Source organism: Molossus molossus, unplaced genomic scaffold, assembly GCF_014108415.1.
Source record: "Molossus molossus isolate mMolMol1 unplaced genomic scaffold, mMolMol1.p scaffold_m16_p_1, whole genome shotgun sequence".
Taxonomy (NCBI): Eukaryota; Metazoa; Chordata; class Mammalia; order Chiroptera; family Molossidae; genus Molossus; species Molossus molossus.
In genome coordinates, this window is record NW_023425344.1 from 186,460,776 (window position 1) to 186,591,421 (window position 130,646).

Below are 130,646 nucleotides of genomic sequence, written 5' to 3' on the forward strand. Positions count from 1 at the left end.
GGAAAATGACAAACATCTGTAACAAAAACAAATTAATAAATAAAAAAATAAGAAATAAAAAACCATAAAAATTCTATAAGAAAACATAGGTAGTAACATCTCAGACAATTCCATTAGCAATATTTTTTTCTGATATATTTCCTCAGGCAGGAAAACAAAAGAAAAAATAAACAAGTTCGACTTCATCAAACTAAAAAGGTTTTGCACAGCATAGGAAACCATCAACAAAATGAAAGAACAACCTGCTAAATGGGAGAACATATTCACCAATGATACATCTGATAAAGGGTTAATATCCAAAAATCATAGATAACCTATACAACCGAACACCAAAAGAAACAAATAATACAATTAAGATTGAGGGAAGGTCCTGAATAGACACTTCTCCAAAGATGACATACAAATGGCCAATAGACATATGAAAAGAAGCTCAACATCACTAATTATCACAGAAATTCAAATTAAAACCACAGTGAGATTACCTCACACCTGTTAGAATGGATATCATCAATAAATCAACAAACAAGTGTTGAGGAAGATGTGGAGAAAGGGTACCCTTTTTCACTGTTGGTAGGAATGCAGATTGATGCACCTGCTGTAGAAAACAGAATCGAGTTATCTCAGAAAATTAAAAATGGAACTGTCTTATGACCCACTGATCCCATTTCTGGAAATATGTCCAAATAAACCCGAAACACTGATTCAAAAGAATATATGCACCCTTATGTCTATTGCACCACTATTTACAATAGCCAAGATTTGGAATTAGCCCAAGTACCCATCAGAAGATGAGTGGATCAAAAGGCTGTGGTATATTTACATAATAAAATACTACTTGGTCGTAAAAATGAAGAAAATCTTACCATTTGTGACAGCAAGGATGGACATAGAGGGTATTATGCTAAGTGAAATAAGCCAATCAGAGAAAGACAAGTACCATCTGATTTCACTCATATGTGGAATCTAATGAACAAAATGAACTAACAAACGAAATAGAAGCAGACTCATACATACAGAGAACAACTTGACTGCTGTCAGAAGGGAGAGGGTTGGGGAACTGGATGGAAAAGGTGAAGAGATTAAGCAAAAACAAAATAAAAACGAAAAAGCTCATAGACACAGACAACAGTACGGTAGTTACCAGAGGGAAATTGGTGGGGAGGTAGAAGAGGGTGAAGGGAGCATTCAGACTGATGGAAGAGTTGACTTGGGGCAGTGAACACACGGAATGATATACAGATGATGCATTATAGAATTGTATACCTGAAACGTATATAATTTTATTTACCAATGTCACCCCAGTAAATTCAATAAAAAATAAAAATAAATTATGAAAAAAGAAAAAATAGATACTGAATGAAGCAAAACCAAACAAAATAAATAAATGAATTGAATGATGCAGGGAATTAGTGAACCTGGATCCCTTTTCCCTCATCCACACTTCATGGAGGATTTTAAAGAAAACATTCAACCATCTCTGATTGTCTTTCCAACCAGAACAGCATGGGCCGGCCTGGGCTCTCCTCCATGTTCAGTGTCCCTCAGGACCACCACCAATATCTCATCCTTTTCTTGCTACTCACACTGAAACCACCCGTGTCCTCCCAAACATTTGTGTTGATGGTCTTCCTGATCAGAAGGCAAGATTCGGTTTCTTAAGGTACAGTTTGTTGCCATGTTCACTCATCTATTACATATCTGACCTAATCAGGTTGAAACCCCTGGTCTTGTGCCTAAGGCCTTCCACAGGCTCGCTTTGACCAGCTTTTCCAGACTTACAGCTAACTACTTCCCATCATAAATGCCAGGCTTTAGTCAAACTAACCATAGTCACTTCCCAAATATGCCAGACCCCCTCATCTCTCTATATCTACTCAGGCCAACTCAAGTCCCCCTCACCTGCCAGGTGATAGGCACACCCATCCTTCAAAGCCAACCCAAGTGCTCCCTCTACCTTGACACCTCCCAAGCACTGCACCCAAGGAAGAGTTCTGACCTCTTCATATTTGGTGTGCAGCCCCTTCACTGAAGTTGCCAGATTCCATTTAAGAGCCGTTCTCTGAGGCCTCCACACCCTTGGGCCCTGCGTCAGCCACCGACTCCTCTCCTCTGCCCTCCCAGTCCGCTTCCTGGTGCCTCTTTCCCGAGGGCCCAGGCGGAGTACTTCTCAGTGAATATTTGCTGAACAAAAGAATAAGTATAAGAGCAAGCCATGTATTCATTCTCGCAAAAAGTCAGCTTCGATTATTGGAGAAAAAATAGCATCTGCCAAGATGAGGTTAATATAGTCCTGGCGTATATACGCCATCACTGAGTCCTTTCCCTGCCCGTGGAGAAACGGCCATGTGGGAAGGCAGAGGACCTTCCCCAGCCATGGCTCCTAGACTTTGGGCTTCCTTGCCCCATGATGGGACTGAGCTATCACACGGTCTACCCCGCGCCCTGCCAGCCTCTGAACCCTCACCCGCTTGGTGGCAGAGGGGGGAGGGATGGAGGGGCTGGGAGGAGGGAGTCTGGATCTAATCACAAAGCCAGTGAAGCAAAAGACCTAAACAAGCCTGTGGTGAACCCCAGGGGGTGCAAAGACAGCAGCAGAAACCCCAGGAATGTCTGCCCTTGGCTGCCACTCAGCCAGTTCCATGTCCCCGGGGAGATCTGCCATGTGAGGCTCGTTTGTGTCCCCCGAGCCTCCTTTCTGACCTTCTTATCACTACGGGCCTCACAACCCAGTGTCACAGAAGTCTCTCCCACTGGCAGTGGGGACACCGTGGCCGGAGCGGGGGACTGCTCTCAGCATTCCCGCTGGGACCAACCAGACAAGGTGGTGGCTGCGTCAGGCTGTTTTAAACCCTGAGCAAAGGCAGTGGACGCAGGACCCACATCCTGTGTGGGCAGCGATGGTGGAGAGAGCAGTTCTGGGAAACTGGGCCAAATCCAAGGCAAAGGGCTCTAACGGGGTGTAGAGGGCCCAAGGGTTTGCCTCGTGGTGTATGTAGGATCAGTACCAGCCAGCGTGCGAGTGAGAGCAGGTCTCACTCCTGGGAGAGAGTGTCCCCTCCTCCACACCCACCACCCCTGGCAAGGAGACACTAGCTGGTGACGCAGGCTCAGAGCTTCCTAGTTTCTCACCATCAGAACCCAATTTCAACTCAGAGGGGATTGCAGGTGAGCTGGGAGACAGGTCTGTGGGAGAAGACAATCATAAGAAATTCTGCTGTATGGGGGGAAAGAGAGAGTAGAGGCCCCAAAGAAGAAGAAAAAGGCCAACATTTGTATCTGGCCAACTGGGGAGGGGTGGCAGTGGGCGGGGAAGGAAGAGCAGGAGGAGCTGAGCCGGCCAGGGGGCCGCAGGTCCGCTGCGCCCTGAGGACAGGATGAGAACACAGCACACTTCCTGCTCACAGAGGAAGGTGTGGCCAGAGGGCGAGTAGCTGGGGAGAGGGGCACTGAGCCTTCGAGGCAGAATCATCCTCAGTTGGATCCAGGGCCCACAGGACGAATTGGCTCAGTGGGTCACTCTTTCCCAACTTGCCTGGCACAGTTAAAATACAGATTACCACCACAGAGATCCTGATTCTGTAAGTCTCGAGTTCAGTCCAGCAACTAGAAACAACTAGGAGGTACTGACACAGAAGAATCTGGATAAATAACACCTGACCAGGAGGTTATCACAACAAACATAACAGTGGTGGCGATCATGATAATAATCACTACCCTTACTGTGTGTCAAGCACCTTTGCAAACATGGTGTTACTCATCTGACCTGCACATCTGTCTCATTACTCCCACTTTACAGAAGAGGAAACTGAGGCTCAGGGCAGCTAAGGCCCTTGCGCCACATAGAGGGGCATCATCCAATGTGACCCACAGTCCCGAGGGCCTGTGCTCTGAGCCCCTCTGTTATTCGGCTCCTTGAGGCTGCAGACAAGTTCTCGGCCTTCGAAGAGGCCAGCGCCGTGCCCGCCTCGTGCAGTGGCGCTGGGTTCACAGTGCTCTCTTCACAGGAGCTCCCTTCCTCCTCCCGCCCACCCAGCTGGCAGGGAGGGGGGAGGGGACCCAGGCTCAGGAAGTCCAGGGCTTTGTCCAGTCAGATGGATGCAGTGGAACCATCCAGCACCTCCTCTTTGCTCTACTTTCTTAGCTTATTTACTGAGAAAAACGGACACTGTCACCGGAGAGTGCTGGTTTTTCTTCCTGACATTCATCTCAACAGGTCTTTTATCTCCGGGGGCCATTGGATCACGCAGCGCTGACAACAAACGGTTCAGGAGTTAAGAAACCAGAATCTAAAGATTAAACCAAACCCTACTTATCTGGGTCAGACACGTCCCCTGGTTTCTCAGCTGTAATTTCTGTGGCTTCCCCCACTGGGGCGTCTTTAAGATTCCTTTCCATTCAGGTGAGCTCTGCTGAAACCCTTGATTTTCCCTCCGTTTCTCTCCTGGGTCTCCAAACCGGATGCGCCCTTCTGCAGGCCTTGCCCCCACCTGGCCTTAAGGAACTTAGATGTGGAGGTCATTCCACCAGGAATCCATGCTTCTCTACAGCAGCTGCGGCATGAGGAGGCGACACTGGACGCTGTGGCACGAGGAGGCGACACTGGACGTGGGCACAAAAGCCCATCGTCAGGAGCCTGGAAGGTCACTCCCGGTGCCCCCAGGGTGAAACGGGACCACCAATGTGAAGGCTAAATAACACAGCGAGAATGATATGTGTTTTATAAGCAGCAAGGCACCATCATTTCCTATCGCCCAATAAATTCTCTCCAAGGCCAGGCCAGTTTATCAAAAAACGAAACTCTCCAGGTTGTGGAAGGGGTGTGTGCATTATCTCAGCACCCGACACCTGCTCAGAAGGCCCCCCAGTGCTCGGCAGTGAGTCAGAGGCCACATCAAAGAGGGGAGCAGACCAGGAGACTCTCAAGCACCTTTCCTCAGGGTTAGCCTGTCCTTGAACCATCAGGGAGGCTGGGAGGCATGTCATTTTGACCATGAATATGGTGAACTGGAAGACAGGTTTATTACCAGGAGGATCCTGGGAACCCTGTCTCCACCAACACACAGGCAGGACAAATGGGCCCATTTCATGCTAGTGGCATGTGGGATGCAAAGGACTAGCTCCCACGCTGGTTCAGATGAGCCTGGAGCTCTAGCTGGCTGCACATCAGCACGAGCAGCAGCTGGAGGGCACCTGTGCCCAGCGTGGAGAAAGCTTCGGATGTTTATTAAGCTGCTCTGGGCTTGGTGTTTGTTTCCTAACAACAAAATTGTCTCCTGAAGTTCTCCGCCACTGCATATATGAGTCTGGGGTATGAATATTAATGAAATAAAATGATATACCTTCCACCAAAACTTTATTTGTAGATTTTATTTTCTGCTTACAGGAACATTGATGTCAGTGCTAAGGTCTTTGCTGCATTTAAAGTGCCTCTTTAAAAATCTCATTTCGGGTGAATATTCCATTAATGTGTTGTAGTTTTTAGCGTTGTTCCTGTGAGTCTTGGTTGTTTGCCTCCCTACTCTCAAGGAGGGGAGGGAAGAGGGAAGCGGAGTTCTGGCGATGGGGAGGGCAGTATATACACAGTTGGCCACAGGACAGGATGAAGTGGGCAGATACTTTCTTGTATGGCAAAGGCAAATCTCGAGGGAAATTTCCACTCTCCCATGGTCCCTCAATGCGGACAATCAATTCTTTATTTTGATTATTTTCTGTATTTGTAACATCACCTTCTTCCAGAACGTATTTTTGTTTTGGTGGTTGACTAAACAACCTCTAGGAGTTCCTAAATCTTTGGCCAAATGATTCAAGCTTCCTAGGAGTGAGGTAAGATACGGAGTCAGGTTCCCAAACTAGTTTAGATAACCACGTCAGATCTGTTCAAGGGCCCGTACAAAATGACACTGACAACGTGGTGGGAACATCCTGGATTTGGACTGAGAGACTCCATCACACAGAACCCCTGAGAGAAACCCAGTCGCTGGAATTGTCAGCTCCTTTCATCAGAGTTCTCCGGAGGGTGGGTGGTGTCTCACTACACACATTCCTACAGCTCAAGCAGGTAAGAGCCTTAGTGGGGACCACACCTTCCCTGCAAGCTCTCTGCAGTAAACCAAGGCAAAGGGGGCAAGAGCTCACTGCTTCATGAGGCCAAGCTTCCCCACGGGGCTCCTTCGCAGAGTGCATCCTTGCTCCATCATAACCCTCAAAGGAGGCCTTGGGCGCCCAAAGTGCACAGCTGAGATCCGGTACTTCTATAGTAGATACTATAGTACAGGGCTCCAGAGAGAGAAGAAGATACCCAGGCAGCCAGGTTCCTACCAGGGCACCGTTTGAGGACAAGATGGCAAACACTGTCCCTAAATCTCAAGCAAAAACAGTTTCAGTGAATATCAAAGCCAACCTCCACAGAGAAAGAGGGCGAAGGTGCAAGGCTGAAGGAACAGCTAGGGGGCGGTCGTGGCTGGGCCGTGCATACAATGCTGTGTGGCCATCCCCACGAGCATCCCGGTCCACTGGCTGATCAGAACGTAAAGCATTCTAAAAGCCAATATGAACACTAAGTTAATAAGCTTAAAATTGCTAAAGGGTGAGAGAGATTCTTGATGTCACCTCTGCCAGTTTCCCAGACTTATCAGACATGCTCCTGCTTCCTTTCCCATTGCAGAGCCTGCCCTAGTTTGGGCTGGGAAGGCGGAGGCCGGTCACAGCCCAGCCCACCAGGACCCTTCTCCCAGCCACTGACAGTCAAGCTCCACAAGAAGAGAGAGTGACTGGTCTGTGCTGTTCAGGGTTGGAACTTCAGTAATAGAGTGACAGGCAGCTCATAAGTGATCAGTAATATCTGTTGAATAAATGAGTGAAGAGAAACCTAAAATACTTCATCAGTGTACCTTCAGTGGAGTTATTTGTGGTTTGGAAAAGGAAATGCCAAGGACTGGATCATAGAAATCAAGTGATGTCTGACTTCCTAGGAGTGGACATGAATCTTGAGACAGCCCAGCAAGGCCACCAGAGGAGGGTGGCAGTGAACACACTGAGGGGAATCACGTGGTATCACTAGGAGAACCCCAATGAGTTCACAACTCTTGAATCTTGGCCCTTGAAAGGATTGCAAATGTCTTCTCCTCCATTCTGCTTCTCAATAAAGGAACTCTTTTTCTATAGGATTTCCCAAAAAGAATAGAACCACTAAGGGAAGTTTTTAGGTTGCAATAAAGAAAGTAAATGAGCATCCCTGCCCCCTTCCAATCCTTGAGTATAATCAGGAGTATTATCAGAAGGGTGTTATCTTTAGAATATTTGAGTCCTTAGTTCAACAAATATTTATTGAGCCCAGGACCTCTGAAGATGCAACAGTGGTCGAGATCTAAAGCCTGGCTCCCTGGACAAGGCACCGCTTGCTTTTGTAACACATTTCAGTTTGCAGAGCACCGTTGTTTTATTAGATCACATGGCCACCTTAGGAGATGCTAGTGATACTGCTTTGGGGTATAGTCTGTTGGAACAAACTTCTTCATGGGGTCCCACCAGGAGCCCTAAAACTGAACCAGCCATTATGCCTCCAAGTTCCCAGACAAAGGGCAGCAATCATTCATCATTGTCTACCCACAAGTTTGCTCTCTTTGCTTTAATCCTTCAGATCAATAAGATAATTACTGCTATAGTCTGAAGGTTTTGGGTTTTCTGTTTATTCTTGTTGATTGCCAGTCAATTTTTAAAGTTTATTTTTAACTTAATGATTTTTATGGAGAGGTTTTCTGGTCCATTGGAGATTTTTGGATTCATGATAGGTTTAAAGAGACATAAGATTATCATTTTATCTGATTTTCTTTTCTGGGCTACAAATTGTAATTTGACAATATTTGCCAAGGCTGAGATTTTGTGAGTGTGTCTGTTCTGGTGACCAGTATATCCATGACGGTATTCATGTTTGCTGCAAAAAATAGAATTCCCTTTTGTAAAATAACAATTTGGGTGTTTGAGGCAATGAGGGAAATTCAAGGAGTGAGGATGGAGATGAATTTCATTTGGGAGATGAGGTAGGGTAGGAAAAACATAGTCTGATTGGATTGCTGGCTCAGTGATTTTGGCAGGCCACTCACCTTTCCGGAAATCTGAATTTTTCACCTGCTGTGGAAGAAGCGGTGTCAGGATTCCGGGCAGTGTGTGCATGCCCAGGGTGTTCAGCAGGCACGATGGCAATGGGGGATGTGTGGCACCAGCGCCCACAGGCAGGGGCTGCAGGGCTGGTGCATCAGCCCCTGAAGACCAGCTTTCTGCCCAGGGTCAATGGGACAAACCTCATGCATGCCTCTGCTGTGCTGACATATGAATGTGCCTCTGGCATTTGACGAACACTGAGCTGAGGGTATTCAGTAAAGGGGCATGAGGTTTGTCTCAATCTCAGAGAAAAAAATAGAGCCTTTAAAACCAAGGGGCCCATTGGGTAAGCATGGTCAGTGCCTGGGGAGGGGGGGTGAGCATCACCATCTCACTCATCTAACCCAGGGAAGTGCTGGCTCCATGACACACTCCTCGGTGTATGCCCCTCCTCTTTCTCAGCCTCCAGAAAGGTGGTGAAACAGGATGTTGCCAAGCTCTACACTTTCCTCCACTATTTAAATACCTTTCCCTCTCTCTCCCCTACCCCCTGCTGCTCAAGTGGGTCTCAGCTCACAAAGATAAATAAGAAAACCTCAGAAGAAAAAAAAATGGCAGCAAAGTGAATGGAAGCTACACAGACTGGCTCCCAGGACCAAGCTGGAATTACAAATAAAATAAAGGCAAACTATTGGAAAAACCAACTGAAAAGTAGCTGGAGAAAACCCTTATAACAAGGGATGGAAAGAAGACAACAAATCGAGCCTGGTAGGAACTTCAGAGGCAGGAGAGGGCAGGCTGGGAGCCACGGACAGCAGCTGAGGGCTGTTTTAGCTGTGAGCAGGTCCCTCTGAGAAGTCAGGGGTTAAAACCACAAGCCAGCTCCACAACACAGAGTGGAGGGACAGGGAAAAGCACCCACATAACACCTGGCTGAGATCACCAGAGCTGAGGCTTTATCTGATGAGGAGAGGTGCAGGGGAAAAAATGAAAGTTCCCTAATGGGCCAGAGCACTAAATCAGCTACAGCCACTCACCTTGAGCTCCTGCAGAGGGAGGGCAGACTGGACTGGAACTCTGTGAAGAAAGTCAGGGGTTCATTGCTCAGGAGAGATCTGGGAAGGAGGACACCAGGAGTCTTATGCTGAATCACTCCCTCATAGGATGCTATCCATATTACTCATAAAGCCCCTTCTCAGAGCACTGGGGAGAAGCAACGGGCCCTCCCTCAGGAATTTAACACCACCAGGCCAGGCCAGAGAAATGTACATTGAGGCTCATTAACAGCTAGAAACTACCAGCAAGCAATTGCCCCACCCACTGGAAATCCTCTTACCCTGTACACCTGAGGGATTTTTCATTCAGCTAAGTGCTACAACCCGAGGTTCATCAAGTAACTGAAACTAATAGCCTGCAGGCATAAGCTAGAGGATAACTTAACCTTTGCTTGGCCTGCAAATCTACCCAGGAAAGTAAGACTTGACAGTGGTGTTTAATGCGGGTCCTCCCACACTCATCCAAACATAATAGACAGAGCCACAGTCAGTGGAACATCAACACCCACAGGAAAAATTTGGCAGGCTCCAACCCCCACAAAGACAGCCAAAATGGTGAAACAAAGAAACAAATCCCAAATAAAAGAACAGAAGAGATAAATGAAATGGAATTAAGCAAGCTATTAGAGGTAGAGTTCAGAGTAATGATTAGGAGGAAGCTCAACAGCATGAATAAAGAGCTCAACAGCATGAGTAAAGATATAGAAACATTGAAAATCAACCAATTGAAAATGAAAAACCACCAAGCAGAAGTGAAGAATGAGATAGCAGAAATAAAGAACACATTGGAAGGATTACCAGCAAAGTAGAGGAAGCCAAGGATCAGATCAGTGAATTAGAAGACAAGGTAGAAAAAAAAAAAAAAATCACCCAATCAGAGAACCAAAAAAGAAAAACAATTTAAAAACAGGAAGACAGCTTAAGAGAACTGTGGGACAATATGAAAAAGAGATAAGCAACAGGTTACCTACAAAGGAACCCCCATTAGCCTATCAGCTGACTTCTCAACAGAAACACTACAGGCCAGAAGGGAATGGCATGAAGTAATCAACGTAATGAAAAACAAGGACCTGAATTCAAGACTACTCTATCCAGCATGGCTATTATTCAAAATAGAAAATGAAATAAAGAGCTTCCCAGACCAAAAAAGAAAGAAAGTCTAAGAGAATATATTAGTACCAAATCAGCACTGCAAGAAATGTTAAAAAGACTGCTGTGATAAGTAGAAGACATAGGAAGAGAAACATAACTATAATAAACAAAAAAGGCAATAAATAAGTATATATCAATAATAACCTTAAATGTAAATGGATTAAATGCTCCAATAAAAAGATGCAGATTAGCTGAATGGATAAGAAAGCATGACTCATATATATGTTGTGTACAAGGGACCCACCTCACAACCAAAGATTGACATCGGTTTCAAGTGAAAGGATGGAAAAATATTTTCCAAGCACAAAGAAAGAAAAAAAAAGCTGGGGAAGTAATACTCATATCCAATAAAATAGACTTCAAAATGAAGGCCATAACTAGAGACAAAGAAGGCCACTACATAATATTGAAAGGATCTATCCAACAAGAAGATATAACCTTGGTAAACATATATGCACCCAATATAGGAGCACCAAAATACATTAAAAACTTTTGGAGGACTTCAAAGGAGAAATTGACAGCAATACTGTCATAAAAGGGGACTTCAACACCCCACTGACATCACTGGATAAATCCTCTAGATTAAAAATTAACAAGGAAACAGATGAGACTCTAAATGATGCACTGGATCAAATGGATTTAATAGATATCTACAGAGAATTACAACCCAAAACTTCAGAATTCTCATTCTTCTCTAGTGCACATGGGACATTCTCAAAGATAGACCACATGTTAGGACACAAACTAAGTCTCTACTAGTTCAAGAAAATTGAAATCATATCAAGCATCTTCTCAGATCACAGTGGCATGAAACTAGAATTCAATTACAATGAAAACACTCAAAAACATTCAAACACATGGAGGCTAAGTAGCATGTTATTGAACAATGAATAGGTTACCAAAGAGAACAAGAAAGAAATTTAAAAATTTCTGGAGACCAATGAAAATGAACACCCAACAAAAAAAATCTATGGGAAACAGCAAAAGCAGTCCTGAGAGGAATGATCATAGCACTTCAGGCCTACCTCAAGAAACAAGAAAAATTTTGAATTGACTATCTAACCCTACAATTTAAAGAACTAGAAAGTAAACAAAAAGAAAAACCCACCCAGAGCAAGTAGAAAGATCAGAGCAGAAATAAATGACATAGAGACTAAAAAAACAATTTAAAAGTTCAATGTAACAAAGAACTGGTTCTTTGAAAAGGTAAACAAGATTGATGGCCCCTTGGCCAGATTCACCAAGAAACAAAAAGAGAGGACCCAAATAAAGAAAATCAGAAGCAAAAGCAGAGAAGTCACAACTGACACCACAGAAATATAAAGGATCATTAAAAAATACTATGAACAATTATTCTAAAAACAAATTTGACAATCTACGTGAAAAGGACAAATCTTCAGAATCACTCAGTCTCCAAAAACTAAACCGGGAAGAGATAAAAAAATTTGAACAGATCAATAACAACTAAGGAAATTGAAGATGTAATAAAGAAATTCCCAGCAAACAAAACCCTGGGTTCCCAATGGCTTCACAGGGGAGTTTTAATGAACATTCAAAAAAGGTCTTAAACCCATTCTCTGCAAACTATTCCAAAAAACTGAAGAAGAAGGAAGACTTCTAAACTTGTTTTATGAGGCCAGCATAAGTCTAATTCCAAAACCAGATAAAGACACTACAAAGAACAAAAAATACAGGCCAATATCCCTGATGAACATAGATGCCAAAATCCTTAACAAAGTATTACTAAATTGGATCCAACAATACATTCAAAAATTATTCACCATAACCAAGTGGAATTCATCCCAGGGATGCAAGGCAGCTACAACGTTTGCAAATCAATAAGTGTGATACACCACATAAACAAAATGAAAGATAAAAACCATATGACCATATCAATAGAAGCTGAAAAAGTATTTCACAAAATCCAGCACCCATTTCTGGTAAAAACACTCAGCAATGTGGGAATAGAGGGATCCTATTTCAACATAATGAAGGCCATATATGAAAAACTTACAGCCAACATCATTCTCAATGGGCAAAAACTGAAAGCATTTTCTTTAAGAACAGGAACCACACCAGGATGCTTATTTTCACCACTCTTATTTAACATAGTACTGGAAGTCTTAGCCACAGCAATCAGACAGGAAGAAAAAATAAAAGGGATCCAAATTGGAAAGGAGGAAGTAAAACTGTCATTATTCGCAGATGACGTAGAAAACCCCAAAGACTCCATCAAAAATTTACTAGATTGAATAAATGAATTTGGCAAAGTAACAGAATACAAAATTAACATGAAGATATCGTTGAATTGCCATTTGACCCAGTGATCCCACTTCTAGGAATATATCCTAAGCAATCTAAAACACTAATCAGAAAGAATATATGTACCCCTATGTTCATAACAGCACTATTTACAAATGGTAAGATCTGGAAACAGCCCACGTGTCCATCAATAGAAGAGTTGATAAAATAGCTGTGGTACATATATACAATGGAATACTATGCAGCTATAAGAAAGAATGATCTCTTATCCTTTGAGACAACATAAAGGGACCTCAAGAGTATTATGCTAATCAAAATAAGACAATCAGAGAAGGACAAATATCACATGATCTCACTTATTTGTGGAAAATAATGAATAGGGAGGGCTGATGAACGAAGTGGACCCAGAAACATAGAAAGGACCCAGACTGACAAACCCCAGAGTAGGGAGGCGGGGGGATGGATGAGATGAACCAAAGAACTTATATGCATGTATGTATAACCAATGGACATAGACAACAATGCTATGAGGGTGTGGGGGGCGGGATGGGGAGGAGAGAGTCTAGGGGGAAAAAATGAAAAACATCTGTAACAAAAATAAATTAGTAAGTTTAAATAAAATTTAAATTTATTTATTTAAATAAAATATAAATTAATAAATTTATTTATTTTTAATTAATAGAATTGGAGAAAAGAAAAAAAGATATTGACAGCAGTCTGGCTGGTGTGGCTCAGTGGTTCAGTGGCATGCACCAAGAGGTTGCCGATTCGATTCCCAATCAGGACACATGCCCAGGTTGTGAGCCTGATCCCCAGTGGGGAGCATGCAGGAGGCAGCCAATCTATGTCCTCTCATTGATGTTTCTATCTCTCTCTCTCCCTCTTACTTCCTCTCTCTCTAAAAATCAATAAAGGAAAAAAATATATTTTAAAGATATCAACGCATTCTTATAAACCAATAATGAACTTACAGAAATAGAAACTAAAAAAAAAAAAATTTTCATTTACCATTGCAACAATAAAATTAAGATACCTAGATAAACTTAACTGAAGAAGTAAAGGACCTGTTTGCAGAAAACTACAGGACATTGAAAAAGAAATAAAGGAATATATAAAAAGGTAGAAGCATATACCTTGTTCCTAAATGGGAAGAATTAACATCATTAAAATATTCATACTACCCAAAGCAATCTACAGATTCAATGCAATCCCCATTAAAATACCAATGATGCCCTGGCCACTTTTGCTCAGTGGTTAGAGCATCAGCCTGTGGACCAGAGAGTCCTGGGTTTGGTTTTTGCTAAGGGCATGTACCTCAGTTGCAGTTCATCCCCGCCACAGTTGGGGTCATGTGGGTGGCAGCCAGTCAATGTGTCTCTCTCACATCAATGTTTCTCTCTATCTTCTCCCCTCTCTCTCTCCCACTCTATCTGAAGTAAATGCAAAAAAATGTCCTCAGGTGAGGATGAAAAAAAATAAAATAAAATACCAGCAATACATTTCAAAGAACTAAACAAACATTCCAAAAGTTTATATGGAACCAGAAAGGACCCCAAATAGCCACAGCAATCTTGAAAAAGAAGGACAAAGTAGAAGCGATCACAATACTGGCTATCAGGTTATACTAAAAAGCCATTGTAATCAAAACAGCCTGGTACTGGCACAAGAACAGGCATATAGATCAATGGAACAGAACAGAGAACCCAGAAATTGACCTAAGACATTACGTTCAATTAATATTTGACAAAGGTGGCACGAGCATACAATGGAGTAATAAATGGTGTTGGGAAAACTGGACAGCTATATGCAAAAAAATGAAACTAGACCACCAACTCTCACCATATACAAGAATAAACTCAAAATAGATAAAAGACTTAAATGTGACTCGTGAATCCATAAAAATCCTAGAAGAAAATGTAGGCAACAGACATCACATGCAGCAGAATTTTCACGGATGCATCACCTAAGGCAATAGAAACAAAGGAAAACATGGGACTACATCATGAACACATGGGACTACATCAAACTAAAAAGCTTCTGCACAGCAAAAGATACAAGCATCAAAATGGAAAGGGAACCCACTGTATGGGAGAACATCATTGCCAATGATACATCAAATAAGGGGTTAATTTCCAAAATATATAGAGTGCTCATACAATTCAACAAAAGGAAGATAGAAATCCAATTAAAATGGGCAGAGGACCTAAATAGATACCTCTCCAAACAGGACATACAAATGGCCAAGAAACATATGAAAAAATGCTCAACATCACTAATCATCAGAAATATGCAAATTAAAACGACTATGAGGTATCACTTCACACATGCCAGAATGGCTGCCATCAACAAATCATCAAACAAGTGCTGGCGAGGATGTGGAGAAAAGGGGACTCTAGTATGCTGCTGGTGGGGATGCAGACTGGTGCAGTCACTATGGAAAACACTATGGTGTTTCCTCAAAAAATTAAAAATTGAACTTCCATTTGACCCAGTGATCCCACTTCTGGGAATGTATCCCAAGGAACCTAAAACACAAACCAGAAAGAATATATGTACCCCTATGTTCATAGCAGCACTATTAACAATCACTAAGATCTGGAAACAGCCCAAGTGTCCATCAGTAGATGAATGGATAAAAAAAAGCTGTGGTACATATACACAATGGAGTACTATGCAGCTATAAGAAAGAAAGATCTCTTATCCTTTGAGATGACATGGAGGGACCTGGAAAGTATTATGCTAAGTGAAATAAGCCAATCAGAGAAAGACAAATATCACATAATCTCCTTTATTTCTGGAATATAATGAACAAAATAAGCTGATGAACAAAATAGACCCAGAGACACAGAAGTAGGGTTCAGACTGACAAACCTCAGAGGAGGGGGGCGGAGGAGAGGGAAGAGATAAACTAAAGAACTTATATATACATATATGTGTAACCAATGGACATAGACAACAATGCTGGGGGGCGGGCAGAATTGGGAGGAGGGTGTCAATGGGGAAAAAGGAGAAATATCTGTTATAAAAATTAATTAATTTAAAAAAAGAATAAGAAAACCTCTTTAGTATTTTTGGGGAGAGTCCAGGGTGCAAGCTTGGTAATTACAGTTATAATACAAGTTTGCATCAACTCCCACATCATGCTTGGCCTGGCCTGGCCTGGAAATCAGTTTCTAGTGGGCACCGACTTCTGCTGCCTTGTGTCCCAGGGAACAAAACCAGGCCTGAGCTGCAAGGGCAGACAGTGGTGTCTCTCCCATCCCGGCTCCAGGTCAACTCCACCCTCTCCATGGTGCTTTCACGCGAAGCAGCTGATTCACTCCCCTGGGTTTCCCTAACACTCTCCCCCACTGTCCCCAGGTCCCACAGGTCTGAACATATTTTAGGAAGAGGTTTCTCTATTTTTTTTCTTTCACTTTGCTTCCAGCCTTCTCTTGGGACATTCTAGAATTTACCAATGTCTTGGCTACCATTTAAAAAAACAAAAATGTATTCACATTTTCTGCCCTAGTTTTCCAGGTCATAATCCATCTTACCTTCTAAGACAAACCAATCAAGGTGTCCCTAACAGAAGGCCCACCACTTGGGCCTTTTACGTCCCCATCCCTTCTCTTCAGCATCTTCCGGCCTCAAAATACAACCTGGAGCCAACCAGTCAGGCAAATCCACTTTACTATGGTGTGTAAGATTCTCTATGCAACTGCATAATAATTCCCAGCTCTCCATTCCCTAGAAACATAGGCTTTGAGTCTGTTTCATTCTCATGTTATCCCCACCCCTGGAGCCCAGCCCTCCACTGTTTCTCTGCCCGCCGAAACAGAGCATCTGCCCCGTGTAGGCTTTTGGGAATGCAGCGTCCTCCCTGTCTGGTTTCTGTGTCTTATGCAGAGGCTGGGCTGCACTCCAAGTCACCCTGACATTCGGAGAAGGGATCCTCCCCCTGCCTCCAGAAGACTTCTTCCTGATTCTGCGCCCCATACCCTCCAACAACCAGACTCTCCGCCTTTTTCCTCTTTCCCCAACTGTTCCAGATGGCCTCCGGCAGACTTCTCTCGTCTTCCGGTCACTCTTGACCATCCTGCAAGCATAGTCACATCTTTGGGCTTCCAGGACCCAGCTGCTAAGAACTGCCTCCCCTTTTCTTCATCCCTGCCCCAACTTTGACCAGGCCCAGCATCAGGGCCCCAGCAAGTCCCCTTCTCTGAGCAGGCAGAGCTGTGGGAAGGGGAGCAAAGCCTGGATGTCAACCCGACGTGTCCCGGGAAGGGGCTGCTAACATCCACGACTATAAACAGCAGCTCCGCCCAAGGCACAGACTTTGCCTATTAAGCAAGGGAGATACAGTAGGCAGCGGAGTCCCCAAGAAGTTGAGATATGTTCCCAAAGTCATACATCAGTTGGGGTCCCATTCAGAACTAAAACCTGTATGTCCTGGATCCCAGGCTTGGGCTCCTTGCGCTATTCCACAAAAGGGTGATAACCGTGCTCCGGACAGCGTCAGCCTGCTACACTCACGTCAAGTGGACGGTCCGCCTCAGTGGGATTCAAGTCCGCAGCACACGCAGGGGTGGGATTTCCAAGCTTCCGGTTTTCCGATGACGTCATGGCAGCACCGTCAGGCCACCTGAGCCCCGGGGGTAATTAAGAGGAGGGATGTTTATTGTATTGGATTGGGGAAGGAAATAAAGACAAATGGAGTAGAGACAAATGTATGTTTTTGTGTTAATTTTGATGTAAATGTAAAATGTCTTCCAATTTATTTTGTATTAAACCAATTAAGTGTCATCTATCTATTCGCTCGGAGGAAAACACATTTCTAAACTGCTATCTCTTTATGCTCCTTTCATAAGTAAAAACATCTGTCTTTGTTCGGGGGCTTGGGGTTTTTTTCTTTGTTTTTCTTTCTTTCTTCTTCTTCCTTTTTTTTTTTTTTGTCCTGCCTCAGGACAGCCACCCCAACGCCACAGTGTCATTAACCCAGGGTGGCTTTGACTGCTGGCTGTTACCATGGTTCCTGTGGCTGTCACCAGCCCACTGTCCTCCCCGCAGAGAGGTCAGCAGAAGCTGTAACTCATGGGCTGTGGCATTTGAAGAGATACCAGGGAGCCATCCTTTCAAAATCAGCAAGAAATCTAACTGCTGAGAACTTGGATGTGGGGAGGAGTCGGGAAACAGCGAGCCTCCTGGTGTTTGTGCCTCCACGGGCCTGAGACAAGGTGGGCGTCCCGAAAGCGAACAGCCTTGGCTCCCTCTCCTGGGGCCTGTGCTGTGCTGGTTGCTCCACCCAGTTTCTCTCATTATCTTCCTTACACTTTTTCAGACGAGGAAACGGAGTCTAAGAGAGAGAAAGTGATTTTTCTAGAGGTCACATTACCACCAAGGATGAGTTCACATAGGGGTGCTGGTTATAGACAAATTAAGACTGCGAAGGGCCTAGCATAGCAGGGTGAGGCTATTAGGAAATGAAAAGGGGGAGGAAAAACAGGGAAATGACCCCAGTATTGGCCGCTGGGCCAGAATTCAGGTGCCAGGATGTCAGTCCTCTAATAACTTGAATTTGACCCCACATCATGCCCTGGTGCGTAGCTGATACTAAAATGGCCCATTGCTCAGCTCTTGACCTAGCCCTGGGCAAGGCATCAGGTGGCCTGAAGCTAAGCAGCTACCCTCCCGACCCCTCTGACCTGCTTTGCTCACCTGTGGGCACATGGCTTCCTCTTTGGGACCAAGATGTTCACATCTACTCTGTCCAGTGTTGCTCTGGCATCTCAACTCCTCTCTTCCCACACCTCAGGGAAGAAATAAAACTGCCCGTTTGGGGGCTGTTGGCTTCTAGCCCAAAGGCTTTATCCCAGATGGGTCTGCATGTGGCGGACCACCCAGACAGGCAGGTGGTAGCCACATTTCCAGCTTGCCCAGACCATCTGTCCACTCGGCAGTAACACCTTCCTCTGTGTCTCTGCTAAGGGACCACGTGAGAAAATGTTGCTTCACTAGCTGAGCCCTTCGGTAGGAATTTCAGATGGATCCCTAGTATAATTAACTGCACCTGGAAGACCATAAAATGTTGGTCGGTTTTCAATGGAGTCCTGACTCTCTTCATAAAAACAAGGAGGAATTAGAAGAAGAAAGAGTCTTTTTTACCTCCTAGACACTAAGTATGGACCTCACAAGTCCAGTATCAGAGCAGCATGAATACCCAGTTCATTGATTCCCACGAGCACGCATTGATTCTGGGCCATACCTGAAGTTTTGTGATAAAACCATCAAGGGATGCAGCCATGATGAGATTAACTGAAACCCTTAAGGGAGGTTCAGGGGAAAATATACGGTGCTCGTTCGGCTAACTTGGAGGGTTTTATTTTGCTGAGTAGACTGTACTCTCGCTGGGGAGGGTGTGGAGAAGAGGAAAAGTGAACAAAAATGCTGTCCGAGGTAGAAATTTGTTGTGCTGTGTAATTTATGATGCACCCTTACTTCCAATAAATACTTCAGGAAACGTTCGAGAAAATCAGCATTTTCATCAATGCGTTTACAGAGTTTGTGTGCTTTTCATGGGAATCAGATGCACTGAAATGCTGTGTTGGCAGAGACTGGTAAGGAGGGCCCAGCTACCTGTGTGTTACCCAAAGTGAGGTCACTGTGAGGTGAGGTCAATGAGCTCATGAGCTGGTAGGATCAGTAAGACAATACAAGAACAGCATGGATACAGGGAAGGCTTTGGTCAGCACCCAAGTTAAGTACAAAGTCAACGCAGTTCAGAGCAGAGCAGGACATTGTGACAGTGCTGTTTCTATGGCATGCGTGCCACCCTACTGATTTCCACCGCTCTACCTGGTGATGTCGAAGGCCAGGAGAATAAGGAAGAGTGTGTGAATGTCTCCTTTGCATCTTGTTTGGTGTACCCTGAACATGTACGGTTGTAAAATGAATAGAAGAGAATTCATTTTACTAGTTCTATCCATTGGGATGGAGCGACTTTTAAGGATTATGCCAAAACTAGAAATAATAAAGAAAAAGATTAATCGGCTATGGTATCACACATAAGCACACAAATATACAAATTTAAGCCAAGTCCTAAAAAAAATCTGGAAAAATATTTGCAATATACATCAGGAGTGGTCATGTGCTTTTTTAAAAAGTTGGTTGAAGTTTACCTTGATTTTGCAGTTGGATTCTTACCTAACTCTGTCCTGCCTCAGTATAACGATGGTTTATTCAAATCATTAATCAAAATAAATACACTTGAGAAACTGTCATTGCCAAGAGGAGACAATGAAGAAATGCATTGTGGGACCCTGGACTGGATCCTGGGACAGAAGAAGGACATACACCCCAGTAAGGAAATGGACAACAGGCCCTGGCCGGTTTGGCTTAGGAGTTGGAGCATCAGCCTATAGACCAAAGAGTCATGGGTTTGATTCCAGTCAAGGGCACATACCTCTGTTCTTCAGCTGTGGTTTGGTCCCTGGCCCAAACCACATTGGGGTCATGTGGGAGGCAACCAGTTGATGTGCCCCTCTCACATCGATGTTTCTCTCTCTCTCTCTCTCTCTCTCTCTCTCTCTCTCTCTCTCTCTCCCCCACCCTCCTTCCCACTCTATCTGAAGATAAATAGAAAAACATCCTTAGGTGAGGATTTTAAAAAAAGAAAATAAAATGGACAATGGATATGTACAGATAATTCAAAAGAAGAAATAAATGTGACCAATGGAGTAAGAAAAGATCTCCAACCTCACTAATAATCAAAGGAAAATTATATTTTATACACACAAAGACAAAAATAATCAATGATATCACTTATGATAGTGCTATTAATTGGTAAAATTATGAAATCATCCACTTTTCTGTATTTATGCCTTGACTATTCTGCTACTGTTGTCTGTAATTGAGACCAGTTGTAGCTATCATCTGTCACTTAGACTACTACCATAGCCTCCCAACTTGTCAGTCTGCATTCATTCTTTCCTCTGTTCTTTGGTTCTCTCTACTTAGCCAATGTTATATTTTCAAAACACAAATAGGATCCCCAAGTCTTGCTTAGACCTCTGCTTGAGGTTGGAATAACAATAAAACTCTCACAAGACCTACAAATGCATCTATGGTTCTCCCTCATATCCCAGCCTCATCTTGCCTGTGGTCCCCCTCACTTTTTACCCAGCCACGCAGCCTTCTTCGACTCCCTGTCCTGCCACGTTTGCCAAGTCTAGTTAACTCACACTTACCTTTCAGGCCTTATCTGTAATGTCACTTTCTCCAGGAAGTCATCCTTGAACTCTCCAACTAGGACAAATTTTCTCCACTGTACTAACATTACTGTGTATCTCTTCTTAGCAACACACCAGACACCACAAGGGCAGTGACCACATCTGGTGTTGCTCACAACTGTATCCTAAATACCTAGCATACAGTACTTGGTATATAGCAGGATCTCCATAAATGTTGTCGAATGAATGATGAGTCTTTTCACAGAACATACGTTTGACAACATACGTCACAATTTTAAATATGTATATTCTTTGACCCAGGAATCTACTTTGGGAAATTTATTTTTCCCTTATTCTATTACGTACACACATGCGCACGCACACGCGCGTCCTGAGATGTTCTACTTTTTTGAGTATGTGCCTATTACTTAAAAAACAAACAATGAAAATAGTTTCATTCTTGGGAAAACATAAGTTAATAGTGTGTTATATAGGTTGTAGCAGTGTCTCAACATTAAGCAGTTGCAGCAAAGGGAGAACATCAAAATATCACTGTTGTTCAAGAGACTGCCCCCAAGCTGCTGTGACAGGGGTCATGTCAAAAGTCGGATCAGGTAGAGACTTTCAAGTAAGGATGAGGAATTACAGAGGGTTCAAGTCTTGACCCCCTTACGGAGGCTGAACCCCAATTTCTTCCTCTGAACAATGGAGATGGTAATGGTACCTCTGTCACAGAGCCATTGTGATGATTAAAAGAGATACCTCCACAAAGACAGCAAGAACTCAGAAACACCCCTTCCTCTACCCTCTCTGTAACTGCCGAGGCTCACGCCATCCAGGGGTCACTCCTGTGCACACAGAGCTAGTGAGGGCAGAACTTCGGCTTGTCCTACACTGGAGTGACCTCGTTCCAGAGGAGTGTAGGTCAACAGTGCACAGTGACGGCAAGGAGGGTGAGAGTTTGGCATTTAGGACATTGTGTGTGAGCCAGGAGGGAAAATTTCCTTCAGAACGGTGGATACAAAAGCCAGATTCCAGAAGGTTAAGAACTAGAGGCTTCTTCCCCGCTGCGGGCTCTGTTCTCGCTGTCCCATCAGCCCACTTTCTTATGCATCCCCTCGAAGTTTCTCTATGTGTGTACACAGAACACGTGGGATAGAATGGAACACTGTACCCTGTGTTCTGTGCCTCACTTACTAACACACGTCCTGGAGCTCGTCCCACCTCTGTTTGCAGAGAGCGCCTCGGTTGTTCTGTACAGCGTGGTTCTAGAGCACGGATAGACTGTGAGTCAGTCTGTTCACTGAGGAGCATTTTGGTTGTTTCCCATCTCCTGCTTTCATAGGACAATGTTGGAAGGGTTAACCGAGCACACATGTTATTTCACACAGCAGTTCTATCTGTAGGATCAATTCCCAGAGTGAAGTCGCTTACAGGACAACAATTTAATCCGGCCTATAAAGAGAATCAACTTCTGTAAATACAGAAACCAAGGCTATAATTCTTCTGTGAGGTGTCCAGTTAACAGATAATTAAAAATCCCTATAGGGAAGATAGCCCTCACTTCCGCTCTTTGTAAAAACAGAAAACAAGCCCAAACACCCATGACGGATGTGCATTCGCGTCCCCATGCGACGAGCTTTGCTCCAGATGTTATAGAAATCATTGAGTGTGGTGTACTCTGTTATAATTTTATCCACGATGCTGTTCAAGGTCTTTCGAATGACATTAGGGAGGTGGCTGAGTTCTGCAGGAATTCACACACAGAAACGTGAGTTGGAGTTGGTCAGAGCGACAACGACAGAGCCGTTTTAATGACACAACTTGAACAATGACATATTCCTAAATCGAGTTACTGGGTGAGTGGTTGGCAGGCGTACAAATTGAAATTCACATGGTTTTTCCACTCTTTCTTGGCGGCTTGCAGCACACTGACCCCCGAAACGAGCATGTAGCTCTCACTTGATAACAAGGGGCCTCTTTTTCCACGGGCCGCAAGCTCAGCCAGCCAGCGTGTCCACAGCAGCCGGCACACAGACCTGGCACTCCGACGGCGTGGGCTGAAGAGCCAGAGGAGACTACAGAGCCAAGAGGTGGCCTGTTCTCCTTATTTCTGATATCCATCATTTCCTTCCAGAAGATTCTGACAGCAAGAGAGCTGAATTTTTCCAGAGGAACCCCTTCCCAGGTCATGTCCTCATAAATCAGAATGAGCTGCCCTCCCACAGCTGACTCCAGAGACATCCTGCAGACCGAGCAGAAGGCCAGCCCCGTCTCCCCAGCAGATACTGCAAGGGGTCCCGTCTCCAAGAGGAATGTGAAAAAAAGAAAGAAAAGAAAAGAAAAGGCAAGCAGACAGAAGTATAAAAACAATGCTGTCTTGTGCTTTGTAGCATTTTCTTATCAGTTAAATCATGATAATCACCAAGAAGTACACAACTCGGGCCTCGAGGAAGAAAAAGCAGAGAGACAACCAGCCAAGCCGGATGCGGCTCCAAAGTCGGTGGCCCCCGCTGCAGCTTCAGAGACTGAGCAGGGTCACGCCGAGCAGCTCAGGAGACCAGCGAGCTGGGAAAGCCTGAAGGTGAGGCCTCGGAAATCAAAGTGCAGCTGCTCTTTGGGCTGTTTAAATCATTATATATTAGCTGCAAATTGAGTTTGTTGGCCAACGCTCAAAAGTGACATATGGCCAGTAAAAGGTTCGATGGAGTTTTCCATCTGCCGTTCAACTTGACCGAGGCTTCCCTGCGCGTGGCTCCGAGTCCGAGAAGCTGCACTTCAGGATCCTTTCGTGGACGGCGCGCGGGCGTGAGACGGGCACAGTTCCATGCCAGCGTATTTCACCAGCCCAACGGAACATTTGACAGGTTGATGTGCGTGTTCTCTGGACTCTGTTCGACACTCAGATCCAACCACCTTCCAGGACTCAAGAACAAGCAGTGCCCGACGGACAAGACCTCTGGAAGGCTGCAGGTGGGCTGGCAGAGGTGCTACCAGTGGGGTTCCGAGGCGTCCTCCGGATCCTCTGCAGAGAGCTTATGAGAGACAACTATCGCCTGGGTGCCTATTACAACTCACGCCAAATGCAAAGTGTTGGCAAGTGCCAGTGGCTCAGTTTTGGAAACCGCGCCCGTTGATATTCAAATGCAAAGAGAAGAGGTTTATTTTCCTGGCGCTGGTTTGTTCATTTCACCCACCTTGGAACTTGAGTTGCCTGCAATTGAGCAAAACCAGGCAAGCTGGTCTGGTTTATGCTCAGTCTTCACACCGGTCAGTCTGTCCTCCTTATAAATGCCATCCCACTGCCTTCTGCCACCAATACTCAGGGACACATCGATGATCCTTCTGCACTTGCCACCCTGCAACAGGGGACGCATTTTTACCCCACACCTTGGGAAGGGAAGTATCTAGATACTCTAACCCATCAAATCCTTTCCTAACCGTTGTGTTTTTAAAAGTGCAACTGGAGGATGCTATGTACAGTGACGTCTCTGTTTAAGTAAAAGAACAAAAGTTGTCCCCACAGATGATTTCATGTTAACCCAAAGGGACACCAGCAGGAGAAATACGATGCACAGTCTCTGTCTGCCCGCATTTGGATGTCACTGTCATTTTTCCGCCCTCTCTGCACCTGTCAGGAATACCCTGCCAGAGGCAGAGAGAAACTGGGGCTGGACTCCAAAGCCCTTTCTCGAACTCCTGTTTTGACTCTGTTGGCAGAGAGACAGTGGGAGGGCAGGAGAGAGCCAGGGAGGAAGAGACTTGTTGAAATACTACACAGGGATTGGTGTAAAACACCAAAAGTCCCTGAGTCTGTGAGGCGGCAACACGACAAATTATAACAATGAATCATTTGCACAGAAATGGGTTCTCGGGTCTGACAGGCAGCAGGGATTTAGAAAGATGGGTTCCTCCTGGGTTCAGCAGGAAAGTGAGGCGCGGACGCCGGCGGTGCTTGGGGCTGGGCAGAGTCGCAGGCTCTCCCTCCCACGTGCTGACGTGGCAGAAGCTCAGTCCGCAGGAGCCAGCGCCTCTGGAGGCTGTAATTTCTTTTAACCCATGTGTATTTGAGGGAAAATTTAATCTCTCTGCCTCTGACTCATTTACACTTAACTCATCAAAAAGTTGTTTTGCTTTGTGCTATTTGATGACCAGTTAGTTAGAGTCTAATTTAGAAATAGCCCGTGGTCCTGGAAAAGGACCCAAACCCAGACACAGACTCAGACCCAACTTCTGCTTTGATTACAAACTGTGGGACTTTGTTGCCTGAGTCAGACGGCAGGAGAAGGGGTGTCTACATTTTAACCCCCAGATGCCATGCTCGCACCCTCCGGTGTGTACACACACACACTCACACTCATAAACACAGTCACACGCACTCACATGCACTCACACTCACACACTCATACATTCACATGCTCACACATGCACTCACACTCACACACTCATACATTCACATGCTCACACACACTCATACTCACACAGTCACACACATTCACACTCACTCACTCTCATACACACACATGCATACTGTCACTCATACACTCGCACACACACTAATACACTCACACACACAAACTCAGCTAAGAAACCGAGTCTGGCGAAGCCCAGCGGAAGAGCATATGCTGAAAGGCTGTCTCCTGAGGTGAAATTGGGTCACCGCACACCTGTGAACAGTAGAGATTAAAGTACACCAACCTTAACCCTTAACTTACAGGCACAGGCTCTGGATGCAGACTGGCTCGGGTTCGAGTTCTGCCTCTGCCCTGTCTGTTGCACTGCCTGAGGCAGGGCCCTTCATTGTTCTGAGGTTCCGCGGTTTGATGTGTAAAATGTGGGCCCTGATCACAGAGCCCGCTTCCCAGCCGCGAGGCGTGCTCAGCAGTCGGCACAAGTGAGCGCTTACCCGGAGCCCGGGAACAAGCAGCGGACTGTAACCCTCCTGCCAGGTGCAGCAGGACACCTGTCTGCACCACCTCAGGCCCTCCCGGGCCCCCCTGACTTCTGCTCCAGCTGTCACTGCTGCTGGGCCTGTCCCCCACACCTCCTCGAGGGCCTCTCTATTGTCTTACAGGTTCTCCCAGAAACAGCTGCTGAGATGAGAATTTAAAGATGATCCTAGAAACACGGACAAAGGAGTGGGGGAGACGAAGGTGGAAGGAGAAGAAAGCCAAGGAAGGGTGTGTTAATGAGGAGGTGTTGCAGTGGAGAGCGGGGTTCCATGCCCCCGAAGCCTCCGGCAGAATGCACAGCACAAGCTTCCCCGACGGCTCACCCAAAGGAGTGACCCTGAAGTACTCAGCCACCAACTCCCGCGGTCCCAGGGATGTGAACCTCTGATCTGTGGGCCAGGCATGCTCCTGCCACCAGAGAAAGCCGCTGCCCAGCTGGGAAGCCAGGGGGTGAGTGGAAACAAGGAGTGCGGAGGGACACGGCAACCTGCCGACAAGGCGGCCAACCTGGGACCAGGAGCCCGGGACTTCTCGGGACCCGCTCGGGCCGCGCACGTAGTCAGGAAGCACAGGGCGCTGAGGACCCGTGAATGAGCTTTCGGGGCCGGTGGGGAAGACAGGAGCCGGTGGATACATCCTCCCTCGGTTCTCCCGCAGGGTCAGCTCTCTCAGACTGCTTACACATCCTCTCGGGAAGTGGTCTCAGGAGATGAAGTGACCCGTCCCACTGAGAGGAGGCTCGCTCTAGGACCGGTCCTCACCCCCCCCCCACTCTGCTCCCCGAGCGACGTCGTCCCAGGGAGCTGCCTTCTGGGGAAGCCAGGTGAAGACACAGGATCAACTCCTCATTACTCCCCGTCTCTGTCGCTGTACCTCACCCAGACCTGGTCTCATGTAGAGTGTTGGGAGGCGCGGTGTGAGATACCAAGTCACAGCTGACCCATTTCAGAGGTGAGTTACCTGGGAGAGCAGACTAGATCCCAGTTCTTGGGTGTCCCTAAGAAAAGGAAATTCATTTCCTGGGGAAAAAGAAAAAAGAAAAGGTCCATAAGTGTAAAACCCTTATTCCCCCCAAATTAGAGAAAGCAGAATTCAGGGGAGAACGGGGTTGCGCCTGGTGGGTGCCCGCGGGGCCAGCAGCAAGCACCTTGCTGCCCAGCCATCTGACGGGGCCCAGGCCTGCGACAGGCCGCTTCACCTGGCCGCTGACCCGGACAAACAAGGATGACGTGATGGAAGACGGTCCTTAACAGAAGGGCACTCGAGAAGCAGAGACCACCATTCACTTCAAGTGCTCCAGACTCATTTCCATTTTTGATAGTTAAACATAATTTGAAAGAGAAAGGCATTCCCTCCTTCCCTCCGGTGAGAGAACGGCCGTCAGCACACATCACTGCCGTGTCCGTGGCACCTGGCCGTCCCCCTCACAGCCCAGACCCCACTCCTGCCCCACGGCCCGGCTGCCTGCATACCGGAAATACTCTCTGCAAATGAATAAAGCATCGCTCTGTTTCTCCGAGGACCCTGGTCACTCTCTCACTTGCCAACATGCAAACGGACATTCCGTGAGGACCCTCAGCCTCGATGCCCACCAGGAGGAGCAGGGGTGATTTCACAACCTGCTCAGAATTTGCTGCAGAAAGACACCTGAAGCCACAGAAGAGGACACTGGCGTTTCCTGAGCACCTGTGCACTCAGTTCTGACCGCAGGGTAACTCAGGAGTGAGCCAAGTCTCTCTGTAAGGCCCAGATAGCAAACAGGCGTGTGGTGCACACTACCCCTGTGGCAACTACCCTACTGGGCGCTTGCGGCACCAACGCAGCCATGCATAATAAATACACAAAAGGATGCAGCTTGTTCCCATACATTTTTTTTTTAACCAAAACAGGATCTGGCCAGCAGGCGTAGTTTGCTGAGCCCTGGGCTAGTTTCCATCACCGTCATAAGCACTGTCCACCTTGCAGAGTTTCTCTTCAATCGCAGTTTCTCTTGAGAGAAATTGCTCAGCAAATCCCAACACCTTAGTATGATTGAATTCATCATCCACTCGTCCGGAGATAAGAAGTGGAAGAGGAGAGAGAGAATAGATGTATCAGGAAGGAGAAGAAAAGATGAGATGGGATAAATCTGGGTTGGGAAGAAGAGGAAGGAAGGGCTTTAAGGACACACTGTAACAGGGTCACACCATCCCAACGTTACAGGACAGCCACAGGCAGTATCACACCAAGGATAAAAGCAAGGTCTGGAAGTCAACTGCCTTGACATAACAGGGTCTGCTTCTGACAGCTGTTGGGACCTTGGCTAAGTTATTAATCCTACGGCAGTTTTTTCATCTGTCAAGTGGGGGTGCATGAGATTGAAGTGAGGGTTAAATGAGATAATTTAAGGAAAGGGCTTGACAGAGTGCCTGGTGTGATGTCAACATTCAATAAAATCCAACTGTTATTATTATTGTTACCTAAAATAAGCCCAAGGAAGTAAAAAGACTAGCAGAATGAAAATGCCAAGGACAAGTTCGAAGATGCTATTAGTGGATATTCCTAGCTCCTCTTCTCCTTATGACACTCATCATTGACTCAACTGGACTGTCTGGACCAAACATAATCATAAACTCAGATGTAAGTTCTGCTATGAGCTGGGGATCCATCCATCCTTGCCCCTGAGACATCTTAAATGTGTTATCTTAGCAGTTGACGACTAACACTACAGAAACTGTGGTTTCACCTAAACACTGAGGCTTGTTTTTCTGGTCATTATTTCAAGCATGCTTTCTAGAGGCCTTCGTGAAGCTTGAGTGGAAATACAAAAAAATATATAAATAAATAAAAGAGTGCAGATTAGATAAAACAATGTTTATAGAGTACACAGGATTAATTGCTTTTTAATTCTCTTTGCATGAAACCTGGTGAGACCCTGTTCATAGCTCTTGAACATAAGGAGTCAACAAGAGCATTGAAGATGAGGAATCTAGTTTCTCAGTGAAAATGTAGCCACCACCAGAAAAGCACTGGCACGTGAACGTGTCCCAGGCTGGAAATGCTCATTTATGGTGGAGCCTGCTGGCCTCACTACTCCCTCACCACCGTCGGGGCCCCAGGCCTGGTCTGCCTTCTCTGGGGAGCTTGAACTCACAGCTCGTCTCTACAGCTTCCTGGGTCCTCTCACCGCCCACAGGACAGATAGCAGCGGCTCTCAATCTGGGTGCACGTGATAATAATCCAGGGAGCTTCTAAAAAAACACAACTGCCCAAACCCTCGTCCAAGAAATCTGATTTAGTTCATCTAGGTAGTATCAGACTAGTTCCTAGCTTCTTATTGAAATGAAGTGCAGACAAGTGCTCACCTCCGGAAATGTTCACAGTGGAGCTTGCGCTCAGCACACAGATCGAGACACAACGTCCCCAGCACCCCTCAGGTGCCCTTCCAGGCACCATTGCTCCCCAGGCAAACACTTGCCTGACTTCTCAGGGCACAGGGCAAATTTCGTTTGTTTTTGCATTTGACATAAATGGAATCATACAGTATGACTTATGTTTGAATAAACGTTTACATTTTACAATGGTTTAGATTTACAGGAAAAAACAACAACAAACAGACGTGTAAATAGAACTGAGATTCTGCATCCCCTGCACCAAACTGCCTCCGCTGTTAACATCTTACATTACGACGGTACATGGTAGAGTGACACTTTTTTATCTGGTTTCTTTCACTCAGCATTATACTAAAGAGACTTATCAACACTGTTGCATGTAGCTGTCCGTCTTTCCTTCTTGTTGCCAAATGCTACCACTCCACTCCTGAGTGATCCACAGTTATTTCTCCACACACTGTTGGTCTGCGGCCGGATCATTTCCAGCGTGGGGCTCCGGGAGGCAGAGTCGCCTCGGGCGGTCCCGTGGGCATCCACAGCTTGTAAAAGCTCTCTGGGGGTTCTAAGGTGCAGCCAGAACTGGAAAACCCCTGATATGATCGAGACCAAAAACAGTTCCTCCTCCTCAGGTTGTTGCCCTGATCCTTTTACCCCTCTGTCTTTTCTCCCTCGCGCCGGGGGCGGGGTGGGCGGGGTTGGAGCGGGGCAGGTGTTCTCATCGCGCTCCTCAGAGCCACAGCCCCTTGGGGGAGGCAGAACGAGTCTTCAATAAATGTCTGTTTATTGACTAATCAATCGATTATGCTTTTACATCTCACAACACCCTTTGTTCCGGGCTGGCACTATTTCTGAGCAGCAGCGTGGGTCCCACTGACGGATCCAGCTGTGAGCGCCCCCTGACCTCATCTGGCCGGGTAGATGAGGTCATCTACCTGCTCTGCGGTCCTCACAAGCTGGATCCCGAGCACGCGTCTTTGAGACAATCTTGAGCAGAAATGTAAGCGAAGGCAAGATGCGCCATGAGCCCAGGTCATCCGGGTGGTGATCTGTTAGGCATTGGTCATTCTTCCTTTGGCTATTGATTGTTTCTCAGTTTTCTTCGTGTCTCTAAAAAGCATCTATCTTTTTCTTAGTTTTTTTGCAGCAGTTTTTCATATAGAAGGAAACTAAGCCCTGTTGTCCTCTCACATATGTTGCCTTGTTTTCAGTGTGAAGTTTGTCATTGACTTTGGACGTGGTGTGCCCTGGAAACCCCATCTCTAAGCCTTTCTTTCCCTCCCCTGGCCCTCTCCGGTGCCCATAGAGTCCTGCAGCGTGCCTGGCACCGTGAACGTTTCAACTTGTTCCCAGTGGAAGGCAGACCCCGATTTCTACTGGAAAATAAGGCTGTGTCACTGATGAGTAGCTATTTATTGGCTTCCTACGGCTACTGGAACAAATTACTGTAAGCTAAATGGCTTAAAACAACATAAATTTACTGTCTCATACTTCAGGAGGACTGAAACCCAAAATCAAGCTGTTGGCAGGATGGAGTCCTTCTGGAGGTCCACCCATCGCTCCTGACCTTTGGAGACGGCCAGCAATCTTGTAGGCAACATCACTTTGATCTCTGCCGGCATCTTCACATCATCCTCTACGTCGTCTCACCCCGCGGGCCTAGGCCTCTGTGATGGTTCATTGTGCGCGTCCTTTTGTCCGGGCCATGTTGCCCAGGTAGTGGGTCAAACGTTATGAATGGTTTTGTTGGGGTGATTGGGGTAAGATTAACATTTAAAGCAGTGGATTTTGAGTAAAGCAGATTACCCTCCCTAGTGAGGTTGGGCCTCAATCAGTTGAAGGTATAAATACAAAAAAAAATTGACCTCTCCCCCACCAAAAGATTGACTTTCCCCAGCAAGAAAGAATTCTGACAGCTGGCAGTCTTCAACTCTAATGTCGGATCTTCCCTACTACTAGCTGTGTGTGTGTGTGTGTGTGTACATGTGTATATGTATATGTATATGTGTATATGTGTATGTATACATGCTACTGGTTCTGCTTCTCTGGAGAGACCTGACTGATACAATCTCTGTGTTGTCCTCACCTATTCTTCTGAAGACGTCAGTCACCAGATTTAGATTTAGGATCTACCCTAATCTAGTACAACCTCATCTAAGCCAATTATGCCTACAAAGACTCTATTTCCAAATGAGGTTATATTCTGGCCTTCTGGACGGACATGACTTTGGAAGTATGGCACTATTCAGCCCAGTACAATCTGTATTTGCTTGGAGTTACTGAGTTACCGACATGACCCAGGGTCTTGGAGGGTCCCAGTTCACCTCCCTTTTCTTGCTCACGCTGCAGGTGTCATGGCCTCAAGGAGCAGAGGCTGCACAGCCCTCAGACTTCTGGCACCAGCCTGGCCCTTGTTCTTCAACTATTTCAGGTTGGACATGTAGGTCTCAGATAGAATTATTAGACTTGATATTGGACTCTTCTTGACTCTGGTGCCTAAAGCCAGATGGTTCCGTTCATTCAAGTGTTTATTGTCAGCAAACATTTCCTGAGCTCGGAATTTCTGAGGACAAGAGCATGGTTTCTGGAGCCTGGTGGCCCAGGTGTAAATCTGGCTCTATCCTTTCTAGCGGTGTGATCTCGGACTAGTCATTTTACCTCTCCCGCCATGAAAGGTTGTTGTAAATATGGAACAACACAAGATTTTAGAACAGTGCCCAACAATAAAAGCAATAAACATCAGCTATGTTTAGTATTATCCAGCAGACAGACAAGACTCGGTCCTTGTCGGCGGCGCTCTTTCTCCAGCTCGTCAGCCTCATGTTTGCACGTCCCGCTCTGCTGCCTCTCATCACTGCCCTCCTCGGCGCCCCGCAGCGGCCCCCCTCGCCCCCGGGAAGAAGTCTAACTGCTCAGTTTGGCAATGCAGGCTCTCCCCAGTCTCTGCCCCACATCACCTTTTCACCTCTTCTCCCACCGGACCCCGTGGGACACCCTGCAAGCTAAACACTTACCATCCCAAATCACAGGGTGCACGTCGGGACCCCAGGGCGTTCGTTCATTCTCTCAGCTTAGAATTTTCTTCTTTCCTCTTCAATTATTCATTTATTCCCTTCTCAAGCCTTGGCTCAGTTGTTACCCCATTCCAATGTATTTCTAGTTTCCCCAACAGTCTTGGCATTTTTTTTTTAGATCCACAATTCCACCGCACTTCTTAGGTACTTATTTTATTCAGTTTCATATTAGAATTCCTTGGGTGTCTGTTTCCTTCTAAGATGGAAAGGTACTTAGGGCAGAAAGTGTGTCCTATTTCCTCCATCTCTGTCTTGTATACCAGGGACACAGTAGGGCAGTAGCAGACGTTTGCAGTCGCTTGAATGGGTGGCACAAGCTCTGATTGCTGCATGCCACCTTCATCTGCTCTTGTAGCGTCTTGCTCATCTTTTTAACTTTGTGTTTGCACTGCTTGAAATTCTTCCAGAGCATGTTCTCTTAGTATGTCTCCTCATTACTCTCTATCACCCACCTGTGCTCGCCCTGAAGGAACCATTCACACGCTTGCCGTGGTGCACTTGCCTCGGGTGCCCTGCCTGGTGGGGCTGAGTCACCCCAGCACAGCTCTGCAGGGGTGACTCAGCTACGCCACAGCCTCCAACGCTGCTGGCCTCATCTTGGCCCTGTCATTGCTGTTGTGCTTTTGGTATCACACAAGCCTGTGTCCAGCCTTTCTGAGATCCGGCAAACCTACCTGTGAACTGACCATCTTGACCTGCCCAATCACAGAGCTTAACTAAGTTCTTAATTCAGGGATCTAAAAACATACACAACTGAGACATGATGGAAAATCCCAAAGTGTCCGAGTTTCAACCCCCAAACAGATGGTAATACAACCAGGTGGTGTCCAAAGAGTCAACCAGATGTCTACATACATTTATCAAGAAGCCTAACATATAAGAAGATAATTGGCATTGGAATGCCTTATGTCTGTGGTAAGAGAGGATGAAAGATTTGCATTAAGTATATTCCTGGATTCTTGGTGCAGTCACATTTAAGACTATTAGCCTGTAAGCATGGAGACAGATAACTCGACCTCTCTCTCTCCAAGCCACCCTCCACACTGTGACCAAAGAAGTCATTCTGAACTCTGACCACGTCCTTCTACTGCTTCAAATGGCCCAAGGCTCCCCATCTCAGACAAAACCATGCATAACCCCGGCCCAAGCTTCCTCTAGGGAAAGGGATCATTCCATTCTCCTCGCCCACGTTTTAACCTACCACACCACTGTCCATTTCACAAATGCACAGGGCTGTCACTCCTTCACGCTTCAGCTCAAGCTGTTTCCCTACCTGTATGCCCACCTTTGCCTGTCCTGCTGGAAAATGCAACCTCATGTGTATGTACCTTTATTTCCACTACATTGCACTGCGATGCGTCAGAAGCGGAAGCCATGGTAGACTATTTTGGGGGGAGTGGGTGTAAAAACAAGTGTTATAAAAGTATTTATAGCCTCTGGGCATGGATGAGCTTTCGTGAATTCTGGGAGCACATCCTACAACAGCCTCCTACCTTCCCCCTGCTCAGGCTGCTTAAGGTAGGGGTGCCGCTCCGTGCCACCGGCGATGAGGCCGGAACACACAGGCTGCCCTCAGAGCTTGCTCACCAGCAGGGCTCAGCAGCTCCGGGTCCACTGCCTTAGCGACTAAACGTCCTCATCAGATTCCACGCTCATCTGAGGGCCCTCACTAGAGCTTTGCTTACACAAAACACGCTATTATGAAGCAGACAAATTGAGTTTTCAAAATTGGATTTTAAAAATTAATCTATATAACACATACCCTGATTCTTACCCCATCTCTCATCCTACCCAGCTCTGACTCCCCACATCCTTGCCCCTTCCTGAGTCTCACACTATCACTCCCACCTTTCCCCTCGTCTTTAATCGGGGGAGCCTCAGACTGGTGGCAGAGAAGGAACCGGTGCATTGTGCATGAGTATGACTTGATAACTTCTTTCAAATTTAATTCTTTGCTTTGCATTCTGGTCAAAATATCCTCATACGAAATGACCTGAACCAAGATGTCATGTGACACAAGAAAAGGACAGCAGTCATTGCTATGGCTAGGATGGGGTTGGAGGGACCTTGAGGTTTCAGGGACCTTTTGCGCTTCGTATTGTGTGCATGCATTACCTTTTCACCAAAACAAAAATGAGTCTCCTTTAAGACTGTGTATGCTCTTAATAGACTTATTACCCGGGGGTCCTGGAGAACAGTGCATGCCGACTTCAGGATGGTGCAAGCTAAGATTCCTATTCATTTCAATGTATTTGCACTGCAACTTTGTTGGAGATGAGAATTTGAAGGTTGTCTTAGAAACATTTCCTCTCTGGTATTGGAAATTGAGTCTAGAATTGGCTGCAAACTTATAAATGACAAGTAAACATAGGATATAGGTTCAATAGCACTCCTACTACAGGAAGCGGAAGAATTATACAAATACGTGTCTGAGAAGCGATGGCATGTTTAGGGATGCAAACTCATGTTTCCTGATTGGAGAATCAATATTACAGTCCTATAACTCAAGACACACAGCCAGCAATCTTCAATAGTAGAGTTTATTGGCTTATTTATTTTCCAGAAACTAAACCAACAAAATACAGCATGCTGCAAATGTGTTTCATTTGCCATCTTCAGTCAACTCCACACAAGTTATTAAATGTGTTACTCTTTTATAGGAATCAATAGTTTTTCCATCAAAAAGCTATTTTAATTCATTATTGATGCTTTTTAAAAATGCCAGTTTAGCCACTGCCCTATTGATGGCAGAAGATAAAAGAGAAAACATCTGAGGAAATGAGAGACATGAATTCTGTGAGCACAACCATAGTTTTTGTTGTAATACAGTTCATTAAATTATCTCTGCTGATGCAGGTAAACTCAGCAGTATCCCCATCACCCACGGGAATCCTGGGAGCACTAACACAAATTCCCTGTACACTCCCTGCTCTGCTCCCTGAAAGCAGTCAGTGCCCATAAGCCCTGGCTGATGTGGCGCAGGTGGTTGGAGCATTGTCCCGTGCACCGAAAGGTCATGAGTTCCATCCCGGGGCAGGGCATGTACCTAAGGTTGCATGTTCAGTCCCCAGGGGAGGTACCTACAAGAGGCAGCTGATCAATGTTCCTCTCTCACATCAACATTCTCTCTCTCTCTCTCTCTCTCTCTCTCTCTCTCTCTCCCTTCCTTTCTCTCTCTCTAAAATCAATGAAAACATATCAGGTGAAGATTAAAAAAAAAAAAAAGAATTATGCTTTGGGGCTCTACGACCAGACTTGAATGCTTATTAGCTGATAACCTTGACCAACTGTCTTAACTTTTCTGCCTAAGTGTCCTCATCTGTAAAATAGGGATAACAGCTGTGTCTCCTTCATGAGGTAGTGGCACGGAGTGAATAAGGTAACACATGTCAAGAGCTTTGCAGCAAGCAAGTGCCCGGTACATATTAGCTACTGTAATGACATTGTAGCTGACGACAGCCAGCTTGGGGCCATTGTATCCAGCTGCTTCTGGTCTTCGCCATCGCCGCACGGAAGATCTTACCCATGCATGGAGCGCACCCTTCTCGTGATCTTTGTGTTCTCCACATTTCACTCCCGCATTTTTCCTTGGGCTTTGTCTGTGTTAGGCATCCAGCAGTTTATGGACACATTGACCCTTTCCTCTCCCCTCTCCCTTTCCGCTCTGGAGCAGAACAGTGAAGGCCAGTGGGCCTCACTCCAAGGGGGAGGGAGCTCCCAACCTCCGCGCCCCAGTCACCCCCATCTCTGGAGAACACTGAGCTTACATGCTGGTTGAGTTAAATCTTCAGTTAAAAGGAACAAAAAGGTGAAAAGAAAATGACATGAAGTAAAACTCTCCTAAAAAGAAATGGAACATGACTTTACCTCGTTCCAATCTACCTCCAACTGAGGCTTAAGATATTATAGACAAAACGGGGTGGATTGGACTGTCTGTGGGTTATCTTTAGGATCAAATCCACAGGCTTTAGTTGCAATACCTCATCAAAAATAGACATATAAATTACATTTTTCTTTCTGCCTACCCAAATACTCATGCCTCATTCAAGACTATTCTACAAGTATTTCATCCAGGAATAAACTCTCGTCTTTAAATGCCCATAATACCTTTTAACTTGATTTTAGTCATTAATTCCTGCCTTACTTTAAGGTTATTTGTGTGTTATAGATGTTGGTAACGATGTTCTAACTTTTCCAGGAGCTCTCAGAATCCTGAGGTCAGGGCTCCTGGCTTTATTTCTCACCCATAGCGTGTAATCCACGTTCATTTCTGTGTTGTATCCTCCTCGTTGTCCAGCCTGCAGTGACAGTCCCATCTGACGCATGAGCAACAATGATGAGAGACCCAAACTTACAGTGACTTAAGTCACAGCCTCAGAAACCATGACATAAACGTAATCAATGGCATCGTTTTTAACAGGGCAACTGAAAATGAATTGCCTGCACCAAGGCATAGAGAAGCAATTACAGCTGGAGCTGATGAGAGGGGAGGGCGGGTGTTTGATAACGTGATACAGGAAATCTCATGGAGCTACCAAGATGGGTTATCTCTTCTTAGCTCCAGATTGGAAATGGCTTTTCCCACACAAAAGGGTTGCAAACTCCATTGATAACCATCGCCCCTAAACATTCAGCTTCTGGCTCCCAAGTTGCCACCATAGTTTCTGGCTTACAAAGGGAAGGCAGCAGTTCATCCAGTCTCTCTCCACTGCCACGGAACTCAGTCCGCATGAACCGTCGGCAGTATGTTGGGGAATCCTGAAGGGAAACAAGTCCTCTGAAAAGTGTGTCTAATGGACTCAGAGCCAGGGACATGGGTGCCAGAATCAGCACCTTCCTTTTACCAACCTAAGCGTGCCCCAAAGCTCGTAGCACTCAGGGCTGGAGATATGTGGCCCCTCAGACTTTATTCCAGCTTCCAGTATTTGGAAGACATAAGAACCCCTGCAAACAGGGGCAGGTCTTCATTTTTCTAACGGTTTCTTCTGACATCTTCAAAGTCTGTGTCCACATGGTCCCTTGAATCTGACTGCTGCCAAGCAGAGAACCTACGCCTATCCCTCCCCGGGCTCCGGTGCCCTTCGCCCTCGGAGTCCTGCCCCTCCCAGAGCCCGGCTGGGAACGGGCTGTGGGTCCCAAATGCTGTGGAGACGGGGTGGCCTCCAGACCCGTTAGTATCCGAATGGCCCTGCTCCCGCCGGCCCGAAGGTGCTCCCTCTGTGCCTCTCTTCTCCTGAACACCCAACTCAGTCTCTGCGATGAAGTCAAGCTTGAAACACCCTGGAGGAGCCTTTGTCCTCAAGTAGCTCCTCTTCTCTTACCTGCAAGAGTTTCCAGGATAAAGAAGTACAGACAACCTAGTTTCCCATCTGAAATGGGGAAAGGAGAGGAAAAATGGAAAATCCTCACCACAGATAATGAATATCTGTCCTTTATTCTGCAGATAAGACCTTTTCAGGTAAGAGCAACAGGACACTCGCAGGAGAGTTTGGTCTAGAACTAACCTAATAAAATGTTTTACCTCCAAGTTCCTTAGTGAGGGGGGGAGGGGAAAGGGCAGAATCCGTTGCACACCTTTCATTTGCATCTTGAAGTCTATACATAAGAACAGCAAATGGTGTTGAATTAATCCTTCACAACACACACACCATCTTCATAAAACCCAAGGTACAGAATCCTTTCTAAATGTGCTAGAGGAGACACTAGATTTGGGTGATGTACACTGGAATACCAACCAGAGTCAAAATCAGGGGGGAAACAAATAAGAAACTCTCCCCTAAGAGGACTGGCTTAACCCCAGATTATTTCTATCTGTGCGAGCTGAATATGAAAATCACAATTTCTGAGAGGGAATCCAGGTGTCCGGGTAAGGCTTTTGCTCAGCACAGGTGATGTAAACAACTAGAAGATGCTTTTATCCAACTATTACACTTCTCAGTTACTAAGAAATGGAAATTCTGGAAGTTGGCCAGCCTTGCTTAACGTAAAGATTTGTGTTCTCCATAAAGAAATGGAGATGAGCCTCACTTATCTTTCTTATCACAGACATGGCCTACTCAGGCAGAGTTGTTCCAACCATAATATATGGTTCCCCAATTTTTTCATTTTCTTTTCCCCTCATTATTGGCCAAACAGTCTTGAAGGGAGCAACACAAGGGTCTTAAATAGGTGTGATGAACAGGCAACCAGCCTCTCTGTACACATGTGGAGAAATAATGTATAACTTTACTTCTTTTTATGCTTTTATTGATTTTTGAGAGAAAGAGAGAGAAAGAGGAGGGGGGAGAGAGAGAGAAACACTGATGCAACAAACATCGATCAGCTGCCTCCTGCACACCCCCTACTGGGGATCAAGCCCACAACCCGGGCATGTGCCCTGACCAGGAATCAAACCGGACCTCTCAGTCCATGGGACGATGTTCAATCCACTGAGCCACATGGGCTAATGTATAACTTTAATAGTGCACAAGTAATCAGGTAATACATGCGTATTGTTAAAACAAAAAAACCTAAAAATTATATAGATAAACCAATAGTGTAAATTAAGAATCAGCTATTATTCTATCACCCTGTCATAACCAGTTAGCATCTTAGTATATGTTTTGCCAGACTTTTTCAAACATACACATAAGTAGACTATATATCTAAATTTTACAAAATTAGGGTTACTGTACATATTATTTTGTAACCTATTTTTTCATTTAGGGCTATATTTTCATATGAGCAAGCAACTTATTTAATCATTTTAACATCTACCAAGCACTCCATTGTACCATAATCATTTTATTAGAAAATGTAAGCTATCTAGTTTTTTGACACTATCAACAATACTATGTGGCATAAATAGACTGTAGATGCATTTCCGGCCATTCCCTCAGGACACAGTCTTTCGAGAGGAACGGAGGTCATCACCGCCCAGATGGCACGGGCTGTGCTGGTGTGCACTGCCAACACCCTCAGAGAGCGGTGCCGGCGTGTGCTCCGTGTGCGCAGTGGGTGCAGGTCCGGAGCACTGATCAGAGCTGTGCAGGAGACACGCTGATGGGCTCCACTCGGCCGTAAGAACCTGAACCTTCCCAACCCCGCGCCGTCATGGGGACATGAGCACGCAGAGGAGCAAATGCGTGTGTGGATAAATAACATATGTGTGTTCAATCAAAACAAAAATCCTCGAGAGGTTCTCATTTGACAGTAACTCCTAAATCATATATTACTTTTCTTGTAGTCCTCATCCGAGACATGCTTCCGGGGCGGGGGGGAGGGGGAGAGGAGCGAAACGTCAGTGTGAGAGAAACATCGATCCGTTGCCTTCCGTAGCTGCCCCCGACCCGGGACCTAACCTGAAACCCAGGCATAAGCCCTGACTGGGAACCGAACTGGCAACCTTTCGTGCAAGAGACAACGCTCAAAAAACTGAGCTACTCTGGTCAGGCGATAGTATTCCATTTTTAAATTTCTAGTTTAATCCAATCACCATTTGAGTCTCAGTTTCTTTGTCAACTAGATGTTCTCTAAGGTCCCTTTCTTCCAAAAACCTACGGTTCCACTCCACAGAAAGAAATAGGCCCAAGCGGCTGTGGGCAGAGGCCCTTGGCCTGGCCAGCCTCCCCCCAGCCCTCCCTCCCCCAGTTCCCTGCAGGGGCCTCTCGGGTCCCCTTGCTGTCTTCTGAGTGAGCCAGCCACGAGTGAAGGCTGTGTTTGGAAACGCTACCCCTCTTGACCACCACCTCTCATTCCTCCCTCCCTGGCAAACACTGCTCATCCATCAAAGTTCGTCTCCAGTAGCACCTTCTTTTTTTGGGTCCCCCAACAGTGTCACTCTTTGATTTTCCCACCCCACCCCGTTGATGCCTCTTTAACCCACTAGTAACACTCAACGCAATGCTCCTGCTCCTGTCCGTCTCTCCCCGAGACCGTGTGCTCCCTGTCTCTCCTGAGTTAGAACTGTGATGTGCCTATTAAAGCTACTAATAAGTACCTTAATAAATGTGCAAATGAGCAAGTGAATGAACAGGTCATAATTCTTCCGAGACCATCTGTGACACCTTTAAAAGCTTCAGAGATTTATTCAAATCCCCATCAACATAAAGACTGTTATTTTGCACATCGAGGGGCCAGGGTTTCTCCCGGGACTTATCCCAGATCCAGGTTCCTCTCAGTGGAGTGGTTTTCCTTCCTTCTTATGAACAAGCACCTACTACAGGTGCTCATCGCTGGACTGGAGAGAAGGTGGTAACACCCCGTCCAGACGCCTAGTGCCTTGGGACCTCCCCGGACTGTCGTAGATACTAAGGGTACCATGGGGGAGACGGGACAGTGACAGGAACTCCAGCTAACAAACGTGGGTCGGTAAACGGTACATTCCCTTCCGACCGCGACTACAGCATGGCGGGAAGTCACTGGAGGACATGAGAGGGGAACGTGTCTCCACTGCTCTCACCTTGACCACGCAGGACGCAGGCAGAGGACACTACGGGGCCTCCCCTCGGGCAATGGGAACATTCTACAGGCTCGTCGTCAGGTAGCACTTAGAAGTTCCCCAAAACACTCCCCTCCCGTCATTTCACACAGCAAAACAGATTCCCGGCTGCTTTCCAAACCGCTGTTCGCCAGAAGTGCGCTGATCTTTTCGCCGAGACACAGCAGCCTCACCACCCTGCAGTGGCCAGAGCGAGACAGCCACCCTGAGCACCGGCCAGCGGCAGCCCCGGCCCGGGGAGTGGGGTCCAGGTGGGAGCCTACCCTCAAAGCTGCCTCCTGGGCCACCGTGGTGTCGGCCCAGAACGGGAGGCAGGGAAGCTAGCGGTGAAACGTGAAGGTGGCAGGTCCGGTGCCCCTGGCCTTGAATTCCAGCTCTGCCACTTTCTACCTGCAGGACCTTGGCAAGTCACGTAGCCTTTCTGAGCTTTGGTGACCTCTTTTTTTTTTTACACACTCTGCATACCAGTCTCTTCTCCAATGCCACCTCCTCAGAGGTCCCCCCAACCACCCTGTCTGGAACGACGCTTCCCGTCACTCTCCATCCCCACCTAGCTTTGCGCTCCCCTGGCTCACTGCCACCCGCGCCCTGCCAGCGTGGTCGCCTCTTCCACGAGAGGGACACACCAAGAAAGCAGGCCTTCCCTCCCTCACTCGTGAAAAGGTGCCAACACATATGAAGAACTCAGTATGTTCTGATTGCATCAATGGGAAGAGTGATTGCACTTATCATCTATGAGGATTAAATAAGGCATGAAAATGTTTAGCATATTGCTTACCATATTAAAAGCAAAATACGTATGAGAGCTAGTAGTTCTAACAATACTACTAATAAACATTCCATCCCCAGAGTCATTTTTTAGAAAATCCAGTAGTGAAAATACGACTTTATGTAGTCTTGTTTCATGTTCTTTAATGAGTAGCCTATCCTCTCCCAAGAAAGGACTGGTCGTAGCTTACAAAAACATGTAAAACTGGCTGTGCCAATATAACTTTCACCATCCTGGGATATTTTTACAGTTGTTGAATAAAACTTTAATGCTTTCTACTTACTTATTCATCTATTTCACAGTAGGCACCGTTAACAGTCTCATTATTCTCATATACAACACTTAATAAGACCAGTGACCAAATTTTAGAGAAAGAAGCACACCGTTGTCCCCAGCCACCCCTCATGCTGTGGTCTGGTCTTGTTTCGCCCACGAAAGCGCCTTTGTTGAGGGACACCCATGTGGCCTCCTCTGTCCTGCAGGCTCGGCATTTCTATCTGCGGAGGAGGACTCTTGTCAGATACAGTAGGTGTCGCCACTAGTGCTCTGGAGTCGACTTTCCTGTAATGACACTGTTTCATGTACTTAATGTACGTGGTGACTCTCCAATACCGTGTATTACAAAACTCACGCTGTGACACGTTTCCTCTTTTTCCCTTTGATCTTCTTTCCAGTCTGCAGATTTCTGTGTCCAGGAGGCCTCTGTGCTTAGTCCTGTCGCGTTCCCCTTACCTCCCGTTGATCCCTGCAGTGCCCCGTCCGCATCTGCCACCTGGATCTCTGCTGGCGACTGCACGTGCCCATCCTATACGGTTCCCGGCTCCTTCGTCAGGGTTTTCTCTTTACTCTCCTTACAGTGTTTCATTAGGCAAATATAGGCTCAAAAATCGTATGTTTCCTCAATTAAATGAACCAAGTCTCAGATAGAAGATTTTGATTTCATTGAGAAGCAACGTTGGGTCTGGGATTAAATCCAAAATAGATGACATATTTAACACTATATGTTGTAGAAATTCTAAGCTTCACTCAAAAAAGATTAGCTGCGTATATCCTCAGAAACATGTATTCTTTATGAATGGCCATAATCTGAGGAATCTTTACCATCATGGTTTCTAAAATAACAGGCTTGCTTTTCACATGACCCCCCAGAAGCTTGCACCAATTGAAGTGGTTAAAAGAACGTTTCATCCAGCCGAGGTTTGGGGAAACACACTTTAGCATTAAAAACTCAAGAAAGATTCTAGAATAGGAAAAAAAAAAAATGAGAGGAAATCACCAAGATGAGGAAACCAGGAAAAGACAATCAGATAAAGCGAAGGGTAAAAGCATTCCTAAGAAATAGATACCACATTTTTATGCATAGTTGCTAAAGCTGAGCCTGAGCCACAACTGTGTTGAAATGGGCAAAGAGGAACACAGACTTGCTTATGAGACTCACAAAGCGTCCGTTCACTTAGGAGAGTCACAGGTCTTCCTAGCAATGAAATCCTAGAAGAATTCCCCTGTGGGTCCTAATGAAGGGACTACTGTGAGGGGTGGATCACTTCTTCAGCACACTCCTGTACTAAAACACCGTGGAGAAATAGACAGGGGTGCTTCCTACAGCATCCGCGGCGGCAGGAAAAGTCATTACCCCCGAAGCCGCTCACGAAAAGCGAGCCATGAGGAGTCAAGACAATGGTGTTCCAGGGTGCAGCTCTCAATTCAAAAATTACTTAAAATTTTTTTTTAAAGAATGGACTTATTTGTTCATTCAGTAAATATATATTGAGTATTTAATGGATCAGGTGCTATGCTGGGAATTGGGGAAGAAGCAGGGACAAGACGAATGTAGTTCCTTCCTTCAGAAGACAACCTACTTGTTGGAAAGGCAGACCAGCAACCACAAAACACTGAGACGTGTGCCCAATGAGATGCCGTCTAAACTCTGCATTTTGGCTTCTTAACCCTCTCCTTTCCAGTTGCTTTCCCCTCCATGTCCTTACAACTGGTCTAGTCTTATTATTACACACTACCCTGGACTATCACAATCAGCATCACCTCCAAATCTGTTTCTCTAGCTCACACCTCCTCCGCTGTCTTCAGCTCACTGACATAATTCCTTAACCTCAAGGATAGCTCCGAACCATCAACCACGTTCTCATTACCCACCAGAAAGCTCCCTCTTCTCTTGCCTTCTTACTCATTTAGATCACATGTCTATAATTACAACTGCCTCTTTGAAAATGTTCCCTCCTCCTTTACACCTCCCTCCTCTGTCACACTTGCCTAGAATAAAACCAAGCCTAGCTGAGTCCAATTTATCCACACTTGCACTGAAAGAATAGATACTGGAGGAAACACACACACACACACACACACACACACACACACACACAATATAGCTGACCAGTTTCACTTTAAATTCATGATCAAAAGCTCAAACTGAACAAAACACTCAATCCTTCTCTCACGTTTCCCTAGTTAAGCTTTTCCACTCTCAGTGACTATTTTCAATCTTTTTACAGTCTCATTCCTCAAACCTTCTTCAAATGTGAGTTAAACATGGCATTTTAAGTGTTTTTTATGCTTAAAAAAGTAGAAACCATCATTGCCAGAAGGGAGGGGGCCTGGGGGGCTGGGTGGAAAAGGTGAAGGGATTGAGAAGCACAGATTGGTAGTTACAGAAAGTCATGGGCACATAAAGTACAGCATAGGGAATATGGTCAATAGCACTGTAATAACTATATATGGTGCCAGGTGGGTACTGGAAATATCGGGGGGAACATTTTGAAAAGTATATGATTAACCACTATGCTGTACACCTGAAACTAATACAAAATAATATTGAGTGTCAACTATAATTAACAAATAAAATTCAAAATTAAAATGCTGTTAAGTGAAAAAAAGTAGAAACCATCAACTAAGAATTTATGCATCTTCTTCCCATCAAATCTATAAATCTCCTTTTTCTATCTCTGTCTCCTCCTCTTGTTTTAGTGGAGGAAGTGGAGCTCCTCCAACAAAGGCCCACCTGTCCTCTGGAGCTTGGAACTGACCCTCGCCCTTGGCACCCCCTTGAGGATTCCCTTCTCTCTGCTGCATTTCAGTCTCTTGCTTGTTATTGGATTATTCCCATCAACGCACAAACTTGCTATAGAATTTCCCATGGCAAAAACAAACAAACAAAAAACCAATCCCTCATCTAATATTCTCCTCCAGCTGCTAAATCAATTTCTCTTTCACATACAGAAAGAAAAAACAACACCTCTGCTCTTTCCTTATTGCAGTTGACTAGAATTTTAATTCTGCCCAAAGCACTCCAGTGAAACTTCTCTGTTAAAGTCACCCATAGCCCAGCTGGTGTGGCTCAGTGGTTGAGCATCGACCCATGGACTAAAAGGTCACTGGTTCCATTCCCAGTCAAGGTACACTCCTGGGTTGCAGGCTCAATCCCCATTGGGGGTGTGCAGGACGCAGCCGATCGATGTGTCTGTCTCATCGATGTTTCTATCTCTCTCTCCCTCTCCCTTCCTCTCTCTCTAAAAATCAATAAAAACATTAAAAAAAAATAGTCACCCATGATCCCTGTGCTGGCAAATATAATGGACTCTTTTGTATTTCACCTTGACCTGTTATCACTTCCTCTGAAAAATCTCCCATCTTCTACCCACATTCCTCTGAACTGTGTACTTACATATTCAACTGACCACTTGACACAGGTGTTGGAAGGACAGTGGGCTGTAGCATGGCAAACAGATGACACCCTTCTCAGGAGGCAATTATAAAACTCCGGGCAACAGATGATGGTAGCAGTGGATATGAAGAAGAGTGTGTTGACCCAAGAGATGTTTAGGGAAAAGAGCCATCTGGACTCAGTGACTGATAAATGTGATAGGAGATAGGAGAAGTAGGTATCAAGGATGACAACCAGGGTGATGCCATTCACTAAGATTGGGCTGTATTTAATGCACTTTTGAGAAATTTTCCAAAACCCTGATTTCTCCCAACTGAGCCTTTAAGAAGAATTAGGCAGCAAACAGAAGGTCTGAGGTTTATTCTTCAGCAAAAAATCTGATATGCAAGTATTGCCCCTCAAGAACCACACACTGACCATCTTTCACTTCCAAGAGTTCAGGAACCATGTGTATTTTGTTCAGTACTGCATCTCCCAGGACCAGCATTGCACCTGGCATACAATAGGTGCTCAGTGAACAGTTATGGAGTAACTGAAAAAGGAAAGTTAGTTAGCAACTCCTTATGAACAGTGAGACTGAATCAGAATGGATGCTCATTTCCTGTATAAAATGGAATTATTAGTAGCAACTTTCTCTTAGAGTTATTGTTAAGAATTAAACACAATAGAAGATTCCCAAATGGTGGTGGAGTAAATGAAAGCTACACAGACCATCTCCCAGGACCAAACTGGAATTACAACGAAAATAAAGACAAATCGTAACAGGTAAAAGCAACAGGAAAGGAGCTGGAGAGGACGCATATAACCAGGGACAGGACAAAAGGACACTGAATCAAGCCTGGTAGGTCTGCGGAGGTGCGAGAGGACGAGCTGGGAGCCCACGGACAGCAGCTGTTTTAGGGTGAGCAGCTCCCTCAGGGTTAAAATCCCAAGCAGGCTCCAAAGTGCAGAGGGCCGGGACAGAGCACTAAATTAGCTGTGTGGGAACACTCCGGATTTGGAGGGCACTGAGGGCACTGAGAGTCACGGATGCAAGGACAGTGGCCATCTTTCTGGGGAAGCCCCTTCCAGGATCCCTGAGGAGAAACAGCAGCCCTATTTTCAAAGATCTAACCCCACCCAGCTGGGCAAACTGAGGCTCATTAAAAACCAGCATCTGTCCGACCCTCTGGAAATCCTCTTACTCTGAACACCTGAGGGAGTTATTTATTCAGTTAAGGGCTACAACCCAAGGCTTATTGCATAACTGAGACTAATAGCCTCCAGGCAAAAAGCTAGAGGATAACTGAACCTTTCTTGGGCTTGCAAATCTATCCAGGAAAGTAAGACTTGACAGTGGTGTTTCACATGGGTCCTCCCACACTCATCAAAACCCAGCATAGGGAGCCACAACTAGCAGAACACCAACACCCACAGGAAAAATTTGGCAGGCTCCAAAACCCACTGAGATAGCCAAAATGGTGAAACAAAGAAACAAGTCCCAAATGAAAGAACAATAGAACTCTATTGAAGATGAGATAAATGCAATGCAGTGAAGCAAATTATCAGAGGTGCAGTTCAGAGCCATAATCTTGAGGAAGCTCAACAGCATCAGTAAGAAGCTCAATACCATGAGTAAGAATATAGAAACATTGAAAACCAACCAAGTGGAAATGAAGAATGACATAGCAAAAATAAAGAACACATTGGAAGGAATAACCAGCAGAGTAGAGGAAGCAGAGAACCAGATCAGTGAATTAGAAGACAGGGGTAGAAAAAAATCAACCAATCGGAAAACCAAAAGAAAAAACAATTAAAAAACAGGAAGACACCTTAAGAGAACTGTGGGACACTGGAAATGTAACAACATTCACATCATAAGACTTCCATAAGAAGAAGAAAATGAGCAAGGGTTAGAGAATATATTTAAAGAAATAGTGACAGAAAATTTCTCTATTTGGTGAAGGAAGAAGGCATTCAAGTTCAAGAAGCACAGAGAGCCCCAAGTAAGAAGAACCCAAACAGGCCCACACCAAGACACATAGTAATTAAAATGCCAAAAATTAAATATAAGGAGAGAATCCTAAAAGCAGCAAGAGATAAGCAAACAAAGGAACCCCCATAAGGCTCTCAGCTGACTTCTCAACAGAAACACTACAGGCCAGAAGGGAATGGCATGAAGTGATCAAGGTCATGAAAAACAAGGATCTGAATCCAAGACTACTCTACCCAGCAAGGCTATCATTCAAAATAGGTCAAATAAAGAGCTTCCCAGACAAAAAGAGGCTAAGGGAATGCATTAGCACCAAACCAGCACCACAAGAAATGTTAAAAGGACTGCTGTAATTAGTAGAAGAAATAGGAAGAAAAATATAACCATAATAAACAAAAATGGGAATAAATAAGTACATATCAATAATCACCTTAAATGTAAATGGATTGCGTGCTCCGATCAAAAGACACAGAGGAACTGATTGGATAAGAAAACATGACTCATATATATGTAGTTTACAAGAGACACACTTCACAACAAAAGACTCACATAGGTTGAAAGTGAAGGGATGAAAAAAAATCTTCCAAGCAGATGAAAAAGGTAAAATAGCTGGGGGAACAATATTCATATCTGATAAAATAGATTTCAAAATGAAGGCCATAATTAGAGACAAAGAAGGCCACTGCATAATATTGAATGGATCTATCCAACAGGAAGATATAACCTTGATAAACATATATGCACCCAATATAGGATAAACAAAATATATTTAAAATCTTTTGGAGGACTTCATAGGAGAAATTAACAGCAATACAATCATAGCAGGAGACTTCAACACCCCACTGACATTACTGGATAGATCCTCTAGACAAAAAATTAACAAAGAAACAGAGACTCTAAATGATGCACTGATCAAATGAATTTAATAGATATCTACAGAGAATTATACTCCAAAACTGCAGAATTCACATTCTTCTCAATTGCACATGGGACATTCTTAAAGATAGACCACATGTTAGAACACAAACTAAGTCTCTACAATTTCAAGAAGATCAAAATCATATCAAGCATATTCTCAGATCATAGTAGCATGAAACTAGAAATCAATTACAACAAGAACATGCAAAGACATTTGAACACATGGAGGCTAAATAAAATGTTATTAAACAATGAATGAGTTACCAAGGAGATCAAGGAAGAAATTTAAAAATTTCTGACACCAATGTAAATGATCACACAAAATCTATAGGATGCAGCAAAAGTAGTTCTGAGAGAGAAGTTCATAACACTACAGGCCTACCTCAAGAAACAAGAAAAATTTCTAATAGACTATCTAACCTCACAACTTAAAGAACTAGATAGCAGACAAAAAGAAAACCCCAGAGCAAGTAGAAGGAAAGAAATAGTAAAGATCAGAGCAGAAATAAACAACATAGAGACCAAAAAAAAAAAAAACAATTCAAAACGTCACTGAAACAAAGAGCTGGTTTTTCGAAAAGATAAACAAGACTGATGGACCCTTAGCTAGACTCACCAAGAAACAAAGAGAGAGAACCCAAATACACAAAATCAGAAATGACAGAGGAGAAATAACAACTGACACCACAGAAATAAAAAAGATTATTAACAAATACTATAAACAATTTTACGGCCATAAATTGGACAATCTAAGCAAAATGGACAAATTTCTACAAACACATAGTCTCCCAAAACTGAGCCAGGAAGACATAGAAAACTTGAACAGACCAATAACAACTAAGGAAGTTGAAGATGAAATCAAGACTCTACCGGCAAACAAAAGCCCAGGTCCAAAAGGCTTCACAGGGGAGTTTTACCAAACATTCAAAAAAGAACTAACACCCATTCTTCTCAAACTATTCCAAAATTTCAAGATGAAGGAAAACTTCCAAACTCATTTTATGAGGCCAGCATAATTCTAGTTACAAAACCAGATAAACACACTACAAAGAAAGAAAACTATAGGCCAATATCCCTGATGAACATAAATGCCAAAATCCTGAACAAAATACTAGCAAATCTGATGCAGCAATACATTAAAAAAATTATTCACCATGACCAAGTGGGATTCATCCCAGGGATACAAGGCTGGTACAATATTCACAAATCAATGTGATACACCACATAAACAAAATAAAGATAAAAACAATATGAGTATATCAATAGATGCTTAAAAACATTTGACAAAATCCAGCACCCATTTCTGATAAAAACGCTCAGCAATGTGGGAATAGAGGGATCAAATCTCGACATAATAAAGGCCATATATGAAAGACCTACAGCCAACATCATACTCAATGTGCAAAAACTAAAAGCATTTCCCTTATGAACAGGAACAAGGCAGGGATGACCACTTTTGCCACTCTTATTTAACATTGTACTGAAAGACTTAGCCACAGCAATCAGACATGAAGAAAAAAATAAAAGGGATCCAAATTGGAAAGGAGGATGTGAAACTGTCATTATTCTCAGATGATATAACATTATACATAGAAAACCCTAAAGACTCCATCAAAAATCTGCTAGATTTAATAAACAAAATTGGCAAGGTAGCAGGATACAAAATTAATGTCAAGAAATCGACAGCATTCTTATACACCAATAATGAACTCACAGAAAGAGAAACTAAAAAAACAGTCCCATTTACCATTGTGGTAAAAAAGTTAAGATACCTAGGAATAAACTTACAGAAAACGATAGGACATTGAAAAAAGAAATAGAGGAAAATATAAAAAAGTGGAAGCACATACCCTGTTCATGGATTGGGAGAATTAACATCATTAAAATGTCCATACCTCCCAAAGCAATCTATAGATTCAATGCAATCCCCATCAAAATACCAACAACATATTTCACAGAACTAGAAAAAATACTTCAAAAGTTGATATGGAACCAAAAAAGACCCCAAATAGCCATAGCAATCTTGAAAAAGAAGGACAAAGTAGGTGGGATCACAATACCGGATATCAGGTTATACAACAAAGCTACTGTAATCAAAACAGCCTGGTACTGGCACAAGAACAGGCATATATATCAATAGAACAGAACAGAGAACCCAGAAATTGACCTAAGACATTGTGCTCAACTAATATTTGACAAAGATGGCAAGAGCATGCAATGGAGTAATGACAGCCTCTTTAATAAATCATGTTGGGAAAATTGGACAGCTACATACAAAAAAAAAAAATGAAACTAGACCATCAGCTTACACCATACACAAGAATAAACTCAAAATGGATAAAAGACTTAAATGAGACTCATGAATCCATAAAAATCCTAGAAGAAAATGCAGGCAACAAAATTTCAGACATCATACGCAACAGAATTGTCACTGATACATCACCTAATGCAATAGAAACAAAGGAGAAAATGAACACATGGGACTACATCAAACCAAAAAGCTTCTGCACAGCAAAAGAAACAACCATCAAAATGGAAAGGCAACCCACTGTATGGGAGAGCATAATTGCCAATGATATATCAGATAAGGGGTTAATTTCCAAAATATATAGAGTGCTCATACACCTCAACAAAAGGAAGACAAAGAACCCAATTAAAAAAAATGGGCAGAGGACCTAAATAGACACCTCTCCAAAAAGAACATACAAATGGCTAAGAGACATATGAAGAAATGCTCAATGTCACTAATCATCAGAGAGATGCAAATTAAAACTATGAGGTATCACCTCACACCTGCCAGAATGGCTGCCATCAACAAATCATTAAACAACAAGTGCTGGCGAGGGTGTGGAAAAAAGGGGACTCTAGTACAATGATGGTGGGGATGCAGACTGGTGCAGCCACTATGAAAAACAGTATGGTGTTTCCTCAAAAAATTAAAAATTGATCTGCCATTTGACCCAGTGATCCCACTTCTAGGAATATATCCTAAGAAGCCTGAAACACCCAATCAGAAAGAATATATGTACTCATATGTTCATAGCAGCACTATTTACAAATGGTAAGATCTGGAAACAGCCCAAGTGTCCATCAGTAGATGAGTGGATAAAAAAGCTGTGGTACATACAGTATACACAATGAAATACTATGCAGCTGTAAGAAAGAAAGATCTCTTATCCTTTGAGACAACATGGAGGGACCTTGAGAGTATTATGTTAAGCGAAGTAAGCCAATCAGAGAAATACAAATACCACATAATCTCACTTACTTGTAGAATATAATGAACAAGGTGGGCTGATGAACATAATAGACCCAGAGACAGAAAGGAGTAAGGTTCAGACTGACAAACCTCAGAGTAGGGGGGTGGTGGGGATGGACGAGATGAACCACAGAACTTGTATGCATGTATGCGTAACCAACTGACATAGACAACAATGCTGTGGGGGTGCGGGGCGGGATAGGGAGGAGGGTGTCTTGGAAGGAAAAAGGAAAAACATCTGTAACAAAAATAAATTAATAAAAATTGGAAAAAGAAATAAAAGAGTAAAAAAAAGAATTAAACACAATAATACCTGCAGTCTTAGAATAATATAAGATGGAGTAAGACTGATAATAGATGCTCAAAAAAGCTTTTTTAAAAGTTATTGATACTCTTTTTTTCCAGGGAACATCTATCTATTCTACCATGTGAAAGGGCCAAATAACTTTTGTAATTTTTTTTTTTTAAAGAAAGCCATGAGTCTTAAAGAAAGAATGCTGTGACGTGGGTAGAACATCTAAGCCCCGGTTCAGTATCCTGAACACATTACAGTCACATGGCAGCTCAGTTTGTTGCTCACTGTGACCCCTCTAAAAGGAAGCCAGGAATGCTGAGGGGGTGCTGAGCTAAATGCTGTAGCTCAATTCCTTTCAAGGCTGTCGGTCCTTGGGGTCTCCAGTGGCCACACCCTTCAGTGACATGAGCCCCACACGGGGACTGTGGCTGCACAGTGGGTCAACAGGCAAGCACAGAAGGCACAGGGAGAGGCTACCTTCTGAAGTGAGCTTGTTGTCCCCTCTGTGTCTAGGAGGAAGTCCGATAGTCTCTGGGTTAGGACACTCCAGAGCCAAGAAATAAGCACCCGAGTAAATAAAAGGGCAGAAAAGACAAGAGAGACAGGGGCTGAAATTAAACTATTCTAACTAGAGCCGGCTGGTGTGGCTCAGTGGACTGAGTGTCATCCCATGGACTGAGAGGTCCTGGTTCGATTCCTGGTCAGGACACATGCCTGGGTTATGGGTTCGATCCACGGTGGGGGGCCTGCTGGAGGCAGCCGATGCATATTTCTCTCTCACATCGATGTTTCTCTCTCTCTAAAAAAAATCAATAAATACAAATATATATATTCTAACTAGATTAAAGCCATTCTTGCCATCATGGCCACCGCTTCATCCCATCTGCCCAGCCTCCCAGCTTACCTGGAACAGAGCTGGCTGAGCGAGAGACTAAAGCAAGGCCAGCCCAGGTGTTGAGTGGACACCACATGGCGGGAAGAACAGCACTTTTCCATCAAAACGGCAACCACCACCAGGGGCTGCCGAGCGCTCTGGAGTTCACAAAGCTCTGTAAAAGAGATACAAGGGGGATCATGTTTTATAAATACTTTCTAGCTGTTTTTTTTTTTATTGTTTCCTCTTGCCCTGTGGCTACCCGCCCACGGAACCCATGGCATTCCTTGCTTCAAAGGAAGGGTAGACACAGCCTAGAACAAAGGAGCCATTGCTCAACGTTGAATCTTAAATTCAATTTGGTTTTTTTATCCATGACAACAACAGTTTCAAAGCCAAGATTTGCTGAAGAATAAAAGTGTTTTCTAAAATCTAAAACTCACTGTTTACATGTCTGGAGCGGGCTGGAGTTCTAAGCACAGACGTCTACCAAGCGACAGAGCAGGCTAGAGCCTCTCAGGCAGGGCACCCCGAAGCTGCTGCTAACGTGGAGTTTGGGGTGTGTGATGTTTACTGGGGTTCAGCACCTGTGAGAGGGAAGGGAGGAAGCAGAATTGGGAGGTAGAAGTTGAACTTCACGGTAGGCCCAGTGACCCCTCGGCCAAACCAGCGAGCTCCAAAATGAGCACTGCCCATAGGGTTGTCTGCGTGGGGCTGAAATGGCTGGGCTCCTATGTCCCCGCCTTGCTTAGCTGAGGGCTGGGGATGATGTGCTACCAGGTGAGGCCCCTCTCTGCAACTCGGGCAGTTCCTGACAGCACCCCCAGTCCTGGGACAAGTCCTTCCTCAAGGAGAATCCCGGACACACACATGCGTGTCTCCGACAGCGACCATCCAGTTTGGGGGAGAACTGGAAAAAGAGGGAGGAGTGCAAAAGGTGAGATATGTTGTCCTTGGGTTCTGGAAAACAGTAATAGAGCTCCAGTTTTGGGGGAATATCTAACTAGAAACAGAGGAGACTGAGTACCCAGTGGTCTGGAAAGTGAGGGCCCCTTTCACAGAGACAGGCGCAGACCATGCCTGCAGGAGACTGATCCATGAAGAATGACCATAGTCTCAGTCCCAGCAACAGTCACGGGCTGCCTGGGACAGTACACGAGCTATTCACATGGCAAGAGTCATCCTTTCTGGTCACCTGCCCTCCTTCTCCAGTTCCCCCACCCCCATCCCTCCCGCCTCCACCCCACACACACAACAGAGCTATGACGACCTCTGCTTAGCCAGGAGGGACTTCACAGCACCTGACGTAATGTGAACAGCCTATCCCAGCACAGAGAGCATTACAAAGCACTTACTGGCTTTCTCTCTCCGGGACCACATTCTCTTATATTCAGTCCCTAAGAGCTGTAGGGCACTCGAGTTCCAAACCTGGAGGAGTTTCCCTAAGGCCAGCAAGTTCTGAAGAATCCCTGATGAATGCCTTTGTCCCTATTATTCAGAGCAAAGGACGCATCAATCTCTCCACATAGGTTTGGCAGCCTTCACCGAGTGGGCTAAGGAAAAATGATGATGCTAACTCAGACCCTGAGGGGGTTTATTGTATTAAAGTAAAGACAATAAATCTCCACAGCCGGCAGTTTGAGTCTGCCCTCCACTTCCGTCTGGCTCATCCCCTCAGAGCACCGCCATGAAACAGCCCGAGGAGACAATGACCCATCCAGACAGAGGCGGCCCTTTTTCCAGGTCACTCGGAACCACCCAGCACTGGAACACTCAGGGAAGACTTTCATTTAAATTCTTAGAACAAAGACAGAGCGAGCGAAGCTGGTGCCAATGAAGTGGGAGTAAGGATATCAAAAGGCAGCCTAAAGGCAAAATTCCGTGTTTTTGTAAATACAGCTGATAAAAATCCCTTTTCTTCCCCCAGCTGATGGTCTACCAATGCATTCAATTTCATTGACAGCTAAGCCTCTGCCGAGTTCTGGTAACATAAAATGTGACCCATAGAGCTACAGTGCAGAGGAAAAGGGATGGATGTTTATGTTCTGGGTCTGTAATCACACAGCCTAGAAAGCACAGGCTGTTACGCTCATGTACTGAGGTGAGACAACAGTGGTGATTACAGACAGAAAGGGAGATGGGGAGGCAGAGGAGGTAAAGGGGCGTAAATGGTGATAGAAGAACTGACTGGGAGGGGGGGCATAAACACACAACACAATACATAGACGATGTGTTGTAGAATTGCATACCTGAAACCTGTATCATTGTATTAACCAATGTCACCCTAATAAATTCAATAAGTACATAAATAACATAAAATGAAGGTGGGGAGAATTAACTCATGTTTAGCTACTTCTAAAATTATTTCCACTCTAAAATATTTTTATTTTAAGTAATATTTAATCTGAAAAATTGAATTCCCCTTTAGTATTCAGGGAATTGGAATATGCCCTCCAGTAAAAGAAAAAAATATATGAATTTTAAGAAGACTATGAGGGCCTTCTGGAAATTGAAAATATTTTAAATAATTTTCACTGAGCGGGGCCCACACGGCAGTGAATGAAACCAATCTGAACCGGGTTGAGAACTGAAAGTTTTCAGTCATACCCTAAACCAGTGCTCAACCCTGATTTTTGCTGGAAACTCACTAAGGGTGAGGACGAGGGCAAGTTGGCAGGTGCCTTGTGAATATGGGAACCATTGAGTGGAATGCTGACCAACTCACAGACATGGCTGAGGCTCAGGCTAGCAACCCCTATGATGGTTGGACAAAATACGAAGGAGCTTGGTAGACTGAGCTGAAACCTGAGACGGGAGGGTTCCAGGCTACTCTCCTGCGCAAGCAGCCTGAGGAGGGGCCACTCATGGGACAACAGCAATCGACTTCCTGAAGGCTCCCTGTAGCAAATGCATTCACCTTCAACACTCCCTCGACCCCAGCCTTCCCAGGTTGTTCTTAATGTGGTACTATCAACCCTTCACCTTATCAAGGGTTACCTGTGGGACTCGACTCTACATATTTCATTTGCAAAAGGCCTTGGCAAAATATATGCACTTTTCTGCATGTATATAATATATCTTTCATATATGTATATATTATATATCATATAATAAAAAGTTAAAACATAAAAAGGTAGTATCAACAAGCTGGAGTCGGAACACGGGAACAGCCCTAGTTCTCTGCTTCCTTTTCCTTCCTCTGTCTTCACAGTAACAGGGACAGCCTATGAAAACTTTCATTTCAGTATTGGGGTGCAGATAATACATGGCTGAGAGTGGCCCACATTCCTAGCTCTCATTCCATGAAGGAGAATCAAAGTATCTGTTCAAATGACTTCTTCGCAGGGCTCCTAGTAGATTCTCCCAAGTTCTCCCCAACAGGAAGTTGGAAATCCCAACTGTGTTTGAAGCATCAGCAGGTGGAGCTGCAGAGCTAGTTGAGCCGCTCAGTAAGGGCACACTTCTGACAAACACTTAGACAATGGAGCAGAGACATTCTGATAGGACAAAAGGGCCAACTTACAAGACCCTGTGTATCCCTATGCAGTCCTGTGGATGTGGTCAAGGAAAAGTCACTGTGACTTTTATTTATTCGTTTATTTATTCATTCAACAGTATTTATGAGATTTCCATCATGTGCCTGGCCAGGGAAGGGAAGGGAACGGAAGGGAACTGAACAGAAGAGGAGGGGAGGGGAGGAGAGGGGATGGGAGGGGAGGGGAGGGGAAGGGGAAGGGGAATGGGTAGGGAGGGGGAGGAGAAGGGAGAGGGAGGGGAAGGGGAAGGGAGGGGAAGAGAGGGGGAGGGGTAGAGGGGAGAGGAGGGGCGGGAAGGGAAGGGAAGGGAAGGGAAGGGAAGGGAAGGGAAGGGAAGGGAAGGGAAGGGAAGGGAAGGGAAGGGAAGGGAAGGGAAGGGAAGGGAAGGGAAGGGAAGGGAAGGGAAGGGAAGGGAAGGGAAGGGAAGGGAAGGGAAGAGATGGTTTGCTCTGGGACGACTCTGTTTATTTTTATTTCCATTCTGAGTGCAAGCCACCACTAAGTTTAATAATGTCTATGATGCTAGTAAGGAGAAGAATTAAGACCATATCTGAGAATCATGTCTAGTTCAGCCCTTGCATTTTACAAATGGGAAGCCCTAAAGAGTGAAGTAATTTTCCCAAGATCAAACATCCAATAGGTTCAGTTATGTTGTGTTTGCTCGTCACGGACCTATCGAACAATTTAGCTGTATGCAGCTTTACATAATAGAATGGTTTCCTACTGGTTGTATGTAAATAAGATCTTTGTAAAGTAAAGCATTTGTTCAATGTACTAAAAGAACTTTCTGGCTATTCTTAAACTATGAATCCCTTCGGTTGGAAACAAAAAGGTTTTTCGAGATGGAGACAGGAGTGGCATGGTTTTTCAACCTCCCAAATCTCTGCATAGAGACCGATCAAGCCACTAGATAGCAAGCCCAAAGACAGTATCTTAAATAAAACTGAGTCAACCTAGCTCCATAAACACCAAATACAAATAAGTGGGGACAAACCACCCTGTGACACCAGTCATGCATGGTATCAGCTTCTGTGGGGGAGAAAGCAGAGGAAAGGCAAAGAAAATCTGAGAACAGCAGTCGAAACTAAACAAAGGTTTAGCTCGGTCCAACAGCGGGTGAGTACCAGGGGTCCCAGTAAGGTCTGATGGATGTGAACTCTAAAAATTATCAATCAGAGCTCCCTTCTCGGTCGGGGGCAATGCACAGAGATTTGATATTTCTAGTCGTGGAATAAAAGGATAGAGACATCGGATTAAAAAAAGGAAAGAGAAGTTCCCAATAAAAGTAGGAGTGAAGGACAGAGCCAGTAAATCTCACTATAAGAAAACTTTAGAAGAGGTATCTCTGTGAATTGAGAAAAGCTATACTAAACATCTACTTCTTCTAAAAGTTCAGGAAAAAGTAATTTCGCATGAAAGTGAGAAAACAAAAGGTGCGGAGGTCAAATCCTACACAAAGTTATAAGAGTAAAAGACACGGAGGGGCAGAATAACATCCCTTCAGATAATGGAAGCAACCCAGGTTGGAGCCTAGATTTTTTTTATCATGGTCGTGGTTCACTTTGCAATTAAAAAAATAAAGATCCATTTTGGATAAATGGCTGGTTTTATGTATAAAATGAGATTGGAACATCTTTCTACAGCAGGTAGTAAGATCACATCAAAGACCCTTAGAAGACAACCTAAGGAAGCTCCCACCAGCTGAAGATGAGACAATTTGAGCTTCAAAAAAGATAACTGCTTCCCTAGCCCAGTGGCTCAGCTGGTTGGAGCATCGTCCCACACACCAAACGTGGCAGGTTTGATTCCTGGTCAGGGCACGTACCCAGGTTGCTGGTTCCATCTCAGTCAGGGAGTATATAGGAAGCAACTGATCAATGTTTCTCTCTCACACTGATGTTTCTCTCCCCGCCCCCCTAAAATCAATAAACATATACTTTGGTGAGGATAAAAAAGATAACTGCAATCGGAACTTGTCAAATATATTTAAATACATTAACATATAATAATTTTAAAAAATCTAATTGATTATATTTGGGAAAAAAAAAACAATAATCTTGAGGACTGATAAAGGTAAAGAATCAAGCATGTATTTTGCTGTTCCTATATAAATTGGGTATCCTGGTACCCAAAGAGTAGACGACAGGAATCATGTCATTGTAAAATATCCCAAGTAACAAATGAAAAACAAATTATAGAATTAGAATGCCATCCTTTTTTAAAAAATATTTTCTTAAAATTTTTTTCTTTATTGATTTTTAGAGAAAGAGGAAGGGAAAGGGAGATAGAGAGAGATGGAAATATCAATGAGGGAGAACTTCAACTGGCCGCCTCCTGCATGCTCCCCACTGGGGATCGGGCCCACAACCTGGGCATGTACCCTGACCAGGAATTGAACTGCAACCTCTTGGTGCATGGGTCAGTGCTCAACCACTGAGCCACACCAGCGGGGCCACTTTTGCAACCTCTGAAGAACAAATGGATTAAGGGAATAAATATGAAAGGCTGCTAATGTCACAAAGAGAGAGACAAACAGACATTGTGTGCTTCTGAGGAAAGCTCACAGCACTGCCTATAGTCTTGCTAAAGGGAGAGAACTGATTCCGATCAAGACTCTGCATCCATGCCCTGGCTGGTTTGGCTCAGCGGTTGGAGCGTCGGCCTGTGGACCAGTCCCAGGTTCAGTTCCCGCTAGGGACATGTACCAAAAAAAAAAAAAAAAAGACTCTGCATCCAGCTGCCAATTAACAAAAATAAAAGAAAACAGAGGAACATATCAAGCTATACTATGGGACATAATCAGCAAAATCTAGGAATCCCTACAGATCAAATGCCCTGGGGTTTTCCAACAGATAAATTATAAGGAAAAGAAAAGGAAGAAGGGGAAATTTATACACTAAAAGAGACTTAAAGGCTTTTTTTAAAAGGCTAAACGATATTATCCTAAGGATACACCCAGTTAGGGATGGGTGATAAACTATTAAAATACATACACGATAGTGACTACCATACAAGTCAGGAGTCTGGTTATCTTCAGAGACGAGGAGGACAGGAAGCACATGAATTGATTTTTAGGATGACTGGTAAAGTTCTATTTCTTAACCTGGGGTGTTTATCATATAAACATAACAATAGCAATAATATAACAATAAACTACAGCTATTTTGTGTGGCTTTCTTTATCTGTGTTTTATTTTACAATAAAAAGCTTTTTAAGATCCATTTGCAAAATGAAGAATAAAAGTCCAAAGCAAATCTAATTAGCCTCCTAAATTCCCTTTTCTTGGTAAATCCTTATTTTATTATATAGTTTTTCAGAACAAGTACATGTTTGTTCTTGGAGTATACTTTAAAGAATTACTACAATGTAATCAATCAACAAATGTTTATTAAGGACCTATTACACACAAGACATTGCTATCCCATTGTAATTGGCTTATATCTTTAGATACTTCCTCTGTTTCCTGGATTAACACCATGCATTGGAAGTATTCACGATGGTTTGAGTTTTTGTGCTATTTGGTTTGTTTATAATGTTTAGTTTTGTTAATGGGATGAACTAGTGCATTTTGGAGAAGAAAGGCTCGTGAAACACTTCTACTCAGTACAAAAGCCTCTTCCCCTGGTCTTGGCACCGCTGGTCCTGAGGCCGTGGTCGGGTGGTCCGGGGCGTCTCCTCCTGTGGTACGGGCAACAGGAACTCGCTTGCTGAGAATCCGCTGATACTAGGCTACACTCAGTGACTCACCACCCAGCTCACAACCACACCACAATCTGAATAGCCAGTTCCTTGAAATGACAGTTTCAGAGAGGTTTATAGTAGGTACCAATTCCCAGCAGAACTAAAGGAAGTTTGAGAATTTTTACCAACCCAAGATCACAAATATTTAAAAGCAACCCTTTTCCAGAAAAACTTAGTTTCTAAATCGAAAAGTTAGCAAGCATATCCTTTTTCTGCAAAGCAAAGAAACTATGAGAGCTGCAAAGCTATAAAATTCCTTTAAGGCCAAGAAGTTTCTATCTCAATCAAGACTAAAATGATGATAATAATAATAATAAAAAGATCAATGATAGAGACAGAACATTGACCGCGTGGAAGAGGCTGTTCCAAGCAAATGACATGCATTCATTTATGCAATCCTCACCACAACCCAAATAGAGGTGCTGCTAAAACATTCCCATTTTACAGATAGTGGAACTGAGCAGCAGAGGTGAAATAACCTGCCCAAGGTCAGATAGCTAAGTAAGTAGCAGTGCTAGGACTCAAGCCAAGTGGCCTGGCTGCAGGGCCTATGATAGGTGCCACCAGTTCGTAGCACCTTGGCAAGCCCAGTAAAGGTTAGGGCAGGAGAGACAGTGATCTATATGTGAACACTCCCTGCCTTGTCCAAGGTGCATTTTAGATAACAGCTTCTGGCAGAGCGCACAGCTAATCAATGACCAAGGAGCATCCGCTGTCTCCGTAATAGTTCTCGAGCTGTCGATTCCGCCATCCCCATTGCCACTGCTTTGGTTCAAGCCAGCACCACTCCTCCGCCAGATAATTGCAGGAGCCTCCTAAGTCACCCTCCTTCTTCTAGCCCAAATTGGAGATAAGGATGAATGGCAAAAACAGAAATATACAAAGACGCCAAGCTAGCCAGAGAATACGTGTACAGCAGCCCCAGCAATTCCCAGAAGCCAGGGCTGGAGAGAAGTGGAAGCAGTGGCAACGCTCGGATTCTCACAGATCTAGGGAAGGAGGACAGCAGAGGCAGCATAAAGACATGAAATTAAACAACCCCACCACGTGCGAGCCTCCAGGGTCTGCCCTCAGGGACTGCGGGCCCAGAGCAGTTGTAGATGCACATTGTCTGCTCGCCTTTCTTCCTCCTCCAGCCTCCCTGGGGCTTGGGGGTCCTGAGCAGAGGCGTGGCTGGCTCCAGTCACCCTCCCTCCTGCACTGGCCCGGCTGCAATGTTGCCCTGGGCAGGGCACTGGGCAGGAAGGAGACTCCTCACATGATCCAGATTAACCCTCCTTTCTTCTCTTCCGCAAGCTGCACACCGCAGTGAGAGCCAGCAGAAATGCAGACAAAAGGGGGTCTGCGATGGACCAGAAGGGCCCTGCTCCTCGGCATCCTCTGCACTACTGCACACCTGCCTCTCCCAGGAGCCTCCCTGCCCCAGCGTCTCCCAAGGGCTACAGGTAGGTGGACCCCGGGGTCAGCTACCCCTGCTGCTGCTGCCTGCAGATGAAGGGACAAGGGGGAAATGCTCACCTGACCCTTTTGCTTATGCTTCCTCCTGTACTAGCTCTTATTTTAGCATTTGGAAGAATATGAAACACCTCTGATCCCTCAAATAAGGCCTCAAAGATAGCACTGAAATAACTCACAGACCTCACGAAGCAGGAGAGCCTCCTGTTTTTATGGTTGGAAACTTCATCATTAAAAAAAAATCTTTCATCCTAGAAATCCACTCTGCCCACCGTGGGTGCTTTTCTGCAGTCCTGTGGACAACTCGGGCTCTGAAATGGGAAACAAAATTGTACAGATATTAGACATCGTTACAATCAGAGATACAGTTTCTACTTGAGGAAGAGGGTCCCGAATTCCCTCTTAGAAATGAAGCAGGAGAGGAAGCGTGATTTCATGATTTCCTCTTTTTAATTCGCTCACGATCAGCTCACTTCATTAAAGCATCTCTTTTGGGTCTCAAAGACTAGTTTTCTTTTGGAGGATCTACAACTACATCATATTCACATACATTTTCACCGGGATTCTTAAAATTCCACCCCAAAACTGCACACTTTACATTTTTCTTAAGCAATTTCCCTTTGTGGGCTTGAGATGTGTCTCCAACCCCCTTCAAACTTTCACCTCCTTTTCCTTACCAGGAAATAGCACCCAATGTGTTATTTCTCCATCATCGGAGTTTCCCGAAGGGTTTTTCACAAAACAGGAGCGTGCAGATGGAGGCATCGTAATCTACATCCTAATTATCCTTTACATGTTCCTGGCCCTGTCTATTGTCTGTGATGAGTACTTCCTACCCTCCTTGGAAATCATCAGTGAATGTAAGTGGCTGGAAATCTCCCCTGTGACCTTCCAGAATAGTTGTGCCACGCACCCATAGGGCTGTTTTTGAAATAGCTTAGCAACAACTCTGTCTCTCTCACCCGGTTGCAGAATGTCGCTGTTCGTAATTAAGCTTTGTTACTGGTATCTGAAATTAACATCTACCAGTTTAAGCCCATTGGTTGTCTCCTGTCAGTCATGGACAGCACCCAGAATTCTGAGACAGACTTTTCATTGGTGCCCTGGTCCCTAAAATCATGGTATCAGTGATGTTTTATGTCAGAGAAGCAGAAATGCCAGCATTCCCAGTCTGTCTCCTACTTGGTTAGTTTAATTATTTGAGCATGCTCACTTCAGAGAAAGTCAGAGTTAAGGGCTAGGTTACCTATTGGATGGAAACAGCATCCCCCCCACCCAAACAGCTAGCATTTCTGCACAGAGGGGAAAAGCATGCGCAAAACCGCCCCCACCTCCGCTGAAACACAAGGCGCCTGTTTTTCTCTCTTGTTCACTACAATATAGCAGCATCCTTAGGACCTAAAACAAGACCTGGAGATAGTGGGGACACTCAACACATATTTATTAAACAAAAAAAATAATTATAGACTAGGTCAGCATAAGTTTATTCTAATTATTAACTTAAGTAGATGTAAATACATTTTTACACTGACATTGTTCTACATTGATATTGTTTTTCTTTTAATAGAAAGTAAATTACTTTAACATAGTGTTTTTACTGGGATTGATGGAATACAAGAAAAAACAGAGGGGGAAAAAATAAAATCATCTACATTTCCATCACCCAGATATCCCCACAGTTACCACTCGAGGTGTTTCCTTTCCGTCTTTTGGATCTTGCCAAAGACGTAGTTTAAGGTCTTTTCCTTTTTGTCATATACTGTTGTGTACATTTTCCCATTTATTAAATGCTCTTCAAAAGGATGATTTTTTTTAGTTCATTTTTTAATTTTACTTTTTAAATTTATCTTTATTGTTGAAAGTATCACAGATGTCCCTCTTCCCTCTCCCCCACTGGTAGCATGATACTTTAGGACTCTGTATGTGATCTGAGCACCTAAAACTGCTTTTTATGTATAGTAGGCACCATGTAGAAATTTATAATTTTTAAAATTAATTTTTAAAATTCAGAAGACATTTGATTTTTTTGTTGTTGTTCCAAATAATGGTATGCCCGTTTGTACAAAATCTCTGCAAACTTCTCTGATCATTTCCTGATGAAGCTGCAGCACGGTGCATATTTTAAGCTCTATCGTACATATTGCCAAGAGCATTTCACGAAGAGTGTGCGAACTTAAACATCAGAGTGTGTGGTAGCTTCCATGCCAGAAAATCATGAGTAATATCATTTTAAATGTCTCTGTTAATTGCTTTGAAAATGAAACTTTATTGTATAAAATTTGTATTTATCTTATATCTTATTTGTGAGGTTAACATTTTACAATTTTATTGAAATTTGTTTTTGGTGTGTGTTTTATTGCTCATGTTCTAATGGGGGTGGGAAGAGATCCTTTGTCTTTGTCTTACTGATTTCCAAGATTTTTTTTTTACTATAAGGACATTAACCTTTTTTCTAATGTAATTTTTATATCATGTGCTTTTTCATGTTTTGTTGTTTGCATTTGTATTTTGTATGTTTATCACATTGAAATTTTACATATTTTATGTAAATTTAGAAATAGTTTATGATTCTCCTTTTGGCTTTATACATTTTTATCCCTAGGTCAAAAAAATTTTTATATTTTATTTTACTTATGGTTTTTTACATTTATTTCTTCCCCCTACGGATTTGTCTTGCTATAGCAAGATACAATGCTATTTTTTTCAAAAGTTGATCAGTCATCATATACTAATTTCTTATATATATGTGGGTCTCTTTCTATACTCTCAACTCTGTTGCAATATTCTATCTGTTCATCCTTGTGGGAAGAATCGTACTTTCAAATAGAAAAACTAAATAGATAATGTTAATTATATATAAGTGTAAGAAACTTAAAATTCAAGGTACTATATCCCACCTAGAATCCTACTCTTTCTGGAAAGTAAAATAATGACTTTTACAAAATTCTGGCTCTCACATTTCCAAACAATGACTTCACTGAAAGAATAAATCCATAAAAAACTGTCTTCAGGGTAGTCAATAAATAAGTTTACTGGCCCTGCAGAAAGATACTACCGTATTCAAGTTTAGATTGCTACTTCAAAACAGTCTTCATTAAGTGACTTCACAGACTATCTAACAATCACTTCCATCATGCCACGAGTGGAATTACCCTGAAACATCAGCAACAACACATGCTTCTCAAGTGCACTGCTCTCTGTACTGAAACCGAACACAGCAGTTACACGGACGTGTGGCTGATGGACACCACGCCACTGCCCAATCTTCCTCCGCAGCTGACAGCGGACCTTGGGCTGGAGTACTGAAAACACTGGCAGCAAAATGAGGCAGAAATAGCGCTAGCCCAGTTCGTGTTTAAATTAATTCTGTCATTTCTCTTTTCAAGATCTAGCATGGTCTCCTCCAAATTAGGACAGAGCAATAAAAAGCAACCTCCCTGGAAGTTGTGTACATCCACGGAACAGTCTGCAGATGCGTTCTGTTCCCCCACAGTTCTGTGGTGAGCACTGAGTTACAGTAGTTCCACCCACCCTGTCAGCTGATAAACACCACCCTCAAAACAGTTTACTGAAGCATTTCACAAAGTCATGGAGTGTTATTTCTTTATTAGTTAGTTAGTTATCATAAAAACAATGATAGAAGACAAAGCATGGTTCTAAATTAAATATATATGGTTTCATTTAGTCTTCACAAAGCCCTACGAAGTTGGAACTATTAGGCTGCTTTTACTGAAGAGAAAAACGAGGCTGAGAAGATATGCAATTTCTCAAGACTATACAGTCAGTATCCATACTGCAAAGCCCTGGCCTCTCTCATGCCAAAACCCAAGCATGTTCTCGATCGCCATATGATACGGTTTTAACGTCCTTGTTTGATATTAGCTGCTTAACACGGTTGTTTCAGCAGAACTGTTCTACATGAGCAATCTTAAAAGATGTTCCTCTCCCAATGGCACTGAAAATTTTGACCCGCCACAAACCTCATCAAATACCCACTGAAATGATGGAGAAAGTATACTACAAGTAAGAAGAATTCACTTAAAAAAATCAGCTTAGACTTTTGGCAATCTACTGGGGGTTGCACACTAATGTTGTGAACATTTACCCACAATAATTAAACGCTGAGACCTATATATTTTGTAGGCCTATACATGGGATCATAGTATAGCTCTATGGAAGCAAATGATCCTGTATGATGAGATGACTCTCTGTGGGGTACACGTTCTGAGTCCCAACCTCGAATCCAATGGTAGGATCGGCAGGCCCTGGCCCACCCCAGCCCCATTCTGCCCGCCCGCCCCGCCCAAGTCACCAGCAGCGTGCGTCTGGCCAGCAGGAGCTTCAGCAAGGTGAAGACTAGAGGAGGCTCAGGAACGGAATCTCCGTGCAGGGCTCGGAGGAGGGGAGGGCAGAGCCTCTTGCTGACACCCTGCCCTGCTCAGGCGAGCAAGTGCTCTTCGTCTGTGGCTGTACATGTTGGCCTTGCCATGTCCCCTAGAGCTGCCACTGCCTGAGGCTTCCGGCAAAGATCTTTCCCTTCTCCTTGTTCTGCTCGTAATCATAAAAGCCACACAACTTCTCCTCCTCAACTCAACACTGGAGCGCATGCGTATACCACTAGGCAGCCTGAGACACTGCTGGCCCCCTCCCGGGCACACCCAGTGTGAGAAACGCTATCGCTGCCCTCCCTCCCTCCCTGTCTGCTTCTTCCCACGTAGGTTCGACATGGGCTAGCGATGCGTCTTTGACCACACAGGGCTGAAGTGACATTAATCCACATTATTAGAGGGGTAAACAGGTTGGGGATTCAGGTACGGGGTTAAAAGATGTCAGCAGAGGGGGGATAATATCTGAGACAATTCGAGCTAAGGGTAATGGGGTGAGGAAAGAAACAACGGAGAGCACCCTCATTCCCATCAGCTGTGCTGCTCTAGACAGTACGCGGGTGCACACTCGTGTGTGTGTGTGTGTGTGTGTGTGAGAGAGAGAGAGAGAGAGAGAGAGAGAGAGAGGGAGACATAAAGACAGAAACAGAGGATTCCAAATGACAACCAGGAAGCAAGGGGAGCCTCGTGGTCTCTGGTCATTCATGTGAGCCTGACTTAGGAAGCTTGGTCTACATTCTCATGCCCGGGCTGTGAGGTCAGTCCCATTCCCTTGTAGTCGTATCTGGCACTGCTTGCTTGGGGCTCCGTCCACTTTGTTCTGCCGCTGACATCCTTGCTGGATGGTCTCTGACCATGCTGAGGATCTCGGAGGGCTGGAGGGGAGAATGCCATTCTAGGCTCTCGTGAGATGGCTGAAGGGTCCACCCTGGAGCCTGACACAGCCTAGGTTCAAATCACAGCCCCACCATTTACTAGATCCGACTTTGGGCAAAGTGCTGAAAGTCTCTCTGCCCGAGCTGTCTCAGCTGTGCAGCGAGAGCGGCTGGAGCTCTCCATTCACGGAGCTGTGTTGCCAAATACATAAGAAGTGAAGAAGGGGAGCGATCAAATCACTAGCAGTATGTCTGAGGCATATACCAAATCTAGGGTGCACCTGCTACAGCTTGGAAAGCAAGTAAACGCAAGTACTACATCACAAGGTAGGACGTGAGTTTATGAAATCTATTCTTTTCTTTCATCTAATAACCCTTTTGGCAACTTTAAATGATACCTTAAGCACCTCTAGAATATTGTCTTAGAGTTCCTTTTATTTCTTTCATGTTAAAATCCATACCATTTTATTCCATCTTTAGCAGTCTTTCATTGTTTAAAGAATATTTTAAAGTGTACGTAATTTAAGTATAAATTAAATTAAAGATATAAACTACATTTACTTATAGGACTATTATCTCTCAGTTCATTTTTAGAAACACAAAAGCTCAGTAGAAAGCCAAAACAAATCCTTTTTCAATATTTTTATATGTAATGGGGATAAATAAATTCTCCTATAATTATTTAACCACTGTTCAGAGTAGCTTGTTTGGTTTTTAACCTTTTCCAAACTATGTACACAGAAAACTGAGAACCCCTTAAGACTGTTCACTTGATGTAGCCCAAAGTGCACACTGAGCTAGCTATGAATTTTTTCATTTTAAATGTCACACGAACATACTATTCAATTAGAAATTATAATCCCTCCCCCATGTTGGTCCTTTGATGTATAACAGGTCTTAAGTGAAAACGATCGTAATAAGGTATGGAGATATAATGAAATGAAATATTTACTTTTTTATTTAAAAAGTTATTTTTATTCACTCTGCTTTGAGCTAATATTTGCCCATGCTCCACTTTGTGTTTCAGAAATAGACAATAAGAAAGGAATGCAAGTTTTAATTCCAGGTAGATTTGGTTCTAAGTTGATAAAATTGAAAGGGGGTCAAAGTAATTCTGTGCGTATGACATTTGGACAGTCTACAGTTTCAGTGTTCGATTCCCTTAATCCTCGTGAAATTTACAGAGGCAAAGCCTTCCCAGAGAACAAAGAGCCTAGGAATAGTGCTTCCTCCTTGCCACACGGGCACTCATCCTCCTAAGAGCATTTTCATCCTCTTGTTTTTCTTCTCTCTCTGATCTAAATTGTGGTCCCCTTGGATTGTAGCTACATCTGCCCCAGGTGTGTGGATCTAAATAAGTGCCAAGTTGTTAGGATATTGCCAAGATACTAATGCAGGAACAGGCAGTAATAATAATTGAAAGGGTTAATAATGTTTTAACAAAATTAAAGTCCATTCTGATACCCGAGCAGTTTTCTAAAAAACCTGGGACTGACACCCAGAGGAACCATAAAGATAAGGAGTTAATGATGGCCCTGGGAAACTTGGAGGAGATTGATGATGGCCCAGACCTCGGCTGGAGCAGACTCCTTACCTCTGAGGACATTTGTATCAGCCCTGACACCAACTCCGTGGTGCCAAGAGAATGTAGATTTTTTTAGTTTTGAATGTAGTGTTTCTGAGTTTCTGTAGTTTGGGCCTATAAAACCCAGAGAACAAAGAGATTTCGAAGCTGGACTCTTAAGGAGTCGGCCTGCCTGCACCCAGGCGTGTGCAATAAAGCCATCTGGCTCTACACTGGCCTTGCGTTGTGGATGTGACCTCCCGCCAGCTCAGACCTTTTAATAATAATAATGATAATAATAATAATAATATCTCTTCACTTTATCGACATGGATGACCAAAAGAGCAGTTTTTTAAAGTAAAAATGATCTATGTGCCCACCCATCTCTACAATACTATGTGACCTTGGGCAGATAATGTTTGGGGATAAAATGTCTTGCATGTGCTGTATATAATAGGCTTAGGGCAGTGGACATTCACTGTATTTTTACAGCTGTGAGACTGGGGGTGAGGAGAGCCCTTTTCGGTGGAATCGGGCATTGACAACCCTTGTACAGGCTTACAGAACTCATTCCATCACAGCTCTGACAAAATATAAGGTGGTAACTCTCAAGTGCTGGAAATGTTCTTATTTCTTAAGAACCTCACACACATCCGTGCAGTTGTACACTGAGAGGCAGGCATTGATTCCAATGGGGCTAACTTTACTCAAAATATTTCTAGAAAAGTATTTGAAATGAATGTCAAGACGAGCTTCGCAAACCATGAGAGACTTTGGTTTGCTCTCACACTTCATTTTGGACCCTAAATAGAATCAGTCAGCATGACTACCCACTCTAGTCACTGGAGTTGGGTCTGAATGACTTTTGATTGCTTCAAAACTCAAATTCATTCACAAAGCATAAAAATGTGCTATCACTGAGGACTTTTTAAAATGCTGCCAGAGGATACCAAATTGCATATAGCCTCAAGTTGTAACTCCATTAAAATGTGAAAAGAACTGGAACTACATTAAAATGCTAGCGGCCCTTAGCATTGTAAGAGTGTAACTATTTCCTCTATTTTCCTCCATCTTCTAAATTTTCTATAATATAGGGATTTTTAAATTATGAAATTTATTTAACATAAAACGTGGTACAAAGTTGAAGACAGAATTCATGCTCTGCATTTTGAGTAAAAATTGATAAAATTAGACAATACCTTAAAGATTGTGTGGTCCAACCGCCCAGTTCACAGATGGCAAAATACAAGCCTTGTGTGAACGACTTGTCTGCAATCTCAAATAAGGTACTTATGGCAGGGCCAGACTCCAGCTCCCACTTCAGTTTAAAACGCTTCCTACTGTATTTCCTGACGTGGACTTTCAAAAACTGTTATAAACGTCCCATCGTGGCATCCTAGAAGATAACACACTTAAGAAAACGTCTGATGAGTTTTAGTAATCAGTTCTTTATCATAAAGTTTCACTTTATTTAAACAGTGTGATATATAAACTCTTAAAGCAAACTCACCTTAAATATTTCTACTACATCCTGGAGGAAAATGTGATTATTCCTTAAAAGTAATAGAGAGAAAAGAAAGGAATAGCTCGGGGGAGGGGTACCCAAAGAATTTATCTTTAATAATAAACTGTAGGCGAGAGATATGCCATCCCAAAGTCGGAGAACATAAAGCCAGTCTAAAGTTCGGATGTATGAACCATCCTTACAAAATATGCTTAGAACCTTAAGATCTAACTTGTTAAAATATCTTTGAAGTTTTACACATCCATCGACACAAGCCCCCTGAAGAGCAACACATGGTGTTGTTACTGCCTTTTGAGAGAAAGTGTTCGAAAGGGCTACCTGTGTCCCTACCTTGCGACAGTCCGATAGGTCACGCTGGAGAATGGATTTCTGATGTAGCACTCTTCAGCTCAATGAGGATTGGTCCTCACCTCTTCAGTTGTACCAAGTGTGGACAGTAGCTTCAAGATAAAGCATCTGATTCTTTTTATCTAGCCCTGATTTGATTTGAGAATTCATGATAATACCCAATATTACTAAATTTCTACATTCTCCGGAATAAGCTAGAAAACTTCCTAAGTACCTCTGACTCCCAGTAACTGTTATTCCCTGGAAGGAAGGAATAAATTGGGGGCAGTTATAGGCCAGTGCCACGAGGCAGAGAAGAAAATAACTCAGTTGCATTATAATTGAGTTATAGCCTGACTGCCATTCTTACATTGGGTTTTTGTCACAAAATTGAAATAGCACTGGACGTAGAACCTATACCTGGGGTTTATGTAGTAACTTCTCACATTTAAGATCCTTACTATACACCTAACTTTGAGTTACTTAACCTCCTGGACCTGTTTCTTATCTGTGAAATGAAAATACCACCACTCATATTTGAAGGTAGTTGAGATTAATAAATTATGTATGTGAGAGTGAATTGCATACCATCAATGTAAGATATTATCTACTTCACAATTAAAATGAAAAAGAGTTAATCACAGAGCAGTATGCTTTATCTTGTTCTGTTTTGTTTCATGGCCAATTGATCTTACTATACACATCACAGAGTTGTAATAAGGGTATGCATATATACATATAAATTATATATATTATATATTATAATTGTTATATATTATATAAAGTGATATATATACACATATCTCACTCTAGGCAGTAAAAGAAATACCATGAACTATAGCTTTCATTAATCATTACTTCTCTCCCTGCATTCGTCACTGTAGGTCGAGGTTCATCAAGCGACATGACCAAAGACAATAGTGAGGAATAGGGTAGAGGGCCTGGATTGGAACATCCAAACTACCCTGAGAGGACTTTTCACAAGGCTGAGCAGGTGGCCAAACAGCTCAGACTGGAGCTTGTTGGGCCTCTGAGACCAAATAACCTCACAGGGATTTACAAGAAAAATGACTGATGCTGGTATCGTCAGCAGGCAGTACGTGGATGGCTTTCCAAGCACTTCCCATATCTTTCAGAAAAAACAAAAGTCCTTATCCTTACGTGATCCGGCTACCTGTTACCTTTGACCTTACCGTCTACCGCTCTCCCTTCACACACTCAATGCCGACACGCTGGCCTTCTGCTTCTTGAACACACGGGCAAGCTCCCAGCTCAACCTTTGCACTCCGGCTGCTGCCTGGAATACTTCCCGCAGGCGCGTGTGCTTAGCTCCCACCCTCTGAAGTCTGTAAGTTACCACTGCCTCAGTGAAGTCCTTTCTGGTAGCTCAATCTAAAACTGCAATCTTTCCGTCGTGACATTTGTCCCTGCTCCGTGCTTTGTTCTTTGCTGTGTCCTCACTAGAATTGAAGCTCACAGGAGCAGAAACACGTGCTTTGTTACGACCATATTCCCCGCACATGAAAAGGCATCTGGCACAGTAGGTAAACGCAACAAGTCAATGAACAATAGCCTGGGACTCCTGCTTAACAAATCACCCCAAAACTGGGCTCAGCTAGGTGGTTCTTGCTCAGGGCAAGGAGGCTGGGATCATCTGAAAGTCCCCTCCCTCAAATGGCTGGTGCCTGGGATGGGCTGGTGCCTGGGATGGGGAGATTCAAAACAGCAGGGATTCCTCAAGCATCTCTATTTCAATATGGGCTCTTCATGAGGTCTCTCCAGTAATGGGAGTTTCAAGGTAGCCAGATTTTACTTTTTTATTAATTTTTTAGTGAGGGAGAGAGGGAGAATAACATGGATGATTGGCTGCCTTCTACATGTCCCCCACTGAGGATGGGGCCTACAACCAGGGCATGTGCTCTTGACCAGGAATCAAACCTGGGACCTCTCAGTGCATGGGACACACTCAAGCAACTGAGCCACACTTTTAATGTAGTGACTTATGGCTCTAAAACAAATGTCCTTAAGAGAACATGGGAAGGTTTATCACCTTTTATGTCCTAGTCTGGCAAATATTATGGCTCCGCCACACTCTCTCAGTCAAAGTGAGAGTAACAAAGGCTTACCCAGGTCCAGGAGGAGACATAATATAAACTCCACCCCCTTTAAAAATAATAGGATGAAAAGATTCTGGGAAATCATGTGGACAGGAATATTGTAGCCATTTTTGTAAAATACAATCTGCCACATCAAGGAATAAAAAAATCAGCCCTGGCTGATTTGGTTCAGCGGTTAAGAGCGTCAGCCTGCGGCCCAGAGAGACCCAGGTTCAGTTCCCGCTAAGGGCACGTACCTCGGTTGCAGTTTGTCCCCGGCCCTGGTTGGTCGTGCGGGTGGAAGCCACTCGATGTGTCCCTTTCATGTCGATGTTTCTCTCTCCCTTCCTCCTACTCTATCTGAACAACAAATGGAAAAATGTCCTCAGGTGAGGATAAAAAAAAAAAAGGAATAAAAAAAAAATCAGTAAAGTCAAAGGCAGATGTCCCAGCAGAGAGATAGAATATGCAGTGGACCTGAGAATGAGCAACACGTGAATGATCCCTACAGGCAAGAATAAGGAAATAATGACCACAGGTGACTCAACCAAGCACACCAGTATTTGAGGGTCCCAGAAAGACTGGAGTGTCAAGAATCAATAGGTATAATAAACAATAAACATCAACAAAGGATTGCTATCAAGAGCCTTAGAAACCTAAATTTTAGTCCTAATTTTGTGACCTAGGGTAAATAACCCGCAGCATGATAGAATAAAAAATGCTATCAGCTATTTTTTATTCCACCAATAAAGCCTGATTGGAGACTTGATGCAACCTTGTCTCAGCCTTCCTAAAGCAAAGTGGTTTCTTCAACATGGCTTTCTCTTTACTTATCAGAGTAGGTTCCTAAGCTCTAAAATCGAAGGAGCAAAACTTTTTTTTTTTTTAACCTCACCTGAGGATATTTTTGCATTCATCTTCAGATAGAGCAGGAGGGAGAGAAGGAAAAGGTGAGAGAAACATTGATGCAAGAGAGACATATCAAGTGATTGTCACCCACATGACCCCAACCGGGGTCGGGGACAAACTGCAACCAAGGTACATGCCCTTAGTGGTACATGCCCTCTGGTCCGCAGGCTGAAGCTCTAACCGCTGAGCCAAACTGGCCAGGGCGAAGGAGCAAAACTTTAAGACTCTCATCCTATCAATCATTGAGGATAATGGGTTTGCATGCTTGTAAACATAGGGAATACACACAATCTGAAGAATATTTTCCTTTATTTCCTACTCTGGAGCTGTTCCCATGGTTCCATGTTTGACATTAATAGTGTTATTGTGCAATAGGTCAATTTTTGTTAACTAATTTCATCATTTGTATTTAGACAAGGTTGAAATTGCCAATTTGTGAAAGCACTTCTTAATTCAGCTTCACTTATAGATTTTAAAGACTACCAATATTCACTTTTTCTCCTCTTTCAAGTTGGATTAGGGTTCCTGAATTACCATAATTATCTCAGCTCCTATTAGAGCATTGAGTTTTTAAGCCATGCTACTACACATATACCTTTCTTTTCTTGGTCCCAAAAATCCATCTTTGCACTCAGAACACTGAGTTGCAGCATAGTTTCAATATACTTTTGGCCTCATCTCCCTTTCTACAGAAGCTTTAAAGAAAGCAAGACACTTGCCCTGCCAGTGTGGTTCAGTTGGTTGAGCGTCATCCCATACACTAAGAATTCCTGGTCAGGGCACATGCCTGGGTTGTGGGCTCAATCCCCAGTAGGGGGTGTGCAAGACAGCTGATCAATGTTTCTCTTCCTCCCTCTCTCTCTCTAAAATCAATAAAAAAAATTTTTTAAATATTAAAAAGCAAGACACTGGATTCCTCTATTTCTTAACCTGCACATTTTACTTTTCCAGTTGAAGTCAATATTGGTGTTCTTCTGTGAAGCTGTAGTTTAGAGTATCTATTGCATTTAGTTATAAAGACATACTCTCATTTGTCACTTTACTGGGCATAACATAATCTCATTTGTCTTCAGCCCTTGGATTGTCTCAGGATGTTGCAGGTGCAACTTTTATGGCAGCCGGTAGTTCAGCTCCTGAATTAGTTACTGCTTTCCTAGGTAAATATTGCACCTTATATTTTTTGCTAACCCCATGTGATTTTATCTATTTCAAATCAACACTAACTTATCTACTATCTTGCTCACAGGTGTATTTATCACAAAGGGAGATGTTGGCATTAGCACCATTCTCGGATCTGCAATTTATAATCTCCTTGGCATCTGTGCAGCCTGTGGCTTGCTATCTAACGTGGTATGCGCAACTTTACTCAGCAAAATGTATTGTCTTGACAAATTAAAAAATTGTTTATAGTCTAGAACAAACAAGGCATTAATAATGTGTTCAATCAAATTTATTAATCAGTAGAAAAACAACATGTATTCAATTTTAAGTTAACCCACAAATAGCTCTTGGTCAAATTTATGAAAATCAGAGGTGTAGAAACAATTTTCCTTAAAGTTCCTTTTTCTCTAGGCAATATGCAAAAGATAATATTTAGCTACAAATATACAAACCATTTTTTTACATTAAGCATGTACTTGAAGAAGTTACAGTGTAATGGAAACAGTAAATTATCCTTTTGTAGGTTTCAACACTGTCATGCTGGCCCCTGTTCAGAGACTGCACGGCATATGCGATTAGCGTAGTGGCAGTTTTCGGCATAATATTTGACAACCAAGTGTACTGGTAAGCTTGAAATCATGTTCTTCTTATGTAGAACACAATTACAGAGAAAATTTTATGAAATGCTAATGGTTTAGTAACATTGTCTCCCAGAAATGCTAGAGCAGTCACTTCTCAAACATCTGCCACTTCTGCACACTTTGCCCCAGGTCTCTGTGCTAAAGCTCATCAGTCGCTGGTTGTATTTTTCTCCCTTCTCTGCAATACATCAGTTGTCAGTCTCCTGTCTCAGTAATCACTGGATGTTACCATCCTTCCTTCTCCCCACTGACTGTTCAAAAGTCTCCCAACTTTTTTTGTCCATTAAAACTCCTAACAGTTAACTTTTTTATCTAACAGTTGACTTTTTTATCTATTGGGTTATTGTTCACTTGACCAGTTAAAAGTGCTCATAGTCATAAGATTAGAGAGATGGTAATGGAGGAAGTAAACGTCCCTTTGAATTCCTGCAACTTTCTCTCTGACGTTCATTTAGGAAGAGGAACTATAGCCTTCTTCCTCTAAGAATCAATATTTATGTTTCAATGTTAAAAATCGTTTGTGTTATTTATAGTCCCATGTCTTGCAGTTCCAAGAAAATAAAAAAGGGAGTCACTTAGTGGACAGATAACTTTTCAGCTAACATGCATCAGGTATCTATTAGGCATTTATCACTATGCTGACCATCATCATAAGGGACAAAGAAATGTAAAACAGTTGTGTGCCTGGCACAGTGCCAGAGAACACCAGGAAAATAGAAAACAATGTAAATAACTTCCCTGTGAAGTACAATTTAGCAGTGCTACAGAATACCTGCTATCAAAAAACAAAATCCAAATCTAGCAGAGTAAAATTTCCAAATGAATTATTCTGAACTCTAGTCTGTCTCCCAAAGAAAAACTGTTGCTTACGGTCGGGATATTTCTGGGACTCAGCAGCTGTCTGCAAGGGGACCATGACTGTGAGAGTGTCCCTCCACTAGGGAAATCAAGAACTCTGAGCTTCCAGCTGTAGCAGAGATTCACTCACTATAAAATAAAAGGTAAATGTAATGGTATTAGTTAATCACAATTCTTTAAATAGGAAACCACAGTAGAGGAAAATAGTTCTCAGTGCCTAAGGTATAATGTTATGTTTGAGAATATCGCCTTGTTTTCTTGTGAATTTAGTTGTTAATTTTACAAAAAATAAATAAAATAAAAATCTCTGTATAGGAAATTGAAAAGCCCCAGCCAAAGCCTAACATATTCTGAATATTTTACACAAAATTCCTACATTATAAAATTTGAAGACACAGCTGAAAAGAACACATGCTATAGTCTTTTGTAGTTACGTATTTTGGGGAATGGATTCTGTCAGTGAACTGAGATGAAGAATGCCCATTACTATCCATTAGTTTCATTTTAATTTTGAAAATCTATTATTATTTTCAAAGTATTTTTATGCCTACCATCGTGAAGAAATCTATAAATGAAGATGAGTTTCCAATCCTCTTTTTTTTAAATATAGAAAAGACAGAGTCAAGCTCCTATCACTACATTTATAATAATGCTGTACAAAATCAAAGTATATCTGGAAACATATGACTGTTCTATTGCTGCATTAAAAATTAAGCAGAGCCCTGGCTGGTTTGGCTCAGCAGTTATAGAGTATTGGCCCGCGGACCAGAGAGACCTGGGTTCGGTTCCCGCTAAGGGCACATACCTCAGTTGCAGTTTGGCCCCGGCCCAGGGGTCGCGTGGGTGGCAGCCAATGTGTCTCTCTCACATCGATGTTTCTCTCTCTCTCTTCCTTCCTCCCTCTCTCCTGCTCTATCTGAAGTTAAATGCAAAAAAAAAAAAAAAAGATTAAGCAGATACTGCTCAAAAGCTATTAACTTTTAAATAACTTTTTATGAAAACACAAATTTCTCTAATTTATTTATAGGTATGAAGGAACTTTACTACTTTTGATATATGGATTATATGTTTTGGTGCTGTGTTTTGACATTAAAATTAACCAATATATTATAAAGAAATGCAGTCCCTGCTGTACCCGTCTTGCCAAAGCTATGGAAGAGAGAAGTGAACCACCACTGATGGGATGGGAAGATGAAAGTCAACCATTCATCTGTTGGCAATCAAGAAATGACAGTGGAATATTTCATGAGGATTCTGGTTATTCCCAGCTTTCTATAAGTTTGCATGGTCTTAATCAGGTTTCTGAAGGTAATAATCACATCCTGCCCACTATTAAAAGTCTATTCAACCAGTGAAACCTAATCTCATTTCAATTCAGCAAGTACTATATACTTATTATATAAAATACACAATGGAAATTCAGAGCTGAAGAGGCAGTCCATATCCTTACGAAGCATCCGATACTGCAGGAAAAAAACAACTAAAATATGAAGGTTTACGTACATAGAAAAAGAAATTAAGTGTAATTGTGTTTACTAAATGAGATAGATTATTTAAAATTTGATGAGAACGGTTAAATAGGAAAGACTATCAGACAAGGGAGCATTTGAACTGAGCCTTATAGAATAGGTTAAGATTTTAACTGATAATCTGATTTATAACCAATAAGTAACAGCTACTGAAGTTTTTATTTAGACAAATGATACAGAGGTATGAAAAAAAGTATATTCAACGGATTGAAGCCAAGAAAATAAGACGTGCAAAACACTTGTTCAAGTACTAGTATAACTGAGTGTGAAATGTGCACAGTAAGAAGGCAGAGGAAAGGTGGAGAGAAAGGAATAGGATAGGAAGAGACTTAAATGTTGTGTAAGAGTCTTTGCAGGTTTATGAGCAGGAAATTATTGGAACTGAAACATGGGATAAAAGACAGAGGTCTGTTAGAGGCTACTAAACAGCTGATGCATTTAACAGATGCCTAGACAGTGGGAATGGAAGAGAACAGACATGAGACAATGCAGGGAAAGCATCATGAAGACTAGTCAATTAAAGGATTATACGGGGCCAGAAAAGGGAGCAGACAATTCTAAAGCTTTGATCACAACTGACTTAAAAAAAATAGAACACCGCTTACAAAAACTAAAAATTTAGGGAAAAGAGCTGGTGAGAAAAAGATAACAGTTGAATTTTAAATATGTCATTTGAAGAGTAAATATGTTTAATAGAAAGTTGAATTCATTTATGACCAGAAATATAAATTTATGGGTTACTTCTTAATAAAATGGTAGTATAAAACAGATTCTAAATTTAATTTAGTATATTAGGAAGAAAATTTATTCTAATTTACTACCTAAAAAAATTAAAACAAGACTTTTCCCCATCTTACAAAAATTAGTTTCTAATCTTTCAGGTACAAGAGTTACACAACTCTAAGTTAAATTTTATAACAAGAAACTCAAAAGAATCAGTCCAATTTTTATTATTTACACTAAAACTATACCTAATATTACTTAATGGCCCATTGACTGAGGCTTGTAAAAATTTTTGTTATTTTACTAGCATTAGTTGTAATGTGAGTTAACCAAATATATGGGTACATTATTTTACAAATGCCATACAGATTTTAAACAATTTCAAAATGAATTCCCATTTTAGCCAATATATTATTTTCTCCAACTTCATAAAACAAATTGAATAAACAAACATACAAGTTTTATAAATTATATGTAGATCCTATACTAGTTCCTCTTAAGGTTCTTTCTAAGATTTGTGGTGAATTCTGAATGTATTAATCAAAAACAATGAAACAGGCCCCTCAAAATCACTTACAATGAGAATTAGAATAGAATATTCAACTTAATAAAAAAATTATGCTCTATTTTATAATCCTTAAGTATACATTATCTGATACATAGGGCAGGCTATGGCATCATCAATATTGGGAAGTGGAGATGACTAAATAACTACAGTAAAAGCCAGGTTAATCCCATATGCAAAAAAAAAAAAAGAAAAATTGCTAAGGACCATCACATTTTAGAAAACCAAGAGACACTTCATAAACATTATCTGTAACATATTTAGTGAATGACATTTTGGTGGATTTAAGGCCCCAAATCAAGAAACGCCGAGTATCATATTTTACAGTCTGCCCTAAAATCTCAATTAGTTTCTTTTTGCCAGAAATATCAGTAATGAGGTATTCAAATGTTTTAAATAGCCTCTTAAAAATGGATAAAGCTGATTTATTTCAATATATGAACATTTCAAACTTAATTGCCCATTTAAGAAAACTCAGAATCATTTAATTTTTCTCAACAGATCCACCAAGTGTTTTCAACATGCCTGAAGCAGATTTAAAAAGAATTTTTTGGGTACTATCCCTTCCTATTATTACACTACTTTTCCTAACCACACCAGATTGTAGAAGAAAGTTTTGGAAAAAATATTTTGTGATAACCTTTTTCATGTCGGCACTATGGATATCTGCATTTACATATATCCTGGTTTGGATGGTCACAATAACTGGTATGTATCTAAAGTACAAGAGCACTATTTAAAAAGAAAATAATCAATTTCATATAAGAACTCCATATATTCACTAAAAGTAGTCTAGCTAAGAAGTAAATTTCTTTTTCAGCAAAGAGTAAAGTATAATGCTATTTACCAAAAAACTAAATATTATTATACCAATCATCCAGGTTTTGTGAGTTGCATATTACATAGCAACTATATTCTCAGTTATAGTCCAGGGGTACAAGTCAAGGGACCATCTCATAAATGAAATACATTCACAGGATATCTATTAGACTAATAATTAAATATAGCAAGATGCCAGTGTTTTGGGAAAACAATGGGCGCTTACTATTTAACTGGAATACATTTTATTTTACCTTTTAATGTGACAATATAAATGTACTATGAAATGAGTAAAAAGGATATAAAATAAAATTTCATTTTAGGTTTCCATTACCTTCATGATTAAGATTTAACTCTTATTGCTTGGCCATAATCAGTTCTAGTCCCACAGAATTCCTAGTCCAGAGGGAAAAACTGAATATAAGCATAGAACAAAAAACTCAGGAATTTTTCCCCAAAGGTTTACCTGAATGAACTAGTATCAGAGTTGAGCAAACTACCTCCTGTGTGCCCAAATCACTGGGTCTCCTGTTTCTGGTAACCAGGTCCACTTATTTACATATTATCTAAAGATATTTTCGCACTACATTGGCAGAGCTGAATAACTGCAACAGAAACTATAGCCTGCAATGACTAAGATAATTAGTGTCTGGCCCTTTACAAAAAAGTTTGCTGATCTCTGACTTTTTCCAAATTAATATGTGACTTAGAACAGTATGCTAGCAAAAAGCAGAATTTTTTTTCTATTTTTAATGAGGAAGATAAAAAAGTCCAATTAGCTTGCATAGTGAATCTCTCCAAACTTTCTCAGCCAGAACATATTTGACATTAGGAAAACATGAGAAGAGCAAAATCAAGTAACAGATCATAGAACACCCCCCAAGATGATAAATATTAGTGTTATTTATGTACATACAAACTCTGGCCAACCAGTAAAGAAAATTAACAATCAATTACAATTCCAATATCAATATATATAAGCATGCAATCAATAGCTACTTAAAGTTTGTTTAAATTGATACTTGAAAAGAAGGAAAGAAAGAATGATTCTAAAGCAAGTTTTCAATTATAACATTAGAAGAGCAGTTACATGTACTTTTTTTTTTTAATTTCCCACTGGTTCTGTTTCCTAGAATGAATATGTTTCTGAAAAATGTTGAACTGACATCAAATTTAACAGAAGTATTAATAAATTGGGACTATAATGTTAGAAAGACTCAAGAAGAACCCTATTTTGTTTTCCTCATATTTATGGTACTTTCTCAAAGAAAACACTAAATTAAGGTATTTGACTAAAGTAGGACTTGAAAATGTATACAATGTTAACACATTGACAACTTAAAAATAGCTATAATCTGCTTAGCAATGACCATTTCAAGAAAATATTTTTAAAAATAAAAAAATTACCAATCTATTAGTATACATTAAGCAACAGCCTTGGTGATGTAACAGTGATGACATCCAAAACTTCTGTAAGAATATTAAGGAGGGGAATTACTCCTTGGTAGAATTTTGTCTAGTAAATAAATGTCTTTAAAAATCTGTCCTAACTGCCCTGGTAGAGTAGCTCAGTTGGTTGGAGCATCACCCCATACAGCAAAAGGTTACAGGTTCCATTTCCAGTGAGGGCACATACTTAGGTTGTGGGTGCACTTACGGGAGGTCACCAATTGATGTTTCTCTCTCACATCAATGTTCTCTCTCTCCCCCTCGTTCCTCTCTCTAAAATCAATAAAAACATATCCTCTGGTGAGGATTAAAAAAAAAAATCTATGTTATCCATGTTACCCAGTTTACAAATCTTATTCAAATATTTTGCTAACTAAAATCTAAGTATATACATATTGGCTCTGTAATCTAACATACATATTGGCTCTGCAATCTAAATGTGCCTTTTTATCTGTAATATCTGCAGAGAATGGTTAGTGAATCTGTAAGATTTGTAACTTATAATATCTATGTTTATTACAGGGGAAACATTAGAAATTCCAGATACAGTAATGGGCCTTACTTTATTAGCAGCAGGAACAAGCATACCAGACACAATTGCAAGTGTGCTGGTTGCAAGAAAAGGTAAGAATTAGGTCCCTCGAGCTGCAATACTCACTCTTCAAGCCTGGCTGAACTACACTAAGCAGAGGTGCCTTTAAAAATATTTATTCCTCAGTAACAAACTTTGAAGGGAAGAAAAAGAGTTAAGAAAAAAGATTTACTATTTAATAACAAGCAGATTCATTTAACTAAACCTAATTTTCCAAATAAAATTAATCTGAAATGTGTACTAACTTGTAAACATGGTAAATTAGAATGAAAAGCAACCAGTAATCTACATACCTTATTGAAAAATGCTTTAATAAAGATAATTATTAGATAAATAAATGTTACTACTTTAAATACTAACTTCCCCAAACTAAAAATACAAATTCAGTAAGACTTTTGCTCTAATACAATTTTCCAAAACCAACAAACAAAAAAAAAGTATCCAGTGTCTTTTCTTATGAAGCTTATTAATAAAATACAGTATTGGTATGCACATTTTAACAACATGCTTTTTCTTGCAGGCAAAGGAGATATGGCTATGTCTAACATCGTGGGATCCAACGTGTTCGATGTGCTGTGCCTAGGTGTTCCGTGGTTGATTAAAACTGCATTTATAAATACATCAGCTCCTATAGAAGTGAACAGCGGAGGACTAACTTACGTAACCATCTCTCTCAACATTTCAACTATTTTTCTTTTTTTAGCAGTTCACTTTAATGGCTGGAAACTAGACAGAAAGTTGGGAGTAGCCTGCCTATTATTATACTTGGGACTTGCTACACTCTCAGTTCTATATGAACTTGGTATTATTGGAAATAATAAAATAAGGGGCTGTGGAGATTAATATTAATAGTGATAGGTGGAAAATGTGAATGACAGGGAGGCAGAGAAGAAACATTCCATTTCTTCATTCAAGTAAAATAAAAAATATCCTGTACTTTAGACTCTAAAACTTACGGTAATTCTTTATCATCAAAAAAAGTAATTAAAAATCAACCAAAATCATATCCTAATTTGTCTGAGTTCTTTCTTATCAAGAACAATTACATACAGATAACAGAAGTTTTGAAAGAACCATCTATGTTTTACCTTACAATAAATAAGTTGATAAAAGCTGGAGAAACTTGAACAAACAAATCCCACTATGAAGTACTGAAAATAACATGGAAATGGCTTATTTCATTAAAAAACAGTATAACCATTCATTTAAACTGAATGACCAGACTTGCTGTCTTTAAAAACCCAAACTTGAGATTAACAAAAATCACAGTATATTTAACACTATACTGTTAAAAGCTGGTGGGAGTTCTAAAAGTTCATTTTTACAGCTTTTGTAAGCATACAATAATACTTAAAAAAATGATTTTTACTAGGAGATTCAGCAAAACAGATGTAAGAATGTTCCAACCGTGGTTTGAAATTACGCATTACGATCCAAGCGAACATCAATTTCTCTGCCACTGATTTTTATGCCATTCATTATTCTGCAGGCTTTTTCAGCTGATTCTGGGGAGTCAAATCTGACTGTTCCGCAGCCTTTTGACTTTCCATTCTCCATTTTAATTTCTGCAAACATTACATGACCTGTAAAAAAAAAAAAAGATTATAGAATTACCAGCCAGTTTAAATAGGTTCCATATTTCACTACACAGGTTTGCAATTTCTCATGGCCAATGAATATCAGTGAGCTGACTAGAAACATTAACATTAATGATTTAAAAATAATATACATAATCATTATTTACATCATTTTATATTTGAAATATAATGTAATTCATTAAAGTGATAGAATATACAAAACTGGACTCAAAACAAATGTGCTTAGGATTTAATATTGTATTAAAACAAAAAAATTTTACTTTTTATGTTAAGTCCTTAGTTTCTGAAGTAAATTTTATAGCAATAAGGCAAGCTAGCACAAGATGCCACCAATTCACCACGCCCAATGACAAACTACAAATTTAAAATTATTCTTAGACAAAATTATTGTTGTCTGGCCAATCTCCTTTCTCTTCCCTTTTATCCTCCATTTCAACGCCTTGATCCCTGAAAATAGTAGCAACTACCCAGAAATTTAATTTTTACCAGGTCATGAAGGGCCCCACTAATTCTGCTTTTCAACCACAGTGCCAAAATCATTTATTCAGTATCACAATTTGAACTCCAAGCGTAAGAGTGGCACCAAATATGTTGTGGAAATAGGCATGGAAGAGCTACTGAAGATTTAAATCAATAAAGGTAAAAACAGTTGTGGTAAGAGCACAAAGAACCTCAAAGGAGTTTCCCGAGAGAGGAGGAGAACTAGATAATTATTCCATATACACTTACTATCATTGCTGACTCTAGAAACTGGTGTTTGAAGTAAATCAATTATCATTTATCAAATATGAAGTGGCTATAAAATCTATCATCCAAACCAGAACACTGGAGAGAATATATGACACATGTAAAGTGAGATCATCCCCAGGCAAACTGGGATGTATGATCGCCCAATCCACAAAGATTAAAGTGTGATGTATGTGACTACTTACCACAGTATTTCCCTCCCCTTGAATATTGTAGTTGCCAGATCACTATGTGCTAATTTTAGTCTGGCAACAAAATCAGAGAGCCAGACAAATTTAGTTCATATTTAGTTCTTGTTATAAAGGGGGAAGAAGGAGAAAGATAAGAGCAAAGGGCTTAGCAAAAAAATTCCATAAGCTCTTTTCAGGCAATGGGAACAATTTAATCTCATTGCATAAGTAAGATTTTTTTTTTTCGTTTTAAATATTGATTTGACTGATTTCTTATCTACAACATCCTCAACTACCTTCCTACTGTTTTTTCACCCACCATAACTGGTTTTTTTTTAATCCTCACCCGAGGATATTTTTCCACCCTTTGTACAGATAGAGTGGGAGGGAGAGAGAGGAAGGGAGAGAGAGAGAGAAACATCGACGTGAAGGGACACATCGAGTGGCTGCCACCCGCACGACCAACCAGGGCCGGGGACAAACTGCAACCGAAGTACATGCCCTTAGCGGGAACCGAACCCGGGTCTCTCCGGACCGCAGTCCGACGCTCTAACCGCTGACCCAAACTGGCCAGGGCCATAACTGGTTTTTTTAAAACTAACTGGTAGTGAGTCATTCACTCACTCAGAACTAATTAAATAGTCCAAGATAATAATGTTATGTTGAGACAAAACCATGATTTTATAACCCAGACCAGGAAGTCTTTATCTGTGTTCTAAAAGTGATAAAACAGATTAATCTTCAGAGAAATTATATTACAGTGGTTAAAATAGACCCAAACAATAATTACCCTACAGCTAGTTAAAAATACACACATATACACACATACAGGAATCAAATTTTCTAATAAACATCATAAAATGATATTGGAAATTTTATTTTTTTTAAACTTTAAAATAGATATAGAGTGATTTCTAGAGTCCTCTTAATATCTTGAATTCTGGCACCTGAAAAAAAGCAAGTTTAATTAAAGAAGTATACCTTGGTAAATAAATGGCAGCACTTAACATTAATTTTAAAGGGGACTGTGGATAATTTTCAAGGGCTTTTAAAGTTAAAGATCTGTCCTCATTCTAATCTTATCTAAAAATATAGAATTTTTCTTAACATAAGTATCCTACCTAATATGTTTCTTAGCAATAGTAAGGTTCACTCAAACAAGAAATTTTTAAAACTTCAAAGAAAAGTATGTAATTATCCCTTGCAAAATCTGTCTCAATCTTTCAGGGCAAGTATCTTTTCTTTTTCCCCCTCTTAAATTCTGTTTCTTGGTTTAGGGATCATTACTCAGACCCCCAAATTGCTGACCTCACAAGGTCTCTTAGCAAAGATAGTTGAAACTTCTTATAGTGTGGACATTCAGGTTGTACAGAAAGTGGCCTACAAATACTTGTTTCACGGTTAGACTGCCACATAAACCCCAGTAGGCACAGAACCATAAAGAATTGTATGCTTCCTAAGTTTCTTCCTAATCCCATAAAAACAATTGAGCCCTGGTCAGTTTTGCTCAGTGGTTAGAGCGTCAGCCCGTGGACCAAAGAGTTGCAGGTTTGAATCTGGTCAAGGGTACAAACCTTGGTTGTGGTTCAGTCCTGGATGGGGTTGTGAGGGAGGCAACCCATCGATGTATCTCTCTCACATCAATCGATCTCTCTCTCCCCCTCCCTCCCACTCTATCTGAAGGTAAAAGGAAAAAAAATATCATCGGATGAAGATTAAAAAAACAAACATCAATTGAAATATTTTCCTTTCTTAAGATAAATATTTAAAGAGAAAAAATTTAGTCTCATAAATGATTAAAATCAGACCTCTCTGGCTTTTTACACTCTCTGAGGACTTCCTTAAATGACTTAAATATCTACAAATATCTTGTATGATTCCAAGAAAAATAAAAATAGGATGATTTTAGTAACAATATAGGACAAAACAATATGCAGCGAGAAATCAGTATCACAGTATAATCAAACATATTGCTGTTACATTTACTAGTTATAAAAATGATTTATCCTGCAGTGAAAGGAAACTTTCTACTTTATTTAATCTAGCCTATTAACTTCTTGTGGTGTGTACTTTAGGAAATGCATATATCAAAGCATATCTAAAAGTAGACCAAATTAAAGCACGAATAAATAAATACATAATTCAATGAAATCTACTTCCAAAGCAAAGCTGTAACATAGGAAAAGGAGAATAAAAAAGCAAAATCAGACATTCTACAAAAGAAATAATTATAAGAAACCAAAAAACAAAGTTTTAGTGTTTCTTTACAAGTAAAAAAGTGACAGTATCAATAAATGTTCTTCATATGTTATTTTTACTGTCACTGCATTATTTTTACTGTTAAGTTCCAGAGTCAAAGTCCACTCTTCATGCTTGAAGCAGCATGTGTTTTCTAGTAAACAAAATCTATTAAGTTCCCATTTTCTATGCAATTAAGCATACTCAGGTAGAAAACTACACAATGGAAATCTGTGGGTAAAAGCAGTATTTGTTCACAAAGTTTATAGCTGTACAAATGTCAATTTGGATACTAATTTTTCCTTTCAGAAAATGTCTTTGAATTGTTGATGTCCTCTGGTCAAAACAAGTCCACTCCAGCTAGAAGTCCACCAAAAAACCTCAAGTTTGCTGCAAGCCTTACCCATCCCTGACATCAAAGGAAATCTGTCTACACATGATAAAAAACAGTCAACTGTTTTTTGGTCACATTTTGATTAATGTCATTTGTTTGCCCTACCTTGTTCTTTATCTTGTTTCATTTCTACTTTCTAAAATAATGTCTTATCTCATTTGGAGATATTTTTTCCCCACTGAAAGCAAAACGGAAATTATCTATACTTGCTGCCATTGCCCTGCATTTAATATACTTCAGTGAAGACCCTAGAATGTGCATCCATTCTTCTGTAATCTATGAGGCTCATGGCCAGATGCTGCTTACTCAATCCTGGTAGATCTTCTTACTCCTACAAAGACTACCAACACCTCAAAACAACTTCATAATTCTGTTTTGTCTTCATGGTGACTGTTTACTAGCTGACTCAATTTCAACTAAAATTTTAAATTAAAAAAACATTTAGTTTCTCTTCTTTGAATAAAATATTTTTAAAAGATGATTTAAAAAAAAAGAGGCCAAAAGAACATCCTAGATAGACTCACACTGAATGTTCTTTGAGGGTGGAGATAATACCTTAGAGTTTGTTTGCCTTACAAATACTAAAGACAACAGGCTACCAAAAATATAGTATTAGTAGATTTAATGACTAGATAACTAAATAAATGAATCTCTGCTCAGAATGTTTAACTCACTTAAAAACATTTAGCCCTGGCCGGTTTGGCTCAGCGGTTGGAGTATTGGCCTGCGGACCAGAGTCCGGGTTCGGTTCCCGCTAGGGGCACGCACCAAAAAAAAAAAAATATTTTTTTAATAAACTCTTACTGTATAAACAAAGAGGCAATAAAAGGTACTAGAATAAAAGAGATGGTTCTTTCCCTCAAGAGCCTCCATCCAGGAGGGAAGAAAACATGTGAGCAGATTATCACACTAGAGTTAGGTATAAAGTACTCTGAGAACACAGTAGAAAATAGATTCCACAATGAGCACCTTTGATCACAAGTGATCAATCACTGTAATAAGTGGATACACAGGCTATTTTTGTGAGAGAACATTAAACTTATCCCCTTCATAATCTCAAAAAATTAAAGATATATTCCTAATACTTTGAACTTTTCATTAACTCTCAAAGGCTGAATGTACCATTTTTAACCCTTTTTCATCATTATATGCCACCTATATAGCTTATTATTGTGATTATAGTTTCTAAAACACCACCGAATAGCAGAAAAAGCTGTTACTTCGTTGCACTCACACCAATTTTCTCATCATCACCAAAAAAGAGCCACTTTTAAAAGTACTAAACTAGCCCTGACCAGTTTTTCTCAGTGGTTAGAGCATGGCCCCACGGAGCGATGAGTCACGGGTTCAATTCCAGTCAAGGGCATGTACCTCAGTTGCAGTTTGTCCCCAGCCCTGGTCGAGGTTGTGTGGGAGCCAACCAGTCAATGTGTCTCTCATATCAATGTTTCTCTCACTCTCTTCCTCTTTCTCCCTCCCTCCCACTCCATCTGAAGACAGAAAAATATCCTCATGTGACGATGAAAAAAAAAAAAAAAAATGTAAGTACTAAACCAGATAATCTTCTACAGACCCAATGAACATATTAAGGTATATTAAGGCCTGGCCAGTGTGGCTCAGAGGTTGAGCGTCAACCCATACACTAAGAGGTCGCCGGTTTGATTCCCAGTCAGGGCACATGCCCAAGTTGTGGTCCAAAGCCCCAGAGGGGGCAGGCAGAAGGCAGCCAACTGATGTTCTTTCTTATTGATATTTCTATCTCTCCCTCTCCCTTCCTCTCTTTCAAAAAACAATAAAGAAAAAAAAATTTTTTTTTAAAAAGGTGTATTAAGGTTGTATAGGTAGCATCATTATAGCCAAGAACCGTTTATAAGAGAATTAGAAGGGCCACCAGAATGTACCTATGTCTAAGCAGTTCCAGGTGGTGGGTTCTATGCTATTAGGTAAGTTTCCTGTGCTGTTTAGGCAATGAAATATGTAGAATGGGTCACCTATTAATTCCATATATAACTCAGATGTCACAGCATTTCATTAGGTCATGCTGACAATGTACTACACTATACTATAAACAAGGAAATAAATGTATCATTCATTAGTATTTCCCACAAGAAAAAAAATCTTTTTAAATGTGAACCATCATGATACATCAAAATTTTAATACTCAGGTAATAAAATAAACATCTTCTTTATCCACAGGAGACAACGACAAGCTCTATTCTAAATCATGCTATGTAGTAGCAATTTGTACTGCTTTAGGTCTGAGTAAAGCAAAATAAATAACTTATTTGAAGTAAAATTAGACTACCAGAAATAAGCACATGGACAAGGTAAAGGTCTAAACATAGTCTTGAAAAATTTTAAATCAGATATTTAAGGATGGCAGCGGAGTGAATGAAAGCTACACAGACCATCTCCCAGGACCAAACTGGAATTACAACTAAAATAAAGACAAATCACTGGGAAAAACAACTGAAGAGCAGCTGGAAGAGAGCCAATACAACTGGGGACAAGGAGAGGATGCCAAATCGAGCCTGGTAGGAACTGCAGAGGCATGAGGGGTCAAGCTGGGAGTCCATGAACAGCAACAGACGGCTCTATTAGTACTGTGCACTTCCCACTGAGAAAGTGGGGGTTTTAAAAACCACCAAATCAGCTACAGCCACTCACGTTGGGCTCCTGCAAAGGGAAGGCAGACTGGACTGGAACTGTGTAGAGAGAGTCCGGGGCTCCTGGCTCAAGAGAGAGCTGAGAGCTAAACTGGAGGGCATCGGGAGTCTTGTACTGAATTAGTCCCCTCAAAGGACAATCGCCACCTTACTCAATGAGCCCCTTCCCAGCATTTCCTGCAAGAATTCAGCACCACCAGGCCAGACTAAAAAATGCAAATTGAGGCTCATGAACATCTAAAGTCTATAAGGAGTAAGTGCCCCACCCGCAGGACATCCTCTTACAGCTGAGGGATTTTTCATTCAGCTGCAGGCTACAAATCCAGGCTCATTAAGTAACTGAGACTAATAGCCTCCAGGCAAAAAGCTAGAGGATAGATGAACATTTCCTGACCTTGTAAATATACTCAGAAAAGTAAGACTTGATAGTGGTGTTTAACATGGGTCTTCCCACATTCATAAAAACCTAGTAGAGGGAGCCAAAACGAGTGGAATACCAACACCCACAGGGAAAATTTGGCAGGCTCCAAAACCCACTGAGACAGCCAAAATGGTGAAAGAAAGAAACAAATCCCAAATGAAAGAACAAGATAATTCTGCAGGAGAAGAAATAAATGACATAAAATTAGGCAAAATATCAAAGGGAGAGTGCAGAGTAATACAGTGATACCTCGGTTCTCGAACGCCTCAGTTTTCGACCAAATCGGTATTCGACCAGGAGATTCGAGAAACTTTTGTCTCAGAATCCGAACAAATATTTGGAACTCGAACTTCCGAGATGAGCCGAGTTGAGCCGAATGGCGTTCATTCGGCCCAGCGCGTCTTGCTTGCGTCATCAGTGTGAGTGCAGAGAGAGAGTCACGCTTTGTGGAGTCACGCTTTCCTATTGGGTTTCATTGCTTCGGTTCTCGAACAATTCGGTTCTCGACCGTCCTCCTGGAACGAATTATGTTCGAGAACCGAGGTATCACTGTAATCATAAGGAAGCTCAACAGCATGAATAAAGGGCTCAACAGCATGAGTAAAGATATAGAAACATTGAAAACCAACCAATTGTAAATTACGAATGACATAGAAGAACTAAAGAACACATTGGAAGAAATAACCAGCAGAGTAGAGGAAGCTGAGGACCAGATCAGTGAATTAGAAGACAGGGTAGAAAAAAAATCACCCAATCAGAAAACCAAACAGAAAAAACAAACAGAATGACAGCTTAAGAAAACTGTAGGACAATATGAAACATAACAACATCTGCATCATAGGTGTGCCCGAAGAAGAAAATAAGCAAGGGTTAGAGAATATATTTGAAGAAATAGTGACAGAAAATTTCCCTAGCTTGGTGAAGGAATAAGGCATACAAGGTGACCAATAAGCACAGAGAGCCCCAAGTAAGAAGAACCCAAAGAGGCCAACATCAAGATACATAATATTTAAAATGCCAAAAATTAAAGAAAATCCTAAAGGCAGCAAGAGATAAGCAACAGGTTACCTACAAAGGAGCCCCGATAAGGTTATCAGCTGACTTCTCAACAGAAACACTACAGGCCAGAAGGAAATGGCATGAAGTAATCAAGGTAATGAAAAACAAAGATCCAAACCCAAGACTGCTCAATCTAGCAAGGCTATCATTCAAAATAGAAGGTGATATAAAGGGCTTCCCAAACCAAAAAAACAAAAAACAAAAAACAAACAAAAAAATGGCTAAAGGAATACATTAGCACCAAACAGCACTCCAAGAAATCTTAAAAGGACTGCTGTAATAAGCAGAAGACATAGGAAGAGAAACATAACCATAATAAACAAAATGAGCAATAAATAAGTACATTATAACCTTAAATGTAAATGGATTAAATGCTCCAATAAAGACACAGAGTAGCTAAATGGGCAAGAAAGCATGACTCATATATATGTAGTTTACAAGAGACCCACCTTACAACAAAAGACTCACACAGGTCGAAAGTGAAAGGATGGAAAAACATTTTCCAAGCAAACAAAAAGAAATAAAAGCTGGGGGGTAGCAATACTCATATCCCATAAAATAGACTTCAAAATGGAGGCCATAACTAGAGACAAAGAAGGCCACTACATAATATTACAAGGACCTATGCAACAGGAGGATATAACCTTGGTAAATATATATGCACCTAACATAGGAACACCAAAATACATTTAAAAACTTCTGGAGGACGCCCTGGCCGGTTTGGCTCAGTGGTTAAGAGCGTCTGCCTGTGGTCCAGAGAGACCCGGGTTTGCTTCCCACTAAGGGCACATACCTCAGTTGCAGTCTGTCCCCAGCCCTGGTTGGGTTGTGCGGGAGGCAGCCACTCAACGTGTTCCTTTCACGTCAATGTTTCTCTCTCTCTCTCTCTCTCTCCTTCCCACTCTATCTGAACAAAAAAATGGAAAAATGTCCTCGGGTGAGGATTAAAAAACAAACAACTTCTGGAGGACTTCAAAGGAGAAATTAACAGCAATACAATCATAGCAGGGGACTTCAACACACCACTGCCATCACTGGATAGATCCCCCAGATAAAAAATAACAAGAAAACACAGACTCTCAATGATGCACTACATCAAATAGAATTAATAGATCTTTACAGGAAATTACATCCAAAACTTCAGAATTCACATTCTTCTCAACTGCACAAGGGACCTTCTCAAAGATAAATCACATGTTAGGACACAAACCAAGTCTCTACAAGTTCAAGAAGATTGAAATCATATCAAGCATCTTCTCAGATCACAATGGCATGAAACTAGAAATCAATTAAAACAAAAACACACAAAAATATTCAAATACATGGAGGCTAAATAGCATGTTATTGAACAATGAATGAGTTACCAAGGTGATCAAGGAAGAAATTAAAAATTTCCTGGAAACCAATGAAAATGAACACACAACAACACAAAATCTATGGGACAAAGCAAAAGCAGTCCTGACAGGCAAGTTCATAGCACTACAGGCGTACCTCAAGAAACAAGAAGATTTTCTAATTAACTTTCTAACCCTACAACTTAAAGATCTAGAGAGTAAACAAAAAGAAAAACCCAGAGCAAGTAGAAGAAAAGAAAAAGAAAAGGTCGGAGCAGAAATAAACAACACAGAAACTAAGAAAAAAAAAAGAAAACAATTCAAAAGATCAATAAAACAAAGAGCTTGTTCTTTGAAAAGATAAACAAGACTGGTAGACCCTTAGCCAGACTCACCAAGAAACAAAAAAGAGAGGACCCAAATAAACAAAATCAGAAACAAAAGTGGAGAAGTCACAACTGACACCACAGAAATACAAAGGATCATTAAAAAATACTATTAAAAATTATACGCCATCAAATTGGACAATCTAGGAGTAATGGACAAATTTCTAGAAATACACAGTCTCCTAAAACTCAACCAGGAAAAGATAGAAAACTTGAACAGACCAGTAATAACTAAGGAAACTGAAGATGTAATCAAGAAACTTCCAGCAAACAAAACCCCGGGCCCCAACAGCTTCGCGGGGGAGTTTTACCGAACACTCAAAGATCTAACACCCATTCTCCTCAAACTATTCCAGAAAATCCAGAAAGTGGGAAGACTTCCAAACTCATTTTATGAGGCCAGCCTAATTCTAATTATAAAACAAGTTAAAGGACACTACAAAGAAAGAAAACTTGAGGCCAATATCCCTGATGAACATAGATGCCAAAATCCTGAACAAAATATTAGCAAATCGGATCCAGCAATACAACAAAAAATTATTCACCATGACAAAATGGGATTCATCCCAGGGATGCAAGACTGATACAATATCTGCAAATCAATAAATGTAATACACCACATAAACAAAATAAAAGATAAAAACCGTATGATCATATCAATAGACGCTGAAAAAGCATTTGACAAAATCCAGCACCCATTTCTGATAAAAATGCTGAGCAATATGGGAATAGAGGGATCATATCTCGACATAATAAAGGCCATATATGAAAAACCTACAGCCAACATCATACTCAATGGGCAAAAACTAAAAGCATTTCCCTTAAGAACAGGAACAAGACAGGGATGCCCACTTTTCACCACTCTTACTTAACATAGTACTGGAAGTCTTAGCCACAGCAATTAGACAAGAAGGAAAAATAAAATGGATCCAAATTGGAAAGGAGAAAGTGAAAGTGTCATTACTTGCAGTTGATATGATATTGTGCACAGAAAACCCTAAAGAATCCATCGAAAATGTACTAGAGCTAATAAATAAATTTGGCAAATGCAGGGTACAAAATTAATATCAAGAAATCGATAGCATTCTTATACACCAATAATGAACTCACAGAAACAGAAACTAAAAAAACAGTCCCATTTACCATTGCAGCAAAAGAACTAAGATACCTAGGAATAAACTTAACCAAAGAAGTAAAGGACCTGTTCTCAGAAAACTACAGGACGTTGAAAAAAGAAATACAGGAAAATATAAAAAAGTGGAAACATATACCTTGTTCATGAATCGGAAGGGTTAACATCTTTAAAATGTCCATACTATCCAAAGCAATCTACAGATTCAATGCAATCCCCATTAAAATACCAACAACATATTTCATGGGCCTAGACCAAATACTTCAAAAGTTTATATGGAACCAAAAAAGACCCCAACTAGCCACAGCAATATTGAAAAAGTATAACAAAGTAGAAGGGATCACAATACCGAATATCAGGTTATGCTACAAAGCCATAGTAATCCAAACAGCCTGGTACTGGCACAAGACAAGCATATAGATCAATGGAACAGAACAGAGAACCCAGAAATTGACCCAAGACATTATGCTCAATTAATATTTAACAAAAGTGGCAAGAGCATACAATGAAGTAAAGACAGCCTCCTTAATAAATAGTGCTGGGAAAACTGGAAAGCTACATGCAAAAAAATGAAGCTAGACCACTAACTTACACTATACACAAGAATAAACTCAAAATGGATAAAATACTCAAATGTGACTTGTGAATCCATAAAAATCCTAAAAGAAAATGCAGGCAACAAAATTTCAGACATCATTCGCAGCAGAATTTTCACTGATATAATGCCTAAGGCAAGAGAAACAAAGGAAAAAGTGAACATATAAGACTACATCCAACTAAAAAGCTTCTGCACAGCAAAAGAAACAACCATCAAAATGGAAAGGAAACCCACTATATAGGAGAGTATAACAGGCCAATGATAATATTAGATAAGGGGCTAATCTTCAAAATATATAGAGTATTCATACAACTCAACAAAAGGAAGACAAAAATCCAATTAAAAAATGGGGCAAGGACCTAAATAGACACCTCTCCCAACAGGACATACGAAAAAATGCTCAAGGTCACTAATCATCAGAGAAATACAAATTTAAATGACTATGAGGTTTCACCTCACACCTGTCAGAAAGGCTGCCATCAACAAATTATCAAACAACAAATGCTGGTGAGGGTGTGGAGAAAATGGGACTCTAGTACACTGCTGGTGGGAATGAAGACTGGTGCAGCCACTATGGAAAACAGTATGGTGTTTTCTCAAAAAAATAAAAATTGAATTGCCATCTGATCCAGTTATCCCACTCCTAGGAATATATCCTAAGAAGCCTGAGACACCAATCAGAAAGAATATATGTACCCCTATGTTCATAGCAGCACTCTTTACAATTGCTAAGATCTGGAAGCAGCCCAAGTGTCCATCAATAGATGAGTGGATAAAAAAGTTGTGGTACATTTACACAATGGAACACCATGCATCTGTAAGAAAGACAGATCTCTTATCCTTTGAGTCGACATAGAGTGTCCCGGAGAGTATTATGCTAAGTGAAATAAGCTAATCAGAGAAAGACAAATATCACATGGTCTTACTTATTTGTGGACTATAATGAACAATACAAGCTGAAGAACAAAATAGACTCAGAGACATACAAGTAGGGTACAGACTGACAAACCTCTGAAGAGGGAGCCAGTGGGGGGTAGGGCGAAGAAGAGATAAACCACAGAACTTATATGCAAGTGTTCATAACCAATGGACATAGACAACAATGCTGGGGGTAGGGGGTGAGCGGGATCGGGAGGAGGGTGTCAAAGGGGTAAAAAAGAGAAACATCTGTAACAAAAATAAATTTTAAAAAATAGATATTTGATAAAAATAAGTAAATAAAAGTTTAAATTCAATTTTTCCTCTATAATCACTATCAACATATCTACAGTCATTGGCATACTTACCACACTGACTGAATTTTTCTTTTAGTTTCTGCCAAGTCAAGTCAAAAGGCAGCTAGAATGAAAAAAGGTATTAGTAACAGATATACAAGGCAAAAAATAATTTTAAGTATCCTTTATATTTAGTTGCTTACATTTCTGACAAATATCTGGTTGCCTTTGGAGCCTATTCTGTCTCTTATTCCGCTTCCCATCGGACCTGATAAAAATCCTCGATCCATATCGATGCTTCTTTCCAGTATAGCTCCTATACCTGGTCCCATTCTATCAAAGCTGGAACTCATCCGATCCAGTCCCATCCCCATTCCTCCAGTCACACTGTTCATGCCACCCATTCCACCACCTGGATTTTAGGGAAGGGACAAGAGGATTTGGAAGTTTGGTGTTTTTGTTTTAAAAACATAAGGAGAAAGAAAGGGAGGAGAGGAAGAGGAGGGAAAGAATCATTTTTGAGAAAGAAAGAGAGAGAAAAATTAATTCGTTTATGTAATTTGATAATACGTAAGCATAAAATTATTTTCATAGACACAATATAACAATCTTCTAAGGAACAGAATTTAATTTGGTACACATTTGGTTAGTTGAATGTTAATGGCTGATTGGATTTGTTAATTTTAGCCACTAGGTAATACATTACATACATATACTTCTATAAAATTATGCTCTGATCATAACTCATTATATATAAGATATAAATTTTTTACCAATTACTTTATCCATAATGTTATAGTATTTATCCTTATTTTTATTTTCTAATACATTAAGTTTAATAATTGCTAGAACAAAAATATATGAGACAAATTCAAATTATTACAACTCCAACACACCAACTGTTGCTCTCATCATACTCTCCTACATAATATTCTTTTCCTAGCCTCCCTTTCACCTCAGTACCTTCTGTTTCACATGCAATTTCTCTTTTTGCATAAATTCAATTTTTTCAACAACCACAAAAACATGTAACTTTTTAATCTCAATGTTATACAAAAACTTGTGGAGGTAGCGACAAAAAATGAAATCGCACCACTTTAGCCAGAGCTTGAGAATTTAGCTCAGAGAGCATACACACTTCATTCTTATGCATTGAGTCCCCTTTAACTATTCCAGTCCTACTCATGCTCAAAACTTATCCTTTTTTCTCATACCTAAAATCCTCATATATAGAAATTCTAAAAATTAGCATCACCCTCAAATTGGTTTTCTGTGAACAACAAATATAAAATTAAGGAAACAGAAATGTAAACACTGAGGTGAAAAAGGAAAGGTAGGGAAGTTACCATTAACAGGAAAATGGCCAAAGCTGAAAAGATGATAAAAAGAAGGAATAAAATGAGAAGCAAGGGACAATGGAAATAGGTATCTTCAGCTGACAGGATTTTTTAATTCACTCTTAGAACAGTTCAAATAGATTGTGTTTCCTATTTATGAGATTTCAATCAGGAAGTCAATAAAGTATGGAGAGCTCACAGAGACATGGTTCAGTAAGCAACAGAAGTCAAAGACTAAGCCATGTGGTTAAGCCTTAAGATAAGGCCTAAAATGTGGTAGTGGAAACAGATGGAAGACATTCAGCACTCCCAGTGTTTCAACTATGCTTGATTCTACCACAGGAAAGGTTTAAGAGGAGAGGAAATAAGCATCTCTTTCAACCTTATCCTTCAAATTCAGGAGGTCTATTTAGAAGTGTTATATCTGGGGAAACTCACCTGCGTCTTTCAAAAGACAAAAATAGTATTCACAGATGAAATAAACTGGCAACCAATAACAGTCATAGAGAATAAGCAAGGAAATTAAGTTGGTATTAATGCAAAAGTTGTTCTTGACACACGATCAGAGAAATCACCAGAATTCTTAGTTGGAAAGGAGATTCTTGGGTTGGCTTATAGTTAACACATAGTCTGGTGTTAGTTTAGAATATCAAAGTAGTAAAATTCAATGTTACTTTAGAAATTTCAGTGATCAAACAGAAAAGCTCAATAATTATTAAAGTTTCTCTAAATTGTAACAAGATAGTATTAACATAAAAGAACAAAGTATTACTATACTACAATAACTACTCTTGCAAAGTCTTTTGCAAGCACACAAATATTACTGAACAAATTCTAGTAAAATTTAAACCTACTTATTCCAGATCCTACTGGACCCATGTTAGAAGCTCCTATTCTTCCTGCAAACCCTCCAATCATTGCACTGCCTAAACAAGGATGGAAAGATAATATACTAATTAATTTAAGTAATCATACTTTAAAAGTCCCAAGGTTCTATACTCTCAGAAGATGTATAGTAACTGAAAAGTATAGTCTTCTAGAAATAGGGTACAAATATGTAAGATACTAAAAAAGACAGCTAGTGCATTAAAATCCATAAAGTCTTTTTCTCTAGTAATAAATTGTATGAAACGTTATAAATTTCCAATTTTTCACACAAAACAGAGGAAAAATCTTTAAAAAATATAACCTGCAAAAACAAAAGAAATATGCAGCCAGCCTACCAAGTCTACCAAAGGAATCTCCAAAGCCTCGATTTATTCCAATATCACCACGTCCAAAATCTCTCTCCATGCTACTAGTCATTGCACCACGGTATAACTCTGAAAAAATTATGCAACAAATTAACCCTTTTTTCAAGTATATCAATACACAGTAATCCATTTAGGAACACACTGAAATTAAGCAACAGCAAAAGTCACAAATACAAAAATGTCTGTGATTTACCCAACTTACCTCACATGCCACATATATCCTGTTTCACCATGCCTGTCCCTACTACCAAGTGCCCACATATGCCCTCTGAAAACATCTATAGTACCCATCCCTAAGTAGGGGGGAATATTTTAAATATAAGTTAAACTAAATGTAGTATATACATCCCACTACATATATTTACCTACCTCCCATTCTGCCAACTCCTCCAAATCCTCCCATGCTACTCACTGCTTCCAGACCACCAAACCCAATTCCTATGGAATAAAGATTAACTTTGAGATTTGACTGTCAGTTGTACAGCTGAAAGGTACATTTATAACTGTTAAGTCTTAAGTCTCACCAGTAAGCTCTTCATCTACTCTACCTTGTGCAGCTGCTTCTTAACACATCATCTTCCATATCCCTTAAGTACTACTGGGCTCAATTTCTGCCAGCAGCCTTTAGGAAGTGGGCCAACATTAAACTATGCTTTTTTCCCTTGGAATTCTCAACACAGTTCCTTATTTACTAAAAATGGTGATGGGTACATACAAAAAAACAAGTGCTTATACATACCTCCTCCAATTCTATTCATTCCTCCAAAACCTGGACCATCCATTCCCATACCTCAAATAAAATACACAGTATGTACTTTCAGTAAATCTTGTTTTTATGACTAGAGAATGACATAACGCAACACAGAAAAATAGATACCACTGATATAGTCACAATGGAGCACTAAGAGAAGCAGCGAGACACAGGTGGGATGGTCTAAGGTGCTATGCCTTAGCAGTTGTCTAATGACTCTTCAAAAGCCTTCTTTGAATATTTCTTAGACAAGAAAACAAAATTCACTGGTCATACTCAAATTTACTGGTCACACTCACCTTCAGTTAGAAAATATCCAGGACTACATTTTTTTTTTTGCAGAACAGACAAAAAATATCACTATCACTGATTTTTTTTTTAAGACAAACACAGAAGTATCACTATAGCACATTTAGACATCAGGTCAGAAAGTTAAGCACTCCTTAATACAGAATAGATAAGGGAGCAGTAAAAATCTAAAGAATAAAAATAATATATATTTAGGAGGGTAGAGGGTCTAAAAGTAAGGAATAAAACTTCCATCTGTTTGGATCAGAATGATTACCATAACCACCCTCATAATTTGAAGTGTGGCTATAGCATCTAAAAAAAAAAAAAAGTATCTGATCTCATTTATCAGTCTATTAATTAAAACAGCAGTTCTCAAAGTATGGTCTGGGGACCCTCAAGGGTCCAACAGGTCAAAACTACTTCATTCACACTAAGAATTATTTGACTATTTAACTCTCATTCTCTCATGAGTATAATGTGGAATTTTCCAAAAACTACTACATGATGCATGACAGTGTAACAAACTAAATGCAGAAAATATAACGACACTGCTGTCTTGCATTAAGCCCAACATTAAAGAGATGTACAAAAAGGCAAAATAAACACCACTCTTTTCACTAATTCTTTTGTATTGGAAAATATAATTTATTTTCTTAAAAAGTATATTTATGGGCCTGGCCGGTGTGGCTTAGAAGGTTGGGCGTCGTCCCATGCACTGAGGGGTTGCTGGTTTGATTCTCAGTCAAGGCACATGCTCAGGTTGCAGTCTTGATCCCGGATAGAGGGTATACAGGAGGCAGCTGATCAATGTTTCGCTCTAGCATCAATGATTCTCTCTCTGTCTCCCTTTCCCTTCCTCTCTCTCAAAAAAATCAATAAAAAATCTTTTTAAAAAAGTGTAAGTTAACATAATGGGTTTATTATTTTTAAATAAATTTATAAATGTTTTAATTTCTAATATAGTAAATATTGATAAATACAATCAAATAAACAAAAGCATTTTGGAACCCTCAACAAACTTTAAGAGTACAAAAGAGTTCTGAAACAAAAATGTTTAAAAGTCAGTCTTCGAAAATAAAGTGTAAGTTAGCCCAAGTGAAGAACCAAACACTATCTAAAAAGCTATTTACCCAACTACATATGTAAATATAAATTGTTTATGATATGGTAGCCTTTCAGCCATTCCACAAATAATGTATGTCAATGATATACAAGACACTATGTTGAACATTCTCCTTCTGCCTTAAATCCATTACAAAAATCCACAGTGCTGAAAGGCTAGCTACAGTACAGCTCACCTCAGAGAATATCCTGACATCTGCTCATCCTCTTTCATGTTCTCTGCTCCCCAATGTTCCATTCCTTTTTCAAACTAAAGTAACATCCTAAATATCCAACTATAAAATATAGTCCTCTAAACATTATTACAAACTAGTACACGTGAGCTTTATGACCTAGCGAATGTATCATTTAAAAAGAAGTAAGAAAGTTAGAATACTCACCACTTGGACCTAAATTTCCCATTACACCACCTATGTTCAACTGGCTGGCACTAATAGGCTGTCCACCTGGACCAAGTCCCATTCCAATGCCTCCAAGACCACCTGAAACAGAAATATAAGAATATTACCAACCCATATATGACTAAATAACTGGCACTACAATTTTTTAAGAGCTATAAACTTGTAGTGGCATCTTTAAAATTTTGCAAATTTGTAAATAAGTTCTTATTTTCATTGGAATGCAGCATACTGAACCCTCACCATAATATCATTTATAAATAATAAATGTTTTATGAAGTAGGTCCATCTTATATCCCAACTAAAGGCATATTGAAAAGGACTAATAAAATACTAAGAGGATTTTAAATATTATATCACCTTGTAAGTGGCATACATATTTGAAAATGAGACTTTCTCAAATTTGTAGTACCACTAAAAACCTAAGAATTACTTTTAAAATGGTTCAAACTAAAAGGTCAACTACCATAAAAATACTGAATAAAACAAAGGTTACATTACCTAGTTTTATCACAGACACAAACATTTATTTGTATTAATATGGTACTGTAAGTGTTTTCCCATATATAATCCACAGATGAGGAAATTTTTGAGACCTTAAGTTTCTTTCATTTAGCTATGAGGTTAAGACTAGAATTTAAGTTTTCTATCTCTAAATCCAATATTCTTTTTACTATTTCTCTTAAAAGAAACTAATTAAATTCATTGAAAATAGACTTTAAGAAGATAATTGGTGACCTTAAAGACAGAATTAATTAATATTTAAGTAGGAACTGTTTTATTATACTTTTAAAAAGTTGTTGCTAGTTAACCTAGCAATTGGGGTTGCAGAAACCATATACTTCATATATACATACATGTATATATGTGTGCAATATATCACACACACACACACATATTTTAAGATAAAGAAGCATGTTGTGTTAAATTGGAAAGATAATGAGACCTAGTATTTTTTCAGCTCAGTCCCTAAAAATGGTCTAAAAGAAACAGCACATCTGAACATCAAAAATGCTCATGTCTACACCAGCACTCATATTTTCATCTCTGATATTATTCTTCACTGAAAGGAACTAGGACTCCTTGAAAGTAGGTCAATTCCACGTATTCGAATAAGAAAAATCTTCATGGTTCTGGGAAATCCTGTTTTTACCAAAAAGTAAGTATATCAGAGGCAGAGGAAATGAGGAGGCTCCCTACTTCCTAGTTATTTGAACAAAGAAAGGGAGGGAAGAAGAAAAAAAAATATGGGGAGGTTAATAATAATTAACATAATTAACAAATGGATTCTGTCAAAATCTATGAGTTCATATTATACATCAATAGAGAAGAGTATATAAAAATGTAAATCTCAAAAAAAAAAACAAACAAACATGAAAAGTAAGTATAAATTTAATAGAAGGTTTCCTTTTCATCTAAATAAATAAAAGAGTATTAATAGTTGAAAAGTAAATTGGGAGATCCTGTGTAAAGCCAGGGTCTTGAAAGATGACATCCTGAATAATAAGGCAAACTTGGAGGAGACGGAAAGAACTGCCTTATAAAAGGAAAAGGGACAATATTCAAAGACACGTGTGATGAGAATTTTCTAGTTTATTCTTTAAAAATTAGATTATGAAAGCTTAATAAATAGTAATCCACACCACCCACACTGTAGTGAAACTGCATACCAAAGACAAAGATCTTAAAATCAGCTATATGAAGAACACAGCTTACCTATAAGGAAAGGACAATTCAACAGACAGCTGACTTAGTAGCAACAATGGAAGCCAAATGACTGTGGAATATTTTCAAAGTGCTAAGAGAAAATAACTATCAGTATTAAACTATATAACCAATGAAACTATCTTCAAAGACATTTATAGAAAAATCAAAATGGAGAGAATTTACTAACAATAGAGCCTCACTGAGAAAGCTTTTAAAATACATGCGTCAGGGGGAAAAATCGGTGCCAGGGTCTAAAAAAAGCAGAGAAATGATGAGACAAAAAATGGTAAATAATAATAATGTTTGATTTGTGGAATTAAAAAGAGCAATATAGTGCCCTGGCTGATTTGGCTCAGTGGTTAAGAGTGTCAGCCTGCGGACCAAAGAATCCCAGGTTCGATTCCCACAAAGAGCATGTACCTCGGTTGCAGTTTGTCCCCGCCCCGGTTGGGGTTTGTACGGGTGGCAACCAGTCGATGTACCTCTCACATGGATGTCTCTCTCTTTCTTTCTTTCTTTCTCTCTCTCTCCCTCCCACTCTGTCTGAAGATAAATGTAAAAAATGTATCCTCGGGTGAGGATTGAAAAAATAAATAAATAAAAAGAACAATATAGAAATAAAACACTGAGCAATAATAGCATATAATTCAATAAAAAATTATTAGAATTAAAGTATTCAAAGGCCACTCAAGTACTGAGTAAAAGAATAATTACATTAACAAGAGACTTTATAAAGACATATTAAATTCTCTAGAATAGCCACTAAAAGAAAAAGAAAGATAGGAGAAAAATAAGATAATGGGAATTAATGCAAATAAATGTGAATAAACAAAACAAAGCTGTTGTAGCTACATTAATATTAGACAAAAGACTAAGTAGTAGTTACTAAAAATAAAATCACTATAATGATAAAAATTTGATTTACTAGGAAAACATACATTTTCTAAATGTGAAAGCAACTACTAAATCAGCTTTAAAATATTTAAAGTAAAAAAAAAAAGAAAAACTAGACAAATCCATCATTCTGGTTGGATATATTACCATATATATCTCTTAGTAATTGACAGCACAAGCAAACAAAATTATTAGGAAATATATTATTAGGTGGTAAAATTAAAAAGAATGTTTCTCCCCTCATGTATATAAACTGACCAAATTTTAAAGTACATATTATTTTTATAATGAGGAAAAACTAACAAAAAGAGGGAAAAAATGGCACATATTTACCTTCTCAGTCTTACTACTCAACTGTGCCAAACTATCTCCGTAACTCCAAACTAACTCCAAAATTTGGACAACTTGGGATATAAACACGAAAATAAAAAGTTCTGCTTAACACATAGTAAAATTGAAAAACAATAGTTTGCATTGTTTCTAACAGCTTTTACTCACGTGGTAATTGTGGCGTTTTACTGTCATGTGAACGGTAGTCTTCATGAGGGACAGACTTGTCATCCTAATTGCAAAAAAGTTTATTGTAAGGTTAATATGTAACTAAAAAGATCTGTAACATAGAGGAGAGCAGATAAGGCTTGAAAAGTTTGGAGAGACAAAGTGATATATAGAAACTCACCATTTTCACATGCATAGGTCTATCAAACAAAAACTGTCCATTGAACATAGCTATTGGTTCAGTCAAGGAAAGCCAGTTAAGACAACCATAAAATTATAATATTTTTAATAATCTTATTTAGAGTCAGACTACCTTTAATATTTTAATCAACATCTTTAATATTTTACTCATTTGTATAAGTCTCTTCCATACACTAAAAAACTTCAATTCTTTGCTTTATAGTTTATTTATACATAAAATATAATCTTTTAATTTAATCATTGAAAAAAGAAAATTAACAAGGCTTCATTTAAAGCAATTATATTAATTTACAGTGGATTACGTAACTGTCAAGAGCATGAATACAAACAACTGTGACAGGAAGAGAAAATAGAGAAAGGTTTGTATCGGGCCCGTACAATATGGTTAATTCAAGCTTTAAGAGTGACTTTAGTACTTGGACATAGAAAAGGTTTTACGTACTGAAGACTAAAGTCTAACACACATTTTTAAGCCAGGTAACCTTAAATTCCAGGACTCCTACAAAATAGTATTGAGCTTCTTCAACCTTATTAAATAATCCTAAAGTGCAAATCAGGATACAAATTGCTTGAACTGCTTCAATTGCTTGTTCAAAAGTGACTGTGCCCATTCCTCTGCTCTTGCCATCTTTGTCTTCTTTAATATCTGCCCGCTTTACAGTTCCAGCTATGCTGAACACTTCCTTGAGCTTCTTCCAACCAACTTTGAAGTCAAGCTTAACATAAAATTATATAAAGTTACATACCTAAGAAACCCGTCTCCCCATTTATAAATAATACAAACAAAAACTATAAAGAACTATAATTCCTGTTAAACAGGATATCAATAATATTAAAATGAGGCCTTAAGTTGTTTAAAATTAGTTAAGCTACATCTCTGATGTTTATCCTTCTTAATTTTTTTAAATTCCTAAAACAGTCTCTTACCTACTCAATCCTGTTTTGTACATTTGAAACTTGCAAATCTATTTTTACTGAAGAGAAATTCAGATTTTTAGAAAGTACTACTGATATCATTGACTTTCAAAAGCTTAGAACAAATGACAAACCAACTACAACATGGACATTCAGAAATATCAATTAAAGCTAAAAAAATCCACTTACCAATATGAACAAAAATCACGTACAATAAAAGTAATATAAAGAACTGCTAAGTGTTTATAAATTCCAGTTTTTTTTTTTAAATTCTAAATGTATATATACAAGCTAATCATATATACACACACACATATATATATATATAAATTTAAATTAGGTTTCCGTTTATAATCATTTATGTTTGGTTTACTTTAGTTAAAAATAAAATGTTCTATAAACCTATAACCCATTCATCTAAATAATCTCATAATTAGAACTATATATCTGAATGACAAAATTTTAGACTAAAGCTTAAACTTACATTAGCAACAAAAATTGTGGAACCAAGTCTACCAGCCTGCAAATTACTGATAACCTCAGGAGGAATGTTTGGATTATTGAGAATGGAAGGTGGTAAATTCATCAACCCTGATCCCACATCGGGTACATGTCCTCCTGGAAATGATGCTCCTGTCCGTTGCAATGCCCTACGAGCATTTTCTCCATCAGGATCCTATAACACATATTGAATATTAAACGCCACTAGATACATCAGAAAATCTATATAATTAAAACAACAACTTCAAATTCTACAGTAGCTATTCCATCTGGGTTAAATTATTGGCCCTTTTGAAGAGTGAGCTTTTTCCTCATCCGGAAAATTCAGTCCCATAAAACCTGTAGACAGATAAAAGATTACAGTCTCCAGGGATGTAAATTAAATACCTCTTTCCAATCACTAAAGTCACTTAAGAACTTGAAATTTTAATTTACCCTTGTACTAGTGTGAAAGTTTATGACACATACACATAACTCAAAGAGGAACAAAATACTTACTGTAATGCTTTTCTTTCCCAAATGCACTAATAGTGAATTGTCACCACTGAATGACCAATGCAATGCCAAACTAAGACTAATTCAAAGCTTTACAATAGCAGACTGGTGTTATAAAACCCAGGAGTATTGGGGTAGAGGGGAACTACGATAATGTATAAATTTTATTCCTGAACAAATAAAATATAATTAATCCACCTTCCAACCTTTCCCTCCTCAATATGATTATGATCTAAGATTGGGGGTGGGGGGCATAGAATAAAGAAAGGCCAAATGAAGAATGATAGTAAACACTGCGTTTTTTTAAGTTCATTAACTTTGTAAGAGAAATATTCTACTTTTAAACCAAAGAAAAGCAACTATAAACATACTTCTCACTCATCTCACTACATGAAATACAAAAAATAAAAAAGCATACATAAATATAGTAATAGGGTATCATCTGCAATACCATATGATTATGCTATATGTAACCATCAACTCTACTCTGTTGGCCTGTCTGGCAATACTAATAAAAAGAAAGGTTGGTGGCTTCAATAAATTCTCTAGGAAGGCTGGCAGAACAGAAGGTAAAAAAGTCATTGTAAGAATAAAGGTATTCTGGCTTCCAATATATTTCTTCACCAAGACTAAAAAGAAATACAGAAGTAAAGAAATAAATGTTTTTAAAGAATACTATAAAATAATAAATGCTTCAGGTCTAAGGTTTTAAAATCTTGCACAAATACAAAATTTAGGATTGTGGTTACCTATGGAGGAGAACACAGTAAAACATTCTTCATGAACTATTAAGATAGGTTGATTGTTCTTATCTTAACATTAATAAAGTATATTACTGTTTTGACTTGTCTTTTAGATACATGACATATATAAACATATATATAAGACATACACAGAATAAAATTTATATAACACAAATTACCTACTATATAACACCATTTTTATTCCTCTCCCTGGATGTCAGCCTCCCCATAGTTTTTGCTATTAGAGAGCCTATAATAAGTTTACAACTGCTACTAACCCCCACTGAATTACATGAAAAAGTGCAATTCTAATACCTGTAAAGGAACATTGGAAATAAACTTTTCCTCAGACTCTCACTAGTAGTTCTCAGCAATGACCTCAGCCACCCATTTGTAAATCAGATATTCCCAGAAAAGGGACCTTTAATGACATTAATCCAAAAAAAAAGTTAATTGAATAAAGAACATTTCATCGCTTAGTTAAGCCAAGCTATACCATGTTTTTTCCTCTTAAACAGGTTAAAAAATAGAAGTATCTTATATTGGCATGGATCACATAACTATTCTAGGGTCTATGACATATTACTGAGGATCTATAATGTGGTAAAACTTAAAAGAACACAAACAATATGGATCTGGCCTTTAGTATCCAATAAACTATTTTTCCAATTAAAAATAAAACCACTGAGAATCTATAATACTTGTCTTTTGAAGAATAAGAAACATCATAAAACAGTAAATCAATTTCCCAGAACAGTGGTTATTTGAAATGCCACCCTTATGGGAAATTATTTAGGAATCAACACATTTCTGGAATACTGGTCCTGGCTTACACATAAAAACCATGAAATAAATGACTGGCACAGAACATAACAGTCTAAACTTTCTCTACCAATTCTCCACTTCCCAGTCAGAAATAAATAAATAAACCCCAGGCTCAAAGAGGATTAGAGGAATTCAGAAGCTAACTCGAATAAAGGGATTTAGGATACTTGTATATGTTGGTAGCATGGCCTTTCATTTTAGGCGATAGCAGTACCTGCTTATTCATGGTTTCCCTTTCCCTGGCTTCAGTTACCCATGGTCAACACAGTCCGAAAATATTAAATGGAAAATTCCAGAAATAAACAATTCATAAGTTTTAAATTGTGTGCCATCCTGAATAGTGTAATGAAATCTTATGCTGTCTCACACCATTCAACCTAGGACATGAATCAGACCTTTGTCCGATGTTAGCCACAATGCACACACTACCCATCCTTTAGTCACTTAGTAGCCACCTTGATTATCAGATCAACTATTGTGGTATCACAGTACTTGTGTTCAAGTGACCCTTATTTTAATTAATAATGGCCCCAAAGTGCAAGAGTTGTGATGCTAGCAATTCAAATATGCCAAAGGGAAGCTGTACAGAGCTTCCTTTAAGTGAAAGGTATGTATGTATAAGAAAAAAAAACAAAACAGTATATTTAAGGTTCAGTACTATTTGTGGTTTCAAGCATCCACCAGGGGTCTTGAAATGTATCCCTTTTGGATAAGGGAGAAGGGAACTACTGCATTATCACCTCATACTCAGGAACAAGAGAACAATGACCAATAATATTCCTACCTTGGACAGGAATAGCAACAATCATAATTATTATTACAGCTAACATTTATTATGTAGTTACAATATTTTGAGCACTATGCTAAGTGCTTTAAATAATATCACAATTATAACAAATAGACATTTATTAAATGTGTTATATATTATTAACTCTGACTCCTTATAACACTATCAATAGGTTCGAGTACTATTCCCTTTCTGAGATAAGAAAACAAAGAAATAGGTTAAGTAATTTGCCCTGAGTCACACAGGTTCTCTTAAGCCACAGACTGAGTTCTTTACCATGTATCTGATTTAATCCTCATAAAAACCCTATTAGGTATTATCTGTAGTACTATTATAATTACTCAGGTTTAGAGAATAAGGAACATGCCTACTCACACAGCCTGGAGGTAATAGAGCTGGGACTCAGATCACCACTATACTCCATTAAATTGTGACTCAGTACTGCTCTATTACCAATAATTAACATCCTTGCTAGTGGAAATTCTTTAGGGTCCCAAAGTTATATCTTCTACCTTTTTAGATATAGACTTTAGTAAGGATATATGTATAACTGGACTGTGATCAAACTATTCAGATAAGATTAACAATGTGACCTAAAGGAAGCCAGGAAAATGACTGCTATTCAAGCTAATTATTTCTAAGGTCAATTAAACCTAACTATAAATAGCTTTTTTAAAATGTATCTTCCAATCACTCTTTTATCAATGTATTTATATTAGAACAATTCCATACAAAGGGAACATCTCCATTTTAGGGGTTTCCAAGTTTCAGTTATAATTGACATAATCGCTAGTTGACATAATTTTTTACAATTTTAATCTGGCATAATTTCAGGTTAATGTTATTAAAAATGAATATCAATTTTATTCACATCTACAGGTCTTCTGCATTATTAAGCAAACATTGTTATCAACCACACTATCTACTATATTTCTCAAATTAAACAACACAATCTAAAAACTAAAAATGTACAGACCAAATAAAGTCAACACCTAAAGTGGGTCATCTTTAAATTTTGTTTTTTCAAGAATAGTTTATTGATTTTTAGAGAGAGAGAAAGAAACATCCATGTTTGAGTGCAACATCAGTCGGCTGCCTTCTGCAAGCCCCCTACCAGGGGATCATGCCTATAACCTCCTGGTGTATAGGATGATGTCCAACAAACTGAGCCACACAAGCCAGGGCTTGGGTCCTGAAACTTCTTTAAATCATGTACCTTTGCTTATAATAATTTGGAGCAAATCAAATATATAGGATAACTGCTTAAGAGCAAATAGAAAATCATGTACAAGCAAAATTATCATCAATAGACAATGCTTTAATAAGCATCTATGTTTTAAAAAAATGCTATAATCAGATAAATACATTACCAAAGACAAAAATCCAAAGAAAACATGTCCATATATTACAATGTTCAAATTATCCAAATATTGGCAATCTTACCTCTTTAATATTCAGGGGTCTTCCACTAAGATCATATTTGTTCATGGTTTCTAGTGCTTTCTTTACAAATTCTTCATCTTTAAATTCAACCACACTTAATTGAGAAAAAAATTGGGAGGAAAATTTTTATGTATTAAGGTTATTTTTTACAACCAGAAGTTTAAATTTGACTTAAGATACTTAAAAGAAAAATTCTTACCCACAACCCTACATCCAGGTAGATTTGTCAATATATGCAAAAGAAAAAAAGTTTTATTAATAGACGAAGTTAATGGTAGAGTCTAACATTTAAGTCATTAAAAGTAATCAATTAATAGTCATTTTTTTTGTCTTTTATACTTCCAGAACATAAAAGGCAAGTGACCACAAATTCTGTAAATTTTAAATATCTGTTTAAGATAATAGATCTAGTGTAACAAGCTTAAAGCACATTTTAGGTGACTCTCCAAGTTTAAACTAATGTAATGTCACTCACAAATCCAATCAAAAGTAATTCAAAGAAATAACCAAAGGCTCCAATATACCTATCCTTACAGTTACAAATATTTTCAAAAGCTGTATTGTGCACAAATCGTTTTTCATATATGTTTTCAATTTTATTAAAATCAAAATAGGAAATATTAACCTCACTTTTAACAAAGTTCTCAAACTGGCTGCACACAATTTAACAGCATCCAGTTTTAAGAATGTAAAAAAGTCACCTATTGTAAAGAAGCAAATTTGCAGTTTAATTTTTTAAATAATTCCTTGTTATAGTTACTGTTCAAATTGCCACTGAATGTAATGACAAAGTCTTTATTTTTCATGAACCCAACTGGTTCTTTATAATAAAATTAAACACTATTAAGAGCTTTCCATTGTATTCTTCAGCATATTCGTTCTTGTTGCTAAAAACCAAAATTGACTGTCACCCAATTCCTTCTGTCAATTTAATAATCAGTGTCATTCATACCAACTAGAACACTGCCTCTTATGTAGTCCTGTAGGCTCCCAAATTAAGTTTTTTCAGTATAAATTCCAAACATACATTCTGAATTAACACGTTTAAGTTATAGCTCTCTCTCATAGAACTCTTAGGGAATATTATCAACTCAGTGACTTTTAAAATATCCTTGAAGACATCAAAACACAACAAAATAAATCCTATTTATTAAAATCTATTGTCTAAGAAGAAGCATTACCTTAGAGCATTAAAAAAGTGATTACCCTTTATGAGTATATACAAAACCCATCCCTTCCAGGCAGCTAGCTTGATTTGTATAAATGTCAGACTTGCTGGTATAAAGCCTCAAATCTTGCATAATAAAGTAAAACAAAATGAAACTTAAGTTTCCAAAAACTGGTACAAGTATTATACAGAAAGTAAACTGCTGAGGAACTTTTAAACCTCAAGCAGATTACTGCCCACAGCACTTACCCTTGATTTTCCTTCCGCATCCTTAAAGAGCTCCACGTATGTAACCTCACCAACTACATAAGACATACAAAAGGAAGATACCAAGAAACAATACATTTAAACACCAATATCTTGCTTTACTGCACACCTGTGCACAACTCTACAGAAAAGCACCTATTATTCACCAACAATCAAAACCAGACCAACATACCTCCTGTCAATGGCTATGTAAATTTAACTAATTTTCAGAAATGTACATCATCCACGTTCTCTAAAAAAGCTAACAACCATATTAACCTAATTCATACTACAGATCATATTTTGGCCAGCATGATATAGTTGGTGAACAAATGCACATATACATACAAATAGTCCCTTAGCCTATCATATTAAAAACATCAACATTAGCACTTTTCAAATAACTTTAGTCGCCTACACACAACGCTGTTTTAAGGTGACTTCCTACCTGAATGTCTTCAATCATGTTTGCCATCAAACTAAATTTACAAGTCATGCTTCACAGCAAGCCACACACTTTCTAAATAAAGTCAATGAATAAAACCAATCAAATAGTTGTCACCTTACAACAGATACACCAATGCAATTTTTTAAAAAGTTATTAGAGGAGAGCAGCCTCAAAGCCAAGTACATAGTTTGCAGGACTGTTGAAACTCAATTTTTCAAGAGATAACAAAACTAACTTTTACAAGATCAAGTATTAAAATTATTTTCCCCCAAAACCAACCATGTATATAAAATGAAGGTTTTCAGGTTTTTCTGAAAACAAAACTGCAACAGCAGTAACGCAATTTTAATATAGAACTGCAGAAACAGTATCATCGCGTTCATGACAATGCAAACAAAATGAATTCCACAGCCAGATTCCAGACTCCACCAAGATAATAACAAAACAGCTTTTGGAAAAAAAATAATCAGACCTTATTATTCATACTTTAACAGCTAAATGTATTGCTTAACTAATGCAATAGTCCTTTTAAAAATCTATAAAAACTTCAACTAAACAAAGCAATCACTTTAACAAAATTCTTGGTGGCATGCATATGCTGGCTCGCTACTATCCCACTGAAATAACAAAAAGAAAAGAAAAATAACTGTATTTATCCATACTACCTTGTAATGAAATTGTGTCAAGTGAAAGAAGAGGAAATGATTAATTCATGTGTTAAGAAAGAAACAAAAATCAAGTTTTTGAGTCTGTGTGGCTCAGAGGTATAAAAAATGTTTGATTAGTTTGCTCCCCCTTCTATATGAAGATTATCCAACAACATTGGGTTTATCAAAGATGATTACCTTTTTCTCTCATTAGATCTTTAATAGCTTGCCATTTCATGTCATATGGGATATTGCTAATGAAAACTCTGTTACGATTTGGACCCTTCTTTTCTCCAGTGCCTGAATTCTTGTCTTTTGAATAAGGATGAAATCTATGGGCCTTCTTATTTCCTGTAGATTTTTCCTTTAATTCAGATTTCTCTTCTTTCACTGATTCATCATTTTCCCTATAAATTAAAAACACAACAAAATACAAGTCTATATTAAATATTCAATATTTATCACTTTAGTTCACAAAACTCTCCACAAAGTTAGATCTCAACAAAGCAGCCGGAGAGTCAGATGCTTGCTGGCTCTGAAATTTCCCAATGCCATTTCAAAGCAAGGAGTTGAACATATCAAAATTCTCATTTCACAATCCCTTTTTTCTATATTAAATAGCTGTAGCATCCAAACAATCACCCAGTTTTTCCCATCATAATATATAATAAATGTTATTAGAACTTAAGAGAGGAAGATATGTGATTTTATTCCTACAATATGTAAAATTGCCCCCATTAATGGAGAATTAACTTTCTGGGCCTTACTCAGAAATCTAAATAATTAATTTACAAAATGATACCCTGGAAAATTTCATCTCTTAAAAGTTAACAGTTTCTTCCCAGAATTTTTCTCCTCCGTTGCTTAAAAACATAGTTAAAATACATAGTTATATCTACATACCTGTACATGTATACTCTCCCATACAATTCAAAATTTCTTCTATTTTCAGTTTTGATCAATATAGAAAACTGATAAGGTATTCTAATATTTTCATGCTCTACATTTTCTGTGTTTTAACCTATAAACTAGGACAGGATACGTAATAGAATCATATCATTTTTATTAGTATTACCTATAACGGGGGGATGGAGTGGAGGAGGGAAGCAGTACAACACCAACCAGAATTTTATAAATCTACTTTTTAATGAGGCCCTAACTGAAAAATTATTTAATTTATAAAACTGTAATCATAATTTAACTATGTGATGCTATCCACCAACTATCTGTAGGAAATAAGTATACACTTAAAGTAAATCCTATAAATAAAAATTTAAATATATATTTTTAAAATGCAATTTACTTTTCAAAAGAAACATTTTTTTACAGAACAATAGATTACTTTTAAATCACTGATTACACTAGTGAGTTTAAAACTTTGATTTTCAAAGCAATTTTTCATAAACATATATTAATAAAAATCTCTGGGAATGACATCCAGGATTCTAAATCTTTTAAAGCTTCCTGGGTTATTCTGACAATCAATCAGGCTTCATAATTCAGGCTCTAAATTATCTTCTAAGCCAAGCAATTGTGGGAATATATACATTGCAGTGCTCCACACACACATCTTACTCTAGTTGCTTGCTCCTTGATATATAGAACTTCTCATACACCCCTTTTCTGAGCAGGTAACAACATAGCCATAAATATAGTTTTTAAAACTCTACAAGAACATAAACTATCTGTGTTGGTATCAGTAGCATCTAGCATGGTAACTGCACACAACAAGTGCTTGATAAATATTAATTATTGAGTGAGCGAACAGTCAGATGGTACTGCTGTCTGCCAGAAAAATTGCTCAATTTAAGAGATATTAGAGCCAAACTTGCTTTGCCATTTGTTCAGACCCTGACAGGGACACCACCTTCACTGTCAAACATATTCCCTCATCAGAAATGGCACAGCCTAAAAGGGATCATTTCATCTCACTTGTCCAACTCTAGCAAGTACTACTTGTCTGCTGAGTTGCACTTCTGAAAATGGCAACTGCTCACCTATAATGCATAATTAAGACTATCTATGGAAGTTAGATCAGTTTAGAGCTAGTAAGAAACTAAGCTATAATTACTCAATTTCGAATTCCTTCTATGCCCTAAATACATTATGGAAGACACAGTAAAAATTTATGTAAAAACTCTTAGGAAAATAATGCTATATTATATTATCAAAATATTGGCATTATATCCAGAATTCCATGTAATAATTCCCAAGCTATTCGTTTAGACAAATCTTCCTCGTAATGGACTTGAAAATACAGAATGTGACTATTCCTTTTTAAAAAAATTTTATTGAATTTAGTGGGGTGACAATGGTTAATAAAATTATATAGGCTTTAAGTGTACAACTCTATAATACATCATCTGTATATTGTATTGTGTGTTCACCACCCAAAGAAAGTCTCTTTCCATTACCACTATTCCATCTTTACCCTCTTCTACCTCCCCTCAACCCCTTCTTCTTTCTGGTAATCACCATTCTATTGTACATATTATGAACATTTTAGGTCACAAAAAAGTTATCTACTCTTAAGACTGAATTCTGCCTACTGAAATTATAACATAAATTTCTGAAAAATCAATATTGACATCAAATGAGAAAACATAGTTTTAATATAATTTTAAAAACATAAAAGCTATAGTATGAGATCCAAAATTAAGCCTAGTTCCATTCTTTACTACTAATATGATTAAAAAAAAATACCACTCTACTTCAACCACTTCACCCTACTCCAATGCTTAATATTTTATACCAGTACCCTAATGTAACTCCCGACCTCCATGGCATTTCTTAATCACACTTGAATAATAAGGAGTTATAACAATACTATTTTCCCTCCTATTCATTTAATGTGAGCTAGTATACCGTTTGACACAGAGAAAAAGACTACATCTAGGAAAACATCTTTAATTTCTTGTCAAAAGATGTGAACATGCCCACTAAATCCTCTATATATGAGTTTCATGATTATAAAAGCTTGCTTATACACTTAAACAAATATTAATTGGGTCTTTTTAAACATAAGGCCTTGGGGATAAAAATGAATAAGACATAGTTGTCTCCAACCTCAATGACTATGGATTAACCTCAGCAAAAGTCATTTCAATCTTGATAACAAGAGGCACTGGTGTTCACTTCTAAGCAATATATATTTTAAGGCAATATTTGGTCATTTTTATTTTTATGAGTTCTTGTCATTAAAAACAAATCGAAATCAACTTAAGTTTATGCTTTGGGTTGTTAACTACTCCTGTTGGTTCACAGGATCAAAAAAAAGGTTGTTAGGTTCATAGAGGTAAATATTTATCCCTAGTTATTCAGTGTGAGTGACCCATGCTGGATTGTTATATATTTTCATGGAATAGACAGTACAAGAAACCCTGAAAGTGAACTGTCCTCTTCACTCAGCTCCTTGGAAAAGAGGATAGGAGAGAGATGAACTAAAAGCAATATGAAATGAATCTGCATTTGTATTTATCAGTGCCATTCCTTAATCACCTATATTCTTTCTCCTCAATTAGAAGTCAGATTCTTTTTCCACCTCTCTCACCTTTCTAGCTAAACCACAGTGAGGCTTTAAAAGGGATTAGAGACATTTAGCTCTGATGGGGTTTTAGATACCAGCTTTACCTGTAGTGACATCACCACACTGTTCATATCCAAGTACAGTAGGGCTTCCCTCTGTAATCCAAGGCTGTACTTTTTGTTCAGGAGAAAAAGGTGGCAAGCCCCATGTTTAGACATTGTTTAAAAGCACATTTTAAGTTTATCATTTCACTGCTTTTCATTCATATGAAAGCCCACATTTTGGTAGGCATGGTAGAAAGCGCTTCACTCCCTTTTGGTTCCTCAGTTCCTGGGGTGCACGACCTTCCACCTAGGAACTAACCCCAAGGAGGCAGACTGCCTTACACCTTCACCTCTGTCCAGGCCCTGCCCATCCTATTCAAACCCAACTCAGAGCAAGAGTGTCATCACCAACCGTATCTGCAATCAACCCTTCAACAGATTGGTCCAGATTCACTACACCGTTTCAAACATTTTTCTACGAAAGAAAAGAAAGAACATTCCCCTATCTATTGCAGTGTGAGCATATATTCACTGCTTTCTACTCTCGAGGAATAACAGAGAAGGAAAAGGATGTTTTCACTAAATAACAACATGCTTTTCAACTTCAGGTTTAAAGAGCTGGGCACATGCAAATAAATGCCTGACTTCGTACACCCCCCAGATAACAACAACGGGGAGCATAACATTTCTTTATTGTTTAACTAGAAATGAGGATGAATTCGCGTCAACTAAATTCTTTACAGGCTCGAACGACAGGTGCACTCTTAAAAGCAGTGGGTTTCCTTCCATTAAAAAAACATGACCCATACCATTATACCCAAACTGGGAACCTGCCATCACACCCAGTTTCTAAAGAGGAGCCTGCGGGGCGGACAGACGAGTGGGGGCCGGGGAGGGTGAGCGAGGCGCATTTCCCTGTTAAAGTCTCTCTTCCACTTCCAGGGGGACACAATGGAGTCAGCCCAGCGGCGCCTTCCCCCGCGTCCTCTGGGCACGTAGGGGTTCGGGGTGGGCAGCGACGTGGGGCAACGGCAGCTGGAGGGCGGCAAGCCCCGCACGAGCCGGCCCGCGGCGCCCGAGCCGGAGGAACTGCCCGATGATGTCATCCCTAGATACTCCCTAGTGATGAGCGCTCGCTACTGGCCTTTAAAAGCGGGACCATTTTCCAGCGCAGCGCGGGGGCCGCCGGGCTCGGCGCAGAAGTTCTCCGGCCGGAGTCGGGGCAGAGGGGGCGAGCCGCCACCTCCGGCTGGAGACGGGGAGGGGACGCCGGCCCCCGCCCGCACCCCGGGGCGCCGGGCCGAGGCGGGCGGCTGGGGCCTGGGAGCGCCCGGCTGCACCTGCTCCTCCCGCCGCCCGCGGCCCCAGGCCGCTGTCCCCGAGGCCCAGCCCGGCCTCCCGCCCCCCCGCCGGCCGACTTCCCGCCCCCCACCTCGTCCGGGTCCCCGGAGGAAAACACAATACATTTTAACGCCATTGGCGCTGCTGCTGTGCTGAGGGGGCTGCTTCTCCGTCTCCGGCGGGTGCGGTTCTCGCCGCGGCTCCCCCGGCGGCTCCGCGGGCTGTGGGTGTGGGCTGTCGTGGCCGGCGGCCCCGGGCACCTCGGCCTTGTCCGCGTCCGCCATCCCGCGGCACCGCCTCCGCCCGGCCGCCTGCGCTCAGAGGCTCCGAGCGTGACAATGGCGGCAGCCTGGGAAGCGGTAACGGATCCCGATTTGAAAAGGCCCCGAGCGCTCAGTTGCCCGGATCTCGCGAGAACCAGTCGGGGCCCGGCGACTGGGAGATGGTGTGAGCCGGGGGTGGGGGGTGGGAGGTGGGAGTGCGGGGTGGGGGAAGGGCAGGGATGGGGTGGCCGGCCGGGGCCGCCATCGCCGCGGTCGGCCCTGCTCCGCGCGGCGCAGGGCTTGGCGGCCCGGAAGCCCCAGGTGGGGTCCTGTTCTGCCCACGGGCCGGTCCGCTTGGCACCCAATGGGGTCTTCGCGCAAAAGTCGGCCCTGGGTGTTAGAAACCTCTAGAGCTCTACTTAAGTTAGAGAAGCACACACCACTTTGCATCTTTAAAGACATCTGCAAATCTCCAGCTCCCCTTAGAAATCCTTTGAAAAATGCAAATAAATCACTTGGCACTTTAATGCCTAGGCACCCTGTAGACATTCAATAAGCAGTCATGGATGACTGGTGGAGAGTCACCAAAATGAATGGCTTTGAATTTCTTGTGAGTTCTGGTTGTTCTTGACAATGAGGCTTTCCTTGGAACTCAGCTATCAGCTTATAAAAAGACAGCTGAAGTTGTTTAATTCTCCGGGCAACAATCAATGGGGAGAACCTTTTTTGTTTGTTTGTTTTTGTTAATCCTCACAGAGGATATTTTTATATTGATTTTTAGACAGAGTGGAAGGGAGGGGGGAGAGAGAGAGCGAGAGAGCGAGAGCGAGAGAGAGAGAGAGAGAGAGAGAGAGAGAGAAACATCAATGTCTCACATGGACTGGTACCTCCCACATGACCCCCACCAGTACTGGGGCCAGTGATGCAACCTGCAACCCAGAGTGTGTCCTTGACCAGGAACTGAACCCACAACCCTTCAGTCCGCAGACTATTCTAACCACTGAGCCAAACCAGCCAGGGCAGAACCAATAATTTATATAAAAAATCTATTAGATTGGCTAATAGACCTTTTGGATTTTGGTTATGTCTTTATTATATTCTGATGGAAATGATATTTGAAGCAGTTATAGATTCTCAAACAAATTTAAGTACCATATGGAGTTTTAAAATATAGTCATAGATTTTCCCCTTAAGTATGAAAAAAAAATCTATTAAGCTTATCTCCTAATTCTTGAGTACTTGAGTTTCACATTGAAATAACCATTTCAGCTGAAAAGTTCAAAGACTTTCCCCAACATTTCTTCTCATAAAGAAGCAAACATGTATGATTTACATACAGAATATCGCACACATTAGTGGTAAAGTTGTAGTTAGAAACATACTCAAGTATTACATAATTCCCCATTCTTTGAAATTTCAATATGCAGGTTTATGCGCTTAATCATAAAGCATTTGATGCTATGCTAAAAGAGTTCATCTATGTCATTGAACACACACATAAAAATCAGAACAATTTGAATGAGTACATTGGGTAAAATACTGCTGTTTAAGGTGCTACTGACATTGTTTCATAAACACAACAATGCTATTAGAGTTGCTCTATTAAATTGTTTCTCCTCAGTCAATTCTAATGTCACTGGAGAAATGCACGTGTGGTCTTTATCCATTGCTAGTGGGAGTGGGGTTCTTATAAAATCTTGAGAAAAAGAATTTTTCTAAGCCTCACAGGGGAGGATGAGTGATTTTTATTTGTATGGAATTACATCTCTCAGTTTCCAAAGTCCCATTTCCCTTAATCCAGTCCTGGAAGAGGTGCATCTGGGGGACTCAGCAGAGCTTGAAGCAAAGCCAGTGTCCAAAGTGGAGTTGGGTCCAGTTTAGCATTAGGCTAGTTTCAGTCCATTAATCTATTGTGTGGTGGGTCCACATGGCCATGGGCCACGTGGCAAATGCAGGAAAGTGTGAGCCCCACAAGCCAGGTGTCAAGCACTACACACCAAGAGGTAAGAGAGTGAACTCTTTTGCTTAGGACATTAAAGATAACAGCTTCCAGCGTTTACAGTGGCCATGGCTACTCTGGCCAATGACCTGTTCCCAGGTGTGACTGACAGGCAAGTACCTTCCCTATGTCACCCAGAGCTTACTAGGCATGCATCTATTGTGCAGTCTTTCCCCCGGGATCTGCAGGGAATGGACCTGTGGTACCCTGGGAAGTGTTGAACTGCAGCTTCCTGGCAAAGTTGTACAAATGGCATAACCATAATATTTGACCTTCCCCGTGTTCCTTTCCTGTTACTTAGTAACTGGGTTATTTACAATGGTATCACTAAGACTCTGTGTTTAAAGAAGAAGGGAATGGGATTTTTGTATATATGTTTTTATTGATTTGAGAGAGAGAGAAACATCAATGTGAGAGAAACACATCAATCGGTTGCCTCCTGCATATATCCAGACCAGGGATGAACCCACAACCTGGGCATGTGTCCTGACCGGGAATTAAACCAGTGACCTTTCTGTGCATGCGACAACGCTCAACCAACTGGATTTTGACACAGAAAACCTAGGATAGAATGCCAGCTCTGCCCCTTTCTTCCTGAACTCCTTAGGCAAGTCACTTCTTAATTTCTCAGTCGTAAATAAGAATAGGAATACATACCTTGAGGGACTATGGTGAGGATTAAAAGAAGGCACTTTCTATAGGGCAAACTGCTCTATGACTGTAAAGTAGTATTACAATTCCCTGTCTCTCCAAGTTGGGCAGGGTTTTAGTCAAAGAAAAGTCAGGTGATATTCCCAAGAACTGAATTAAAGTTCTTTAAAAACATTCATCACTGTTTTTTATTCTTTTGCTATAGTTGAATTTAATAATGAAAATGTAACCCTGTAGTCCCTAGTATATTCTTTCAAAATCCTTCAGTAGATCCAATTTGATATTTTTAAGAGACCTTTATGCTTAAAACAGAGTAATAGGTACATGAGGAATAAAAAAAAAAAAAAAAGAGTATAGGCCTGTTGAGAGAGGATGTTTATAAAAAGCATGATTTGAGTTCTGTAATAAAAATAAAAGCAAAATATAATTTAAAATTTATTTACAAAAACAGGAGACCAGTCTGCATGCTGTAATGTGATAATAAAAATATTTCATTAAACTATTTATTGTGATTATTGAGCTTTTTTTGGCCCCCTTTTAAATTTTGGCCTAAGACAAATGCCTTACTCACTGTACATTAGTCCTGACTCTCTAAATGCATACAGGGCAGAGGTTAATTCCTAAAGGGGGATGCATGAGAGCTGCACAGAAAAGCTGGATGTTAAAAGATGAAGAGAATTGGGGGCAGCTTCTGAAGAGAAAATGATTGATCCTTACCACTCCGTCTGACTGCTCTGTAGATTGAGCTTTCCTTCCTCTTTTGCTATTAATATTGTACTTACCTTAGCTAAATCTGCACAACAATGAAGAAAAAAAATTATTAACAGTTGATTGCTGTAGTTTCCTCTTTCGTCCTCTACTTTTTTAAAGTCCATATATACATGCTGTAAGATAATTGAGTATGCTTTAGTTTTTTTCTTTCTTACAGTTCCCATTACAAACGTTATCCTTTGCAATTGCACAAAATGTTAATAGTACAACTTCACATGACCACTTAGTTTTTTCTTACAAATTGAAATGTGTGTGTGTGTGTGTGTGTGTGTGTGTGTGTGTGTGTGATTGAGAGAGAGAGAGAGAGAGAGAGAGAGAGAGAGACCATTTTACATATCTGGAAATTTAACCCTAAAATCCCCAAATATCATCAATTAATATTTAATATGTGTATCATTTAGGAATTGTGTTCACCTACTAGTAGCAGAGACTGGAAATAAAATAATAATGTCCAAAACAAGATAGAAGTTATTACTCTCTTGAGTAAAAGAAGTACAGAGGGCGGCATCTCAGAGAAAATGGGTAGCTCCACAGTCATCATGGACTAAGGTTCTTTCTCTCTTAATCTGACACCACCCTAGCGTGAGGCCTCCATTCTGAAGGTCGCCCTCTGGCCAAAGGTGGCTGCTGTAGATCTAGGCACCTTGTTGGCATTGAAGTCCAGGAATGAAGCGTGGTATCCAGAATTTTCACACAACACTTCCATCGTGAGTCAGAAATCATGACACGCCCAGCTGTAGGGAAGGTTGGCAAATAACTTTTCATTTGGGCTCACTGATCAGAGTTCTACATCCAAAGAAGAGATTCTAGTGGCAACTAGACTGTGATCATCCTTGTATTTTGGCATTTATGGTACATATATATATACAATGAAATATTACTCAGCCATAAATAATAATTAAATCTTGCCATTTCCAACAACATGGATGGACTTAGAGGGTACTACACTAAGTGATATATCAAAGACAGACAAATATCATATGATTTCACTAAAAAAAGCACACAAGACAGAAACAAATTTATAGATACAGAGAACAAATTGATGGTTGCCATACAGAAGGAGGGTTGAGGGGGGACAGATGAAAAAGGTGACAGGATTAAAATTACAAATTGCCAACTACAAAAGTAGTCATGGTAATGTAGAGTATAGGGAATACAGTCAATAATTTTGTAATAACTATATATGGTATCAGATGGGTCCTAGACTTATTGGAGTGATCACTTCCTAAGTTATATAAATGTTGAATCACTATGCTGTACACATAAAATTAATATAACACTGTATGTCAAGTATAATTGAAAAATAAAAAAAAAATGTTTAAGGATTAGATAGCAAAGACCAAAAATGTGAAGTCAAACAGAAAGTATAGTATGATTTTTAAGTCAATTTACTTGGCTTTATAAAATTAAATGGCTGAATTTGAAGCTATTGAGTTTATAAACTTCAGAGAATTAAAACTTAAAAAGGAATTTATAATTTTAAAAATATTACAGGTTATATCTGTAATCCATATATAGTTTCCTTTTGCATCATAGAAGTTCATTCTATAATGGGAAAGTGGATGTTAGCTATTGTCACTAGAAAGAAAATATAGTCTTATTCTGACAATCAACTATTTACTATTTCTGTCCCCCACCCCCATTGCTCTGCTTAATTTAAGAACCTTTTTTTTAGCATTTAGCTTTCTAAAAATACATCCTGAAGAAAAGTCTCTACCGTGAAGTAGTATTTAGAATTAGGGCAATTATCTGAATAATCCAGGTTGAAATCCCATTTTTACCTCAGTTATTCAAATAACTCAGATAATACCAAGGGTTTTGTTTGAACTTCTTATAACTGTTACATCTTTTCAACTTTACAATGCAAGGGTTATTGTCCAATAACAGATTTCCTTTTGAGTTTTGTAAGAAATATTAAGACTTTTTTTTAAGACTAAGGATTTCTTTAATTCCCAGATATTTACTTGAGTCTCAATTTTTATTTATGTTCCAATTTCTTAATTTAAATCACTTAATTTAAAATTTTAATTAAATTTCTTAATTAATTTTTTTTTAATCTTACCCCAGTAACTCCATTAAAAGGAGACTCAGCAGAACAAGTTTTTGAGAGCTCTGCCCTACCTCCTTTCCTGTGTATAGTTACTCTCTTCTCCTTAATAATTCCATGAATTGGGCTTTCTTTGTCCAAAGCCATGGATATCATATGATAATATTTTTAACTATTCTAAGTTTGATATCCTAACCCAAAAAGTCTAGTAGTTCCCCTTTATTCACAAGGGATATGTTCTGAGACCCACAGTGGGTACCTGAAATTGCAGATAGTGCTTAATCATATATACCTGTATGTATAGGGAAAAACCATAGTGTATATAAGTGTGTATATGTGTGTGTGTACATACATATCTATGATAAAGTTTAATTTATACACTAGGCAGAGTAGGTGATTAACAAAAAGAATAATAAAATAGAAGAGTTATAACAATTTACTGCAGTGAATGTAAAGTGAATGGCTTTGGGGTCATCCTTAAGTAAAATAAAGATGACTTAAACACAAGCACTGCGATACCACAATAGATCTGATAACCAAGAAGGCTACTAAGTGACCCAGGGGCAGGTAGTGGGTGGATTATATGATGTGGGTACGCTGGACAAAGGGATGATTCATGTCTCTGGCAGAACAGAGCAAAATTTCATTGTGCTACTCAGAAAGGCATGAATTGTTCACTTCTGAGATTTTCCATTTAGTATTTTCAGACCATGGTTGACCACAGATAACTGAAACTGTGGAAAGCAAAACCAAGGATAAGGGGGGACTACAGTATTAATGAAAATGATTGCTTCATAGCAAATACTGCTTTTTTTTATTTATTTATTTATTTATTTTTATCCTCACCTGAGGACATTTTTCTATTTTTTGTTCAGGTAGAGTGGGAGGGGGAGAGAGGAAGAGAGAGAGAAACATCGATGTGAAAGGGACACATCGAGTGGCTGCCACCCACACGACCAACCAGGGCCGGGGACAAACTGCAACCGAGGTACGTGCCCTTAGCGGGAACCGAACCCGGGTCTCTCGGGACCGCAGGCCGACGCTCTAACCGCTGAGCCAAACCGGCGAGGGCAGCAAATACTGCTTTTAATGTAAATACCCACTTTAGCAATATCACTCTCAGTTTTCAATTACAACATTTAAAAAGAAAATAGATTTCTTAGAGTGAAAAATAAGGTTCAATCCACATGCTGTCTGTGCATTTAAAGGTAATCCTATAAATGGTGATCATAGAAATAACTGACACAATCCATATTCCTCTTATTTAATAATAGAAACTTATTTAAGGTGACTATGAATATTGCTAAAAGTCCAATTTCCTAAGAACCCTTGCAGCTATGCACAGCTGCATAACTATGTTCTGGCCAGTAAGATATAAGCAGAAATGTGAGGACTGTGTAGGAGATTTCCCAGAAGGAACTCACTTAACTGGAATAGCCTTTTGTCCTCTCTGGTCTCCTCCTGCTGCAGGCTTGGAATGAACAAATGATGTCTGTAGCAATAGCAACCATCTTGGACCATGAAGTGACCTTGTAATTGGAAGCTTGTGCTGAAAATGGTATAACAGGAAAAAAGAATTAGGGTCTCTGATGTCAACATGAAGCCACAGTGGCAACTCCCATGTTCCGACCATGAACTTGTTTTCAAGACTAGGAAATAAATTTCTATCCTGATTAAATTGCTACTATTTAGACACTTTCTATTTTACATAGTGTAACTTAATCCTGATGGTTATTATTATTTTTTAATTGAAATAACTGATTTGCTTCAATAGTTTCTTCTACACTCTGGTCACACCAACACTACTTTAAATGTTTATTTTGCTGAAGATGTCATTTACATTGGTTTTTGTTTTATGCTATGGAACATTGCTTTATGCTTTATAAAATACCACAAGTTTCCTATCTAATATTCATTCTCCCTTTTTTCCTTATTGACAGAACCACAATTTTGTTTAGAGTAGCAATGTCCCAGATAAACTATGGGTCCATAGGACACAAGTCTATCTAAGAAGTTGTACAAAGAAATGTGTTATGAATTAGAAGGATCTTTCCTAGTAAATTCTTTGTGTTCCTTCTTTTCTGCTAGACTTGAGGATGGAATACCCCTCTTGAAACCACGAGGCAACAGTTCTGAGGACAAAAGCTGCAAGCTAAGGATGACAGAGCAGTAGTTTAGGGGATCAAAACATCAGTGGCCTCATAGAACCATCATACAAGGCCTGGATTGCCTATATCCAAGCTTCTTGTTTTGAAAGAAAAATAACCCACATTGCCTTTAGGCATTGCCATTGGATTTCTGTTACCTCACTTTTATGAAACTGAACAGAATCCAAAAATTCTACCATTTGCAGTTTTTTAACAAGGGCCACGCCATCCCTGATGGCTACTTACGAGCCTCATTTGTTAGAAGCAGTGATTTTTCAGTAGTATGCAAATGTGATACATTCTTCATGGTGTATTGTAGAATAGTAGGCTGAAATTATTTCATGTCATTTCAATTCGCTATTTAAACATGTTAAAAATGTATATATATATATATATGCACATATATACACATAAATATGTATTTAACAAACTTGATTAGGAGTATTTCCATGGTGTTCATGTCTTACTTTATTCAGCAATCAACCCAAGAAAAGAAATAAAGCTTTGTGTTAAATCAAACAATATGGGTATCTCCTGTAGGATTTAATGCACAAAGACTTAGAGGTTTACCACAATAATTAGTAGAGCTGGGGGAGCAATGGTCTAGGAACGATTGCTAGATTTTTAAAAATTGGCAGGGGCAGGAACCATATTGCACCATCACTAATGATCCTTGTTGCCTGTGGCAGCAAGTCTCAAAATTGTCTTATACCTAAAAGCCACTGGCGTAACATCTCATCTCACCAGCCATTTGCCAATACCTAAAAGGGTACTGTTGCTGAGATGAATGGTTTCTCTTCATCTTCCTCTAAAATTTTGCACCAGTGCCTCTCAGTGGTAGAGTTCAAATTGGAATGCTGCAGGCCACAGTCTGAGAACTGTTTTATAGAAGAGAATTTCAAAGGATAAGAATGATGCCGAGCATCAATAAGTAATATTTGGCACACTTTATAAGCCATATGACATATGTTCTCAGGTATGCAAATACAAAGGAAAAAATTGCTATATTCATTCATTCATTCATTCATTCATATTCATTCATTGTGTCTGTTAGATTTGGGAATGCCTGCAATTCTAAATAAGAGTAAATATGTAAAAATACATAACTTATGTTATCTCTTGACTCCACTAATGAATCTTAATTTTGAGTTCCCCCATATATCCTTCAGATAACTAAGGAGACTGCATGGTAGCACTGTCAAGGTATATGTTCTGACAGTCCTGAAGTCATTGAGGAAATGTAGGCTTGCATAACCATCCATTACTTCCACCTATATTTCTGCAGCTAGCCTCCTAATATTTCTGGATACCCATGTCACAAACATTTCTGGAACTTCAGACCTTATTCTTCCCAACTGTTTATTGCTTTGCACATTATCTAAAGTTCTGGGACAGTCATATAAGAAAAACTGTGTACTATATATAAAATACTTTGTAAAAATTATTAAATCAATCAGTCCTTAGAACATTGTCTATGCATTCTCCTTAAAATATTCATATTTTAAATATTCTTTTATAAAATAGTCACTAACTTCAACTTATTTTATACTAACTTGTAGGTAGCATTGAAAGATAAGGCCCTTTGTAAGTCTTTCCAATTGTCTTCTAAACTTGCCCAAAGTGACGTTGTATCTTACTAAATACTCATTCAGTGTAATTTTGCTTAAAATATGAAGGGTGTGAGTTTTATTTAGCTAGCTTAGTTTTAGAAGTGTGATATCAAATATGCAAGTGTTGCATTTTTAACAACACACACATTTCTGAAAAAAACAACAATAACAACACTTCATGTTCTACAAAATAATGCACTAAAAATAACTGGCAACCCAAGAAAATGAAAAGACAAGCTCCAATTGAGATAAAAATGTTTGCAAAACACATGTCTGATCAAAGACATATATATTCAAAATATACAAAGAATTCTTAAAACTCAATGACAGGAAATTAAAAAATGGAAAAAGATCTGAACAGACACCTCACCAAAGAAGATAAACAGATGGATAATAAGCATAAGATGTTCAATATTTTATACCATTAGAGAATCAAAAAGAAAAACAACAATGAGATACCACTACATGGCTATCAGAATGGCTAAAATCCAAAACACTGCCAACACCAAATGATGATGAAGAATGTGGAGCAACAGGAACTCTTACTTATTGCTGGTAGGAATGCAAAATGGTATGGCCACTTTGAAACACAGTATTATAGTTTCTTACAAAGCATAACATACCTTACCACTTAATCCAGCAATCATACTCTTAGTTATTTACCAAAATGAGTTGAAAACTTATGTTCATACAAAAATCTGCACATGAATGTCTAGAGCATCTTTAGTCATAATTTCCAAAAATTGGAAGCAACTGAGATAAGCTTCAATAAGTTAATGGGTAAACAAGCTGTGGTATACCCATGCAATGGAATGTTACTAAGCAATAAAAAGAAATGAGCTATCAAGCCATGAAAAGTCATGGAGGAAACTTAAATGCATACTGCTAAGAGGAAAATGCCAGTCTGAAAAGGTAACGAAGTGTACATGACTCTATACATACATTCTGAAAAAGACAAAACTTTAGCTACAGTAAAAAGATCAATGGTTTCTGGAGGTTGACTAGGGGTTTGGAGTAGGGGAGGAATGAATAAGTGGAGCACAGGGAATACCACAGGAAGTGAAACTATTCTGTTATGATATATAATGGTGGATACATGACACCATGAATTTGTTAAAACCCATAGAACTAAGTAGCACAAAGAGTGAACTCTAATGTAAACTATGAATTTTACTTAATAATATGTTATCAATGTTGGTTGATCATTTGTAACACATGCATGTACTAATGCAAGATGTTAACAACAGATTAAACTGTGGTAAGAGAAAGGAGGTATATGGGAACTTTCTGTATTTTTGGCTGATTTTTTCTGTAATCCTAAAGCTACTCTAAAAAATAAAGTTTATTCAATTAAAAAACAGCTGGAGTCTGGCCCTTGTGGCTCAGTTGGCTGACTGTTTCTCTCTGATGGATGTTTCTATCTCTCTCTCCCTCTTCTTTCCTCTCTCTAAACTCAATTAAAAAACATTTTTAAAAATTAAAAAAAGACCTGTAAATATTTAGGACAAAATCATTTTGAGGAAAAAATCCAATGCAAAACTCCTGCAACTTCACAACCAGCGCACTAAAAAACATTTACAAACCTAATGAAAATACTAGCACAGTTCAATATGAAAGTTAAAAACATACATTACAATACATAGAACTTCGCAAAAACATTTAATTAAGAAAGAATGATGCAAAAGTACAAGGAAAAGTTGAATTATGAAAATAAGGGCCAATGCACAAAGATTAGTAAAAACTGTTCAATATGCAATTCTGGACACAGTAGGTGGCGAAGTTGAGTGAAGAGAGGGAGGAGTGGGGAATGGGCGAGTGTCGGGACTGCGTTCCTCTGCAGCTTACTGCATTCAGCTGTCTTAGTGGAGTTCGAGTTCAGCTGCTTTTACTTGGCAGTCCAAGTGCTAATGTACTGGAGAGCAACATGTATAAACCAATTGCTTTCCACACTTTATTGACATCCTTATTTGCCAATAAATGATTCACATTGTAGAAACATAGACCATAACAGAATAAACTGCTTTTGTTTCCCTATTTCTTTATGTTTCTCTAACCCAGCAAAATAACTCAAGCCAATTAAATATATCATACTGTAGTTACAGCTCACACATTTGTGGAGATTTTGCCCAAGGTACCCTATCATACTTATTAGACTCAACAGTAAATATAGAGTAGAGGGTTTGAAGTACACTTTAAGTGAATCAATTTAAGGCTTCTGAGCAGTAAAATTAAAACAAATTAAATAAAACTTCATAGGTCATTCTGAGTTGAAATATTTACTACATTTTTTTTTTTTTTGCAGAAAAGTTTACCAGCAAAACGTAACATCTAATTTTCAGTGGGACTCGTCAAATAGACAGTGGTAGATCATTAGCTATGCACAAGTGTCATCATGCTCAATTCATTTATGAGTCCACTTAGATAATTTCTTCATTGTTGACGAAAATCGCACACAGCTATTTTCTAATCAAATCTAACCACCCTATTACTGTAGTCTAATTCTATTTCAGAATATTTTGCACTGGCTACTTTCTAGAGATCAAATGGCAAAACAACTCCATCTAATTTCCAAGGAAATCCAAGGGGAAAAAAACAGAAAACTAATGGGATGGTTCACACACACATACACACACAAGTCTTTAAGTCGGTCAATACTTAGTTGTAAAACTGAGAATGAGATCATGGATCATTCATTTATAGCAGAAACTTTAAAATTGCTCCTTGCACCGGGCTGGTGTGGCTCAGTGGTTGAGCATCAACCCACGCACCAAGAGGTCACCAGTTTGATTCCTGTCCAGGGCACATGCCCAGGTTGTGGGCCCAATCCCCAGTGGGAGGCATGCAGAAGGCAGCCAATTGATGTTCTCTCTCATCTCATCGATGTTTCTCTCTCTCTCTCTCCCTCTCCCTTCTTCTCTCTCTCAAATCAATAAAGAAAATAATTAAAAAATAAAATAAAATTTCTCTTTGCATTACTTTGGGATTAAAGAAATGGACTTCCAGGGGGGCCATGATGCCTTGAGTTGTAAGCAAAATTATCTGCATCTGTGTATTTTTAGGCAGAAAGCATATATTTCTTATTGAAATTTCAAAATTCATTCTTGATCTTTCAAAAATATTAAAACCTTTTATGTAGAAAAAAGTATGGGTAGCTCCAAATTACACTCAAAATAGGTAGAAATGCATTTAAAAAAAGAAACAGTTGACTTTTGGATATAGCTAATTATCTAATACTATCTAAAGCTAAATAAGCATTTAATTGATTTCTAAAATGTTTAGAGCAAAAGTAATTTATATTTGTCTTTAATCATTTTTAAGTTTTTTATTTGAAAACTTTTGTTTTAATATTTTTTTCTTTATTGATTTTAGAGAGAGAGAGGAAGGGAGAGGAAGAGAGAGATAGAAACATCCATGAAAGAGAACATCGACTAGCCACCTCCTGCATGTTCCTGATTGGGATTTGGCCCACAACCTGGGCATGTGCTCTGACCGGGAATCAAACTGGTGACCTCTTGGTGCATGCACTGATGCTCAACCACTGACCCACACCAGCCGGGCTATTTGAAAGTTTTAATATCTAACATTTGAGTAAATGACATTTCATATAAAAAGGCAAGGAAACATTAAAACATGTTAGCTCAGAATGAATAATCAAATTTAAGCCAGACAGATTTCCATGAAAAGCTGAAAGGTAACATGTTGGTCTAATAAGTTCAAGAAATGATTTCACTATAGAAAATGAGAGCAAGAAGTCAACTGGAGCCTAGGTGGCAAGAATTCATAGCAAGCAATATTTTCCTTTGAAAAGAACTCTGAGTTGACATGTCAGAGGAAATTCTTGCTTTCAGTTTCTTTGTGACACCCTCATTTTAGAGTATATTCATTACAGTGGAGCTGTCATGTTCTTTAAATTTCTATAGTTACCATGTCTGCTAACAAGGTAGATAATTAACATTTCTACTCTCTGACAACAAAAAGTCCTAGTCATATAAGAGATGCTATTTATAGTATATGGAATGAGAAAGAGGGAAACAAAATGTTTAGAAATAAAGCTGATCTGTAGTTATATAAATTGAAATTTTCTTCTGATGGCTTAACATTTATTATTTAGTCATAATAAATTAGATTTTATCCTCATAGCTAACTAAATGATATTTTTTCTAGATTTTAGTATCTTGTTAAAAACAAATTTACAAAATAACCATATATACCTACCCCATAGTCAAAAATTTTGGCCAAAAAGTAGAGAAATAAATGTGTTAATGTATTTTTTATTTATGATGCCATTTCTGGTTTTATGAGAACATTTACATGAGCGCATAGATTTAAATAGATAATTTAAATAAAATAATGCACCAAAACCTGAGAAAACAAAATTGTATCAGTCAAGACCATAGAGAAAAACACATACATATAGGCCTTAAAGTCTTATATAGTTAGTAATTTGAAGCTATTAAT

General features: G+C 40.2%; 2 protein-coding genes across 5 annotated transcripts; one reads left to right on the forward strand and one right to left on the reverse strand.

Moving 5' to 3' along the window:
* Window positions 1-60,959: 60,959 nt before the first annotated feature.
* SLC24A5 (solute carrier family 24 member 5) lies at window positions 60,960-82,348 on the forward strand. Of its 2 annotated transcripts, XM_036265777.1 has the most exons (9): window positions 60,960-61,134; window positions 61,825-62,004; window positions 73,899-73,982; window positions 74,072-74,175; window positions 74,510-74,610; window positions 76,513-76,793; window positions 78,804-79,010; window positions 81,093-81,194; window positions 81,683-82,348. In XM_036265777.1, exons 1-9 carry the CDS (start codon window positions 61,014-61,016, stop codon window positions 82,003-82,005), a joined length of 1,503 nt encoding a protein of 500 aa, XP_036121670.1. In that variant the 5' UTR covers window positions 60,960-61,013; the 3' UTR covers window positions 82,006-82,348. The 2 variants fall into 2 exon arrangements, with proteins under 2 accessions (XP_036121670.1, XP_036121675.1); XM_036265782.1 differs by lacking the exon at window positions 61,825-62,004 and having other exon boundaries at window positions 60,982-61,134; window positions 81,683-82,045.
* On the reverse strand, window positions 79,062-117,098 carry MYEF2 (myelin expression factor 2). Of its 3 annotated transcripts, XM_036265758.1 has the most exons (18): window positions 116,824-116,984; window positions 111,988-112,196; window positions 110,698-110,750; window positions 109,480-109,487; window positions 109,281-109,374; window positions 104,971-105,162; window positions 104,134-104,287; window positions 103,552-103,601; window positions 103,371-103,434; window positions 100,254-100,355; window positions 98,449-98,499; window positions 98,079-98,147; window positions 97,680-97,778; window positions 97,311-97,382; window positions 95,323-95,531; window positions 95,192-95,243; window positions 82,570-82,745; window positions 79,062-79,517 (listed from the first exon to the last, which is right to left on the reverse strand). In XM_036265758.1, exons 1-17 carry the CDS (start codon window positions 116,982-116,984, stop codon window positions 82,582-82,584), a joined length of 1,803 nt encoding a protein of 600 aa, XP_036121651.1. In that variant the 3' UTR covers window positions 79,062-79,517; window positions 82,570-82,581. The 3 variants fall into 3 exon arrangements, with proteins under 3 accessions (XP_036121651.1, XP_036121656.1, XP_036121644.1); XM_036265751.1 differs by lacking the exon at window positions 79,062-79,517 and having other exon boundaries at window positions 82,303-82,745; XM_036265763.1 differs by lacking the exons at window positions 79,062-79,517; window positions 97,311-97,382 and having other exon boundaries at window positions 81,457-82,745; window positions 116,824-117,098.
* Between the last annotated feature and the right edge of the window lie 13,548 nt (window positions 117,099-130,646).

Bases quoted from the DNA above. Each gene is read 5' to 3' on its own strand.
- SLC24A5 (XM_036265777.1), top strand. From the start codon at position 61,014: ATGCAGACAAAAGGGGGTCTGCGATGGACCAGAAGGGCCCTGCTCCTC. The intron at 61,135-61,824 runs GTAGGTGGACCC...TTTCCTTACCAG, and splicing joins GCGTCTCCCAAGGGCTACAG to GAAATAGCACCCAATGTGTT. The intron at 79,011-81,092 runs GTATGTATCTAA...TGTTTATTACAG, and splicing joins TTGGATGGTCACAATAACTG to GGGAAACATTAGAAATTCCA.
- MYEF2 (XM_036265758.1), bottom strand. From the start codon at position 116,984: ATGGCGGACGCGGACAAGGCCGAGGTGCCCGGGGCCGCCGGCCACGAC. The intron at 104,288-104,970 runs GTAAGTTTAAGC...TTTTATGTTAAG, and splicing joins CCACAATTTTTGTTGCTAAT to CTTGACTTCAAAGTTGGTTG. The intron at 103,435-103,551 runs GTGAGTTTCTAT...TTTTGCAATTAG, and splicing joins GACCTATGCATGTGAAAATG to GATGACAAGTCTGTCCCTCA.